The sequence below is a fragment of the Argiope bruennichi genome, chromosome 11 (genome assembly GCF_947563725.1).
Source record: "Argiope bruennichi chromosome 11, qqArgBrue1.1, whole genome shotgun sequence".
NCBI classification, from domain to species: Eukaryota; Metazoa; Arthropoda; class Arachnida; order Araneae; family Araneidae; genus Argiope; species Argiope bruennichi.
The window spans coordinates 5,047,676-5,191,854 of record NC_079161.1 but is presented as its reverse complement, the minus strand read 5'-3'; the positions used below and the strand labels follow the sequence as shown (position 1 = coordinate 5,191,854).

Here is a 144,179-nt window from a genome sequence, read left to right as displayed (position 1 = left end):
GCATTGTGCTTTTTGACCAGATTCACACCGTATTTAAAACTTTTAGTGGATAGCCGTGAGGAGAATCTTAGGCCCTTCCTCACCTCTCAGGCTTGGTGGCAAGATCGGCAGGGTGTGACAGTCATTTTTGCAGGACTTCAGTTCGATTCCCGAAACTTTGCAAATAGTTTTATATACTTTATTTTTTTTATTTTATTTTTGCTATTTTTCTCCATCCTTCCTACAGTTACTATGAATTATTCCAAATCATATGTCTCAAAAATAAAATTTAATCTCAAAATATTTCTATATTTAATCGAAATTTTACGATTCAAGTTCACGCACATGCGCAAATATCATTAATATTCTTAGCATTGTGCTTTTAGACCAGATTCACACCGTATTTAAAACTTTTAGTGGATAGCCGTGAGGTGAATCTTAGGCCCTTCCAGCGCTCTCAGGGTACGAGGCTTGGTGGCAAGATCGGCAGGGTGTGACACTCATTTTTGCAGGACTTCAGTTCGATTCCCGAAACTTTGCAAATAGTTTTATATACTTTATTTTTTTATTTTATTTTAGCTATTTTTCTCCATTCTTCCTACAGTGACTATGAATTATTCCAAATCATATGTCTCAAAAATAAAATTTAATCTCAAAATATTTCTATATTTAATCGAAATTTTACGATTCAAGTTCACGCACATGCGCAGATATCATTAATATTCTTAGCATTGTGCTTTTTGACCAGATTCACACCGTATTTAAAACTTTTAGTGGATAGCCGTGAGGAGAATCTTAGGCCCTTCCTCACCTCTCAGGCTTGGTGGCAAGATCGGCAGGGTGTGACAGTCATTTTTGCAGGACTTCAGTTCGATTCCCGAAACTTTGCAAATAGTTTTATATACTTTATTTTTTTTATTTTATTTTTGCTATTTTTCTCCATCCTTCCTACAGTTACTATGAATTATTCCAAATCATATGTCTCAAAAATAAAATTTAATCTCAAAATATTTCTATATTTAATCGAAATTTTACGATTCAAGTTCACGCACATGCGCAAATATCATTAATATTCTTAGCATTGTGCTTTTAGACCAGATTCACACCGTATTTAAAACTTTTAGTGGATAGCCGTGAGGTGAATCTTAGGCCCTTCCAGCGCTCTCAGGGTACGAGGCTTGGTGGCAAGATCGGCAGGGTGTGACACTCATTTTTGCAGGACTTCAGTTCGATTCCCGAAACTTTGCAAATAGTTTTATATACTTTATTTTTTTATTTTATTTTAGCTATTTTTCTCCATTCTTCCTACAGTTACTATGAATTATTCCAAATCATATGTCTCAAAAATAAAATTTAATCTCAAAATATTTCTATATTTAATCGAAATTTTACGATTCAAGTTCACGCACATGCGCAGATATCATTAATATTCTTAGCATTGTGCTTTTTGACCAGATTCACACCGTATTTAAAACTTTTAGTGGATAGCCGTGAGGAGAATCTTAGGCCCTTCCTCACCTCTCAGGCTTGGTGGCAAGATCGGCAGGGTGTGACAGTCATTTTTGCAGGACTTCAGTTCGATTCCCGAAACTTTGCAAATAGTTTTATATACTTTATTTTTTTTATTTTATTTTTGCTATATTTCTCCATCCTTCCTACAGTTACTATGAATTATTCCAAATCATATGTCTCAAAAATAAAATTTAATCTCAAAAAATTTCTATATTTAATCGAAATTTTACGATTCAAGTTCACGCACATGCGCAAATATCATTAATATTCTTAGCATTGTGCTTTTAGACCAGATTCACACCGTATTTAAAACTTTTAGTGGATAGCCGTGAGGTGAATCTTAGGCCCTTCCAGCGCTCTCAGGGTACGAGGCTTGGTGGCAAGATCGGCAGGGTGTGACACTCATTTTTGCAGGACTTCAGTTCGATTCCCGAAACTTTGTAAATAGTTTTATATACTTTTTTTAAAATTTTTTTTTATTTTAGCTATTTTTCTCCATTCATCCTACAGTTACTATGAATTATTCCAAATCATATGTCTCAAAAATAAAATTTAATCTCAAAATATTTCTATGTTTAATCGAAATTTTACGATTCAAGCTCACGCACATGCGCAGATATCATTAATATTCTTAGCATTGAACTTTTTGACCAGATTGACACCGTATTTAAAACTTTTAGTGGATAGCCGTGAGGAGAATCTTAGGCCCTTCCAGCGCTCTCAGGGTACGAGGCTTGGTGGCAAGATCGGCAGGGTGTGACACTCATTTTTGCAGGACTTCAGTTCGATTCCCGAAACTTTGCAAATAGTTTTATATACTTTATTTTTTTATTTTATTTTAGCTATTTTTCTCCATTCTTCCTACAGTTACTATGAATTATTCCAAATCATATGTCTCAAAAATAAAATTTAATCTCAAAATATTTCTATATTTAATCGAAATTTTACCATTCAAGTTCACGCACATGCGCAGATATCATTAATATTCTTAGCATTGTGCTTTTTGACCAGATTCACACCGTATTTAAAACTTTTAGTGGATAGCCGTGAGGAGAATCTTAGGCCCTTCCGGCGCTCTCAGTGTACGAGGCTTGGTGGCAAGATCGGCAGGGTGTGACAGTCATTTTTGCAGGACTTCAGTTCGATTCCCGAAACTTTGCAAATAGTTTTATATACTTTATTTTTTTTATTTTATTTTTGCTATTTTTCTCCATTCTTCCTACAGTTACTATGAATTATTCAAAATCATATGTCTCAAAAATAAAATTTAATCTCAAAATATTTCTATATTTAATCGAAATTTTACGATTCAAGTTCACGCACATGCGCAAATATCATTAATATTCTTAGCATTGTGCTTTTAGACCAGATTCACACCGTATTTAAAACTTTTAGTGGATAGCCGTGAGGTGAATCTTAGGCCCTTCCAGCGCTCTCAGGGTACGAGGCTTGGTGGCAAGATCGGCAGGGTGTGACACTCATTTTTGCAGGACTTCAGTTCGATTCCCGAAACTTTGAAAATAGTTTTATATACTTTTTTTTAAATTTTTTTTTTATTTTAGCTATTTTTCTCCATTCATCCTACAGTTACTATGAATTATTCCAAATCATATGTCTCAAAAATAAAATTTAATCTCAAAATATTTCTATGTTTAATCGAAATTTTACGATTCAAGCTCACGCACATGCGCAGATATCATTAATATTCTTAGCATTGAGCTTTTTGACCAGATTGACACCGTATTTAAAACTTTTAGTGGATAGCCGTGAGGAGAATCTTAGGCCCTTCCAGCGCTCTCAGGGTAGGAGGCTTGGTGGCAAGATCGGCAGGGTGTGACACTCATTTTTGCAGGACTTCAGTTCGATTCCCGAAACTTTGCAAATAGTTTTATATACTTTATTTTTTTATTTTATTTTAGCTATTTTTCTCCATTCTTCCTACAGTTACTATGAATTATTCCAAATCATATGTCTCAAAAATAAAATTTAATCTCAAAATATTTCTATATTTAATCGAAATTTTACGATTCAAGTTCACGCACATGCGCAGATATCATTAATATTCTTAGCATTGTGCTTTTTGACCAGATTCACACCGTATTTAAAACTTTTAGTGGATAGCCGTGAGGAGAATCTTAGGCCCTTCCGGCGCTCTCAGTGTACGAGGCTTGGTGGCAAGATCGGCAGGGTGTGACAGTCATTTTTGCAGGACTTCAGTTCGATTCCCGAAACTTTGCAAATAGTTTTATATACTTTATTTTTTTTATTTTATTTTTGCTATTTTTCTCCATTCTTCCTACAGTTACTATGAATTATTCAAAATCATATGTCTCAAAAATAAAATTTAATCTCAAAATATTTCTATGTTTAATCGAAATTTTACGATTCAAGTTCACGCACATGCGCAAATATCATTAATATTCTTAGCATTGTGCTTTTAGACCAGATTCACACCGTATTTAAAACTTTTAAATGATAGCCGTGAGGTGAATCTTAGGCTCTTCCGGCGCTCTCTTGGTACGAGGCTTGGTGGCAAGATCGGCAGTTTGTGACACTCATTTTTGCAGGACTTCAGTTCGATTCCCGAAACTTTGCAAATAGTTTTATATACTTTATTTTTTTATTTTATTTTTGCTATTTTTCACTATTCTTCCTACAGTTACTATGAATTATTCCAAATCATGTGTCTCAAAAATAAAATTTAATCTCAAAATATTTCTATATTTAATCGAAATTTTAAGATTCAAGTTCACGCACATGCGCAGATATCATTAATATTCTTAGAATTGTGCTTTTAGATAATATTGACACCGTATTTAAAACTTTTAGTGGATAGCCGTGAGGAGAATCTTAGGCCCTTCCAGCGCTCTCAGGGTACGAGGCTTGGTGGCAAGATCGGCAGGGTGTGACACTCATTTTTGCAGGACTTCAGTTCGATTCCCGAAACTTTGCAAATAGTTTTATATACTTTATTTTTTTATTTTATTTTAGCTATTTTTCTCCATTCTTCCTACAGTGACTATGAATTATTCCAAATCATATGTCTCAAAAATAAAATTTAATCTCAAAATATTTCTATATTTAATCGAAATTTTACGATTCAAGTTCACGCACATGCGCAGATATCATTAATATTCTTAGCATTGTGCTTTTTGAGCAGATTCACACCGTATTTAAAACTTTTAGTGGATAGCCGTGAGGAGAATCTTAGGCCCTTCCTCACCTCTCAGGCTTGGTGGCAAGATCGGCAGGGTGTGACAGTCATTTTTGCAGGACTTCAGTTCGATTCCCGAAACTTTGCAAATAGTTTTATATACTTTATTTTTTTTATTTTATTTTTGCTATTTTTCTCCATCCTTCCTACAGTTACTATGAATTATTCCAAATCATATGTCTCAAAAATAAAATTTAATCTCAAAATATTTCTATATTTAATCGAAATTTTACGATTACTGTTCACGCACATGCGCAGATATCATTAATATTCTTAGCACTGTGCTTTTAGACCAGATTCACACCGTATTTAAAACTTTTAGTGGATAGCCTTGAAGAGAATCTTAGGCCCTTCCGGCGCTCTCAAGGTGCAAGGCTTGGTGGCAAGATCGGCAGGGTGTGACACTCATTTTTGCAGGAATTCAGTTCGATTCCCGAAATTTTGTAAATAGTTTTATATACTTTTTTTTTAATTTTTTTTTATTTTAGCTATTTTTCTCCATTCATCCTACAGTTACTATGAATTATTCCAAATCATATGTCTCAAAAATAAAATTTAATCTCAAAATATTTCTATGTTTAATCGAAATTTTACGATTCAAGTTCACGCACATGCGCAAATATCATTAATATTCTTAGCATTGTGCTTTTAGACCAGATTCACACCGTATTTAAAACTTTTAAATGATAGCCGTGAGGTGAATCTTAGGCTCTTCCGGCGCTCTCTTGGTACGAGGCCTGGTGGCAAGATCGGCAGTTTGTGACACTCATTTTTGCAGGACTTCAGTTCGATTCCCGAAACTTTGCAAATAGTTTTATATACTTTATTTTTTTATTTTATTTTTGCTATTTTTCACTATTCTTCCTACAGTTACTATGAATTATTCCAAATCATGTGTCTCAAAAATAAAATTTAATCTCAAAATATTTCTATATTTAATCGAAATTTTAAGATTCAAGTTCACGCACATGCGCAGATATCATTAATATTCTTAGAATTGTGCTTTTAGATAATATTGACACCGTATTTAAAACTTTTAGTGGATAGCCGTGAGGAGAATCTTAGGCCCTTCCAGCGCTCTCAGGGTACGAGGCTTGGTGGCAAGATCGGCAGGGTGTGACACTCTTTTTTGCAGGACTTCAGTTCGATTCCCGAAACTTTGCAAATAGTTTTATATACTTTATTTTTTTATTTTATTTTAGCTATTTTTCTCCATTCTTCCTACAGTGACTATGAATTATTCCAAATCATATGTCTCAAAAATAAAATTTAATCTCAAAATATTTCTTTATTTAATCGAAATTTTACGATTCAAGTTCACGCACATGCGCAGATATCATTAATATTCTTAGCATTGTGCTTTTTGACCAGATTCACACCGTATTTAAAACTTTTAGTGGATAGCCGTGAGGAGAATCTTAGGCCCTTCCTCACCTCTCAGGCTTGGTGGCAAGATCGGCAGGGTGTGACAGTCATTTTTGCAGGACTTCAGTTCGATTCCCGAAACTTTGCAAATAGTTTTATATACTTTATTTTTTTTATTTTATTTTTGCTATTTTTCTCCATCCTTCCTACAGTTACTATGAATTATTCCAAATCATATGTCTCAAAAATAAAATTTAATCTCAAAATATTTCTATATTTAATCGAAATTTTACGATTCAAGTTCACGCACATGCGCAAATATCATTAATATTCTTAGCATTGTGCTTTTAGACCAGATTCACACCGTATTTAAAACTTTTAGTGGATAGCCGTGAGGTGAATCTTAGGCCCTTCCAGCGCTCTCAGGGTACGAGGCTTGGTGGCAAGATCGGCAGGGTGTGACACTCATTTTTGCAGGACTTCAGTTCGATTCCCGAAACTTTGCAAATAGTTTTATATACTTTATTTTTTTATTTTATTTTAGCTATTTTTCTCCATTCTTCCTACAGTTACTATGAATTATTCCAAATCATATGTCTCAAAAATAAAATTTAATCTCAAAATATTTCTATATTTAATCGAAATTTTACGATTCAAGTTCACGCACATGCGCAGATATCATTAATATTCTTAGCATTGTGCTTTTTGACCAGATTCACACCGTATTTAAAACTTTTAGTGGATAGCCGTGAGGAGAATCTTAGGCCCTTCCTCACCTCTCAGGCTTGGTGGCAAGATCGGCAGGGTGTGACAGTCATTTTTGCAGGACTTCAGTTCGATTCCCGAAACTTTGCAAATAGTTTTATATACTTTATTTTTTTTATTTTATTTTTGCTATATTTCTCCATCCTTCCTACAGTTACTATGAATTATTCCAAATCATATGTCTCAAAAATAAAATTTAATCTCAAAATATTTCTATATTTAATCGAAATTTTACGATTCAAGTTCACGCACATGCGCAAATATCATTAATATTCTTAGCATTGTGCTTTTAGACCAGATTCACACCGTATTTAAAACTTTTAGTGGATAGCCGTGAGGTGAATCTTAGGCCCTTCCAGCGCTCTCAGGGTACGAGGCTTGGTGGCAAGATCGGCAGGGTGTGACACTCATTTTTGCAGGACTTCAGTTCGATTCCCGAAACTTTGTAAATAGTTTTATATACTTTTTTTTAAATTTTTTTTTATTTTAGCTATTTTTCTCCATTCATCCTACAGTTACTATGAATTATTCCAAATCATATGTCTCAAAAATAAAATTTAATCTCAAAATATTTCTATGTTTAATCGAAATTTTACGATTCAAGCTCACGCACATGCGCAGATATCATTAATATTCTTAGCATTGAGCTTTTTGACCAGATTGACACCGTATTTAAAACTTTTAGTGGATAGCCGTGAGGAGAATCTTAGGCCCTTCCAGCGCTCTCAGGGTACGAGGCTTGGTGGCAAGATCGGCAGGGTGTGACACTCATTTTTGCAGGACTTCAGTTCGATTCCCGAAACTTTGCAAATAGTTTTATATACTTTATTTTTTTATTTTATTTTAGCTATTTTTCTCCATTCTTCCTACAGTTACTATGAATTATTCCAAATCATATGTCTCAAAAATAAAATTTAATCTCAAAATAAATCTATATTTAATCGAAATTTTACGATTCAAGTTCACGCACATGCGCAGATATCATTAATATTCTTAGCATTGTGCTTTTTGACCAGATTCACACCGTATTTAAAACTTTTAGTGGATAGCCGTGAGGAGAATCTTAGGCCCTTCCGGCGCTCTCAGTGTACGAGGCTTGGTGGCAAGATCGGCAGGGTGTGACAGTCATTTTTGCAGGACTTCAGTTCGATTCCCGAAACTTTGCAAACAGTTTTATATACTTTATTTTTTTTATTTTATTTTTGCTATTTTTCTCCATTCTTCCTACAGTTACTATGAATTATTCAAAATCATATGTCTCAAAAATAAAATTTAATCTCAAAATATTTCTATATTTAATCGAAATTTTACGATTCAAGTTCACGCACATGCGCAAATATCATTAATATTCTTAGCATTGTGCTTTTAGACCAGATTCACACCGTATTTAAAACTTTTAAATGATAGCCGTGAGGTGAATCTTAGGCTCTTCCGGCGCTCTCACGGTACGAGGCTTGGTGGCAAGATCGGCAGGGTGTGACACTCATTTTTGCAGGTCTTCAGTTCGATTCCCGAAACTTTGCAAATAGTTTTATATACTTTATTTTTTTATTTTATTTTAGCTATTTTTCTCCATTCTTTTTACAGTTACTATGAATTATTCCAAATCATGTGTCTCAAAATAAAATTTAATCTCAAAATATTTCTATATTTAATCGAAATTTTAAGATTCAAGTTCACGCACATGCGCAGATATCATTAATATTCTTAGCATTGTGCTTTTTGACCAGATTCACACCGTATTTAAAACTTTTAGTGGATAGCCGTGAGGAGAATCTTAGGCCCTTCCTCACCTCTCAGGCTTGGTGGCAAGATCGGCAGGGTGTGACAGTCATTTTTGCAGGACTTCAGTTCGATTCCCGAAACTTTGCAAATAGTTTTATATACTTTATTTTTTTTATTTTATTTTTGCTATATTTCTCCATCCTTCCTACAGTTACTATGAATTATTCCAAATCATATGTCTCAAAAATAAAATTTAATCTCAAAATATTTCTATATTTAATCGAAATTTTACGATTCAAGTTCACGCACATGCGCAAATATCATTAATATTCTTAGCATTGTGCTTTTAGACCAGATTCACACCGTATTTAAAACTTTTAGTGGATAGCCGTGAGGTGAATCTTAGGCCCTTCCAGCGCTCTCAGGGTACGAGGCTTGGTGGCAAGATCGGCAGGGTGTGACACTCATTTTTGCAGGACTTCAGTTCGATTCCCGAAACTTTGTAAATAGTTTTATATACTTTTTTTTAAATTTTTTTTTATTTTAGCTATTTTTCTCCATTCATCCTACAGTTACTATGAATTATTCCAAATCATATGTCTCAAAAATAAAATTTAATCTCAAAATATTTCTATGTTTAATCGAAATTTTACGATTCAAGCTCACGCACATGCGCAGATATCATTAATATTCTTAGCATTGAGCTTTTTGACCAGATTGACACCGTATTTAAAACTTTTAGTGGATAGCCGTGAGGAGAATCTTAGGCCCTTCCAGCGCTCTCAGGGTACGAGGCTTGGTGGCAAGATCGGCAGGGTGTGACACTCATTTTTGCAGGACTTCAGTTCGATTCCCGAAACTTTGCAAATAGTTTTATATACTTTATTTTTTTATTTTATTTTAGCTATTTTTCTCCATTCTTCCTACAGTTACTATGAATTATTCCAAATCATATGTCTCAAAAATAAAATTTAATCTCAAAATAAATCTATATTTAATCGAAATTTTACGATTCAAGTTCACGCACATGCGCAGATATCATTAATATTCTTAGCATTGTGCTTTTTGACCAGATTCACACCGTATTTAAAACTTTTAGTGGATAGCCGTGAGGAGAATCTTAGGCCCTTCCGGCGCTCTCAGTGTACGAGGCTTGGTGGCAAGATCGGCAGGGTGTGACAGTCATTTTTGCAGGACTTCAGTTCGATTCCCGAAACTTTGCAAACAGTTTTATATACTTTATTTTTTTTATTTTATTTTTGCTATTTTTCTCCATTCTTCCTACAGTTACTATGAATTATTCAAAATCATATGTCTCAAAAATAAAATTTAATCTCAAAATATTTCTATATTTAATCGAAATTTTACGATTCAAGTTCACGCACATGCGCAAATATCATTAATATTCTTAGCATTGTGCTTTTAGACCAGATTCACACCGTATTTAAAACTTTTAAATGATAGCCGTGAGGTGAATCTTAGGCTCTTCCGGCGCTCTCACGGTACGAGGCTTGGTGGCAAGATCGGCAGGGTGTGACACTCATTTTTGCAGGACTTCAGTTCGATTCCCTAAACTTTGCAAATAGTTTTATATACTTTATTTTTTTATTTTATTTTTGCTATTTTTCACTATTCTTCCTACAGTTACTATGAATTATTCCAAATCATGTGTCTCAAAAATAAAATTTAATCTCAAAATATTTCTATATTTAATCGAAATTTTAAGATTCAAGTTCACGCACATGCGAAGATATCATTAATATTCTTAGAATTGTGCTTTTAGATAATATTGACACCGTATTTAAAACTTTTAGTGGATAGCCGTGAGGAGAATCTTAGGCCCTTCCGGCGCTCTCAGGGTACGAGGCTTGGTGGACAGATCGGCATGGTGTGACACTCATTTTTGCAGGACTTCAGTTCGATTCCCGAAACTTTGCAAATAGTTTTATAAAATTTTTTTTAAATTTTATTTTAGCTATTTTTCTCCATTCTTCCTACAGTTACTATGAATTATTCAAAATCATATGTCTCAAAAATAAAATTTAATCTCAAAATATTTCTATATTTAATCGAAATTTTACGATTACTGTTCACGCACATGCGCAGATATCATTAATATTCTTAGCACTGTGCTTTTAGACCAGATTCACACCGTATTTAAAACTTTTAGTGGATAGCCATGAAGAGAATCTTACGCCCTTCCGGCGCTCTCAGGGTACGAGGCCAGGTGGCAAGATCGGCAGGGTGTTTCACTCTTTTTTGCAGGACTTCAGTTCGATTCCCGAAACTTTGCAAATAGTTTTATATACTTTATTTTTTAAATTTTTTTTTGCTATTTTTCTCCATTCTTCCTACAGTTACTATGAATTATTCCAAATCATATGTCTCAAAAATAAAATTTAATCTCAAAATATTTCTATATTTAATCGAAATTTTACGATTCAAGTTCACGCACATGCGCAAATATCATTAATATTCTTAGCATTGTGCTTTTAGACCAGATTCACACCGTATTTAAAACTTTTAGTGGATAGCCGTGAGGTGAATCTTAGGCTCTTCCGGCGCTCTCACGGTACGAGGCTTGGTGGCAAGATCGGCAGGGTGTGACACTCATTTTTGCAGGACTTCAGTTCGATACCCGAAACTTTTTTTAATTTTTTTTTTATTTTAGCTATTTTTCTCCATTCATCCTACAGTTACTATGAATTATTAAAAATCATATGTCTCAAATATAAAATTTAATCTCAAAATATTTCTATATTTAATCGAAATTTTACGATTCAAGTTCACGCACATGCGCAGATATCATTAATATTCTTAGCATTGTGCTTTTTGACCAGATTCACACCGTATTTAAAACTTTTAGTGGATAGCCGTGAGGAGAATCTTAGGCCCTTCCTCACCTCTCAGGCTTGGTGGCAAGATCGGCAGGGTGTGACAGTCATTTTTGCAGGACTTCAGTTCGATTCCCGAAACTTTGCAAATAGTTTTATATACTTTATTTTTTTTATTTTATTTTTGCTATTTTTCTCCATTCTTCCTACAGTTACTATGAATTATTCCAAATCATAAGTCTCAAAAATAAAATTTAATCTCAAAATATTTCTATATTTAATCGAAATTTTACGATTCAAGTTCACGCACATGCGCAAATATCATTAATATTCTTAGCATTGTGCTTTTAGACCAGATTCACACCGTATTTAAAACTTTTAGTGGATAGCCGTGAGGTGAATCTTAGGCCCTTCCGGCGCTCTCAAGGTACGAGGCTTGGTGGCAAGATCGGCAGGGTGTGACACTCATTTTTGCAGGACTTCAGTTCGATTCCCGAAACTTTGCAAATAGTTTTATATACTTTTTTTTATTTTAGCTATTTTTCTCCATTCATCCTACAGTTACTATGAATTATTCCAAATCATATGTCTCAAAAATAAAATTTAATCTCAAAATATTTCTATATTTAATCGAAATTTTACGATTCAAGTTCACGCACATGGCGCAGATATCATTAATATTCTTAGCATTGTGCTTTTTGACCAGATTCACACCGTGTTTAAAACTTTTAGTGGATAGCCGTGAGGAGAATCTTAGGCCCTTCCGGCGCTCTCAGGGTACGAGGCCTGGTGGCAAGATTGGCAGGATGTTTCACTCATTTTTGCAGGACTTCAGTTCGATTCCCGAAACTTTGCAAATAGTTTTATATACTTTATTTTTAAAATTTATTTTAGCTATTTTTCTCCATTCTTCCTACAGTTACTATGAATTATTCTAAATCATAAGTCTCAAAAATAAAATTTAATCTCAAAATATTTCTATATTTAATCGAAATTTAACGATTCAAGTTCACGCACATGCGCAGATATCATTAATATTCTTAGAATTGTGCTTTTAGATAATATTGACACCGTATTTAAAACTTTTAGTGGATAACCGTGAGGAGAATCTTAGGCCCTTCCGGCGCTCTCAGGGTACGAGGCCTGGTGGCAAGATCGGCAGGATGTTTCACTCATTTTTGCAGGACTTCAGTTCGATTCCCGAAACTTTGCAAATAGTTTTATATACTTTATTTTTAAAATTTATTTTAGCTATTTTTCTCCATTCTTCCTACAGTTACTATGAATTATTCTAAATCATAAGTCTCAAAAATAAAATTTAATCTCAAAATATTTCTATATTTAATCGAAATTTTACGATTCAAGTTCACGCACATGCGCAGATATCATTAATATTCTTAGCATTGTGCTTTTTGACCAGATTCCCACCCTATTTAAAACTTTTATTTGATAGCCGTGAGGAGAATCTTAGTCCCTTCCGGCGCTCTCAGGGTACGAGGCTTTGTGGACAGATCGGCAGGGTGTGACACTCATTTTTGCAGGACTTCAGTTCGATTGCCGAAACTTTGCAAATATTTTTATATAATTTTTTTTTAATTTTATTTTAGCTATTTTTCTCCATTCTTCCTACAGTTACTGTGAATTATTCCAAATCATGTGTCTCAAAAATAAATTTTAATCTCAAAATATTTCTATGTTTAATCGAAATTTTACGATTCTAGTTCACGCACATGCGCAGATATCATTAATATTCTTAGCATTGTGCTTTTTGACCAGATTGACACCGTATTTAAAACTTTTAGTGGATAGCCGTGATTAGAATCTTAGGCCCTTCCAGCGCTCTCAGGGTACGAGGCTTGGTGGCAAGATCGGCAGGGTGTAACACTCATTTTTGCAGGACTTCAGTTCGATTCCCGAAACTTTGCAAATAGTTTTATATACTTTATTTTTTTTATTTTATTTTTGCTATTTTTCTCCATTCTTCCTACAGTTACTATGAATTATTCCAAATCATATGTCTCAAAAATAAAATTTAATCTCAAAATATTTCTATATTTAATCGAAATTTTAAGATTCAAGTTCACGCACATGCGCAGATATCATTAATATTCTTAGCATTGTGCTTTTAGACCAGATTCACACCGTATTTAAAACTTTTAATGGATAGCCGTGAGGAGAATCTTAGGCCCTTCCTCACCTCTCAGGCTTGGTGGCAAGATCGGCAGGGTGTGACAGTCATTTTTGCAGGACTTCAGTTCGATTCCCGAAACTTTGCAAATAGTTTTATATACTTTATTTTTTTATTTTATTTTTGCTATTTTTCTCCATCCTTCCTACAGTTACTATGAATTATTCCAAATCATATGTCTCAAAAATAAAATTTAATCTCAAAATATTTCTATATTTAATCGAAATTTTACGATTCAAGTTCACGCACATGCGCAAATATCATTAATATTCTTAGCATTGTGCTTTTAGACCAGATTCACACCGTATTTAAAACTTTTAGTGGATAGCCGTGAGGTGAATCTTAGGCCCTTCCAGCGCTCTCAGGGTACGAGGCTTGGTGGCAAGATCGGCAGGGTGTGACACTCATTTTTGCAGGACTTCAGTTCGATTCCCGAAACTTTGCAAATAGTTTTATATACTTTATTTTTTTATTTTATTTTAGCTATTTTTCTCCATTCTTCCTACAGTTACTATGAATTATTCCAAATCATATGTCTCAAAAATAAAATTTAATCTCAAAATATTTCTATATTTAATCGAAATTTTACGATTCAAGTTCACGCACATGCGCAGATATCATTAATATTCTTAGCATTGTGCTTTTTGACCAGATTCACACCGTATTTAAAACTTTTAGTGGATAGCCGTGGGGAGAATCTTAGGCCCTTCCGGCGCTCTCAGGGTACGAGGCTTGGTGGCAAGATCGGCAGGGTGTGACAGTCATTTTTGCAGGACTTCAGTTCGATTCCCGAAACTTTGCAAATAGTTTTATATACTTTATTTTTTTTATTTTATTTTTGCTATTTTTCACTATTCTTCCTACAGTTACTATGAATTATTCCAAATCATGTGTCTCAAAAATAAAATTTAATCTCAAAATATTTCTATATTTAATCGAAATTTCAAGATTCAAGTTCACGCACATGCGCAGATATCATTAATATTCTTAGAATTGTGCTTTTAGATAATATTGACACCGTATTTAAAACTTTTAGTGGATAGCCGTGAGGAGAATCTTAGGCCCTTCCGGCGCTCTCAGGGTACGAGGCTTGGTGGCAAGATCGGCAGGGTGTGACAGTCATTTTTGCAGGACTTCAGTTCGATTCAAGAAACTTTGCAAATAGTTTTATATACTTTATTTTTTTTATTTTATTTTTGCTATTTTTCTCCATTCTTCCTACAGTTACTATGAATTATTCCAAATCATATGTCTCAAAAATAAAATTTAATCTCAAAATATTTCTATATTTAATCGAAATTTTAAGATTCAAGTTCACGCACATGCGCAGATATCATTAATATTCTTAGCATTGTGCTTTTAGACCAGATTCACACCGTATTTAAAACTTTTAAATGATAGCCGTGAGGTGAATCTTAGGCTCTTCCGGCGCTCTCACGGTACGAGGCTTGGTGGCAAGATCGGCAGGGTGTGACACTCATTTTTGCAGGACTTCAGTTCGATTCCCGAAACTTTGCAAATAGTTTTATATACTTTATTTTTTTTATTTTATTTTTGCTATTTTTCACTATTCTTCCTACAGTTACTATGAATTATTCCAAATCATGTGTCTCAAAAATAAAATTTAATCTCAAAATATTTCTATATTTAATCGAAATTTCAAGATTCAAGTTCACGCACATGCGCAGATATCATTAATATTCTTAGAATTGTGCTTTTAGATAATATTGACACCGTATTTAAAACTTTTAGTGGATAGCCGTGAGGAGAATCTTAGGCCCTTCCGGCGCTCTCAGGGTACGAGGCCTGGTGGCAAGATCGGCAGGATGTTTCACTCATTTTTGCAGGACTTCAGTTCGATTCCCGAAACTTTGCAAATAGTTTTATATACTTTATTTTTAAAATTTATCTTAGCTATTTTTCTCCATTCTTCCTACAGTTACTATGAATTATTCTAAATCATAAGTCTCAAAAATAAAATTTAATCTCAAAATATTTCTATATTTAATCGAAATTTTACGATTCAAGTTCACGCACATGCGCAGATATCATTAATATTCTTAGCATTGTGCTTTTTGACCAGATTCCCACCGTATTTAAAACTTTTATTTGATAGCCGTGAGGAGAATCTTAGTCCCTTCCGGCGCTCTCAGGGTACGAGGCTTTGTGGACAGATCGGCAGGGTGTGACACTCATTTTTGCAGGACTTCAGTTCGATTCCCGAAACTTTGCAAATATTTTTATATAATTTTTTTTTTATTTTATTTTAGCTATTTTTCTCCATTCTTCCTACAGTTACTGTGAATTATTCCAAATCATGTGTCTCAAAAATAAAATTTAATCTCAAAATATTTCTATGTTTAATCGAAATTTTACGATTCAAGTTCACGCACATGCGCAGATATCATTAATATTCTTAGCATTGTGCTTTTTGACCAGATTGACACCGTATTTAAAACTTTTAGTGGATAGCCGTGAGGAGAATCTTAGGCCCTTCCAGCGCTCTCAGGGTACGAGGCTTGGTGGCAAGATCGGCAGGGTGTAACACTCATTTTTGCAGGACTTCAGTTCGATTCCCGAAACTTTGCAAATAGTTTTATATACTTTTTTTCAATTTTATTTTAGCTATTTTTCTCCATTCTTCCTACAGTTACTATGAATTATTCCAAATCATATGTCTCAAAAATAAAATTTAATCTCAAAATATTTCTATATTTAATCGAAATTTTACGATTCAAGTTCACGCACATGCGCAAATATCATTAATATTCTTAGCATTGTGCTTTTAGACCAGATTCACACCGTATTTAAAACTTTTAGTGGATAGCCGTGAGGTGAATCTTAGGCCCTTCCGGCGCTCTCAAGGTACGAGGCTTGGTGGCAAGATCGGCAGGGATTGACACTCATTTTTGCAGGACTTCAGTTCGATTCCCGAAACTTTGCAAATAGTTTTATATACTTTATTTTTTTATTTTATTTTAGCTATTTTTCACTATTCTTCCTACAGTTACTATAAATTATTCCAAATCATATGTCTCAAAAATAAAATTTAATCTCAAAATATTTCTATATTTAATCGAAATTTTACGATTCAAGTTCACGCACATGCGCAGATATCATTAATATTCTTAGCATTGTGCTTTTAGATCAGATTCACACCGTGTTTAAAACTTTTAGTGGATAGCCATGAAGAGAATCTTAGGCCCTTCCGGCGCTCTCAGGGTACGAGGCTTGGTGGCAAGATCGGCAGGGTGTGACACTCATTTTTGCAGGACTTCAGTTCGATTCCCGAAACTTTGTAAATAGTTTTATATACTTTTTTTTTAATTTTTTTTTATTTTAGCTATTTTTCTCCATTCATCCTACAGTTACTATGAATTATTCCAAATCATATGTCTCAAAAATAAAATTTAATCTCAAAATATTTCTATATTTAATCGAAATTTTACGATTCAAGTTCACGCACATGCGCAGATATCATTAATATTCTTAGCATTGAGCTTTTTGACCAGATTGACACCGTATTTAAAACTTTTAGTGGATAGCCGTGAGGAGAATCATAGTCCCTTCCAGCGCTCTCAGGGTACGAGGCTTGGTGGCAAGATCGGCATGGTGTGACACTCCTTTTTGCAGGACTTCAGTTCGATTCCGGAAACTTTGCAAATAGTTTTATATACTTTATTTTTTTTATTTTATTTTTGCTATTTTTCTCCATTCTTCCTACAGTTACTATGAATTATTCCAAATCATATGTCTCAAAAATAAAATTTAATCTCAAAATATTTCTATATTTAATCGAAATTTTACGATTCAAGTTCACGCACATGCGCAGATATCATTAATATTCTTAGCATTGTGCTTTTTGACCAGATTCCCACCGTATTTAAAACTTTTAGTGGATAGCCGTGAGGAGAATCTTAGGCCCTTCCGGCGCTCTCAGGGTACGAGGCTTGGTGGACAGATCGGCAGGGTGTGACACTCATTTTTGCAGGACTTCAGCTCGATTCCCGAAACTTTGCAAATAGTTTTATATAATTTTTTTTTAATTTTATTTTAGCTATTTTTCTCCATTCTTCCTACAGTTACTGTGAATTATTCCAAATCATGTGTCTCAAAAAAAAAATTTAATCTCAAAATATTTCTATGTTTAATCGAAATTTTACGATTCAAGTTCACGCACATGCGCAGATATCATTAATATTCTTAGCATTGTGCTTTTTGACCAGATTGACACCGTATTTAAAACTTTTAGTGGATAGCCTTGAGGAGAATCTTAGGCCCTTCCAGCGCTCTCGTGGTACGAGGCTTGGTGGCAAGATCGGCAGGGTGTAACACTCATTTTTGCAGGACTTCAGTTCGATTCCCGAAACTTTGCAAATAGTTTTATATACATTTTTTTAATTTTATTTTAGCTATTTTTATCCATTCTTCCTACAGTTACTATGAATTATTCAAAATCATATGTCTCAAAAATAAAATTTAATCTCAAAATATTTCTATATTTAATCGAAATTTTACGATTACTGTTCACGCACATGCGCAGATATCATTAATATTCTTAGCACTGTGCTTTTAGACCAGATTCACATCGTATTTAAAACTTTTAGTGGATAGCCATGAAGAGAATCTTAGGCCCTTCCGGCGCTCTCAAGGTGCGAGGCTTGGTGGCAAGATCGGCAGGGTGTGACACTCATTTTTGCAGGACTTCAGTTCGATTCCCGAAACTTTGTAAATAGTTTTATATACTTTTTTTTAATTTTTTTTTTATTTTAGCTATTTTTCTCCATTCATCCTACAGTTACTATGAATTATTAAAAATCATATGTCTCAAATATAAAATTTAATCTCAAAATATTTCTATATTTAATCGAAATTTTACGATTCAAGTTCACGCACAGGCGCAGATATCATTAATATTCATAGAATTGTGCTTTTAGATAAGATTTACACCGTATTTAAAACTTTTAGTGGATAGAATTGAGGAGAATTTTAGGCCCTTCCGGCGCTCTCAGGGTACGAGGCCTGGTGGCAAGATCGGCAGGGTGTGGCACTCATTTTTGCAGGACTTCAGTTCGATTCCCGAAACTTTTCAAATAGTTTTATATACTTTATTTTTTAAATTTATTTTAGCTATTTTTCTCCATTATTCCTACAGTTACTATGAATTATTAAAAATCATATGTCTCAAATATAAAATTTAATCTCAAAATATTTCTATATTTAATCGAAAATTTACGATTCAAGTTCACGCACATGCGCAGATATCATTAATATTCTTAGCATTGTGCTTTTAGATCAGATTGACACCGTATTTAAAACTTTTAGTGGATAGCCGTGAGGAGAATCTTAGGCCCTTCCGGCGCTCTCACGGTACGAGGCTTGGTGGCAAGATCGGCAGGGTGTGACACTCATTTTTGCAGGTCTTCAGTTCGATTCCCGAAACTTTGCAAATAGTTTTATATACTTTATTTTTTTATTTCATTCTAGCTATTTTTCTCCATTCTTTTTACAGTTACTATGAATTATTCGAAATCATGTGTCTCAAAAATAAAATTTAATCTCAAAATATTTCTATGTTTAATCGAAATTTTACGATTCAAGTTCACGCACATGCGCAGATATCATTAATATTCTTAGCATTGAGCTTTTTGACCAGATTGACACCGTATTTAAAACTTTTAGTGGATAGCCGTGAGGAGAATCATAGGCCCTTCCAGCGCTCTCAGGGTACGAGGCTTGGTGGCAAGATCGGCAGGGTGTGACACTCATTTTTGCAGGACTTCAGTTCGATTCCCGAAACTTTGCAAATAGTTTTATATACTTTATATTTTTATTTTATTTTAGCTATTTTTCTCCATTCTTCCTACAGTTACTATGAATTATTCCAAATCATATGTCTCAAAAATAAAATTTAATCTCAAAATATTTCTATATTTAATCGAAATTTTACGATTCAAGTTCACGCACATGCGCAGATATCAGTAATATTCTTAGCATTGTGCTTTTTGACCAGATTCACACCGTATTTAAATCTTTTAGTGGATAGCCTTTACGAGAATCTTAGGCCCTTCCTCCGCTCTCAGGCTTGGTGGCAAGATCGGCAGGGTGTGACAGTCATTTTTGCAGGACTTCAGTTCGATTCCCGAAACTTTGCAAATAGTTTTATATACTTTATTTTTTTTATTTTATTTTAGCTATTTTTCTCCATTCTTCTTACAGTTACTATGAATTATTCCAAATCATATGTCTCAAAAATAAAATTTAATCTCAAAATATTTCTATATTTAATCGAAATTTTAAGATTCAAGTTCACGCACATGCGCAGATATCATTAATATTCTTAGCATTGTGCTTTTTGACCAGATTGACACCGTATTTAAAACTTTTAGTGGATAGCCGTGAGGAGAATCTTAGGCCCTTCCAGCGCTCTCAGGGTACAAGGCTTGGTGGCAAGATCGGCAGGGTGTAACACTCATTTTTGCAGGACTTCAGTTCGATTCCCGAAACTTTGCAAATAGTTTTATATACTTTTTTTCAATTTTATTTTAGCTATTTTTCTCCATTCTTCCTACAGTTACTATGAATTATTCCAAATCATATGTCTCAAAAATAAAATTTAATCTCAAAATATTTCTATATTTAATCGAAATTTTACGATTCAAGTTCACGCACATGCGCAAATATCATTAATATTCTTAGCATTGTGCTTTTAGACCAGATTCACACCGTATTTAAAACTTTTAGTGGATAGCCGTGAGGTGAATCTTAGGCCCTTCCGGCGCTCTCAAGGTACGAGGCTTGGTGGCAAGATCGGCAGGGATTGACACTCATTTTTGCAGGACTTCAGTTCGATTCCCGAAACTTTGTAAATAGTTTTATATACTTTTTTTTTAATTTTTTTTTTATTTTAGCTATTTTTCTCCATTCATCCTACAGTTACTATGAATTATTCCAAATCATATGTCTCAAAAATAAAATTTAATCTCAAAATATTTCTATATTTAATCGAAATTTTACGATTCAAGTTCACGCACATGCGCAGATATCATTAATATTCTTAGCATTGAGCTTTTTGACCAGATTGACACCGTATTTAAAACTTTTAGTGGATAGCCGTGAGGAGAATCATAGTCCCTTCCAGCGCTCTCAGGGTACGAGGCTTGGTGGCAAGATCGGCATGGTGTGACACTCATTTTTGCAGGACTTCAGTTCGATTCCGGAAACTTTGCAAATAGTTTTATATACTTTATTTTTTTTATTTTATTTTTGCTATTTTTCTCCATTCTTCCTACAGTTACTATGAATTACTCCGAATCATATGTCTCAAAAATAAAATTTAATCTCAAAATATTTCTATATTTAATCGAAATTTTACGATTCAAGTTCACGCACATGCGCAGATATCATTAATATTCTTAGCATTGTGCTTTTTGACCAGATTCCCACCGTATTTAAAACTTTTAGTGGATAGCCGTGAGGAGAATCTTAGGCCCTTCCGGCGCTCTCAGGGTACGAGGCTTGGTGGACAGATCGGCAGGGTGTGACACTCATTTTTGCAGGACTTCAGCTCGATTCCCGAAACTTTGCAAATAGTTTTATATACTTTATTTTTTTATTTCATTCTAGCTATTTTTCTCCATTCTTTTTACAGTTACTATGTATTATTCGAAATCATGTGTCTCAAAAATAAAATTTAATCTCAAAATATTTCTATATTTAATCGAAATTTTACGATTCAAGTTCACGCACATGCGCAGATATCAGTAATATTCTTAGCATTGTGCTTTTTGACCAGATTCACACCGTATTTAAATCTTTTAGTGGATAGCCTTTACGAGAATCTTAGGCCCTTCCTCCGCTCTCAGGCTTGGTGGCAAGATCGGCAGGGTGTGACAGTCATTTTTGCAGGACTTCAGTTCGATTCCCGAAACTTTGCAAATAGTTTTATATACTTTATTTTTTTTATTTTATTTTAGCTATTTTTCTCCATTCTTCTTACAGTTACTATGAATTATTCCAAATCATATGTCTCAAAAATAAAATTTAATCTCAAAATATTTCTATATTTAATCGAAATTTTAAGATTCAAGTTCACGCACATGCGCAGATATCATTAATATTCTTAGCATTGTGCTTTTTGACCAGATTGACACCGTATTTAAAACTTTTAGTGGATAGCCGTGAGGAGAATCTTAGGCCCTTCCAGCGCTCTCAGGGTACGAGGCTTGGTGGCAAGATCGGCAGGGTGTAACACTCATTTTTGCAGGACTTCAGTTCGATTCCCGAAACTTTGCAAATAGTTTTATATACTTTTTTTCAATTTTATTTTAGCTATTTTTCTCCATTCTTCCTACAGTTACTATGAATTATTCCAAATCATATGTCTCAAAAATAAAATTTAATCTCAAAATATTTCTATATTTAATCGAAATTTTACGATTCAAGTTCACGCACATGCGCAAATATCATTAATATTCTTAGCATTGTGCTTTTAGACCAGATTCACACCGTATTTAAAACTTTTAGTGGATAGCCGTGAGGTGAATCTTAGGCCCTTCCGGCGCTCTCAAGATACGAGGCTTGGTGGCAAGATCGGCAGGGATTGACACTCATTTTTGCAGGACTTCAGTTCGATTCCCGAAACTTTGCAAATAGTTTTATATACTTTATTTTTTTATTTTATTTTAGCTATTTTTCACTATTCTTCCTACAGTTACTATAAATTATTCCAAATCATATGTCTCAAAAATAAAATTTAATCTCAAAATATTTCTATATTTAATCGAAATTTTACGATTCAAGTTCACGCACATGCGCAGATATCATTAATATTCTTAGCATTGTGCTTTTAGATCAGATTCACACCGTATTTAAAACTTTTAGTGGATAGCCATGAAGAGAATCTTAGGCCCTTCCGGCGCTCTCAGGGTACGAGGCTTGGTGGCAAGATCGGCAGGGTGTGACACTCATTTTTGCAGGACTTCAGTTCGATTCCCGAAACTTTGTAAATAGTTTTATATACTTTTTTTTTAATTTTTTTTTATTTTAGCTATTTTTCTCCATTCATCCTACAGTTACTATGAATTATTCCAAATCATATGTCTCAAAAATAAAATTTAATCTCAAAATATTTCTATATTTAATCGAAATTTTACGATTCAAGTTCACGCACATGCGCAGATATCATGAATATTCTTAGCATTGAGCTTTTTGACCAGATTGACACCGTATTTAAAACTTTTAGTGGATAGCCGTGAGGAGAATCATAGTCCCTTCCAGCGCTCTCAGGGTACGAGGCTTGGTGGCAAGATCGGCATGGTGTGACACTCATTTTTGCAGGACTTCAGTTCGATTCCGGAAACTTTGCAAATAGTTTTATATACTTTATTTTTTTTATTTTATTTTTGCTATTTTTCTCCATTCTTCCTACAGTTACTATGAATTACTCCAAATCATATGTCTCAAAAATAAAATTTAATCTCAAAATATTTCTATATTTAATCGAAATTTTACGATTCAAGTTCACGCACATGCGCAGATATCATTAATATTCTTAGCATTGTGCTTTTTGACCAGATTCCCACCGTATTTAAAACTTTTAGTGGATAGCCGTGAGGAGAATCTTAGGCCCTTCCGGCGCTCTCAGGGTACGAGGCTTGGTGGACAGATCGGCAGGGTGTGACACTCATTTTTGCAGGACTTCAGCTCGATTCCCGAAACTTTGCAAATAGTTTTATATAATTTTTTTAAATTTTATTTTAGCTATTTTTCTCCATTCTTCCTACAGTTACTGTGAATTATTCCAAATCATGTGTCTCAAAAAAAAAATTTAATCTCAAAATATTTCTATGTTTAATCGAAATTTTACGATTCAAGTTCACGCACATGCGCAGATATCATTAATATTCTTAGCATTGTGCTTTTTGACCAGATTGACACCGTATTTAAAACTTTTAGTGGATAGCCTTGAGGAGAATCTTAGGCCCTTCCAGCGCTATCAGGGTACGAGGCCTGGTGGCAAGATCGGCAGGGTGTGGCACTCATTTTTGCAGGACTTCAGTTCGATTCCCGAAACTTTTCAAATAGTTTTATATACTTTATTTTTTAAATTTATTTTAGCTATTTTTCTCCATTATTCCTACAGTTACTATGAATTATTAAAAATCATATGTCTCAAATATAAAATTTAATCTGAAAATATTTCTATATTTAATCGAAATTTTACGATTCAAGTTCACGCACAGGCGCAGATATCATTAATATTCTTAGAATTGTGCTTTTAGATAAGATTTACACCGTATTTAAAACTTTTAGTGGATAGAATTGAGGAGAATCTTAGGCCCTTCCGGCGCTCTCAGGGTACGAGGCCTGGTGGCAAGATCGGCAGGGTGTGGCACTCATTTTTGCAGGACTTCAGTTCGATTCCCGAAACTTTTCAAATAGTTTTATATACTTTATTTTTTAAATTTATTTTAGCTATTTTTCTCCATTATTCCTACAGTTACTATGAATTATTAAAAATCATATGTCTCAAATATAAAATTTAATCTCAAAATATTTCTATATTTAATCGAAATTTTACGATTCAAGTTCACGCACATGCGCAGATATCATTAATATTCTTAGCATTGTGCTTTTAGATCAGATTGACACCGTATTTAAAACTTTTATTGGATAGCCGTGAGGAGAATCTTAGGCCCTTCCGGCGCTCTCACGGTACGAGGCTTGGTGGCAAGATCGGCAGGGTGTGACACTCATTTTTGCAGGTCTTCAGTTTGATTCCCGAAACTTTGCAAATAGTTTTATATACTTTATTTTTTTATTTCATTCTAGCTATTTTTCTCCATTCTTTTTACAGTTACTATGAATTATTCGAAATCATGTGTCTCAAAAATAAAATTTAATCTCAAAATATTTCTATGTTTAATCGAAATTTTACGATTCAAGCTCACGCACATGCGCAGATATCATTAATATTCTTAGCATTGAGCTTGTTGACCAGATTGACACCGTATTTAAAACTTTTAGTGGATAGCCGTGAGGAGAATCATAGGCCCTTCCAGCGCTCTCAGGGTACGAGGCTTGGTGGCAAGATCGGCAGGGTGTGACACTCATTTTTGCAGGACTTCAGTTCGATTCCCGAAACTTTGCAAATAGTTTTATATACTTTATTTTTTTATTTTATTTTAGCTATTTTTCACTATTCTTCCTACAGTTACTATAAATTATTCCAAATCATATGTCTCAAAAATAAAATTTAATCTCAAAATATTTCTATATTTAATCGAAATTTTACGATTCAAGTTCACGCACATGCGCAGATATCATTAATATTCTTAGCATTGTGCTTTTAGATCAGATTCACACCGTATTTAAAACTTTTAGTGGATAGCCATGAAGAGAATCTTAGGCCCTTCCGGCGCTCTCAGGGTACGAGGCTTGGTGGCAAGATCGGCAGGGTGTGACACTCATTTTTGCAGGACTTCAGTTCGATTCCCGAAACTTTGTAAATAGTTTTATATACTTTTTTTTTAATTTTTTTTATTTTAGCTATTTTTCTCCATTCATCCTACAGTTACTATGAATTATTCCAAATCATATGTCTCAAAAATAAAATTTAATCTCAAAATATTTCTATATTTAATCGAAATTTTACGATTCAAGTTCACGCACATGCGCAGATATCATTAATATTCTTAGCATTGAGCTTTTTGACCAGATTGACACCGTATTTAAAACTTTTAGTGGATAGCCGTGAGGAGAATCATAGTCCCTTCCAGCGCTCTCAGGGTACGAGGCTTGGTGGACAGATCGGCATGGTGTGACACTCATTTTTGCAGGACTTCAGCTCGATTCCCGAAACTTTGCAAATAGTTTTATATAATTTTTTTTAAATTTTATTTTAGCTATTTTTCTCCATTCTTCCTACAGTTACTGTGAATTATTCCAAATCATGTGTCTCAAAAAAAAAATTTAATCTCAAAATATTTCTATGTTTAATCGAAATTTTACGATTCAAGTTCACGCACATGCGCAGATATCATTAATATTCTTAGCATTGTGCTTTTTGACCAGATTGACACCGTATTTAAAACTTTTAGTGGATAGCCTTGAGGAGAATCTTAGGCCCTTCCAGCGCTATCAGGGTACGAGGCCTGGTGGCAAGATCGGCAGGGTGTGGCACTCATTTTTGCAGGACTTCAGTTCGATTCCCGAAACTTTTCAAATAGTTTTATATACTTTATTTTTTAAATTTATTTTAGCTATTTTTCTCCATTATTCCTACAGTTACTATGAATTATTAAAAATCATATGTCTCAAATATAAAATTTAATCTGAAAATATTTCTATATTTAATCGAAATTTTACGATTCAAGTTCACGCACAGGCGCAGATATCATTAATATTCTTAGAATTGTGCTTTTAGATAAGATTTACACCGTATTTAAAACTTTTAGTGGATAGAATTGAGGAGAATCTTAGGCCCTTCCGGCGCTCTCAGGGTACGAGGCCTGGTGGCAAGATCGGCAGGGTGTGGCACTCATTTTTGCAGGACTTCAGTTCGATTCCCGAAACTTTTCAAATAGTTTTATATACTTTATTTTTTAAATTTATTTTAGCTATTTTTCTCCATTATTCCTACAGTTACTATGAATTATTAAAAATCATATGTCTCAAATATAAAATTTAATCTCAAAATATTTCTATATTTAATCGAAATTTTACGATTCAAGTTCACGCACATGCGCAGATATCATTAATATTCTTAGCATTGTGCTTTTAGATCAGATTGACACCGTATTTAAAACTTTTATTGGATAGCCGTGAGGAGAATCTTAGGCCCTTCCGGCGCTCTCACGGTACGAGGCTTGGTGGCAAGATCGGCAGGGTGTGACACTCATTTTTGCAGGTCTTCAGTTTGATTCCCGAAACTTTGCAAATAGTTTTATATACTTTATTTTTTTATTTCATTCTAGCTATTTTTCTCCATTCTTTTTACAGTTACTATGAATTATTCGAAATCATGTGTCTCAAAAATAAAATTTAATCTCAAAATATTTCTATGTTTAATCGAAATTTTACGATTCAAGCTCACGCACATGCGCAGATATCATTAATATTCTTAGCATTGAGCTTGTTGACCAGATTGACACCGTATTTAAAACTTTTAGTGGATAGCCGTGAGGAGAATCATAGGCCCTTCCAGCGCTCTCGGGGTACGAGGCTTGGTGGCAAGATCGGCAGGGTGTGACACTCATTTTTGCAGGACTTCAGTTCGATTCCCGAAACTTTGCAAATAGTTTTATATACTTTATTTTTTTATTTTATTTTAGCTATTTTTCACTATTCTTCCTACAGTTACTATAAATTATTCCAAATCATATGTCTCAAAAATAAAATTTAATCTCAAAATATTTCTATATTTAATCGAAATTTTACGATTCAAGTTCACGCACATGCGCAGATATCATTAATATTCTTAGCATTGTGCTTTTAGATCAGATTCACACCGTATTTAAAACTTTTAGTGGATAGCCATGAAGAGAATCTTAGGCCCTTCCGGCGCTCTCAGGGTACGAGGCTTGGTGGCAAGATCGGCAGGGTGTGACACTCATTTTTGCAGGACTTCAGTTCGATTCCCGAAACTTTGTAAATAGTTTTATATACTTTTTTTTTAATTTTTTTTTATTTTTGCTATTTTTCTCCATTCTTCCTACAGTTACTATGAATTACTCCAAATCATATGTCTCAAAAATAAAATTTAATCTCAAAATATTTCTATATTTAATCGAAATTTTACGATTCAAGTTCACGCACATGCGCAGATATCATTAATATTCTTAGCATTGTGCTTTTTGACCAGATTCCCACCGTATTTAAAACTTTTAGTGGATAGCCGTGAGGAGAATCTTAGGCCCTTCCGGCGCTCTCAGGGTACGAGGCTTGGTGGACAGATCGGCAGGGTGTGACACTCATTTTTGCAGGACTTCAGCTCGATTCCCGAAACTTTGCAAATAGTTTTATATAATATTTTTTTAATTTTATTTTAGCTATTTTTCTCCATTCTTCCTACAGTTACTGTGAATTATTCCAAATCATGTGTCTCAAAAAAAAATTTAATCTCAAAATATTTCTATGTTTAATCGAAATTTTACGATTCAAGTTCACGCACATGCGCAGATATCATTAATATTCTTAGCATTGTGCTTTTTGACCAGATTGACACCGTATTTAAAACTTTTAGTGGATAGCCTTGAGGAGAATCTTAGGCCCTTCCTGCGCTCTCGTGGTACGAGGCTTGGTGGCAAGATCGGCAGGGTGTAACACTCATTTTTGCAGGACTTCAGTTCGATTCCCGAAACTTTGCAAATAGTTTTATATACATTTTTTTAATTTTATTTTAGCTATTTTTATCCATTCTTCCTACAGTTACTATGAATTATTCAAAATCATATGTCTCAAAAATAAAATTTAATCTCAAAATATTTCTATATTTAATCGAAATTTTACGATTACTGTTCACGCACATGCGCAGATATCATTAATATTCTTAGCACTGTGCTTTTAGACCAGATTCACATCGTATTTAAAACTTTTAGTGGATAGCCATGAAGAGAATCTTAGGCCCTTCCGGCGCTCTCAAGGTGCGAGGCTTGGTGGCAAGATCGGCAGGGTGTGACACTCATTTTTGCAGGACTTCAGTTCGATTCCCGAAACTTTGTAAATAGTTTTATATACTTTTTTTTAATTTTTTTTTATTTTAGCTATTTTTCTCCATTCATCCTACAGTTACTATGAATTATTAAAAATCATATGTCTCAAATATAAAATTTAATCTCAAAATATTTCTATATTTAATCGAAATTTTACGATTCAAGTTCACGCACAGGCGCAGATATCATTAATATTCTTAGAATTGTGCTTTTAGATAAGATTTACACCGTATTTAAAACTTTTAGTGGATAGAATTGAGGAGAATCTTAGGCCCTCTCCGGCGCTCTCAGGGTACGAGGCCTGGTGGCAAGATCGGCAGGGTGTGGCACTCATTTTTGCAGGACTTCAGTTCGATTCCCGAAACTTTTCAAATAGTTTTATATACTTTATTTTTTAAATTTATTTTAGCTATTTTTCTCCATTATTCCTACAGTTACTATGAATTATTAAAAATCATATGTCTCAAATATAAAATTTAATCTCAAAATATTTCTATATTTAATCGAAATTTTACGATTCAAGTTCACGCACATGCGCAGATATCATTAATATTCTTAGCATTGTGCTTTTAGATCAGATTGACACCGTATTTAAAACTTTTAGTGGATAGCCGTGAGGAGAATCTTAGGCCCTTCCGGCGCTCTCACGGTACGAGGCTTGGTGGCAAGATCGGCAGGGTGTGACACTCATTTTTGCAGGTCTTCAGTTCGATTCCCGAAACTTTGCAAATAGTTTTATATACTTTATTTTTTTATTTCATTCTAGCTATTTTTCTCCATTCTTTTTACAGTTACTATGAATTATTCGAAATCATGTGTCTCAAAAATAAAATTTAATCTCAAAATATTTCTATGTTTAATCGAAATTTTACGATTCAAGTTCACGCACATGCGCAGATATCATTAATATTCTTAGCATTGTGCTTTTAGATCAGATTGACACCGTATTTAAAACTTTTAGTGGATAGCCGTGAGGAGAATCTTAGGCCCTTCCGGCGCTCTCACGGTACGAGGCTTGGTGGCAAGATCGGCAGGGTGTGACACTCATTTTTGCAGGTCTTCAGTTCGATTCCCGAAACTTTGCAAATAGTTTTATATACTTTATTTTTTTATTTCATTCTAGCTATTTTTCTCCATTCTTTTTACAGTTACTATGAATTATTCGAAATCATGTGTCTCAAAAATAAAATTTAATCTCAAAATATTTCTATGTTTAATCGAAATTTTACGATTCAAGTTCACGCACATGCGCAGATATCATTAATATTCTTAGCATTGAGCTTTTTGACCAGATTGACACCGTATTTAAAACTTTTAGTGGATAGCCGTGAGGAGAATCATAGGCCCTTCCAGCGCTCTCAGGGTACGAGGCTTGGTGGCAAGATCGGCAGGGTGTGACACTCATTTTTGCAGGACTTCAGTTCGATTCCCGAAACTTTGCAAATAGTTTTATATACTTTATATTTTTATTTTATTTTAGCTATTTTTCTCCATTCTTCCTACAGTTACTATGAATTATTCCAAATCATATGTCTCAAAAATAAAATTTAATCTCAAAATATTTCTATATTTAATCGAAATTTTACGATTCAAGTTCACGCACATGCGCAGATATCAGTAATATTCTTAGCATTGTGCTTTTTGACCAGATTCACACCGTATTTAAATCTTTTAGTGGATAGCCTTTACGAGAATCTTAGGCCCTTCCTCTGCTCTCAGGCTTGGTGGCAAGATCGGCAGGGTGTGACAGTCATTTTTGCAGGACTTCAGTTCGATTCCCGAAACTTTGCAAATAGTTTTATATACTTTATTTTTTTTATTTTATTTTAGCTATTTTTCTCCATTCTTCTTACAGTTACTATGAATTATTCCAAATCATATGTCTCAAAAATAAAATTTAATCTCAAAATATTTCTATATTTAATCGAAATTTTAAGATTCAAGTTCACGCACATGCGCAGATATCATTAATATTCTTAGCATTGTGCTTTTAGATCAGATTGACACCGTATTTAAAACTTTTATTGGATAGCCGTGAGGAGAATCTTAGGCCCTTCCGGCGCTCTCACGGTACGAGGCTTGGTGGCAAGATCGGCAGGGTGTGACACTCATTTTTGCAGGTCTTCAGTTCGATTCCCGAAACTTTGCAAATAGTTTTATATACTTTATTTTTTTATTTTATTTTAGCTATTTTTCTCCATTCTTTTTACAGTTACTATGAATTATTCCAAATCATGTGTCTCAAAATAAAATTTAATCTCAAAATATTTCTATATTTAATCGAAATTTTAAGATTCAAGTTCACGCACATGCGCAGATATCATTAATATTCTGAGAATTGTGCTTTTAGATAAGATTGACACCGTATTTAAAACTTTTAGTGGATAGCCGTGAGGAGTATCTTAGGCCCTTCCGGCGCTCTCAGGGTACGAGGCCTGGTGGCAAGATCGGCAGGGTGTGGCACTCATTTTTGCAGGACTTCAGTTCGATTCCCGAAACTTTGCAAATAGTTTTATATACTTTTTTTTTTAATTTTTTTTTATTTTAGCTATTTTTCTCCATTCATCCTACAGTTACTATGAATTATTCCAAATCATATGTCTCAAAAATAAAATTTAATCTCAAAATATTTCTATATTTAATCGAAATTTTACGATTCAAGTTCACGCACATGCGCAGATATCATTAATATTCTTAGCATTGAGCTTTTTGACCAGATTGACACCGTATTTAAAACTTTTAGTGGATAGCCGTGAGGAGAATCATAGTCCCTTCCAGCGCTCTCAGGGTACGAGGCTTGGTGGCAAGATCGGCATGGTGTGACACTCATTTTTGCAGGACTTCAGTTCGATTCCGGAAACTTTGCAAATAGTTTTATATACTTTATTTTTTTTATTTTATTTTTGCTATTTTTCTCCATTCTTCCTACAGTTACTATGAATTACTCCAAATCATATGTCTCAAAAATAAAATTTAATCTCAAAATATTTCTATATTTAATCGAAATTTTACGATTCAAGTTCACGCACATGCGCAGATATCATTAATATTCTTAGCATTGTGCTTTTTGACCAGATTCCCACCGTATTTAAAACTTTTAGTGGATAGCCGTGAGGAGAATCTTAGGCCCTTCCGGCGCTCTCAGGGTACGAGGCTTGGTGGACAGATCGGCAGGGTGTGACACTCATTTTTGCAGGACTTCAGCTCGATTCCCGAAACTTTGCAAATAGTTTTATATAATTTTTTTTAAATTTTATTTTAGCTATTTTTCTCCATTCTTCCTACAGTTACTGTGAATTATTCCAAATCATGTGTCTCAAAAAAAAAATTTAATCTCAAAATATTTCTATGTTTAATCGAAATTTTACGATTCAAGTTCACGCACATGCGCAGATATCATTAATATTCTTAGCATTGTGCTTTTTGACCAGATTGACACCGTATTTAAAACTTTTAGTGGATAGCCTTGAGGAGAATCTTAGGCCCTTCCAGCGCTCTCGTGGTACGAGGCTTGGTGGCAAGATCGGCAGGGTGTAACACTCATTTTTGCAGGACTTCAGTTCGATTCCCGAAACTTTGCAAATAGTTTTATATACATTTTTTTAATTTTATTTTAGCTATTTTTATCCATTCTTCCTACAGTTACTATGAATTATTCAAAATCATATGTCTCAAAAATAAAATTTAATCTCAAAATATTTCTATATTTAATCGAAATTTTACGATTACTGTTCACGCACATGCGCAGATATCATTAATATTCTTAGCACTGTGCTTTTAGACCAGATTCACATCGTATTTAAAACTTTTAGTGGATAGCCATGAAGAGAATCTTAGGCCCTTCCGGCGCTCTCAAGGTGCGAGGCTTAGTGGCAAGATCGGCAGGGTGTGACACTCATTTTTGCAGGACTTCAGTTCGATTCCCGAAACTTTGTAAATAGTTTTATATACTTTTTTTTAATTTTTTTTTTTATTTTAGCTATTTTTCTCCATTCATCCTACAGTTACTATGAATTATTAAAAATCATATGTCTCAAATATAAAATTTAATCTCAAAATATTTCTATATTTAATCGAAATTTTACGATTCAAGTTCACGCACAGGCGCAGATATCATTAATATTCTTAGAATTGTGCTTTTAGATAAGATTTACACCGTATTTAAAACTTTTAGTGGATAGAATTGAGGAGAATCTTAGGCCCTTCCGGCGCTCTCAGGGTACGAGGCCTGGTGGCAAGATCGGCAGGGTGTGGCACTCATTTTTGCAGGACTTCAGTTCGATTCCCGAAACTTTTCAAATAGTTTTATATACTTTATTTTTTAAATTTATTTTAGCTATTTTTCTCCATTATTCCTACAGTTACTATGAATTATTAAAAATCATATGTCTAAAATATAAAATTTAATCTCAAAATATTTCTATATTTAATCGAAATTTTACGATTCAAGTTCACGCACATGCGCAGATATCATTAATATTCTTAGCATTGTGCTTTTAGATCAGATTGACACCGTATTTAAAACTTTTAGTGGATAGCCGTGAGGAGAATCTTAGGCCCTTCCGGCGCTCTCACGGTACGAGGCTTGGTGGCAAGATCGGCAGGGTGTGACACTCACTTTTGCAGGTCTTCAGTTCGATTCCCGAAACTTTGCAAATAGTTTTATATACTTTATTTTTTTATTTCATTCTAGCTATTTTTCTCCATTCTTTTTACAGTTACTATGAATTATTCGAAATCATGTGTCTCAAAAATAAAATTTAATCTCAAAATATTTCTATGTTTAATCGAAATTTTACGATTCAAGTTCACGCACATGCGCAGATATCATTAATATTCTTAGCATTGAGCTTTTTGACCAGATTGACACCGTATTTAAAACTTTTAGTGGATAGCCGTGAGGAGAATCATAGGCCCTTCCAGCGCTCTCAGGGTACGAGGCTTGGTGGCAAGATCGGCAGGGTGTGACACTCATTTTTGCAGGACTTCAGTTCGATTCCCGAAACTTTGCAAATAGTTTTATATACTTTATATTTTTATTTTATTTTAGCTATTTTTCTCCATTCTTCCTACAGTTACTATGAATTATTCCAAATCATATGTCTCAAAAATAAAATTTAATCTCAAAATATTTCTATATTTAATCGAAATTTTACGATTCAAGTTCACGCACATGCGCAGATATCAGTAATATTCTTAGCATTGTGCTTTTTGACCAGATTCACACCGTATTTAAATCTTTTAGTGGATAGCCTTTACGAGAATCTTAGGCCCTTCCTCCGCTCTCAGGCTTGGTGGCAAGATCGGCAGGGTGTGACAGTCATTTTTGCAGGACTTCAGTTCGATTCCCGAAACTTTGCAAATAGTTTTATATACTTTATTTTTTTTATTTTATTTTAGCTATTTTTCTCCATTCTTCTTACAGTTACTATGAATTATTCCAAATCATATGTCTCAAAAATAAAATTTAATCTCAAAATATTTCTATATTTAATCGAAATTTTAAGATTCAAGTTCACGCACATGCGCAGATATCATTAATATTCTTAGCATTGTGCTTTTAGATCAGATTGACACCGTATTTAAAACTTTTATTGGATAGCCGTGAGGAGAATCTTAGGCCCTTCCGGCGCTCTCACGGTACGAGGCTTGGTGGCAAGATCGGCAGTGTGTGACACTCATTTTTGCAGGTCTTCATTTCGATTCCCGAAACTTTGCAAATAGTTTTATATACTTTATTTTTTTATTTCATTCTAGCTATTTTTCTCCATTCTTTTTACAGTTACTATGAATTATTCGAAATCATGTGTCTCAAAAATAAAATTTAATCTCAAAATATTTCTATGTTTAATCGAAATTTTACGATTCAAGTTCACGCACATGCGCAGATATCATTAATATTCTTAGCATTGAGCTTTTTGACCAGATTGACACCGTATTTAAAACTTTTAGTGGATAGCCGTGAGGAGAATCATAGGCCCTTCCAGCGCTCTCAGGGTACGAGGCTTGGTGGCAAGATCGGCAGGGTGTGGCACTCATTTTTGCAGGACTTCAGTTCGATTCCCGAAACTTTGCAAATAGTTTTATATACGTTATTTTTTTATTTCATTCTAGCTATTTTTCTCCATTCTTCTTACAGTTATTATGAGTTATTCGAAATCATGTGTCTCAAAAATAAAATTTAATCTCAAAATATTTCTATATTTAATCGAAATTTTAAGATTCAAGTTCACGTATACGCAGATATCATTAATATTCTTAGAATTGTGCTTTTAGATCAGATTGACACCGTATTTAAAACTTTTAGTGGATAGCCGTGAGGAGAATCTTAGACCCTTCCGGCGCTCTCACGGTACCAGGCTTGGTGGCAAGATCGGCAGGGTGTGACACTCATTTTTGCAGGACTTCAGTTCGATTCCCGAAACTTTGCAAATAGTTTTATATACTTTATTTTTTTATTTCATTCTAGCTATTTTTCTCCATTCTTCTTACAGTTACTATGAATTATTCGAAATCATGTGTCTCAAAAATAAAATTTAATCTCAAAATATTTCTATATTTAATCGAAATTTTAAGATTCAAGTTCACGCACACGCGCAGATATCATTAATATTCTTAGCATTGTGCTTTTAGACCAGATTGACACCGTATTTAAAACTTTTAGTGGATAGCCGTGAGGAGAATCTTAGGCCCTTCCGGCGGTCTCAGGGTGCGATTCTTGGTGGCAAGATGGGCAGGGTGTGATACTCATTTTTGCAGGTCTTCAGTTCGATTCCCGAAACTTTGCAAATAGTTTTATATACTTTATTTTTTTATTTCATTCTAGCTATTTTTCTCCATTCTTTTTACAGTTACTATGAATTATTCCAAATCATATGTCTCAAAATAAAATTTAATCTTAAAATATTTCTATATTTAATCGAAATTTTAAGATTCAAGTTCACGCACATGCGCAGATATCATTAATATTCTTAGCATTGTGCTTTTAGATAAGATTGACACCGTATTTAAAACTTTTAGTGGATAGCCGCGAGGAGTATCTTAGGCCCTTCCGGCGCTCTCAGGGTACGAGGCTTGGTGGCAAGATCGGCAGGGTGTGACACTCATTTTTGCAGGACTTCAGATCGATTCCCGAAACTTTGCAAATAGTTTTATATACTTTATTTTTTTATTTTATTTTAGCTATTTTTCTCCATTCTTCTTACAGTTACTATGAATTATTCGAAATCATGTGTCTCAAAATAAAATTTAATCTCAAAATATTTCTATATTTAATCGAAATTTTAAGATTCAAGTTCAGGCACATGCGCAGATATCATTAATATTCTTAGCATTGTGCTTTTTGACCAGATTGACACCGTATTTAAAACTTTTATTGGATAGCCGTGAGGAGAATCTTAGGCCCTTCCGGCGCTCTCACGGTACGAGGCTTGGTGGCAAGATCGGCAGTGTGTGACACTCATTTTTGCAGGTCTTCATTTCGATTCCCGAAACTTTGCAAATAGTTTTATATACTTTATTTTTTTATTTCATTCTAGCTATTTTTCTCCATTCTTTTTACAGTTACTATGAATTATTCGAAATCATGTGTCTCAAAAATAAAATTTAATCTCAAAATATTTCTATGTTTAATCGAAATTTTACGATTCAAGTTCACGCACATGCGCAGATATCATTAATATTCTTAGCATTGAGCTTTTTGACCAGATTGACACCGTATTTAAAACTTTTAGTGGATAGCCGTGAGGAGAATCATAGGCCCTTCCAGCGCTCTCAGGGTACGAGGCTTGGTGGCAAGATCGGCAGGGTGTGGCACTCATTTTTGCAGGACTTCAGTTCGATTCCCGAAACTTTGCAAATAGTTTTATATACGTTATTTTTTTATTTCATTCTAGCTATTTTTCTCCATTCTTCTTACAGTTATTATGAGTTATTCGAAATCATGTGTCTCAAAAATAAAATTTAATCTCAAAATATTTCTATATTTAATCGAAATTTTAAGATTCAAGTTCACGTATACGCAGATATCATTAATATTCTTAGAATTGTGCTTTTAGATCAGATTGACACCGTATTTAAAACTTTTAGTGGATAGCCGTGAGGAGAATCTTAGACCCTTCCGGCGCTCTCACGGTACCAGGCTTGGTGGCAAGATCGGCAGGGTGTGACACTCATTTTTGCAGGACTTCAGTTCGATTCCCGAAACTTTGCAAATAGTTTTATATACTTTATTTTTTTATTTCATTCTAGCTATTTTTCTCCATTCTTCTTACAGTTACTATGAATTATTCGAAATCATGTGTCTCAAAAATAAAATTTAATCTCAAAATATTTCTATATTTAATCGAAATTTTAAGATTCAAGTTCACGCACACGCGCAGATATCATTAATATTCTTAGCATTGTGCTTTTAGACCAGATTGACACCGTATTTAAAACTTTTAGTGGATAGCCGTGAGGAGAATCTTAGGCCCTTCCGGCGGTCTCAGGGTGCGATTCTTGGTGGCAAGATGGGCAGGGTGTGATACTCATTTTTGCAGGTCTTCAGTTCGATTCCCGAAACTTTGCAAATAGTTTTATATACTTTATTTTTTTATTTCATTCTAGCTATTTTTCTCCATTCTTTTTACAGTTACTATGAATTATTCCAAATCATATGTCTCAAAATAAAATTTAATCTTAAAATATTTCTATACTTAATCGAAATTTTAAGATTCAAGTTCACGCACATGCGCAGATATCATTAATATTCTTAGCATTGTGCTTTTAGATAAGATTGACACCGTATTTAAAACTTTTAGTGGATAGCCGCGAGGAGTATCTTAGGCCCTTCCGGCGCTCTCAGGGTACGAGGCTTGGTGGCAAGATCGGCAGGGTGTGACACTCATTTTTGCAGGACTTCAGATCGATTCCCGAAACTTTGCAAATAGTTTTATATACTTTATTTTTTTATTTTATTTTAGCTATTTTTCTCCATTCTTCTTACAGTTACTATGAATTATTCGAAATCATGTGTCTCAAAATAAAATTTAATCTCAAAATATTTCTATATTTAATCGAAATTTTAAGATTCAAGTTCAGGCACATGCGCAGATATCATTAATATTCTTAGCATTGTGCTTTTTGACCAGATTGACACCGTATTTAAAACTTTTAGTGGATAGCCGTGAGGAGAATCTTAGGCCCTTCCAGCGCTCTCAGGGTACGAGGCTTGGTGGCAAGATCGGCAGGGTGTAACACTCATTTTTGCAGGACTTCAGTTCGATTCCCGAAACTTTGCAAATAGTTTTATATACTTTTTTTCAATTTTATTTTAGCTATTTTTCTCCATTCTTCCTACAGTTACTATGAATTATTCCAAATCATATGTCTCAAAAATAAAATTTAATCTCAAAATATTTCTATATTTAATCGAAATTTTACGATTCAAGTTCACGCACATGCGCAAATATCATTAATATTCTTAGCATTGTGCTTTTAGACCAGATTCACACCGTATTTAAAACTTTTAGTGGATAGCCGTGAGGTGAATCTTAGGCCCTTCCGGCGCTCTCAAGGTACGAGGCTTGGTGGCAAGATCGGCAGGGATTGACACTCATTTTTGCAGGACTTCAGTTCGATTCCCGAAACTTTGCAAATAGTTTTATATACTTTATTTTTTTATTTTATTTTAGCTATTTTTCACTATTCTTCCTACAGTTACTATAAATTATTCCAAATCATATGTCTCAAAAATAAAATTTAATCTCAAAATATTTCTATATTTAATCGAAATTTTACGATTCAAGTTCACGCACATGCGCAGATATCATCAATATTCTTAGCATTGTGCTTTTAGATCAGATTCACACCGTATTTAAAACTTTTAGTGGATAGCCATGAAGAGAATCTTAGGCCCTTCCGGCGCTCTCAGGGTACGAGGCTTGGTGGCAAGATCGGCAGGGTGTGACACTCATTTTTGCAGGACTTCAGTTCGATTCCCGAAACTTTGTAAATAGTTTTATATACTTTTTTTTAAATTTTTTTTTATTTTAGCTATTTTTCTCCATTCATCCTACAGTTACTATGAATTATTCCAAATCATATGTCTCAAAAATAAAATTTAATCTCAAAATATTTCTATATTTAATCGAAATTTTACGATTCAAGTTCACGCACATGCGCAGATATCATTAATATTCTTAGCATTGAGCTTTTTGACCAGATTGACACCGTATTTAAAACTTTTAGTGGATAGCCGTGAGGAGAATCATAGTCCGTTCCAGCGCTCTCAGGGTACGAGGCTTGGTGGCAAGATCGGCATGGTGTGACACTCATTTTTGCAGGACTTCAGTTCGATTCCGGAAACTTTGCAAATAGTTTTATATACTTTATTTTTTTTATTTTATTTTTGCTATTTTTCTCCATTCTTCCTACAGTTACTATGAATTATTCCAAATCATATGTCTCAAAAATAAAATTTAATCTCAAAATATTTCTATATTTAATCGAAATTTTACGATTCAAGTTCTGGCACATGCGCAGATATCATTAATATTCTTAGCATTGTGCTTTTTGACCAGATTCCCACCGTATTTAAAACTTTTAGTGGATAGCCGTGAGGAGAATCTTAGGCCCTTCCGGCGCTCTCAGGGTACGAGGCTTGGTGGCAAGATCGGCAGGGATTGACACTCATTTTTGCAGGACTTCAGTTCGATTCCCGAAACTTTGCAAATAGTTTTATATACTTTATTTTTTTATTTTATTTTAGCTATTTTTCACTATTCTTCCTACAGTTACTATAAATTATTCCAAATCATATGTCTCAAAAATAAAATTTAATCTCAAAATATTTCTATATTTAATCGAAATTTTACGATTCAAGTTCACGCACATGCGCAGATATCATTAATATTCTTAGCATTGTGCTTTTAGATCAGATTCACACCGTATTTAAAACTTTTAGTGGATAGCCATGAAGAGAATCTTAGGCCCTTCCGGCGCTCTCAGGGTACGAGGCTTGGTGGCAAGATCGGCAGGGTGTGACACTCATTTTTGCAGGACTTCAGTTCGATTCCCGAAACTTTGTAAATAGTTTTATATACTTTTTTTTTAATTTTTTTTTATTTTAGCTATTTTTCTCCATTCATCCTACAGTTACTATGAATTATTCCAAATCATATGTCTCAAAAATAAAATTTAATCTCAAAATATTTCTATATTTAATCGAAATTTTACGATTCAAGTTCACGCACATGCGCAGATATCATTAATATTCTTAGCATTGAGCTTTTTGACCAGATTGACACCGTATTTAAAACTTTTAGTGGATAGCCGTGAGGAGAATCATAGTCCCTTCCAGCGCTCTCAGGGTACGAGGCTTGGTGGCAAGATCGGCATGGTGTGACACTCATTTTTGCAGGACTTCAGTTCGATTCCGGAAACTTTGCAAATAGTTTTATATACTTTATTTTTTTTATTTTATTTTTGCTATTTTTCTCCATTCTTCCTACAGTTACTATGAATTATTCCAAATCATATGTCTCAAAAATAAAATTTAATCTCAAAATATTTCTATATTTAATCGAAATTTTACGATTCAAGTTCTGGCACATGCGCAGATATCATTAATATTCTTAGCATTGTGCTTTTTGACCAGATTCCCACCGTATTTAAAACTTTTAGTGGATAGCCGTGAGGAGAATCTTAGGCCCTTCCGGCGCTCTCAGGGTACGAGGCTTGGTGGACAGATCGGCAGGGTGTGACACCCATTTTTGCAGGACTTCAGCTCGATTCCCGAAACTTTGCAAATAGTTTTATATAATTTTTTTTAAATTTTATTTTAGCTATTTTTCTCCATTCTTCCTACAGTTACTGTGAATTATTCCAAATCATGTGTCTCAAAAATAAAATTTAATCTCAAAATATTTCTATGTTTAATCGAAATTTTACGATTCAAGTTCACGCACATGCGCAGATATCATTAATATTCTTAGCATTGTGCTTTTTGACCAGATTGACACCGTATTTAAAACTTTTAGTGGATAGCCTTGAGGAGAATCTTAGGCCCTTCCAGCGCTCTCATGGTACGAGGCTTGGTGGCAAGATCGGCAGGGTGTAACACTCATTTTTGCAGGACTTCAGTTCGATTCCCGAAACTTTGCAAATAGTTTTATATACATTTTTTTAATTTTATTTTAGCTATTTTTATCCATTCTTGCTACAGTTACTATGAATTATTCAAAATCATATGTCTCAAAAATAAAATTTAATCTCAAAATATTTCTATATTTAATCGAAATTTTACGATTACTGTTCACGCACATGCGCAGATATCATTAATATTCTTAGCACTGTGCTTTTAGACCAGATTCTTATCGTATTTAAAACTTTTAGTGGATAGCCATGAAGAGAATCTTAGGCCCTTCCGGCGCTCTCAAGGTGCGAGGCTTGGTGGCAAGATCGGCAGGGTGTGACACTCATTTTTGCAGGACTTCAGTTCGATTCCCGAAACTTTGTAAATAGTTTTATATACTTTTTTTTAATTTTTTTTTTATTTTAGCTATTTTTCTCCATTCATCCTACAGTTACTATGAATTATTAAAAATCATTTGTCTCAAATATAAAATTTAATCTCAAAATATTTCTATATTTAATCGAAATTTTACGATTACTGTTCACGCACATGCGCAGATATCATTAATATTCTTAGAATTGTGCTTTTAGATAAGATTTACACCGTATTTAAAACTTTTAGTGGATAGAATTGAGGAGAATCTTAGGCCCTTCCGGCGCTCTCAGGGTACGAGGCCTGGTGGCAAGATCGGCAGGGTGTGGCACTCATTTTTGCAGGACTTCAGTTCGATTCCCGAAACTTTTCAAATAGTTTTATATACTTTATTTTTTAAATTTATTTTAGCTATTTTTCTCCATTATTCCTGAAGTTACAATGAATTATTAAAAATCATATGTCTCAAATATAAAATTTAATCTCAATATATTTCTATATTTAATCGAAATTTTACGATTCAAGTTCACGCACATGCGCAGATATCATTAATATTCTTAGCATTGTGCTTTTAGATCAGTTTGACACCGTATTTAAAACATTTAGTGGATAGCCGTGAGGAGAATCTTAGGCCCTTCCGGCGCTCTCACGGTACGAGTCTTGGTGGCAAGATCGGCAGGGTGTGACACTCATTTTTGCAGGTCTTCAGTTCGATTCCCGAAACTTTGCAAATAGTTTTATATACTTTATTTTTTTATTTCATTCTAGCTATTTTTCTCCATTCTTTTTACAGTTACTATGAATTATTCGAAATCATGTGTCTCAAAAATAAAATTTAATCTCAAAATATTTCTATGTTTAATCGAAATTTTACGATTCAAGTTCACGCACATGCGCAGATATCATTAATATTCTTAGCATTGAGCTTTTTGACCAGATTGACACCGTATTTAAAACTTTTAGTGGATAGCCGTGAGGAGAATCATAGGCACTTCCAGCGCTCTCAGGGTACGAGGCTTGGTGGCAAGATCGGCAGGGTGTGACACTCATTTTTGCAGGTCTTCAGTTCGATTCCCGAAACTTTGCAAATAGTTTTATATACTTTATTTTTTTATTTTATTTTAGCTATTTTTCTCCATTCTTTTTACAGTTACTATGAATTATTCCAAATCATGTGTCTCAAAATAAAATTTAATCTCAAAATATTTCTATATTTAATCGAAATTTTAAGATTCAAGTTCACGCACATGCGCAGATATCATTAATATTCTGAGAATTGTGCTTTTAGATAAGATTGACACCGTATTTAAAACTTTTAGTGGATAGCCGTGAGGAGTATCTTAGGCCCTTCCGGCGCTCTCAGGGTACGAGGCCTGGTGGCAAGATCGGCAGGGTGTGGCACTCATTTTTGCAGGACTTCAGTTCGATTCCCGAAACTTTGCAAATAGTTTTATATACTTTATTTTTTTATTTCATTCTAGCTATTTTTCTCCATTCTTCTTACAGTTATTATGAGTTATTCGAAATCATGTGTCTCAAAAATAAAATTTAATCTCAAAATATTTCTATATTTAATCGAAATTTTAAGATTCAAGTTCACGTATACGCAGATATCATTAATATTCTTAGAATTGTGCTTTTAGATCAGATTGACACCGTATTTAAAACTTTTAGTGGATAGCCGTGAGGAGAATCTTAGACCCTTCCGGCGCTCTCACGGTACGAGGCTTGGTGGCAAGATCGGCAGGGTGTGACACTCATTTTTGCAGGACTTCAGTTCGATTCCCGAAACTTTGCAAATAGTTTTATATACTTTATTTTTTTATTTCATTCTAGCTATTTTTCTCCATTCTTCTTACAGTTACTATGAATTATTCGAAATCATGTGTCTCAAAAATAAAATTTAATCTCAAAATATTTCTATATTTAATCGAAATTTTAAGATTCAAGTTCACGCACATGCGCAGATATCATTAATATTCTTAGCATTGTGCTTTTAGACCAGATTGACACCGTATTTAAAACTTTTAGTGGATAGCCGTGAGGAGAATCTTAGGCCCTTCCGGCGGTCTCAGAGTGCGATTCTTGGTGGCAAGATGGGCAGGGTGTGATACTCATTTTTGCAGGTCTTCAGTTCGATTCCCGAAACTTTGCAAATAGTTTTATATACTTTATTTTTTTATTTTATTTTAGCTATTTTTCTCCATTCTTCTTACAGTTACTATGAATTATTCCAAATCATATGTCTCAAAAATAAAATTTAATCTCAAAATATTTCTATATTTAATCGAAATTTTAAGATTCATGTTCACGCACATGCGCAGATATCATTAATATTCTGAGAATTGTGCTTTTAGATAAGATTGACACCGTATTTAAAACTTTTAGTGGATAGCCGTGAGGAGTATCTTAGGCCCTTCCGGCGCTCTCACGGTACGAGGCTTGGTGGCAAGATCGGCAGGGTGTGACACTCATTTTTGCAGGACTTCAGTTCGATTTCCGAAACTTTGCAAATAGTTTTATATACTTTATTTTTTTATTTCATTCTAGCTATTTTTCTCCATTCTTCTTACAGTTACTATGAATTATTCGAAATCATGTGTCTCAAAAATAAAATTTAATCTCAAAATATTTCTATATTTAATCGAAATTTTAAGATTCAAGTTCACGCACATGCGCAGATATCATTAATATTCTTAGCATTGTGCTTTTAGACCAGATTGACACCGTATTTAAAACTTTTAGTGGATAGCCGTGAGGAGAATCTTAGGCCCTTCCGGCGGTCTCAGGGTGCGATTCTTGGTGGCAAGATCGGCAGGGTGTGATACTCATTTTTGCAGGACTTCAGTTCGATTCCCGAAACTTTGCAAATAGTTTTATATACTTTATTTTTTTATTTCATTCTAGCTATTTTTCTCCATTCTTCTTACAGTTACTATGAATTATTCGAAATCATGTATCTCAAAAATAAAATTTAATCTCAAAATATTTCTATATTTAATCGAAATTTTAAGATTCAAGTTCACGCACAGGCGCAGATATCATTAATATTCTTAGCATTGTGCTTTTAGACCAGATTGACACCGTATTTAAAACTTTTAGTGGATAGCCGTGAGGAGAATCTTAGGCCCTTCCTGCGGTCTCAGGGTGCGATTCTTGGTGGCAAGATCGGCAGGGTGTGACACTCATTTTTGCAGGACTTCAGTTCGATTCCCGAAACTTTGCAAATAGTTTTATATACTTTATTTTTTTATTTTATTTTAGCTATTTTTCTCCATTCTTCTTACAGTTACTATGAATTATTCCAAATCATATGTCTCAAAAATAAAATTTAATCTCAAAATATTTCTATATTTAATCGAAATTTTAAGATTCAAGTTCACGCACATGCGCAGATATCATTAATATTCTTAGCATTGTGCTTTTAGATCAGATTGACACCGTATTTAAAACTTTTAGTGGATAGCCGTGAGGAGAATCTTAGGCCCTTCCGGCGCTCTCAGGGTACGATGCTTGGTGGAAAGATCGGCAGGGTGTGACACTCATTTTTGCAGGACTTCAGTTCGATTCCTGAAACTTTGTAAATAGTTTTATATACTTTTTTTAAATTTTTTTTTTATTTTAGCTATTTTTCTCCATTCATCCTACAGTTACTATGAATTATTCCAAATCATATGTCTCAAAAATAAAATTTAATCTCAAAATATTTCTATGTTTAATCGAAATTTTAAGATTCAAGTTCACGCACATGCGCAGATATCATTAATATTCTTAGCATTGAGCTTTTTGACCAGATTGACACCGTATTTAAAACTTTTAGTGGATAGCCGTGAGGAGAATCTTAGGCCCTTCCTCCGCTCTCAGGCTTGGTGGCAAGATCGGCAGGGTGTGACAGTCATTTTTGCAGGACTTCAGTTCGATTCCCGAAACTTTGCAAATAGTTTTATATACTTTATTTTTTTTATTTTATTTTTGCTATTTTTCTCCATTCTTCCTACAGTTACTATGAATTATTCCAAATCATATGTCTCAGAAATAAAATTTAATCTCAAAATATTTCTATATTTAATCGAAATTTTACGATTCAAGTTCACGCACATGCGCAAATATCATTAATATTCTTAGCATTGTGCTTTTAGACCAGATTCACACCGTATTTAAAACTTTTAGTGGATAGCCGTGAGGAGAATCTTAGGTCCTTCCGGCGCTCTCAGGGTACGAGGCTTGGTGGCAAGATCGGCAGGGTGTAACACTCATTTTTGCAGGACTTCAGTTCGATTCCCGAAACTTTGCAAATAGTTTTATATACTTTATTTTTTAAATTTATTTTAGCTATTTTTCTCCTTTCTTCCTACAGTTACTATGAATTATTCCAAATCATATGTCTCAAAAATAAAATTTAATCTCAAAATATTTCTATATTTAATCGAAATTTTAAGATTCAAGTTCACGCACATGCGCAGATATCATTAATATTCTTAGCATTGTGCTTTTAGATCAGATTGACACCGTATTTAAAACTTTTAGTGGATAGCCGTGAGGAGAATCTTAGGCCCTTCCGGCGCTCTCACGGTACGAGGCTTGGTGGCAAGATCGGCAGGGTGTGACACTCATTTTTGCAGGACTTCAGTTCGATTCCCGAAACTTTGCAAATAGTTTTATATACTTTATTTTTTTATTTTATTTTAGCTATTTTTCTCCATTCTTCTTACAGTTACTATGAATTATTCCAAATCATATGTCTCAAAAATAAAATTTAATCTCAAAATATTTCTATATTTAATCGAAATTTTAAGATTCAAGTTCACGCACATGCGCAGATATAATTAATATTTTTAGCATTGTGCTTTTAGATCAGATTGACACCGTATTTAAAACTTTTAGTGGATAGCCGTGAGGAGAATCTTAGGCCCTTCCGGCGCTCTCACGGTACGAGGCTTGGTGGCAAGATCGGCAGGGTGTGACACGCATTTTTGCAGGTCTTCAGTTCGATTCCCGAAACTTTGCAAATAGTTTTATATACTTTATTTTTTTATTTTATTTTAGCTATTTTTCTCCATTCTTCTTACAGTTACTATGAATTATTCCAAATCATATGTCTCAAAAATAAAATTTAATCTCAAAATATTTCTATATTTAATCGAAATTTTAAGATTCAAGTTTACGCACATGCGCAGATATCATTAATATTCTGAGAATTGTGCTTTTAGATAAGATTGACACCGTATTTAAAACTTTTAGTGGATAGCCGTGAGGAGTATCTTAGGCCCTTCCGGCGCTCTCAGGGTACGAGGCCTGGTGGCAAGATCGGCAGGGTGTGGCACTCATTTTTGCAGGACTTCAGTTCGATTCCCGAAACTTTGCAAATAGTTTTATATACTTTATTTTTTTATTTCATTCTAGCTATTTTTCTCCATTCTTCTTACAGTTATTATGAATTATTCGAAATCATGTGTCTCAAAAATAAAATTTAATCTCAAAATATTTCTATATTTAATCGAAATTTTAAGATTCAAGTTCACGCACATGCACAGATATCATTAATATTCTTACAATTGTGCTTTTAGATCAGATTGACACCGTATTTAAAACTTTTAGTGGATAGCCGTGAGGAGAATCTTAGGCCCTTCCGGCGCTCTCACGGTACGAGGCTTGGTGGCATGATCGGCAGGGTGTGACACTCATTTTTGCAGGACTTCAGTTCGATTTCCGAAACTTTGCAAATAGTTTTATATACTTTATTTTTTTATTTCATTCTAGCTATTTTTCTCCATTCTTCTTACAGTTACTATGAATTATTCGAAATTATGTGTCTCAAAAATAAAATTTAATCTCAAAATATTTCTATATTTAATCGAAATTTTAAGATTCAAGTTCACGCACATGCGCAGATATCATTAATATTCTTAGCATTGTGCTTTTAGACCAGACTGACACCGTATTTAAAACTTTTAGTGGATAGCCGTGAGGAGTATCTTAGGCCCTTCCGGCGCTCTCACGGTACGAGGCTTGGTGTCAAGATCGGCAGGGTGTGACACTCATTTTTGCAGGACTTCAGTTCGATTTCCGAAACTTTGCAAATAGTTTTATATACTTTATTTTTTTATTTCATTCTAGCTATTTTTCTCCATTCTTCTTACAGTTACTATGAATTATTCGAAATCATGTGTCTCAAAAATAAAATTTAATCTCAAAATATTTCTATATTTAATCGAAATTTTAAGATTCAAGTTCACGCACATGCGCAGATATCATTAATATTCTTAGCATTGTGCTTTTAGACCAGATAGACACCGTATTTAAAACTTTTAGTGGATAGCCGTGAGGAGAATCTTAGGCCCTTCCGGCGGTCTCAGGGTGCGATTCTTGGTGGCAAGATCGGCAGGGTGTGATACTCATTTTTGCAGGACTTCAGTTCGATTTCCGAAACTTTGCAAATAGTTTTATATACTTTATTTTTTTATTTCATTCTAGCTATTTTTCTCCATTCTTCTTACAGTTACTATGAATTATTCGAAATTATGTGTCTCAAAAATAAAATTTAATCTCAAAATATTTCTATATTTAATCGAAATTTTAAGATTCAAGTTCACGCACATGCGCAGATATCATTAATATTCTTAGCATTGTGCTTTTAGACCAGACTGACACCGTATTTAAAACTTTTAGTGGATAGCCGTGAGGAGAATCTTAGGCCCTTCCGGCGGTCTCAGGGTGCGATTCTTGGTGGCAAGATCGGCAGGGTGTGATACTCATTTTTGCAGGACTTCAGTTCGATTCCCGAAACTTTGCAAATAGTTTTATATACTTTATTTTTTTATTTCATTCTAGCTATTTTTCTCCATTCTTCTTACAGTTACTATGAATTATTCGAAATCATGTGTCTCAAAAATAAAATTTAATCTCAAATTATTTCTATATTTAATCGAAATTTTAAGATTCAAGTTCACGCACATGCGCAGATATCATTAATATTCTTAGCATTGTGCTTTTAGACCAGATAGACACCGTATTTAAAACTTTTAGTGGATAGCCGTGAGGAGAATCTTAGGCCCTTCCGGCGGTCTCAGGGTGCGATTCTTGGTGGCAAGATCGGCAGGGTGTGATACTCATTTTTGCAGGACTTCAGTTCGAATCCCGAAACTTTGCAAATAGTTTTATATACTTTATTTTTTTATTTTATTTTAGCTATTTTTCTCCATTCTTCTTACAGTTACTATGAATTATTCCAAATCATATGTCTCAAAAATAAAATTTAATCTCAAAATATTTCTATATTTAATCGAAATTTTAAGATTCATGTTCACGCACATGCGCAGATATCATTAATATTCTGAGAATTGTGCTTTTAGATAAGATTGACACCGTATTTAAAACTTTTAGTGGATAGCCGTGAGGAGTATCTTAGGCCCTTCCGGCGCTCTCACGGTACGAGGCTTGGTGTCAAGATCGGCAGGGTGTGACACTCATTTTTGCAGGACTTCAGTTCGATTTCCGAAACTTTGCAAATAGTTTTATATACTTTATTTTTTTATTTCATTCTAGCTATTTTTCTCCATTCTTCTTACAGTTACTATGAATTATTCGAAATCATGTGTCTCAAAAATAAAATTTAATCTCAAAATATTTCTATATTTAATCGAAATTTTAAGATTCAAGTTCACGCACATGCGCAGATATCATTAATATTCTTAGCATTGTGCTTTTAGACTAGATTGACACCGTATTTAAAACTTTTAGTGGATAGCCGTGAGGAGAATCTTAGGCCCTTCCGGCGGTCTCAGGGTGCGATTCTTGGTGGCAAGATCGGCAGGGTGTGATACTCATTTTTGCAGGACTTCAGTTCGATTCCCGAAACTTTGCAAATAGTTTTATATACTTTATTTTTTTATTTCATTCTAGCTATTTTTCTCCATTCTTCTTACAGTTACTATGAATTATTCGAAATCATGTATCTCAAAAATAAAATTTAATCTCAAAATATTTCTATATTTAATCGAAATTTTAAGATTCAAGTTCACGCACAGGCGCAGATATCATTAATATTCTTAGCATTGTGCTTTTAGACCAGATAGACACCGTATTTAAAACTTTTAGTGGATAGCCGTGAGGAGAATCTTAGGCCCTTCCGGCGGTCTCAGGGTGCGATTCTTGGTGGCAAGATCGGCAGGGTGTGATACTCATTTTTGCAGGACTTCAGTTCGAATCCCGAAACTTTGCAAATAGTTTTATATACTTTATTTTTTTATTTTATTTTAGCTATTTTTCTCCATTCTTCTTACAGTTACTATGAATTATTCCAAATCATATGTCTCAAAAATAAAATTTAATCTCAAAATATTTCTATATTTAATCGAAATTTTAAGATTCATGTTCACGCACATGCGCAGATATCATTAATATTCTGAGAATTGTGCTTTTAGATAAGATTGACACCGTATTTAAAACTTTTAGTGGATAGCCGTGAGGAGAATCTTAGGCCCTTCCGGCGCTCACACGGTACGAGGCTTGGTGGCAAGATCGGCAGGGTGTGATACGCATTTTTGCAGGTCTTCAGTTCGATTCCCGAAACTTTGCAAATAATTTTATATACTTTATTTTTTTTTTTTATTTTAGCTATTTTTCTCCATTCTTCTTACAGTTACTATGAATTATTCCAAATCATATGTCTCAAAAATAAAATTTAATCTCAAAATATTTCTATATTTAATCGAAATTTTAAGATTCAAGTTTACGCACATGCGCAGATATCATTAATATTCTGAGAATTGTGCTTTTAGATAAGATTGACACCGTATTTAAAACTTTTAGTGGATAGCCGTGAGGAGTATCTTAGGCCCTTCCGGCGCTCTCAGGGTACGAGGCCTGGTGGCAAGATCGGCAGGGTGTGGCACTCATTTTTGCAGGACTTCAGTTCGATTCCCGAAACTTTGCAAATAGTTTTATATACTTTATTTTTTTATTTCATTCTAGCTATTTTTCTCCATTCTTCTTACAGTTATTATGAATTATTCGAAATTATGTGTCTCAAAAATAAAATTTAATCTCAAAATATTTCTATATTTAATCGAAATTTTAAGATTCAAGTTCACGCACATGCGCAGATATCATTAATATTCTTACAATTGTGCTTTTAGATCAGATTGACACCGTATTTAAAACTTTTAGTGGATAGCCGTGAGGAGAATCTTAGGCCCTTCCGGCGCTCTCACGGTACGAGGCTTGGTGGCATGATCGGCAGGGTGTGACACTCATTTTTGCAGGACTTCAGTTCGATTTCCGAAACTTTGCAAATAGTTTTATATACTTTATTTTTTTATTTCATTCTAGCTATTTTTCTCCATTCTTCTTACAGTTACTATGAATTATTCGAAATCATGTGTCTCAAAAATAAAATTTAATCTCAAAATATTTCTATATTTAATCGAAATTTTAAGATTCAAGTTCACGCACATGCGCAGATATCATTAATATTCTTAGCATTGTGCTTTTAGACCAGATAGACACCGTATTTAAAACTTTTAGTGGATAGCCGTGAGGAGAATCTTAGGCCCTTCCGGCGGTCTCAGGGTGCGATTCTTGGTGGCAAGATCGGCAAGGTGTGATACTCATTTTTGCAGGACTTCAGTTCGAATCCCGAAACTTTGCAAATAGTTTTATATACTTTATTTTTTTATTTTATTTTAGCTATTTTTCTCCATTCTTCTTACAGTTACTATGAATTATTCCAAATCATATGTCTCAAAAATAAAATTTAATCTCAAAATATTTCTATATTTAATCGAAATTTTAAGATTCAAGTTCACGCACATGCGCAGATATCATTAATATTCTTACAATTGTGCTTTTAGATCAGATTGACACCGTATTTAAAACTTTTAGTGGATAGCCGTGAGGAGAATCTTAGGCCCTTCCGGCGCTCTCACGGTACGAGGCTTGGTGGCATGATCGGCAGGGTGTGACACTCATTTTTGCAGGACTTCAGTTCGAATCCCGAAACTTTGCAAATAGTTTTATATACTTTATTTTTTTATTTCATTCTAGCTATTTTTCTCCATTCTTCTTACAGTTACTATGAATTATTCGAAATCATGTGTCTCAAAAATAAAATTTAATCTCAAAATATTTCTATATTTAATCGAAATTTTAAGATTCAAGTTCACGCACATGCGCAGATATCATTAATATTCTTAGCATTGTGCTTTTAGACTAGATTGACACCGTATTTAAAACTTTTAGTGGATAGCCGTGAGGAGAATCTTAGGCCCTTCCGGCGGTCTCAGGGTGCGATTCTTGGTGGCAAGATCGGCAGGGTGTGATACTCATTTTTGCAGGACTTCAGTTCGATTCCCGAAACTTTGCAAATAGTTTTATATACTTTATTTTTTTATTTCATTCTAGCTATTTTTCTCCATTCTTCTTACAGTTACTATGAATTATTCGAAATCATGTATCTCAAAAATAAAATTTAATCTCAAAATATTTCTATATTTAATCGAAATTTTAAGATTCAAGTTCACGCACAGGCGCAGATATCATTAATATTCTTAGCATTGTGCTTTTAGACCAGATAGACACCGTATTTAAAACTTTTAGTGGATAGCCGTGAGGAGAATCTTAGGCCCTTCCGGCGGTCTCAGGGTGCGATTCTTGGTGGCAAGATCGGCAGGGTGTGATACGCATTTTTGCAGGTCTTCAGTTCGATTCCCGAAACTTTGCAAATAATTTTATATACTTTATTTTTTTTTTTTATTTTAGCTATTTTTCTCCATTCTTCTTACAGTTACTATGAATTATTCCAAATCATATGTCTCAAAAATAAAATTTAATCTCAAAATATTTCTATATTTAATCGAAATTTTAAGATTCAAGTTTACGCACATGCGCAGATATCATTAATATTCTGAGAATTGTGCTTTTAGATAAGATTGACACCGTATTTAAAACTTTTAGTGGATAGCCGTGAGGAGTATCTTAGGCCCTTCCGGCGCTCTCAGGGTACGAGGCCTGGTGGCAAGATCGGCAGGGTGTGGCACTCATTTTTGCAGGACTTCAGTTCGATTCCCGAAACTTTGCAAATAGTTTTATATACTTTATTTTTTTATTTCATTCTAGCTATTTTTCTCCATTCTTCTTACAGTTATTATGAATTATTCGAAATTATGTGTCTCAAAAATAAAATTTAATCTCAAAATATTTCTATATTTAATCGAAATTTTAAGATTCAAGTTCACGCACATGCGCAGATATCATTAATATTCTTACAATTGTGCTTTTAGATCAGATTGACACCGTATTTAAAACTTTTAGTGGATAGCCGTGAGGAGAATCTTAGGCCCTTCCGGCGCTCTCACGGTACGAGGCTTGGTGGCATGATCGGCAGGGTGTGACACTCATTTTTGCAGGACTTCAGTTCGATTTCCGAAACTTTGCAAATAGTTTTATATACTTTATTTTTTTATTTCATTCTAGCTATTTTTCTCCATTCTTCTTACAGTTACTATGAATTATTCGAAATCATGTGTCTCAAAAATAAAATTTAATCTCAAAATATTTCTATATTTAATCGAAATTTTAAGATTCAAGTTCACGCACATGCGCAGATATCATTAATATTCTTAGCATTGTGCTTTTAGACCAGATAGACACCGTATTTAAAACTTTTAGTGGATAGCCGTGAGGAGAATCTTAGGCCCTTCCGGCGGTCTCAGGGTGCGATTCTTGGTGGCAAGATCGGCAAGGTGTGATACTCATTTTTGCAGGACTTCAGTTCGAATCCCGAAACTTTGCAAATAGTTTTATATACTTTATTTTTTTATTTTATTTTAGCTATTTTTCTCCATTCTTCTTACAGTTACTATGAATTATTCCAAATCATATGTCTCAAAAATAAAATTTAATCTCAAAATATTTCTATATTTAATCGAAATTTTAAGATTCAAGTTCACGCACATGCGCAGATATCATTAATATTCTTACAATTGTGCTTTTAGATCAGATTGACACCGTATTTAAAACTTTTAGTGGATAGCCGTGAGGAGAATCTTAGGCCCTTCCGGCGCTCTCACGGTACGAGGCTTGGTGGCATGATCGGCAGGGTGTGACACTCATTTTTGCAGGACTTCAGTTCGAATCCCGAAACTTTGCAAATAGTTTTATATACTTTATTTTTTTATTTCATTCTAGCTATTTTTCTCCATTCTTCTTACAGTTACTATGAATTATTCGAAATCATGTGTCTCAAAAATAAAATTTAATCTCAAAATATTTCTATATTTAATCGAAATTTTAAGATTCAAGTTCACGCACATGCGCAGATATCATTAATATTCTTAGCATTGTGCTTTTAGACTAGATTGACACCGTATTTAAAACTTTTAGTGGATAGCCGTGAGGAGAATCTTAGGCCCTTCCGGCGGTCTCAGGGTGCGATTCTTGGTGGCAAGATCGGCAGGGTGTGATACTCATTTTTGCAGGACTTCAGTTCGATTCCCGAAACTTTGCAAATAGTTTTATATACTTTATTTTTTTATTTCATTCTAGCTATTTTTCTCCATTCTTCTTACAGTTACTATGAATTATTCGAAATCATGTATCTCAAAAATAAAATTTAATCTCAAAATATTTCTATATTTAATCGAAATTTTAAGATTCAAGTTCACGCACAGGCGCAGATATCATTAATATTCTTAGCATTGTGCTTTTAGACCAGATAGACACCGTATTTAAAACTTTTAGTGGATAGCCGTGAGGAGAATCTTAGGCCCTTCCGGCGGTCTCAGGGTGCGATTCTTGGTGGCAAGATCGGCAGGGTGTGATACTCATTTTTGCAGGACTTCAGTTCGAATCCCGAAACTTTGCAAATAGTTTTATATACTTTATTTTTTTATTTTATTTTAGCTATTTTTCTCCATTCTTCTTACAGTTACTATGAATTATTCCAAATCATATGTCTCAAAAATAAAATTTAATCTCAAAATATTTCTATATTTAATCGAAATTTTAAGATTCATGTTCACGCACATGCGCAGATATAATTAATATTTTTAGCATTGTGCTTTTAGATCAGATTGACACCGTATTTAAAACTTTTAGTGGATAGCCGTGAGGAGAATCTTAGGCCCTTCCGGCGCTCTCACGGTACGAGGCTTGGTGGCAAGATCGGCAGGGTGTGACACGCATTTTTGCAGGTCTTCAGTTCGATTCCCGAAACTTTGCAAATAGTTTTATATACTTTATTTTTTTATTTTATTTTAGCTATTTTTCTCCATTCTTCTTACAGTTACTATGAATTATTCCAAATCATATGTCTCAAAAATAAAATTTAATCTCAAAATATTTCTATATTTAATCGAAATTTTAAGATTCAAGTTTACGCACATGCGCAGATATCATTAATATTCTGAGAATTGTGCTTTTAGATAAGATTGACACCGTATTTAAAACTTTTAGTGGATAGCCGTGAGGAGTATCTTAGGCCCTTCCGGCGCTCTCAGGGTACGAGGCCTGGTGGCAAGATCGGCAGGGTGTGGCACTCATTTTTGCAGGACTTCAGTTCGATTCCCGAAACTTTGCAAATAGTTTTATATACTTTATTTTTTTATTTCATTCTAGCTATTTTTCTCCATTCTTCTTACAGTTATTATGAATTATTCGAAATCATGTGTCTCAAAAATAAAATTTAATCTCAAAATATTTCTATATTTAATCGAAATTTTAAGATTCAAGTTCACGCACATGCACAGATATCATTAATATTCTTACAATTGTGCTTTTAGATCAGATTGACACCGTATTTAAAACTTTTAGTGGATAGCCGTGAGGAGAATCTTAGGCCCTTCCGGCGCTCTCACGGTACGAGGCTTGGTGGCATGATCGGCAGGGTGTGACACTCATTTTTGCAGGACTTCAGTTCGATTTCCGAAACTTTGCAAATAGTTTTATATACTTTATTTTTTTATTTCATTCTAGCTATTTTTCTCCATTCTTCTTACAGTTACTATGAATTATTCGAAATTATGTGTCTCAAAAATAAAATTTAATCTCAAAATATTTCTATATTTAATCGAAATTTTAAGATTCAAGTTCACGCACATGCGCAGATATCATTAATATTCTTAGCATTGTGCTTTTAGACCAGACTGACACCGTATTTAAAACTTTTAGTGGATAGCCGTGAGGAGAATCTTAGGCCCTTCCGGCGGTCTCCGGGTGCGATTCTTGGTGGCAAGATCGGCAGGGTGTGATACTCATTTTTGCAGGACTTCAGTTCGATTCCCGAAACTTTGCAAATAGTTTTATATACTTTATTTTTTTATTTCATTCTAGCTATTTTTCTCCATTCTTCTTACAGTTACTATGAATTATTCGAAATCATGTGTCTCAAAAATAAAATTTAATCTCAAATTATTTCTATATTTAATCGAAATTTTAAGATTCAAGTTCACGCACATGCGCAGATATCATTAATATTCTTAGCATTGTGCTTTTAGACCAGATAGACACCGTATTTAAAACTTTTAGTGGATAGCCGTGAGGAGAATCTTAGGCCCTTCCGGCGGTCTCAGGGTGCGATTCTTGGTGGCAAGATCGGCAGGGTGTGATACTCATTTTTGCAGGACTTCAGTTCGAATCCCGAAACTTTGCAAATAGTTTTATATACTTTATTTTTTTATTTTATTTTAGCTATTTTTCTCCATTCTTCTTACAGTTACTATGAATTATTCCAAATCATATGTCTCAAAAATAAAATTTAATCTCAAAATATTTCTATATTTAATCGAAATTTTAAGATTCATGTTCACGCACATGCGCAGATATCATTAATATTCTGAGAATTGTGCTTTTAGATAAGATTGACACCGTATTTAAAACTTTTAGTGGATAGCCGTGAGGAGTATCTTAGGCCCTTCCGGCGCTCTCACGGTACGAGGCTTGGTGTCAAGATCGGCAGGGTGTGACACTCATTTTTGCAGGACTTCAGTTCGATTTCCGAAACTTTGCAAATAGTTTTATATACTTTATTTTTTTATTTCATTCTAGCTATTTTTCTCCATTCTTCTTACAGTTACTATGAATTATTCGAAATCATGTGTCTCAAAAATAAAATTTAATCTCAAAATATTTCTATATTTAATCGAAATTTTAAGATTCAAGTTCACGCACATGCGCAGATATCATTAATATTCTTAGCATTGTGCTTTTAGACTAGATTGACACCGTATTTAAAACTTTTAGTGGATAGCCGTGAGGAGAATCTTAGGCCCTTCCGGCGCTCTCACGGTACGAGGCTTGGTGGCATGATCGGCAGGGTGTGACACTCATTTTTGCAGGACTTCAGTTCGATTTCCGAAACTTTGCAAATAGTTTTATATACTTTATTTTTTTATTTCATTCTAGCTATTTTTCTCCATTCTTCTTACAGTTACTATGAATTATTCGAAATTATGTGTCTCAAAAATAAAATTTAATCTCAAAATATTTCTATATTTAATCGAAATTTTAAGATTCAAGTTCACGCACATGCGCAGATATCATTAATATTCTTAGCATTGTGCTTTTAGACCAGACTGACACCGTATTTAAAACTTTTAGTGGATAGCCGTGAGGAGAATCTTAGGCCCTTCCGGCGGTCTCCGGGTGCGATTCTTGGTGGCAAGATCGGCAGGGTGTGATACTCATTTTTGCAGGACTTCAGTTCGATTCCCGAAACTTTGCAAATAGTTTTATATACTTTATTTTTTTATTTCATTCTAGCTATTTTTCTCCATTCTTCTTACAGTTACTATGAATTATTCGAAATCATGTGTCTCAAAAATAAAATTTAATCTCAAATTATTTCTATATTTAATCGAAATTTTAAGATTCAAGTTCACGCACATGCGCAGATATCATTAATATTCTTAGCATTGTGCTTTTAGACCAGATAGACACCGTATTTAAAACTTTTAGTGGATAGCCGTGAGGAGAATCTTAGGCCCTTCCGGCGGTCTCAGGGTGCGATTCTTGGTGGCAAGATCGGCAGGGTGTGATACTCATTTTTGCAGGACTTCAGTTCGAATCCCGAAACTTTGCAAATAGTTTTATATACTTTATTTTTTTATTTTATTTTAGCTATTTTTCTCCATTCTTCTTACAGTTACTATGAATTATTCCAAATCATATGTCTCAAAAATAAAATTTAATCTCAAAATATTTCTATATTTAATCGAAATTTTAAGATTCATGTTCACGCACATGCGCAGATATCATTAATATTCTGAGAATTGTGCTTTTAGATAAGATTGACACCGTATTTAAAACTTTTAGTGGATAGCCGTGAGGAGTATCTTAGGCCCTTCCGGCGCTCTCACGGTACGAGGCTTGGTGTCAAGATCGGCAGGGTGTGACACTCATTTTTGCAGGACTTCAGTTCGATTTCCGAAACTTTGCAAATAGTTTTATATACTTTATTTTTTTATTTCATTCTAGCTATTTTTCTCCATTCTTCTTACAGTTACTATGAATTATTCGAAATCATGTGTCTCAAAAATAAAATTTAATCTCAAAATATTTCTATATTTAATCGAAATTTTAAGATTCAAGTTCACGCACATGCGCAGATATCATTAATATTCTTAGCATTGTGCTTTTAGACTAGATTGACACCGTATTTAAAACTTTTAGTGGATAGCCGTGAGGAGAATCTTAGGCCCTTCCGGCGGTCTCAGGGTGCGATTCTTGGTGGCAAGATCGGCAGGGTGTGATACTCATTTTTGCAGGACTTCAGTTCGAATCCCGAAACTTTGCAAATAGTTTTATATACTTTATTTTTTTATTTTATTTTAGCTATTTTTCTCCATTCTTCTTACAGTTACTATGAATTATTCCAAATCATATGTCTCAAAAATAAAATTTAATCTCAAAATATTTCTATATTTAATCGAAATTTTAAGATTCATGTTCACGCACATGCGCAGATATCATTAATATTCTGAGAATTGTGCTTTTAGATAAGATTGACACCGTATTTAAAACTTTTAGTGGATAGCCGTGAGGAGTATCTTAGGCCCTTCCGGCGCTCTCACGGTACGAGGCTTGGTGTCAAGATCGGCAGGGTGTGACACTCATTTTTGCAGGACTTCAGTTCGATTTCCGAAACTTTGCAAATAGTTTTATATACTTTATTTTTTTATTTCATTCTAGCTATTTTTCTCCATTCTTCTTACAGTTACTATGAATTATTCGAAATCATGTGTCTCAAAAATAAAATTTAATCTCAAAATATTTCTATATTTAATCGAAATTTTAAGATTCAAGTTCACGCACATGCGCAGATATCATTAATATTCTTAGCATTGTGCTTTTAGACTAGATTGACACCGTATTTAAAACTTTTAGTGGATAGCCGTGAGGAGAATCTTAGGCCCTTCCGGCGGTCTCAGGGTGCGATTCTTGGTGGCAAGACCGGCAGGGTGTGATACTCATTTTTGCAGGACTTCAGTTCGATTCCCGAAACTTTGCAAATAGTTTTATATACTTTATTTTTTTATTTCATTCTAGCTATTTTTCTCCATTCTTCTTACAGTTACTATGAATTATTCGAAATCATGTATCTCAAAAATAAAATTTAATCTCAAAATATTTCTATATTTATTCGAAATTTTAAGATTCAAGTTCACGCACAATCGCAGATATCATTAATATTCTTAGCATTGTGCTTTTAGACCAGATAGACACCGTATTTAAAACTTTTAGTGGATAGCCGTGAGGAGAATCTTAGGCCCTTCCGGCGGTCTCAGGGTGCGATTCTTGGTGGCAAGATCGGCAGGGTGTGATACTCATTTTTGCAGGACTTCAGTTCGAATCCCGAAACTTTGCAAATAGTTTTATATACTTTATTTTTTTATTTTATTTTAGCTATTTTTCTCCATTCTTCTTACAGTTACTATGAATTATTCCAAATCATATGTCTCAAAAATAAAATTTAATCTCAAAATATTTCTATATTTAATCGAAATTTTAAGATTCATGTTCACGCACATGCGCAGATATCATTAATATTCTGAGAATTGTGCTTTTAGATAAGATTGACACCGTATTTAAAACTTTTAGTGGATAGCCGTGAGGAGAATCTTAGGCCCTTCCGGCGCTCACACGGTACGAGGCTTGGTGGCAAGATCGGCAGGGTGTGATACGCATTTTTGCAGGTCTTCAGTTCGATTCCCGAAACTTTGCAAATAATTTTATATACTTTATTTTTTTTTTTTATTTTAGCTATTTTTCTCCATTCTTCTTACAGTTACTATGAATTATTCCAAATCATATGTCTCAAAAATAAAATTTAATCTCAAAATATTTCTATATTTAATCGAAATTTTAAGATTCAAGTTTACGCACATGCGCAGATATCATTAATATTCTGAGAATTGTGCTTTTAGATAAGATTGACACCGTATTTAAAACTTTTAGTGGATAGCCGTGAGGAGTATCTTAGGCCCTTCCGGCGCTCTCAGGGTACGAGGCCTGGTGGCAAGATCGGCAGGGTGTGGCACTCATTTTTGCAGGACTTCAGTTCGATTCCCGAAACTTTGCAAATAGTTTTATATACTTTATTTTTTTATTTCATTCTAGCTATTTTTCTCCATTCTTCTTACAGTTATTATGAATTATTCGAAATTATGTGTCTCAAAAATAAAATTTAATCTCAAAATATTTCTATATTTAATCGAAATTTTAAGATTCAAGTTCACGCACATGCGCAGATATCATTAATATTCTTACAATTGTGCTTTTAGATCAGATTGACACCGTATTTAAAACTTTTAGTGGATAGCCGTGAGGAGAATCTTAGGCCCTTCCGGCGCTCTCACGGTACGAGGCTTGGTGGCATGATCGGCAGGGTGTGACACTCATTTTTGCAGGACTTCAGTTCGATTTCCGAAACTTTGCAAATAGTTTTATATACTTTATTTTTTTATTTCATTCTAGCTATTTTTCTCCATTCTTCTTACAGTTACTATGAATTATTCGAAATCATGTGTCTCAAAAATAAAATTTAATCTCAAAATATTTCTATATTTAATCGAAATTTTAAGATTCAAGTTCACGCACATGCGCAGATATCATTAATATTCTTAGCATTGTGCTTTTAGACCAGATAGACACCGTATTTAAAACTTTTAGTGGATAGCCGTGAGGAGAATCTTAGGCCCTTCCGGCGGTCTCAGGGTGCGATTCTTGGTGGCAAGATCGGCAAGGTGTGATACTCATTTTTGCAGGACTTCAGTTCGAATCCCGAAACTTTGCAAATAGTTTTATATACTTTATTTTTTTATTTTATTTTAGCTATTTTTCTCCATTCTTCTTACAGTTACTATGAATTATTCCAAATCATATGTCTCAAAAATAAAATTTAATCTCAAAATATTTCTATATTTAATCGAAATTTTAAGATTCAAGTTCACGCACATGCGCAGATATCATTAATATTCTTACAATTGTGCTTTTAGATCAGATTGACACCGTATTTAAAACTTTTAGTGGATAGCCGTGAGGAGAATCTTAGGCCCTTCCGGCGCTCTCACGGTACGAGGCTTGGTGGCATGATCGGCAGGGTGTGACACTCATTTTTGCAGGACTTCAGTTCGATTTCCGAAACTTTGCAAATAGTTTTATATACTTTATTTTTTTATTTCATTCTAGCTATTTTTCTCCATTCTTCTTACAGTTACTATGAATTATTCGAAATCATGTGTCTCAAAAATAAAATTTAATCTCAAAATATTTCTATATTTAATCGAAATTTTAAGATTCAAGTTCACGCACATGCGCAGATATCATTAATATTCTTAGCATTGTGCTTTTAGACCAGATAGACACCGTATTTAAAACTTTTAGTGGATAGCCGTGAGGAGAATCTTAGGCCCTTCCGGCGGTCTCAGGGTGCGATTCTTGGTGGCAAGATCGGCAGGGTGTGATACTCATTTTTGCAGGACTTCAGTTCGAATCCCGAAACTTTGCAAATAGTTTTATATACTTTATTTTTTTATTTTATTTTAGCTATTTTTCTCCATTCTTCTTACAGTTACTATGAATTATTCCAAATCATATGTCTCAAAAATAAAATTTAATCTCAAAATATTTCTATATTTAATCGAAATTTTAAGATTCATGTTCACGCACATGCGCAGATATCATTAATATTCTGAGAATTGTGCTTTTAGATAAGATTGACACCGTATTTAAAACTTTTAGTGGATAGCCGTGAGGAGTATCTTAGGCCCTTCCGGCGCTCTCACGGTACGAGGCTTGGTGTCAAGATCGGCAGGGTGTGACACTCATTTTTGCAGGACTTCAGTTCGATTTCCGAAACTTTGCAAATAGTTTTATATACTTTATTTTTTTATTTCATTCTAGCTATTTTTCTCCATTCTTCTTACAGTTACTATGAATTATTCGAAATCATGTGTCTCAAAAATAAAATTTAATCTCAAAATATTTCTATATTTAATCGAAATTTTAAGATTCAAGTTCACGCACATGCGCAGATATCATTAATATTCTTAGCATTGTGCTTTTAGACCAGATTGACACCGTATTTAAAACTTTTAGTGGATAGCCGTGAGGAGAATCTTAGGCCCTTCCGGCGCTCTCACGGTACGAGGCTTGGTGGCATGATCGGCAGGGTGTGACACTCATTTTTGCAGGACTTCAGTTCGATTTCCGAAACTTTGCAAATAGTTTTATATACTTTATTTTTTTATTTCATTCTAGCTATTTTTCTCCATTCTTCTTACAGTTACTATGAATTATTCGAAATCATGTGTCTCAAAAATAAAATTTAATCTCAAAATATTTCTATATTTAATCGAAATTTTAAGATTCAAGTTCACGCACATGCGCAGATATCATTAATATTCTTAGCATTGTGCTTTTAGACCAGATAGACACCGTATTTAAAACTTTTAGTGGATAGCCGTGAGGAGAATCTTAGGCCCTTCCGGCGGTCTCAGGGTGCGATTCTTGGTGGCAAGATCGGCAGGGTGTGATACTCATTTTTGCAGGACTTCAGTTCGAATCCCGAAACTTTGCAAATAGTTTTATATACTTTATTTTTTTATTTTATTTTAGCTATTTTTCTCCATTCTTCTTACAGTTACTATGAATTATTCCAAATCATATGTCTCAAAAATAAAATTTAATCTCAAAATATTTCTATATTTAATCGAAATTTTAAGATTCATGTTCACGCACATGCGCAGATATCATTAATATTCTGAGAATTGTGCTTTTAGATAAGATTGACACCGTATTTAAAACTTTTAGTGGATAGCCGTGAGGAGTATCTTAGGCCCTTCCGGCGCTCTCACGGTACGAGGCTTGGTGTCAAGATCGGCAGGGTGTGACACTCATTTTTGCAGGACTTCAGTTCGATTTCCGAAACTTTGCAAATAGTTTTATATACTTTATTTTTTTATTTCATTCTAGCTATTTTTCTCCATTCTTCTTACAGTTACTATGAATTATTCGAAATCATGTGTCTCAAAAATAAAATTTAATCTCAAAATATTTCTATATTTAATCGAAATTTTAAGATTCAAGTTCACGCACATGCGCAGATATCATTAATATTCTTAGCATTGTGCTTTTAGACCAGATTGACACCGTATTTAAAACTTTTAGTGGATAGCCGTGAGGAGAATCTTAGGCCCTTCCGGCGGTCTCAGGGTGCGATTCTTGGTGGCAAGATCGGCAGGGTGTGATACTCATTTTTGCAGGACTTCAGTTCGATTCCCGAAACTTTGCAAATAGTTTTATATACTTTATTTTTTTATTTCATTCTAGCTATTTTTCTCCATTCTTCTTACAGTTACTATGAATTATTCGAAATCATGTATCTCAAAAATAAAATTTAATCTCAAAATATTTCTATATTTAATCGAAATTTTAAGATTCAAGTTCACGCACAGGCGCAGATATCATTAATATTCTTAGCATTGTGCTTTTAGACCAGATAGACACCGTATTTAAAACTTTTAGTGGATAGCCGTGAGGAGAATCTTAGGCCCTTCCGGCGGTCTCAGGGTGCGATTCTTGGTGGCAAGATCGGCAGGGTGTGATACTCATTTTTGCAGGACTTCAGTTCGAATCCCGAAACTTTGCAAATAGTTTTATATACTTTATTTTTTTATTTTATTTTAGCTATTTTTCTCCATTCTTCTTACAGTTACTATGAATTATTCCAAATCATATGTCTCAAAAATAAAATTTAATCTCAAAATATTTCTATATTTAATCGAAATTTTAAGATTCATGTTCACGCACATGCGCAGATATCATTAATATTCTGAGAATTGTGCTTTTAGATAAGATTGACACCGTATTTAAAACTTTTAGTGGATAGCCGTGAGGAGAATCTTAGGCCCTTCCGGCGCTCTCACGGTACGAGGCTTGGTGGCAAGATCGGCAGTGTGTGACACGCATTTTTGCAGGTCTTCAGTTCGATTCCCGAAACTTTGCAAATAATTTTATATACTTTATTTTTTTTTTTATTTTAGCTATTTTTCTCCATTCTTCTTACAGTTACTATGAATTATTCCAAATCATATGTCTCAAAAATAAAATTTAATCTCAAAATATTTCTATATTTAATCGAAATTTTAAGATTCAAGTTTACGCACATGCGCAGATATCATTAATATTCTGAGAATTGTGCTTTTAGATAAGATTGACACCGTATTTAAAACTTTTAGTGGATAGCCGTGAGGAGTATCTTAGGCCCTTCCGGCGCTCTCAGGGTACGAGGCCTGGTGGCAAGATCGGCAGGGTGTGGCACTCATTTTTGCAGGACTTCAGTTCGATTCCCGAAACTTTGCAAATAGTTTTATATACTTTATTTTTTTATTTCATTCTAGCTATTTTTCTCCATTCTTCTTACAGTTATTATGAATTATTCGAAATTATGTGTCTCAAAAATAAAATTTAATCTCAAAATATTTCTATATTTAATCGAAATTTTAAGATTCAAGTTCACGCACATGCGCAGATATCATTAATATTCTTACAATTGTGCTTTTAGATCAGATTGACACCGTATTTAAAACTTTTAGTGGATAGACGTGAGGAGAATCTTAGGCCCTTCCGGCGCTCTCACGGTACGAGGCTTGGTGGCATGATCGGCAGGGTGTGACACTCATTTTTGCAGGACTTCAGTTCGATTTCCGAAACTTTGCACATAGTTTTATATACTTTATTTTTTTATTTCATTCTAGCTATTTTTCTCCATTCTTCTTACAGTTACTATGAATTATTCGAAATCATGTGTCTCAAAAATAAAATTTAATCTCAAAATATTTCTATATTTAATCGAAATTTTAAGATTCAAGTTCACGCACATGCGCAGATATCATTAATATTCTTAGCATTGTGCTTTTAGACCAGACTGACACCGTATTTAAAACTTTTAGTGGATAGCCGTGAGGAGAATCTTAGGCCCTTCCGGCGCTCTCACGGTACGAGGCTTGGTGGCATGATCGGCAGGGTGTGACACTCATTTTTGCAGGACTTCAGTTCGATTTCCGAAACTTTGCACATAGTTTTATATACTTTATTTTTTTATTTCATTCTAGCTATTTTTCTCCATTCTTCTTACAGTTACTATGAATTATTCGAAATCATGTGTCTCAAAAATAAAATTTAATCTCAAAATATTTCTATATTTAATCGAAATTTTAAGATTCAAGTTCACGCACATGCGCAGATATCATTAATATTCTTAGCATTGTGCTTTTAGACCAGACTGACACCGTATTTAAAACTTTTAGTGGATAGCCGTGAGGAGAATCTTAGGCCCTTCCGGCGGTCTCAGGGTGCGATTCTTGGTGGCAAGATCGGCAGGGTGTGATACTCATTTTTGCAGGACTTCAGTTCGATTCCCGAAACTTTGCAAATAGTTTTATATACTTTATTTTTTTTATTTCATTCTAGCTATTTTTCTCCATTCTTCTTACAGTTACTATGAATTATTCGAAATCATGTGTCTCAAAAATAAAATTTAATCTCAAAATATTTCTATATTTAATCGAAATTTTAAGATTCAAGTTCACGCACATGCGCAGATATCATTAATATTCTTAGCATTGTGCTTTTAGACCAGATAGACACCGTATTTAAAACTTTTAGTGGATAGCCGTGAGGAGAATCTTAGGCCCTTCCGGCGGTCTCAGGGTGCGATTCTTGCTGGCAAGATCGGCAGGGTGTGATACTCATTTTTGCAGGACTTCAGTTCGAATCCCGAAACTTTGCAAATAGTTTTATATACTTTATTTTTTTATTTTATTTTAGCTATTTTTCTCCATTCTTCTTACAGTTACTATGAATTATTCCAAATCATATGTCTCAAAAATAAAATTTAATCTCAAAATATTTCTATATTTAATCGAAATTTTAAGATTCAAGTTCACGCACATGCGCAGATATCATTAATATTCTGAGAATTGTGCTTTTAGATAAGATTGACACCGTATTTAAAACTTTTAGTGGATAGCCGTGAGGAGTATCTTAGGCCCTTCCGGCGCTCTCACGGTACGAGGCTTGGTGGCAAGATCGGCAGGGTGTGACACTCATTTTTGCAGGACTTCAGTTCGATTTCCGAAACTTTGCAAATAGTTTTATATACTTTATTTTTTTATTTCATTCTAGCTATTTTTCTCCATTCTTCTTACAGTTACTATGAATTATTCGAAATCATGTGTCTCAAAAATAAAATTTAATCTCAAAATATTTCTATATTTAATCGAAATTTTAAGATTCAAGTTCACGCACATGCGCAGATATCATTAATATTCTTAGCATTGTGCTTTTAGACCAGATTGACACCGTATTTAAAACTTTTAGTGGATAGCCGTGAGGAGAATCTTAGGCCCTTCCGGCGGTCTCAGGGTGCGATTCTCTGTGGCAAGATCGGCAGGGTGTGATACTCATTTTTGCAGGACTTCAGTTCGATTCCCGAAACTTTGCAAATAGTTTTATATACTTTATTTTTTTATTTCATTCTAGCTATTTTTCTCCATTCTTCTTACAGTTACTATGAATTATTCGAAATCATGTGTCTCAAAAATAAAATTTAATCTCAAAATATTTCTATATTTAATCGAAATTTTAAGATTCAAGTTCACGCACATGCGCAGATATCATTAATATTCTTAGCATTGTGCTTTCAGACCAGATTGACACCGTATTTAAAACTTTTAGTGGATAGCCGTGAGGAGAATCTTAGGCCCTTCCGGCGGTCTCAGGGTGCGATTCTTGGTGGCAAGATCGGCAGGGTGTGATACTCATTTTTGCAGGACTTCAGTTCGATTCCCGAAACTTTGCAAATAGTTTTATATACTTTATTTTTTTATTTCATTCTAGCTATTTTTCTCCATTCTTCTTACAGTTACTATGAATTATTCGAAATCATGTGTCTCAAAAATAAAATTTAATCTCAAAATATTTCTATATTTAATCGAAATTTTAAGATTCAAGTTCACGCACATGCGCAGATATCATTAATATTCTTAGCATTGTGCTTTTAGACCAGACTGACACCGTATTTAAAACTTTTAGTGGATAGCCGTGAGGAGAATCTTAGGCCCTTCCGGCGGTCTCAGGGTGCGATTCTTGGTGGCAAGATCGGCAGGGTGTGGCACTCATTTTTGCAGGACTTCAGTTCGATTCCCGAAACTTTGCAAATAGTTTTATATACTTTATTTTTTTATTTCATTCTAGCTATTTTTCTCCATTCTTCTTACAGTTACTATGAATTATTCGAAATCATGTGTCTCAAAAATAAAATTTAATCTCAAAATATTTCTATATTTAATCGAAATTTTAAGATTCAAGTTCACGCACATGCGCAGATATCATTAATATTCTTAGCATTGTGCTTTTAGACCAGATAGACACCGTATTTAAAACTTTTAGTGGATAGCCGTGAGGAGAATCTTAGGCCCTTCCGGCGGTCTCAGGGTGCGATTCTTGGTGGCAAGATCGGCAGGGTGTGATACTCATTTTTGCAGGACTTCAGTTCGAATCCCGAAACTTTGCAAATAGTTTTATATACTTTATTTTTTTATTTTATTTTAGCTATTTTTCTCCATTCTTCTTACAGTTACTATGAATTATTCCAAATCATATGTCTCAAAAATAAAATTTAATCTCAAAATATTTCTATATTTAATCGAAATTTTAAGATTCAAGTTCACGCACATGCGCAGATATCATTAATATTCTGAGAATTGTGCTTTTAGATAAGATTGACACCGTATTTAAAACTTTTAGTGGATAGCCGTGAGGAGTATCTTAGGCCCTTCCGGCGCTCTCACGGTACGAGGCTTGGTGGCAAGATCGGCAGGGTGTGACACTCATTTTTGCAGGACTTCAGTTCGATTTCCGAAACTTTGCAAATAGTTTTATATACTTTATTTTTTTATTTCATTCTAGCTATTTTTCTCCATTCTTCTTACAGTTACTATGAATTATTCGAAATCATGTGTCTCAAAAATAAAATTTAATCTCAAAATATTTCTATATTTAATCGAAATTTTAAGATTCAAGTTCACGCACATGCGCAGATATCATTAATATTCTTAGCATTGTGCTTTTAGACCAGATTGACACCGTATTTAAAACTTTTAGTGGATAGCCGTGAGGAGAATCTTAGGCCCTTCCGGCGGTCTCAGGGTGCGATTCTTGGTGGCAAGATCGGCAGGGTGTGATACTCATTTTTGCAGGACTTCAGTTCGAATCCCGAAACTTTGCAAATAGTTTTATATACTTTATTTTTTTATTTTATTTTAGCTATTTTTCTCCATTCTTCTTACAGTTACTATGAATTATTCCAAATCATATGTCTCAAAAATAAAATTTAATCTCAAAATATTTCTATATTTAATCGAAATTTTAAGATTCATGTTCACGCACATGCGCAGATATCATTAATATTCTGAGAATTGTGCTTTTAGATAAGATTGACACCGTATTTAAAACTTTTAGTGGATAGCCGTGAGGAGAATCTTAGGCCCTTCCGGCGCTCTCACGGTACGAGGCTTGGTGGCATGATCGGCAGGGTGTGACACTCATTTTTGCAGGACTTCAGTTCGATTTCCGAAACTTTGCAAATAGTTTTATATACTTTATTTTTTTATTTCATTCTAGCTATTTTTCTCCATTCTTCTTACAGTTACTATGAATTATTCGAAATCATGTGTCTCAAAAATAAAATTTAATCTCAAAATATTTCTATATTTAATCGAAATTTTAAGATTCAAGTTCACGCACATGCGCAGATATCATTAATATTCTTAGCATTGTGCTTTTAGACCAGACTGACACCGTATTTAAAACTTTTAGTGGATAGCCGTGAGGAGAATCTTAGGCCCTTCCGGCGGTCTCAGGGTGCGATTCTTGGTGGCAAGATCGGCAGGGTTTGATACTCATTTTTGCAGGACTTCAGTTCGATTCCCGAAACTTTGCAAATAGTTTTATATACTTTATTTTTTTATTTCATTCTAGCTATTTTTCTCCATTCTTCTTACAGTTACTATGAATTATTCGAAATCATGTGTCTCAAAAATAAAATTTAATCTCAAAATATTTCTATATTTAATCGAAATTTTAAGATTCAAGTTCACGCACATGCGCAGATATCATTAATATTCTTAGCATTGTGCTTTTAGACCAGATAGACACCGTATTTAAAACTTTTAGTGGATAGCCGTGAGGAGAATCTTAGGCCCTTCCGGCGGTCTCAGGGTGCGATTCTTGGTGGCAAGATCGGCAGGGTGTGATACTCATTTTTGCAGGACTTCAGTTCGAATCCCGAAACTTTGCAAATAGTTTTATATACTTTATTTTTTTATTTTATTTTAGCTATTTTTCTCCATTCTTCTTACAGTTACTATGAATTATTCCAAATCATATGTCTCAAAAATAAAATTTAATCTCAAAATATTTCTATATTTAATCGAAATTTTAAGATTCAAGTTCACGCACATGCGCAGATATCATTAATATTCTTAGCATTGTGCTTTTAGACCAGATTGACACCGTATTTAAAACTTTTAGTGGATAGCCGTGAGGAGAATCTTAGGCCCTTCCGGCGGTCTCAGGGTGCGATTCTTGGTGGCAAGATCGGCAGGGTGTGATACTCAATTTTGCAGGACTTCAGTTCGATTCCCGAAACTTTGCAAATAGTTTTATATACTTTATTTTTTTATTTCATTCTAGCTATTTTTCTCCATTCTTCTTACAGTTACTATGAATTATTCGAAATCATGTGTCTCAAAAATAAAATTTAATCTCAAAATATTTCTATATTTAATCGAAATTTTAAGATTCAAGTTCACGCACATGCGCAGATATCATTAATATTCTTAGCATTGTGCTTTCAGACCAGATTGACACCGTATTTAAAACTTTTAGTGGATAGCCGTGAGGAGAATCTTAGGCCCTTCCGGCGGTCTCAGGGTGCGATTCTTGGTGGCAAGATCGGCAGGGTGTGATACTCATTTTTGCAGGACTTCAGTTCGAATCCCGAAACTTTGCAAATAGTTTTATATACTTTATTTTTTTATTTTATTTTAGCTATTTTTCTCCATTCTTCTTACAGTTACTATGAATTATTCCAAATCATATGTCTCAAAAATAAAATTTAATCTCAAAATATTTCTATATTTAATCGAAATTTTAAGATTCATGTTCACGCACATGCGCAGATATCATTAATATTCTGAGAATTGTGCTTTTAGATAAGATTGACACCGTATTTAAAACTTTTAGTGGATAGCCGTGAGGAGAATCTTAGGCCCTTCCGGCGCTCTCACGGTACGAGGCTTGGTGGCAAGATCGCCAGTGTGTGACACGCATTTTTGCAGGTCTTCAGTTCGATTCCCGAAACTTTGCAAATAGTTTTATATACTTTATTTTTTTATTTCATTCTAGCTATTTTTCTCCATTCTTCTTACAGTTATTATGAATTATTCGAAATTATGTGTCTCAAAAATAAAATTTAATCTCAAAATATTTCTATATTTAATCGAAATTTTAAGATTCAAGTTCACGCACATGCGCAGATATCATTAATATTCTTACAATTGTGCTTTTAGATCAGATTGACACCGTATTTAAAACTTTTAGTGGATAGCCGTGAGGAGAATCTTAGGCCCTTCCGGCGCTCTCACGGTACGAGGCTTGGTGGCATGATCGGCAGGGTGTGACACTCATTTTTGCAGGACTTCAGTTCGATTTCCGAAACTTTGCAAATAGTTTTATATACTTTATTTTTTTATTTCATTCTAGCTATTTTTCTCCATTCTTCTTACAGTTACTATGAATTATTCGAAATCATGTGTCTCAAAAATAAAATTTAATCTCAAAATATTTCTATATTTAATCGAAATTTTAAGATTCAAGTTCACGCACATGCGCAGATATCATTAATATTCTTAGCATTGTGCTTTTAGACCAGACTGACACCGTATTTAAAACTTTTAGTGGATAGCCGTGAGGAGAATCTTAGGCCCTTCCGGCGGTCTCAGGGTGCGATTCTTGGTGGCAAGATCGGCAGGGTGTGATACTCATTTTTGCAGGACTTCAGTTCGATTCCCGAAACTTTGCAAATAGTTTTATATACTTTATTTTTTTATTTCATTCTAGCTATGTTTCTCCATTCTTCTTACAGTTACTATGAATTATTCGAAATCATGTGTCTCAAAAATAAAATTTAATCTCAAAATATTTCTATATTTAATCGAAATTTTAAGATTCAAGTTCACGCACATGCGCAGATATCATTAATATTCTTAGCATTGTGCTTTTAGACCAGATAGACACCGTATTTAAAACTTTTAGTGGATAGCCGTGAGGAGAATCTTAGGCCCTTCCGGCGGTCTCAGGGTGCGATTCTTGGTGGCAAGATCGGCAGGGTGTGATACTCATTTTTGCAGGACTTCAGTTCGAATCCCGAAACTTTGCAAATAGTTTTATATACTTTATTTTTTTATTTTATTTTAGCTATTTTTCTCCATTCTTCTTACAGTTACTATGAATTATTCCAAATCATATGTCTCAAAAATAAAATTTAATCTCAAAATATTTCTATATTTAATCGAAATTTTAAGATTCAAGTTCACGCACATGCGCAGATATCATTAATATTCTTAGCATTGTGCTTTTAGACCAGATTGACACCGTATTTAAAACTTTTAGTGGATAGCCGTGAGGAGAATCTTAGGCCCTTCCGGCGGTCTCAGGGTGCGATTCTTGGTGGCAAGATCGGCAGGGTGTGATACTCATTTTTGCAGGACTTCAGTTCGATTCCCGAAACTTTGCAAATAGTTTTATATACTTTATTTTTTTATTTCATTCTAGCTATTTTTCTCCATTCTTCTTACAGTTACTATGAATTATTCGAAATCATGTGTCTCAAAAATAAAATTTAATCTCAAAATATTTCTATATTTAATCGAAATTTTAAGATTCAAGTTCACGCACATGCGCAGATATCATTAATATTCTTAGCATTGTGCTTTCAGACCAGATTGACACCGTATTTAAAACTTTTAGTGGATAGCCGTGAGGAGAATCTTAGGCCCTTCCGGCGGTCTCAGGGTGCGATTCTTGGTGGCAAGATCGGCAGGGTGTGATACTCATTTTTGCAGGACTTCAGTTCGATTCCCGAAACTTTGCAAATAGTTTTATATACTTTATTTTTTTATTTTATTCTAGCTATTTTTCTCCATTCTTCTTACAGTTACTATGAATTATTCGAAATCATGTGTCTCAAAAATAAAAATTAATCTCAAAATATTTCTATATTTAATCGAAATTTTAAGATTCAAGTTCACGCACATGCGCAGATATCATTAATATTCTTACAATTGTGCTTTTAGATCAGATTGACACCGTATTTAAAACTTTTAGTGGATAGCCGTGAGGAGAATCTTAGGCCCTTCCGGCGCTCTCACGGTACGAGGCTTGGTGGCATGATCGGCAGGGTGTGACACTCATTTTTGCAGGACTTCAGTTCGATTTCCGAAACTTTGCAAATAGTTTTATATACTTTATTTTTTTATTTCATTCTAGCTATTTTTCTCCATTCTTCTTACAGTTACTATGAATTATTCGAAATCATGTGTCTCAAAAATAAAATTTAATCTCAAAATATTTCTATATTTAATCGAAATTTTAAGATTCAAGTTCACGCACATGCGCAGATATCATTAATATTCTTAGCATTGTGCTTTTAGACCAGACTGACACCGTATTTAAAACTTTTAGTGGATAGCCGTGAGGAGAATCTTAGGCCCTTCCGGCGGTCTCAGGTTGCGATTCTTGGTGGCAAGATCGGCAGGGTGTGGCACTCATTTTTGCAGGACTTCAGTTCGATTCCCGAAACTTTGCAAATAGTTTTATATACTTTATTTTTTTATTTCATTCTAGCTATTTTTCTCCATTCTTCTTACAGTTACTATGAATTATTCGAAATCATGTGTCTCAAAAATAAAAATTAATCTCAAAATATTTCTATATTTAATCGAAATTTTAAGATTCAAGTTCACGCACATGCGCAGATATCATTAATATTCTTACAATTGTGCTTTTAGATCAGATTGACACCGTATTTAAAACTTTTAGTGGATAGCCGTGAGGAGAATCTTAGGCCCTTCCGGCGCTCTCACGGTACGAGGCTTGGTGGCATGATCGGCAGGGTGTGACACTCATTTTTGCAGGACTTCAGTTCGATTTCCGAAACTTTGCAAATAGTTTTATATACTTTATTTTTTTATTTCATTCTAGCTATTTTTCTCCATTCTTCTTACAGTTACTATGAATTATTCGAAATCATGTGTCTCAAAAATAAAATTTAATCTCAAAATATTTCTATATTTAATCGAAATTTTAAGATTCAAGTTCACGCACATGCGCAGATATCATTAATATTCTTAGCATTGTGCTTTTAGACCAGACTGACACCGTATTTAAAACTTTTAGTGGATAGCCGTGAGGAGAATCTTAGGCCCTTCCGGCGGTCTCAGGTTGCGATTCTTGGTGGCAAGATCGGCAGGGTGTGGCACTCATTTTTGCAGGACTTCAGTTCGATTCCCGAAACTTTGCAAATAGTTTTATATACTTTATTTTTTTATTTCATTCTAGCTATTTTTCTCCATTCTTCTTACAGTTACTATGAATTATTCGAAATCATGTGTCTCAAAAATAAAATTTAATCTCAAAATATTTCTATATTTAATCGAAATTTTAAGATTCAAGTTCACGCACATGCGCAGATATCATTAATATTCTTAGCATTGTGCTTTTAGACCAGATAGACACCGTATTTAAAACTTTTAGTGGATAGCCGTGAGGAGAATCTTAGGCCCTTCCGGCGGTCTCAGGGTGCGATTCTTGGTGGCAAGATCGGCAGGGTGTGATACTCATTTTTGCAGGACTTCAGTTCGAATCCCGAAACTTTGCAAATAGTTTTATATACTTTATTTTTTTATTTTATTTTAGCTATTTTTCTCCATTCTTCTTACAGTTACTATGAATTATTCCAAATCATATGTCTCAAAAATAAAATTTAATCTCAAAATATTTCTATATTTAATCGAAATTTTAAGATTCAAGTTCACGCACATGCGCAGATATCATTAATATTCTGAGAATTGTGCTTTTAGATAAGATTGACACCGTATTTAAAACTTTTAGTGGATAGCCGTGAGGAGTATCTTAGGCCCTTCCGGCGCTCTCACGGTACGAGGCTTGGTGGCAAGATCGGCAGGGTGTGACACTCATTTTTGCAGGACTTCAGTTCGATTTCCGAAACTTTGCAAATAGTTTTATATACTTTATTTTTTTATTTCATTCTAGCTATTTTTCTCCATTCTTCTTACAGTTACTATGAATTATTCGAAATCATGTGTCTCAAAAATAAAATTTAATCTCAAAATATTTCTATATTTAATCGAAATTTTAAGATTCAAGTTCACGCACATGCGCAGATATCATTAATATTCTTAGCATTGTGCTTTTAGACCAGATTGACACCGTATTTAAAACTTTTAGTGGATAGCCGTGAGGAGAATCTTAGGCCCTTCCGGCGGTCTCAGGGTGCGATTCTTGGTGGCAAGATCGGCAGGGTGTGATACTCATTTTTGCAGGACTTCAGTTCGATTCCCGAAACTTTGCAAATAGTTTTATATACTTTATTTTTTTATTTCATTCTAGCTATTTTTCTCCATTCTTCTTACAGTTACTATGAATTATTCGAAATCATGTGTCTCAAAAATAAAATTTAATCTCAAAATATTTCTATATTTAATCGAAATTTTAAGATTCAAGTTCACGCACATGCGCAGATATCATTAATATTCTTAGAATTGTGCTTTTAGATCAGATTGACACCGTATTTAAAACTTTTAGTGGATAGCCGTGAGGAGAATCTTGGGCCCTTCCGGCGCTCTCACGGTACGAGGCTTGGTGGCAAGATCGGCAGGGTGTGACACTCATTTTTGCAGGACTTCAGTTCGATTCCCGAAACTTTGCAAATAGTTTTATATACTTTATTTTTTTATTTCATTCTAGCTATTTTTCTCCATTCTTCTTACAGTTACTATGAATTATTCGAAATCATGTGTCTCAAAAATAAAATTTAATCTCAAAATATTTCTATATTTAATCGAAATTTTAAGATTCAAGTTCACGCACATGCGCAGATATCATTATTATTCTTAGAATTGTGCTTTTAGATGGGATTGACACCGTATTTAAAACTTTTAGTGGATAGCCGTGAGGAGAATCTTAGGCCCTTCCGGCGCTCTCACGTTACGATGCTTGGTGGCAAGATCGGCAGGGTGTGACATTCATTTTTGCAGGACTTCAGTTCGATTCCCGAAACTTTGCAAATAGTTTTATATACTTTATTTTTTTATTTCATTCTAGCTATTTTTCTCCATTCTTCTTACAGTTACTATGAATTATTCGAAATCATGTGTCTCAAAAATAAAATTTAATCTCAAAATATTTCTATATTTAATCGAAATTTTAAGATTCAAGTTCACGCACATGCGCAGATATCATTAATATTCTTAGCATTGTGCTTTTAGACCAGACTGACACCGTATTTAAAACTTTTAGTGGATAGCCGTGAGGAGAATCTTAGGCCCTTCCGGCGGTCTCAGGTTGCGATTCTTGGTGGCAAGATCGGCAGGGTGTGGCACTCATTTTTGCAGGACTTCAGTTCGATTCCCGAAACTTTGCAAATAGTTTTATATACTTTATTTTTTTATTTCATTCTAGCTATTTTTCTCCATTCTTCTTACAGTTACTATGAATTATTCGAAATCATGTGTCTCAAAAATAAAATTTAATCTCAAAATATTTCTATATTTAATCGAAATTTTAAGATTCAAGTTCACGCACATGCGCAGATATCATTAATATTCTTAGCATTGTGCTTTTAGACCAGATAGACACCGTATTTAAAACTTTTAGTGGATAGCCGTGAGGAGAATCTTAGGCCCTTCCGGCGGTCTCAGGGTGCGATTCTTGGTGGCAAGATCGGCAGGGTGTGATACTCATTTTTGCAGGACTTCAGTTCGAATCCCGAAACTTTGCAAATAGTTTTATATACTTAATTTTTTTATTTTATTTTAGCTATTTTTCTCCATTCTTCTTACAGTTACTATGAATTATTCCAAATCATATGTCTCAAAAATAAAATTTAATCTCAAAATATTTCTATATTTAATCGAAATTTTAAGATTCAAGTTCACGCACATGCGCAGATATCATTAATATTCTTAGAATTGTGCTTTTAGATAAGATTGACACCGTATTTAAAACTTTTAGTGGATAGCCGTGAGGAGAATCTTAGGCCCTTCCGGCGCTCTCAGGGTACGAGGCCTGGTGGCAAGATCGGCAGGGTGTGGCACTCATTTTTGCAGGACTTCAGTTCGATTCCCGAAACTTTGCAAATAGTTTTATATACTTTATTTTTTTATTTTATTTTAGCTATTTTTCTCCATTCTTTTTACAGTTACTATGAATTATTCCAAATCATGTGTCTCAAAATAAAATTTAATCTCAAAATATTTCTATATTTAATCGAAATTTTAAGATTCAAGTTCACGCACATGCGCAGATATCATTAATATTCTTAGCATTGTGCTTTTAGACCAGATTGACACCGTATTTAAAACTTTTAGTGGATAGCCGTGAGGAGAATCTTAGGCCCTTCCGGCGCTCTCACGGTACGAGGCTTGGTGGCAAGATCGGCAGGGTGTGACACTCATTTTTGCAGGACTTCAGTTCGATTTCCGAAACTTTGCAAATAGTTTTATATACTTTATTTTTTTATTTCATTCTAGCTATTTTTCTCCATTCTTCTTACAGTTACTATGAATTATTCGAAATCATGTGTCTCAAAAATAAAAATTAATCTCAAAATATTTCTATATTTAATCGAAATTTTAAGATTCAAGTTCACGCACATGCGCAGATATCATTAATATTCTTAGCATTGTGCTTTTAGACCAGATTGACACCGTATTTAAAACTTTTAGTGGATAGCCGTGAGGAGAATCTTAGGCCCTTCCGGCGGTCTCAGGGTGCGATTCTTGGTGGCAAGATCGGCAGGGTGTGATACTCATTTTTGCAGGACTTCAGTTCGATTCCCGAAACTTTGCAAATAGTTTTATATACTTTATTTTTTTATTTCATTCTAGCTATTTTTCTCCATTCTTCTTACAGTTACTATGAATTATTCGAAATCATGTATCTCAAAAATAAAATTTAATCTCAAAATATTTCTATATTTAATCGAAATTTTAAGATTCAAGTTCACGCACAGGCGCAGATATCATTAATATTCTTAGCATTTTCTTTTAGACCAGATTGACACCGTATTTAAAACTTTTAGTGGATAGCCGTGAGGAGAATCTTAGGCCCTTCCTGCGGTCTCAGGGTGCGATTCTTGGTGGCAAGATCGGCAGGGTGTGATACTCATTTTTGCAGGACTTCAGTTCGATTCCCGAAACTTTGCAAATAGTTTTATATACTTTATTTTTTTATTTTATTTTAGCTATTTTTCTCCATTCTTCTTACAGTTACTATGAATTATTCCAAATCATATGTCTCAAAAATAAAATTTAATCTCAAAATATTTCTATATTTAATCGAAATTTTAAGATTCAAGTTCACGCACATGCGCAGATATCATTAATATTGTTAGCATTGTGCTTTTAGATCAGATTGACACCGTATTTAAAACTTTTAGTGGATAGCCGTGAGGAGAATCTTAGGCCCTTCCGGCGCTCTCACGGTACGAGGCTTGGTGGCAAGATCGGCAGGGTGTGACACTCATTTTTGCAGGACTTCAGTTCGATTCCCGAAACTTTGCAAATAGTTTTATATACTTTATTTTTTTATTTCATTCTAGCTATTTTTCTCCATTCTTCTTACAGTTACTATGAATTATTCGAAATCATGTGTCTCAAAAATAAAATTTAATCTCAAAATATTTCTATATTTAATCGAAATTTTAAGATTCAAGTTCACGCACATGCGCAGATATCATTAATATTCTTAGAATTGTGCTTTTAGATCAGATTGACACCGTATTTAAAACTTTTAGTGGATAGCCGTGAGGAGAATCTTAGGCCCTTCCGGCGCTCTCACGGTACGAGGCTTGGTGGCAAGATCGGCAGGGTGTGACACTCATTTTTGCAGGACTTCAGTTCGATTCCCGAAACTTTGCAAATAGTTTTATATACTTTATTTTTTTATTTCATTCTAGCTATTTTTCTCCATTCTTCTTACAGTTACTATGAATTATTCGAAATCATGTGTCTCAAAAATAAAATTTAATCTCAAAATATTTCTATATTTAATCGAAATTTTAAGATTCAAGTTCACGCACATGCGCAGATATCATTAATATTCTTAGCATTGTGCATCTAGACCAGATTGACACCGTATTTAAAACTTTTAGTGGATAGCCGTGAGGAGAATCTTAGGCCCTTCCGGCGCTCTCACGGTACGAGGCTTGGTGGCAAGATCGGCAGGGTGTGACACTCATTTTTGCAAGACTTCAGTTCGATTCCCGAAACTTTGCAAATAGTTTTATATACTTTATTTTTTTATTTAATTCTAGCTATTTTTCTCCATTCTTCTTACAGTTACTATGAATTATTCGAAATCATGTGTCTCAAAAATAAAATTTAATCTCAAAATATTTCTATATTTAATCGAAATTTTAAGATTCAAGTTCACGCACATGCGCAGATATCATTAATATTCTTAGAATTCTGCTTTTAGATCAGATTGACACCGTATTTAAAACTTTTAGTGGATAGCCGTGAGGAGAATCTTAGGCCCTTCCGGCGCTCTCACGGTGCGAGGCTTGGTGGCAAGATCGGAAGGGTGTGACACTCATTTTTGCAGGACTTCAGTTCCATTCCCGAAACTTTGCAAATAGTTTTATATACTTTATTTTTTTATTTCATTTTAGCTATTTTTCTCAATTCTTCCTACAGTTACTATGAATTATTAAAAATCATATGTCTCAAATATAAAATTTAATCTCAAAATATTTCTATATTTAATCGAAATTTTACGATTCAAGTTCACGCACAGGCGCAGATATCATTAATATTTTTAGCATTGTGCTTTTAGTCCAGATTGACACCGTATTTAAAACTTTTAGTGGATAGCCGTGAGGAGAATCTTAGGCCCTTCCGGCGCTCTCACGGTACGAGGCTTGGTGGCAAGATCGGCAGGGTGTGACACTCATTTTTGCAGGACTTCAGTACGATTCCCGAAACTTTGCAAATAATTTTATATACTTTATTTTTTAAATTTATTTTAGCTATTTTTCTGCATTATTCCTACAGTTACTATGAATTATTCCAAATCATATGTCTCAAATATAAAATTTAATCTCAAAATATTTCTATATTTAATCGAAATTTTACGATTCAAGTTCACGCACATGCGCAGATATCATTAATATTCTTAGAATTGTGCTTTCAGATCAGATTGACACCGTATTTAAAACTTTTAGTGGATAGCCGTGAGGAGAATCTTAGGCCCTTCCGGCGCTCTCAGGGTACGAGGCCTAGTGGCAAGATCCGCAGGGTGTGGCACTCATTTTTGCAGGACTTCAGTTCTATTCCCGAAACTTTGTAAATAGATTTATATACTATTTTTTATTTTAGCTATTTTTCTCCATTCATCCTACAGTTACTGTGAATTATTCCAAATCATATGTCTCAAAAATAAAATTTAATCTCAAAATATTTCTATATTTAATCGAAATTTTACGATTCAAGTTCACGCACAGGCGCAGATATCATTAATATTCTTAGCATTGTGCTTTTAGACCAGATTCACACCGTATTTAAAAATTTTAGTGGATAGCCGTGAGGAGAATCTTAGGCCCTTCCGGCGCTCTCAGGGTACGAGGCTTGGTGGCAAGATCGGCAGGGTGTGACACTCCTTTTTGCAGGACTTCAAATCCCGAAACCTTCCAAATATTTTTATACACATTATTTTTTGAATTTATTTTAGCTATTTTTCTCCTTTATTCCTAGAGTTACTATGAATTATTCTAAATCATATGTCTCAAAAACAAAATTTCATCTCAAAATATTTCAATATTTAATCGAAATTTTACGATTCAAGTTCACGCACATGCACAGATATCATTAATATTCTTAGCATTGTGCTTTTAGACCAGATTGACTCCGTATTTAAAACTTTTATGAGATAGCCGTGATGAGAATCTTAGGCGCTTCCGGCGCTCTCAGGGTACGAGGCTGGGTTGCAAGATCGGCAGGGTGTGACACTCCTTTTTGCAGACCTTCAGTTTGATTCCCGAAACTTTGCAAATAGTTTTATATACTTCATTTTTTAAATTTATTTTAGCTATTTTTCTCCATTATTCCTGCAGTTACTATGAATTATTCCAAATCATATGCCACAAAAATAAAATTTCATCTCAAAATATTTCTATATTTAATCGACAAGTTCAGGCACATGCGCAGATATCATTGATATTCTTAGCATTGTGCTTTTTGAGCAGATTGACACCGTATTTAAAACTTTTATTAGATAGTCGTGATGAGAATCTTAGGTGCTTCCGGCGCTCTCAGGGTATGGGGCTGGGTGGCAAGATCGGCATTGTGTGACACTCCTTTTTGCAGGACATCAGTTCGATTAACGAAACTTTGCAAATAGTTTTATATACTTTTTTTTAAATTTATTTTAGCTATTTTTCTCTTTTATTCCTACAGTTACTATGAATTATTCCAAATCATATGTCACAAAAATAAAATTTCATCTCAAAATATTTCTATATTTAATCGAAAATTTAAGAGTGAAGTTCAGGCACATGCGCAGATATCATTGATATTCTTAGCATTGTGCTTTTTGACCAGATTGACACCGTATTTAAAACTTTTAGTGGATAGCCGTGATGAGAATCTTAGGACGTTCCGGAGCTCTAAGCGTAGGAGGCTTGGTGGCAAGAGAGTGTGACATTCCTTTTTTTACAGGACTTCAGTTCGATTCCCAAAACTTTGCAAATAGTTTTATATAATTTATTTTTTAAATTTATTTTAGCTATTTTTCTCCATTATTATTACAGTTACTATGAATTATTCCAAATCATATGTCTCAAAAATAAAATTTAATCCCAAAATATTTCTATATTTAATCGAAATTTTACGAGTCAAGTTCACGGACATGCGCAGATATCATTAATATACTTAGCACTTTGCTTTTTGACCAGATTGACACCGTATTTAAAACTTTTAGTGGATAGCCGGGATGAGAATCTTAGGCCGTTCCGGCGCTGTCAGGGTACGAGGCGTGGTGGCAAGTTCGGCAGGGTGTGACACTGCTTTTTGCAGGACTTCAGTTCGATTCCCGAAACCTTTCAAATAGTTTTATATACTTCATTTTTTTAATTTATTTTAGCTATTTTTCTCCAATATTTCTACAGTTAGTATGAATTATTCCAAATCATATGTCTCAAAAATCAAATTTAATCCCAAAATATTTCTATATTTAATCGAAATTTTACGAGTCAAGTTCACGGACATGCGTAGATATCATTAATATACTTAGCACTTTGCTTTTTGACCAGATTGACACCGTATTTAAAACTTTTAGTGGATAGCCGTGATGAGAATCTTAGGCCGTTCCGGCGCTCTCATTGTACGAGGCTTGGTGGCAATTTCGGCAGGGTGTGACACTGCTTTTTGCAGGACTTCAGTTCGATTCCCGAAACCTTTCAAATAGTTTTATATACTTTATTTTTTTAATTTATTTTAGCTATTTTTCTCCAATATTTCTACAGTTAGTATGAATTATTCCAAATCATATGTCTAAAAAATAAAATTTAATCCCAAAATATTTCTATATTTAATCGAATTTTTACGAGTCAAGATCACGCACATGCGCAGATATCATTAATATTCTTTGTATTGTGCTTTTTGACCAGATTGACACCGTATTTAAAACTTTTAGTGGATAGCCGTGTTGAGAATCTTAGGCCGTTCCGGCGCTCTCAGGGTACGAGGCTTGGTGGCAAGTTCTTCAGGGTGTGACCCTCCTTTTTGCAGGACTTCAGTTCGATTCCCGAAACCTTTCAAATAGTTTTATATACTTTATTTTTTTAATTTATTTTAGCTATTTTTCTCCAACATTTCTACAGTTAGTATGAATTATTCCAAATCATATGTCTCAAAAATAAAATTTAATCTCAAAATATTTCTATATTTAATCGAATTTCTACGAGTCAAGATCACGCACATGCGCAGATATCATTAATATTCTTTGTATTGTGCTTTTTGACCAGATTGACACCTTATTTAAAACTTTTAGTGGATAGCCGTGATGAGAATCTTAGCCGGTTCCGGCGCTCTCGGGGTACGATGCTTGGTGGCAAGATCGGCATTATGTGACACTTCCTTTTGCAGGACTTTAGTTCGATTCCCGAAACTTTGCAAATATTTTTATATACTTTATTTTTTAAATTTATTTTTGCTATTTTTCTCCAATATTCTTACAGTTACAATGAATTATTCCAAATGATATGTCTCAAAAATAAAATTTAATCTCAAAATATTTCTATATTTAATCAAAATTTTACGAGACAAGTTCGCGCACATGCGCAGATATCATTAATATTCTTAGCATTGTGCTTTTTTACCAGATTGACACCGTATTTAAAACTTTTAGTGGATAGCCGTGATGAGAATCTTAGGCCGTTCCAGCGCTCTAAGGGTATGAGGCTTGGTGCCAAGAGAGTGTGACATTCCTTTTTTTGCAGGACTTCAGTTCGATTCCCGAAACTTTGCAAATAATTTTATATACTTTATTTTTTAAATTTATTTTAGCTATTTTTCTCTTTTATTCCTACAGTTACTATGAATTATTCCAAATCATATGTCACAAAAATAAAATTTAATGTCAAAATATTTCTATATTTAATCGAAATTTTACGAGTCAAGTTCAGGCACATGCGCAGATATCATTGATATTCTTAGCATTGTACTTTTTGACCAGATTGACACCGTATTTAAAACTTTTAGTGGATAGCCGTCATGAGAATCTTAGGCCGTTCCGGCGCTCTCATTGCGCGAGGATTGGTGGCAAGATCGGCAGGGTGTGACACTCCTTTTTGCAGGACTTCATTTCGATGCCCAAAACTTTGCAAATAGTTTTATATACTTTATTTTTTAAATTTATTTTTGCTATTTTTCTCCAATATTCCTACAGTTACAATGAATTATTCCAAATGATATGTCTCAAAAATAAAATTTAATCTCAAAATATTTCTATATTTAATCGAAATTTTACGCGTCAAGTTCACGCACATGCGCAGATATCATTAATAATCTTAGCATTGTGCATTTTGACCAGATTGAGACCGTATTTATAACGTTTAGTGGATAGCCGTGATGAGAATCTTAGGACGTTCCGGAGCTCTAAGCTAATGAGGCTTGGTGGCAAGAGAGTGTGACATTCCTTTTTTTGCAGGACTTCGGTTCGATTCCCGAAACTTTGCAAATAATTTTATATACTTTATTTTTTAAATTTATTTTAGCTATTTTTCTCCAATATTCCTACAGTTACTATGAATTATTCCAAATCATATGAGAATTTTAGGCCGTTCCGGCGCTTTCAGTGTACGAGGTTTGGTGGCAAGATAGGCATGGTGTGACACTCTTTTTTGCAGGACTTCAAATCCCGAAACCTTCCAAATATTTTTATACACTTTATTTTTTGAATTTTTTTTAGCTATTTTTCTCCTTTATTCCTAGAGTTACTATGAATTATTCTAAATCATATGTCTCAAAAATAAAATTTAAATTCAAAATATTTCTATATTTAATCGAAATTTTACGAGTCGAGTTCACGCACATGCGCAGATATCATTGATATTCTTAGCATTGTGCTTTTTGACCAGATTGACACCGTATTTAAAACTTTTAGTGGATAGCCGTGAGGAGAATGTTACGCCCTTCCGGCGCTCTGAGGGTACGAGGCTTGGTGGCAAGATCGGCAGGGTGTGATACTTCTTTTTGCATGACTTCAGTTCGATTCACGAACCTTCGCAATTATATTTATATACTTTATTTTTTAAATTTATTTTAGCAATTTTTCTCCATTATTCCTACAGTTACTATGAATTATTCCAAATCATATGTCTCAAAAATATAATTTAAACTCAAAATATTTCTCTATTTAATCGAAATTTTACGAGTCAAGTTCACGCACATGCGCAGATATCATTAATATTCTTAGCATTGTTCTTTTTTACCAGATTGACACCGTATTTAAAACTTTTAGTGGATAGCCGTGATGAGAATCTTATGCCCTTCAGTCGCTCTGAAGGTACGAGGCTTGGTGGCAAGATCTTCAGGGTGTGACGCTCCATTTTGCAGGACTTCAGTTCGATTTCCGAAACTTTGCAAATAGTTTTATATATTTTATTTTTTTATAGTTATAAAGTCAACAGGGTGGTAGCTTGACACTCGGACCACGATGCAACGTAAGATTCGTTGGGGGTAAAATTAAAAGAAACATGGTTATTCATCTGAGCATATTCTTTAATGGAGCTAATCCGTACATGAAAGCCATTTGTTTATCAAAAGGAATAATGTGCTTATGACACAGATTAGACACTTTTGTCTTTGAATTCTTTATTTTGTAATTATTTTGAAATAAAGGATTGCAATCTTTCTAAATTCTTGTTAAAATATTACAAATGGAAAAGAAAAAAAATAATTTTTAATATACGTAAAATTAAAAAAGAATGAAATAAAATGAAGAAAAGTGTAAGTAAAACTAATGCCGAGAACGCGGATCGAACCTACGGCAACAGGTTTGCAGCTTGACACTCGGAACACGAGGCAACATTCGATTCATTTGGCGATGGAATTTAAAACCACCTGGTTATTCTTTTGAGCATATTCTATAATTGTGCTAATCTATGTATGAAAGCCATGTGTATGTCAAAAGGAAAAATTGCGCATGTCCTGAATCTCTGACTCAATTTAGACATTTATTTCTATGATTTCTTTATTTTGGAAGGATTTTTAAATAAAAGATTGAAATCTTTGTAAATTCTTGTTAAAATATTACAACTTGAAAAGAAAAATAATAATTTGTAACATACTCAAATTTAAAAAAGAATTAAATAAAATGAAGAAAACTGTAAGTAAAACTAATGCCGAGTGAGCGGATCGAACCTACGGCATCAGGTTGGCAGCTTGATACTCGGACCACGAGTCAACATGTGACTCGTTGTGCGGTGAAATTGAAAGACACATGCAACTTAGAAGAAAAAGCTTTTGACATATGCAAAACAAACTTGATAACAAAACATGATGATGATATTGAAATACATTATTTCAAATATGAAGTACATCATTTTATTAAATCTGCAAAAAACGAAGAAATTTTACCCCCCAATTGATATGTATAAATTGATTGTGGATGGCATACAAACAGCATTTTTTAAAATGGAAACAATTTTAAGAATTTTACTCACCATGCCAATTTCAGTGCAAGCGGAGAGAGATCATTTTCGGTTTTAAAACGCATCAAGAACTATTTAAGAAATACAATGAGTCAACCGCATTTAAATGAGCTTTCACTTTTATTCATTGAAAATGAGATAGTTCAGGAATTAGATTATAAAAACTTATCGATAATATTTTCCAAATTAAAAACAATAAAACCGATATTTTTAATTTTTATGGCTTTCAATACTTGTTTCTTTTTTATAGAAATTTTATTTCCATTATTTTTGGCTTCTGTTTCTTTTATCACCATTTATCATTTTAAAACTACTTAATATATATTTTTGCCCTTCCTATAAAAATATAATTTCTTGTAATTATTTAGCATTATAATATTTATCATCACTGTCCAAAAACATAAACCTAAATTTACTTTCTATATCAAAAAATATGTGAATAAACTGAATTTAGGCTATCAGTGCATTTTGTAATATATTTTTGATTCCTTCTATTATTTAAAAACACAATTTTTTTTTTGATATTTTATATCATAATTTTTTAAGAACAGGACTCTTTAGAAGAAAAGGTGAAATGTTTGTAGAATTTAAACTAGATAATATTTTTAAGAACTATTTAAAACATTTTTCTAAGTATTATTTTGAAAAAATTCTTAAAAGTGAAAATTTAATATATTTTCTCTATTTTATTATCTGCTTTTTTAATAGAAAATACCACACAATCCTTCGGTCAAAGGATGTTGACAGTGTTTATATCAATTCAAAGTTTTGAAGGAATGTCAATAACATTATTTTCTTCTAATAGTTATTAAATAGAACTTTATCCTTTTATGTTTACAATTTTATTATATAAAAAAGGTGCAACTTTTTTCATCTATTTGATGTATATATAGGATGTAGGAATTGCCAAAAAGTAAGAGGGAAAAGTTAAAATTAAAAGCTAAAATAAGTTAAATTCATATTACTTTCTTATTATAACTAGGATTTACCTAGAAGGGGGACTCAAAGTAATTTAGCGCCTGCTGCCGCATGTGGTGGAATGATCGTGCTAGCTTCTTTTAATACATATTGCAGTCAATTGGGTTCGAATCTGAGTCCCAACACCCAGAGGTTTCTAGTCTTTTTGTAAAGTATTTTTTTATATTTAAGTATATAAAATTAATGTATCGGAATACTTCATTTATTTCATTTCAAATATCAGAAATATACTAAAAAGAATTGTATACAAAATTAATAATTTATGGACGTCGGCATCTCACAAATGCTCAAAACTTCTTTCTATCTAATTTATTGTGGTTTTAGAATAGATATGCCTTGAAATATTAAACTGAGATCTGTCGTCCAAAGACAATTCCTATCTCCACCAAACGATATGAGGAAGCGTGGTGTGGTGGTGGTATAATGCCACTAGTTTTTTTTTTTTTTTTTCACACATTTTGCTAGTTTTCGGTTCGAGTTCTGATTCCCAACATACAGAGATTACTCGTCTCTTTTTAAAATTATTTTTTATATTAATGTGTATACAATTTTAAAAATTTCGGATAAAATAAAAATTTATCGGAGCGGTGACTTTACTGGAAAGTGTGAAGTCGCCGCTCCACTTCATGAGAGTAACCTTGACTTTCCGATATTCGCATTTGATGATGCACTATTCCATACGAATCCTTTTTTATTGCTTGTGCCTTGACTTTGCATATATTCCGTTTACTGCTGGCGCCATCTATTCGTAGAATATAGAACTAAAGTAAACAATTTAAAGAAATGACATATATAATTAATTCAAATTTTTCAGAAAATGGTTTATTCCAATAAAGAAATTTAATAAATAATTTTGATAAAAAATCAAATTTAAGAAGTAAGCTGAAATAGATAAATTAATTCAATCACACGTTACTTAAATTAGTAAATTAAGTATTAATTACAATTAATAAATTTTATATTTAATATTAAGTAATAATTTTTAATTAATAATATACTGAAATAACAGATATTTGGAACAAATATTTAAAAATAACAATAGCAAAATTATTTGTTATTCAAAAAATCGTGGATTATGCATCTCTATTTTCTTGGACACCACCTATCACAGCAGGTTGTACTAGTATATACTTTTATGAGTCCTTACTTCCGTTTAGTAGGTTGGAATATATGTACAGTATTTAAATTCTTTTTTCTTATGATTCAATTAAGGTAATCTTGATATTTTTTAAAGAAATTGCAAATATTTGAGATAAGATCAATATCGCTATATATATTCATGCAAGATGTTTTGAATGGATAGAAAAAAACATGAATTCGAATGCTGGTGATACTTTTTTTGACGATGATGAAGTTGTATTTGAGGTGAGTTTTTATCATTTGATTATTGAGTGAAAAAATCCTAAATATTCTTCGTAGAGAATTCACTAATTATCATTTAATTTTTCTTCATTAACTTTGATAATGAATTTTTATTTGCAGTTTGATTTCTGCATTGTGTGTTTGTAGCTGTGGGATGTAAGTAGAATATCATTATTTAATGTCTGACTTTAATGCTTCATATTCGATGATTCCGAAAGATTCATATTCGAGAAATGCATAATTTTTCCAGGCATGTTATAAAAAGCAATTAATACAGTGTACTGGTGTATGATCGTTCATTTTATTTTATTTTCACTATGTTTTTACATTGTTTGGCGACTTATTATTTTCATTCTTTCGGGTAATTTTCATTATTTCTTTGTAACTCAGAGGAAATTTGATATTATAGTGTAACTGATTTAAAATTGCTATTAGATTTTCAGTTCTATTCAAAGTAGATCTAAGATTAGACTTAGTTGTTAGAGGTTTTTTTTTTTTTTTCTTTTTTTGCAATTTTTATACAGATTTTTTCATTTTAATTTATAGTTTACAGTTTATTTTAAAATTATAGTAATTTTTAATTCACATATTTGAAAGAAAACAATTGTTATAGTCTCTAATATCATGCTTTAATGAATCAATTGTTATGAAAACTGATCTCTATGTAAAATACAAAAAGAAATCACTCTGCATTAATTAAATCTTTTAGAATAAGATATTGTTTATTATTGTGAAGATATTAGCAATATTGTTGAAGAGCCTACTCTAGTGTAGAAGAATTACTCCAGTGACATATTTTTTTAGTTTGAACTTGGTTTTTGAAAAACCATGAAATTGAATAAGTTACACAATATCAACTTTTGAACCATAAAAATTGCTAACTTAATTGAATGAAATAATTAAATTTGTGGTTAGATTAAATGTACGGTATTGCTTCAAAATTTGAGTTTTTCAGACAAGTACAATCAAAATTCAATTCTAGATTCAATATTATAAAAACTCTAATGATTGACAAAAGTTTTACTAACTTAGTTACTATATTCTTAAGCCTGTTCTTACGTGTTTTCTAGGTACTAAATAAACAAGTGTCCTGATTTTATTATTTTCTAACCTATAGATTGTGTATATTTTTTACTTTACTCTGTTAGTCATCATTAAGAATAATAACTACATAATTATTCCAAAGTAATATTTCTTTAGTATAAATTTAATTATTTATTTCATTTTGCTTACAATATCTAAATCCATCAATAATTTAATCTTTTGATGTGTCTGTTTTCTAAGAAGATTGAAATTAACCATAGAAATCTAGGTTACCTGAGAAAATTTTACCCTGTTTACTCTTATTTCAAAAGATTTTTCCTTTCTTGAAGTAATGTTATTTTTGTTTGTCCAGTTTTGCCCATTTCGGTATGAACATTTGTTAAGTATTCTTCTCCCAGTAGATCTTTAAAAGAAAAAATACCATCTATTGCTCCCAGCTATAATTGAAACTTTGTTTAAAAAAAAGAAAAATTCTAGTGCAGAAATTTTTTGAAGAATGTAATTTGAAAATCATAATAATAAATGAATAAAGAGATAAATTATAAAGTTACATGAACAATGAAAAAAAAATTATATGCGTAAGAATTATTATTTAAAAAATTAAATGTTGATAAATTGGAAGGACTCTTTTTGTAATCAAAACAATTCTTTAGATAGTTATTTATAAACGTTGAAAAGTCTGAAAAATGACTTTCAAAGCTCCTGTAGCCCTAATTATGTACAATTTCATTTAAGATCATAAAGAAGAATGTCTGCATTGAGATGAAAATGTGGCCTGGGGGTAATTTTAATAAACACAACTTCTCTAAAAAATTTTAAATGCAGAAATTCTAATAACTCGTGTGTGTTATTTATTCAATTTTGATTGAATATATCTTCTTAAAGAGCATATTTGTGTTAAAAAGCATCACAATAAATGTATAGATGCCAATAAATGTATAATGCCATATTTTTTTTTTTTTTTTTTTTTTTTTTTTTTTTTTACTTTTGAATTATACAAAGAGGCAGTTTTGCAATGGCATAATGCTCGATTTCAAGATTTTAACGAATCTTGAGAGCTTCCTTCTCTTCCCCATGAAAAAAGTTGGTGAATTAAGTCTATCTGTTTGTATGTACATTTGAACATAAAAGTTAAAAAAATTGAGTCCGAATAAAGAATGAAATTTGATATAAGATCTTAACATCTAAATTATGGATCTGTATTAAATTTTGAATGGTATCCATCAAATGGAATTTTTTCTAACATTAAGGAAAAATATTTGATTTTTTTTCACTTGAAATAAATTTAGAAAAGCAGATATGATTTTAAGTACTTTTTGTTATGAATAACATTACCTGTAGCCCTATATAAAATTTATTTCAATCTACAACTTTCAATGAATTTGTTTAATGTTTAACATAGCAATTTTAATCTATATAAAGCATCATAGAAAAATAATTGAGAGAATTTACTTTAAAATCAATCAAAATTAATTAAAAATTGGTAATTTTTTAGTTACAATTTATTAAAAATAGTCATTATCATGCCCAAAATCTTATGATATTTTTTATTATGTAACTATTCAAAATTAATTAAAATCATTATAATTCAATTGCCCAGAATTCTTCACTTAATTATGTAGTACTTAAAGTTGTGGCATCTCCACAGTGGTTTAACATGAAATGACACACACATACAAACAGTTTGTTTCTCTATATAATCAAACCTGACGTAATGAGCACCTCGCATAATGAATAATTCTCATAATGAACAAACAAAAATATAAAAAAGTGACTCAAATAAGAAATGATGTTTCACGTAATGAGTGATGAGGAGACATCCTGATGTCAAATGCATGTCAATGATCATGTCTATTTCTCTTGTTCTATGTTTAGAACTTTTTATTAAAATGTATTTTTTTTTTCAAAGTAGAACTGGAACTGTAAAGTATATAGTTAATTGAATCATGAAAAAATAATAATAATAATACAAGACATTTTAGTAAGTGTCATGATTGTGATGTGGGGAAAATGTTCAGGCAAATCTGGCTTAAAGAGCACCTTCCATAACAGGTGATTCTTATAGCTAACAAAACAAAACCTAAAAATTGATTTGCTTAGCGAGCAATGTTTCACAGGATGAGTGGTGAGGAAAAAATATGACTGTGCATATACTGGATTCACCTGTATCAATATTGCTTGAAGAAAATCATTATATCTACATGAAAAAAGCTTTGGTCAGATAGCATTGCTGACTTTGAGGGGTTTATACAAGTGACTATGTTCCATAGTCACTCTCTGTTCCAGAATTGCATTCTGTGTCACCACAAGAAACTGTAGAGGAGGAAATATTAGATTCAACAGAGCAATAAACTTCCAATGAAATGAGGCAGATGTTGAAATCGTGGGAAATTATGGCATCATATTGAGAAGTATCCTCCTAATGAGGCAGTAGTTATGTCACAACAAATTCATTTAATTGTAATGCTGTGTCTCTGTCATTTCATTATTTTGAAATAAAGCCAAAAATAAATATTTTTAGACAATTTGTAAGAAAAAAACCACATTGATTATAATTTAAATAATTTTAAATAAAAATAAATAAATTTGTTTGAGTATTATTATTATTATTTTCAGAATTGGACAAATTGTTTTATTTTATATGCATTCCTATGTAAAAAGTTGTTTCACATTACGAGTATGATTCAAGAACAAATTTTATTTGTTAAGCCAGGCTCCACTATACATTTATTTTATTACCTTGAATACAGATATATATATATATACGTACACACTTGATTCTTTAAATATGGTTATTCTCTCAAATCTTGCTCTGACACATGTGTGCTTTGTATTATATATTGCTTAATATAAGTTATTTCAAGACAATGTTTTATGGATATAAAAAAATGTTCCCATGTTCTGTGTGCTTGAAACTACATTCAGTCTATTAATTCTGAGATGGAATTTAAAAATTTTCTATTTCTGAAATTGAATTTAAATATTTCCTACTTTTGAAATGTAATTCAAATATTTTCTAATTCACATATTAAAGATGAATGTTAAGGCTAAGTAGTAATAGTTTTTTTTAATTATAGATAATGATATAAAAAGTAATTAATGACTTTTTTACAAACGATATTATTAAATTCATTTTGTTGTAACAGATCAGTTTAACAGAGCCATTATTTTAATATTTGAAACAAAGTAAACTTTTTTCAGTCTTTAAGATTTTTAGAAATTATTTAATATTTTTAATTATATTTACTGATTTTTATTTCTAGAATTATTATCAACAAAAGTTAATATGGAATTAAAGATCTGACTTTTTGTAAAATTTTAATTTTTTCATCTAAACATGAAATGAAAAGAATGTGAACATTTTTGAGCTATCAACTTTGACATTTTCTAAGAAAATAATTTGAATTCTCAGACCTTTAATTCTCACAGTGCAATATATATGTATAATATGTGATATTTTTCTCAACACATGAATGAATAAGAAACAACAAACCATAAAAATATAAAGCTTCTAAGTAAAAGAAAATGTATAAAAACAGATTTTGGTCTTTTTATAATTGACTAACTGTAAGAATGGAAGATTGATTCAAAATAAAAATGGAATTAACCACATCCCCTTGATATGAGACTGACAGCAATTAGAAAATTTCAGATATCTTTAAAAACTATATAGATTTGAAATTTGGAATCAGGCCTCTCAGCTATATTAACCACCAAAATTAAAAAAAAAAAAAAAAAAAAAAATGGATATTGTAATCATTTTTAGGGTACTATATAACCTAAATATTAAAAAAAATGTCAATGCATATAATAAATGTAATGTGTCTCTGTCCTTAGAATTAATAGATTTCTATCTACTTGAATTCAAACTTTGTATTAACTTCTGAATCGTATAGGATATAGCTTTCCTACATTTCTCAGGTCTAATTTCTTTAATGTTAACTCTTCAATATGAGCTTCAAACTGCAGTGTCTTACAAAAATTATGTTGTTAAAATAAATACTGGCTCAATTAGATTTCAGAAAAATATTAGGATAAGATGAATTTTATCATGTTGAGCATCATCATACAGAAACTCTTGCAAGATGAAAATTAATATATTCAGCATCATCATTTTCAAGTTTATATTTGTATTCATTTGGCCACATGAAATGCTTAATGTATTCATGAATTATCTATTTTTCTTTAAAAGATATTGCATTATATAATATTGTTTCATTATTATATATCATTAAACAACTTCAGTTACTCCTTTATCATTGTTATATTTAAAACTTTATGTTTTTGGTTTTCAAATATTTGTTTTACTGCTAAAGATATTAGACGAATCTTTGGAATGCTTATTAGGTCATGAAAGTCAGTAATTTTATCTTCTTGAAAATGTTTGATGAAAAGTAATAGAACATAATAGTACAACCAGTAATGTTTAAAATGCCAAAGACATCTCTTGAAGCTAAATGAAGGTTTAATAATCATTATTGGTTTTAATAAATTAAATAATGTAATGATTTAAAGTTATTAGGGGAAAGCATATTATTTTGCCCATTTGTATTGAGCAGTTGGTACCTTTTCCCCTAATTTTTTAATGTTTATAAAATGAGTTACTGGAGGTTTTTCACATTAGTTTTTTTTTTTTCAATGTTATTTATTTATCTTGTTTCCAATTGTTAAGATTAGAAATTTCTTGTTATTTTTATATTTAGTTTGTAATTAGGATTGAATACAACTTTAAAGTACAGGTTAAAGAAAAACTGGTACTTTTTATTAATCACATACTATTGGCAATTAGATAAGACATGGATCTTTGCTTAAAAGAATGCCACTGTTGAACTTTATTCTTAATCACATATCATTGGCAATTAGATAAGACATCTAACTTAACATGTCTTATCTCTACATGGACGTAAACATAATTCAAAATTCTAATGAGTTAGGTGGATGAAATTTAGTACATCATTTTATCATTAGAACTGTAGAAATATATAAAATGTTTCACCAAATTTGTCTAAACATTGATCATTTGTTTGTGTGCATATTCTAATACTTGAATTCAATAACTCAAAAACATAATTACATACATTAAGAAAATTTGATATCTTGTTTTGTCTTTAAAATTGTAGACCCTTTTAGCAGACTAAGACAAAATTTCAAAATAGAAGACTTCAAAGTGCTTCAGTGCTTACACTGTGAAGCATCAAGTATTTCATATTGTTGTCAGTGTACAAAAAAGTCGAGAGCACACAACCCCACTGCTGTATAAAAATTACATTAAAATCGACTATTATTTATTTCAGAATTCATTTTAAAAATAATAGTAATTTTTACATTAATTTGTTATAAAATTGACGTTTTTTAATTGTTCAAGGTTATAACCAATCAAATTATGTTCATTTTCTGGAACACCTTTATAATTTTTAGACCAAAAAGATATTTATCATGAGCCACATGTTTTTTATAATATACATGATTGATTTCTGTAGAATTATCTTAAGTTTGTCCAAACATGTGGCCTTGTATTTCCAAACAGCTTTCTGAATTTTTTATATTTATATTGAATAGAAAATCATGTAGTATTAAAGAAATCTAATGTAGTTTTATATAATCATGGTTTGACTTACTCTTTGTCTTGAAATTGTAATTGTAAATTATTAATGTATGCATTACAACTTATCCTCAGTCGCTGTTACCTAAGGATGGACCTTTCCCCTAAGTAATTATGATATGGCAGTTCAGATCGATTTATGAATTAAAATGATAAAATAAATAATCTCTTTGATATAAATTGCTGTAATATGCAATTTGCGGATATTTACATGGAAAACTGGCTTGTTTTGAAATTGCAATCATAATTGTTCTTCTATTGTTTACTAATTTCTTCATGAAAAGTGAATGATTTATAACTAAGATTTTACTGTAAATACTTTAATAGTGAATTTTTTTTTTTTAATTATTGATAAATGACTTGCACTTTTCATTTCAGTCTGTTGTACAGCTCACTAAATCTTTGAGTGAAAATTTATATTTGTTCAATTATCCAATAAGACACAATGGTAATATTTCTGAAGATTCTACGTGTCTTTCTGCCCGAATAAAGCCCAAACAGCAAAGGGTAAGTTTTCTTGTTAAAGACATTACTAAGTTTACATTCTGTAGTATTATCTATTTTATATCTTAATTTTGATGATAATAATTTTTTTTTAAAAAAGAGAACTTTATTTTTCTTTGTCTGTTTTTTCAGTGGTTGATTTCTGGTTATGCGGACTAGGCAGTTGTTTAGGGCTGCAGAGATGAAGGGGGGGGGCAAGCGTCAATTAAAAATATTAGCTTAATTGTCAAATAAATTTGTAAAACAAACAAAAAACTATGAATTAAAAATATAAAATTGAATCTACACTTTTTCAAGTATAATTGGACAGATTCTTATCTGTTTCATTTAATTATTAAAATATTTATAAATATAAAATATTATGTGGATAAATGTAGATAGGATATATTCATCAACCAGCTTATCTGCTCTAAATAAAGGTATATGGAATGAAGCATAGAATAACATCTAACCAAAACATTTGTTGGTTAGTGTCATGATCAGACAAGTGACATTTCTGACGAATTGTTAGAAATTACGTTGAGTAAATTGAACTGACAGGATTTCAAAGTTTGTTTTGTGTCGGTTTTTTGCTGTGAACTCTCAAAGGTTTAATTTTTCCAATTAATCTTGTTTCTCTCGTTTTTTTAATTTTTTGGACATTAGGTAAGCTTATCTGCACTGATTTCTTGTATATTTATATATTCTATTCAAATGCTGCAAAGTCCGCACTGTATTAAACTGAGTCACTCGAACTTTACTGTTTCGGACTCTTCCTTGGAAAATGTAACTACAACAGTGCAGGCTTCGACTAGCATTAAAATGCATCCTACTTCTAATGTAAACTCCTTTGAAAGTGGAAAATCCACTATGAACTTATTATTCGAATTTGCCAAACACAATAACAAGAAATAAACAAAATCGTGCACAATAGAGATGTATCATCCAAGATCCTTCGTATAAACTCATTTTTTTATCCCAGCCTACATTAAACAATACATCAACTGGCACAGTAATATTTGGAATATGAAATACATAAGACAAGGAGAGATTATTTTCGCCACATGGGACCTCTTGTCCCAACTCTTAAATTTGGATAAAATCCTTGATGCCTCCATTTCGACCAGTGTCATTTAGAGAAATTTGTCTAACAAATTCCTGGTATTTGATATTTCCGCTCAATCTCCACTTGAAGAATTGGCTGTGGAATGAACACGGAATAACGATATTGAAATGAGAAAGTTTGTTAAATCTAATTGGACTCGAGATTCTTCCCATGTTCTCATTACAATATTCGGCACCATTTAACCAGCATCCATTAAGACTTGATTTACAAACCAGATAATCCAGAAGTTTATAGATAAACCAAGACAATGTATGAAACGTCATAATTTCCAACTAGAATTTGCAACAAACAAATCTGCCACATATGTGATAAAACACATAATGGTCAATGTCGAGGTGCATTATATGCCAGGATCCTCACTCAGCGACATAGAAATCATTCCCATTACATCAGAGAATGACAAATGCTAGAATTTAAATGTCGAAACAATCCTCAAAATCAAGTTATTTTCTAACGCAGTTAAAGCAAATATGTCTGTAGGTAAAATAGAGGAAACGGTAAACCATGAAACTGAAGTTGTAAAAAATATTACACAGAAATTAGAATGGCAAACAAATATACGTGTTAAAATTTAAAAATAAATAAATAAATAAATCCTGTTGAAAAGTTATTGCAAAATGTTGCCATCGTGTTTAATCAAAATGAATTAAACAAATCCCTAGAGGGAAGAAAAAAAAGCAACAAAAGTTGTGGATCAAACTACTGGTATTCGGATGCAATGGGATGCAGGTGGTCCTTCAAGTTTAGCTTTAAAAAAGTAGTAGCATTCTTTTTGGATAGATTTTTTTCTTCTTTTCGTTCATGTTTTTGCTTTTCGTTTTCCTAAATGATAGAATTGTTTACCATTCTTTTCAACCATTGTGGTAACCAATGGTAAACCATTGTTTACCATTCTTTTACGAGCCTCCTGGTTTTTGAATTCCTTTTGCATTTTGTCTTTTTCAAAGTCTCAAGCTGGGCTCCGTTTCTAATAACTTTTTTATGACTTTTCTGCTATGGAATTTCTGGAGAATTAAAGGGTAAAGGCTCTAGTTGACGATTCCTCCCTGTTCTACATCTCCCATTTGGGTTTTTCAACAGACATTTGTTTATGAAACAGAAATTTTGTTCCTTTCCGAACAGAATTTTCCGTACACACAGACAGAATAGACTGGGTGGCCGGCATCCTGGCCAAGGGGCAGCGCGTCTTCCCCGTGATCTGGGCTTACCAGGTTCGAGTCCTGGTTTAGGCATAGTTGTTCTTTACTCTATGTTCTATCTGTGAGGTGTGTGAAAGAGCCCCCCCCCCCCGTAAAAATGGGGGTTGTGCAAGCGAGTGTGTGAGTGTCATGAGATAAAATCAAACTTCTGCCCTCGGGTGCTCAGGGGTCTCTTCCTTCAGAAATTACTGCACTCCTCTCTCCCCGATCTGTTGTCTTAATTTGAATTGATGTTCAATCCAAAGGGGGATAAGCAAGAAATAACAACATAGATTGGGTGTCTTTTTATAAGCATTCATTCTAATATGCTTGGCAGAATAATTCCCAAAAATATTAGAGAGGACGTGAATTCGGAAATTTTAGCAATCGAAGTACAGTTCCAGAACCAAATCCAACGTTGTTAATTCATATGCTCCACAAGCTTTTGATATTGATCAAACAAAACACTTCTTTGATTCTTTGTCCCTGCCTATTTTCGTCTTCGGCGATTTTAATTTGCACCACACTCTTTGGGGAATATCCCGTCCATCAGCTCTGAGTAACAATTTCGCTGATTGGCTAATTTATTCACATTACATAATTCTTAATACAACTATACAACACGGTTCCTTAAGAACTCAAATCTATCTTAGACCATTTTCAGCTGATATTCATAATGAAAACTCTTGTTATGTAATGGAATCAACTTTCGGTATTGACCACAATCCGATAATTGTTTCCTGGTCAGTTATAGAAAGTGCCAGTCGCAATTTAAAAACAATTAAATCGTCGAGGATCATACAACAAACACAAGAAATTTCTAATAATACGAAACAGTGGAATTACGGTGAACGCAACTAAAATAATAACCCAAAATACTTCATTTAAACTATTGTCGTATAAGACTTATCCTCCTTGGTGAATTCTTTCTTGCCATAATTATGAAAAGCTGAATAAGTTTTTTCGGAGAAAAGCAATCATAAACAGTTTTGTGACAAATTGGAAGAAAAACAAAAAAATTTGCTAGTCGGTTTCGTTTTCACTTTAAAAAGGCAAAAAGAGAGTATTGGGAAAATATTTGCATAATATCTCGTAATCCAAAACCGTTTCTTAAACTTTTAACCAAATTTCGAATCACACAAATCCGAACTCTAAACACAATAAACATTATTTTACAAAACGCTATATTTGCGATCCAGCACATCAAAGTGAACTATTTGCAAAGAACTTTTCTAATCAAAATACAAATATTGAACCTATTTCCTTAGATTTCTCAGGGATAAATTCCTTCCCAAACAGCAAATTCGAAATTTCGGAACTTAAAACATCAATCCATAAACTAAAAACTCTACTTCTGGAGCTGACAACATCCCGGTCATCTGGTTAAAAAAGCTCAACAACTATCAAATTCAAATTATTTTAACACCAATTTGATTCGCCTGACATCCGCAAACAATGGAAACACACTCTAATTATTCCGAAACCAAAGACAAAACCAAAATTTTCTCCTAGCAGCCCATCGCCTTTTTGTAAAGTCTTTGAACGTATCCTCATATAACTTGTAACAAAAAGCTAAACAATAGCTTACATGGTTTCACACCCTTCAGAGATAACCAAACTGCAATTTACAATATTCAGGCAAAAAGAAGTTCACAAATATATATATATATTGTTGTTGTGAATCTTGATATCAAAAATGCATATGATTCTGCTCATATAGACAGCCTTATTTTTAAATGCTTACAGTTTGATATGACAGGCAACTTGGCAAAGTGGTTCTGCAACTTCCTTCAATCCAGAACTTTCCAGATTTGCTGGCGGCTCTCCCTCTCTGATAACAAAACATTGAAGAAAGGGTGACCTCAGGGTAGTGTTATTTCACTAATTCTGTTCATCTTTATGTATGACTTCCATGAAACCGTAGAGGAAGGAATTGCATGTATTCTCTTTGCAGATGATATCTTTGTTTACCGTAGCCATCATTCCTGGGAAATCATTATCAAAAAAATCTCAAAACACTTTGGAAAACATATACAAGTGGTGCAATCACTTCAGACAAAAGCGCAATAGCTGAATTGTCCTAGAAAAAAACTTCAATGTTTCATAACACGACACTCTTTAAGATGGAATGAAACGATCAAATTTCTTGGTATACATTTTTCTTAGAAGAATCAAAAGTTCCTCAAAAATATCAAAAAGCATGCTGTCAAAAACATAAATGGTCTCAAGATATTTGCATAAAAAAAAACCATGGGTCCATAACTAAAGATACTATCAATATAACAAATAAAGCATTTTCAGCATATTTTACTATGGTTGCAGCATAATTAACAAGTTTTCTTCAAGTTTAAAACATGGAACTCTATTCAATCAATAGGTCTGAGAATTGCTCTATGTCTCCCAAAATGAAGTTGCTAAAAATAACTAGTAACTAATAAAACTGAAATTTTTTTTTTATTTATTTTCATTTAAAAGTGATTGTGTTACATGCCTGATGCTAAGATTATAAAAATAAATCTTATAAAATTAATATGTACGCACTTCTTTACTGACTGAAAAAGAAACCAATTCCGGATGCAAAATTTTTGTACTCCTCAAGGAAGTGTTAGACTGGTTCTTAGAAATTTAATTGTGAATAAAAGCCAAGAAAAATGACCCCTCCTCCCCCCCAAAAAATACTAATCACACTTACTTACAGCACTATATAACCTGAATATTTTTTTAAAAAAATGTTAATGTATATAATAAATTTAATGTGTTTATGTCCTTAGATTTAATATATTTCTACCTACTTGAATTCAAACTTAGTATTCTGAATTGTACAGGATGCTAGCTTTCCTACACTTCTGAGGGTTTAATTTCTCTAATGTTAACTCCTCAATATGAGCTTCAAGCTGTAGTATCATGCGAAAATTACGTTGTTAAAATAAATACTTGCTCAATTACATTTCAGAAAAATATTAGGATAAGATGAATTTTTAAAAAGATATTGCATTATATAATATTGTTTCATTATGATATAACTTTAAACAACTTCATATTGAATACCTAGAAATAAAAATCAAAAGTTGCTACTTTATTATTATTGTATTTCATCTGTTAGTTTTCAGATTTAAAGCTTACTTGTCATACTTACTCACAGCACTTACTAAACATGATACTTACTTACGACATGAAATACCACACACACACAAAAAAAATGCATATGCTTTTATGTTTAGTCTTTTATTTCATAGCATATTTTAAAATGCAAACTTTTAATCAATAAGATTCTGTTAAACTTAAGAAAACTGTAGTGCTGTCCAATTTGAATTTTTCAATTGATAATTTGTTAAATTTGGTGTTAACCAAATTTGGCAGCAAAGTCAAGTCGTAATAGTTGACAAGAGTGTTCTGGATTTTTGAAAGAATTGCACTATATTCTTAAGTCTAACCAAAGAATTTAGCATTCGGGTGTATTACTATAATCAATATAATAAAAAAAGTGAGATATTTGCTTGCTAGATCTTTTAAACCTGATTAAAAATATATACAGGTGGAATTAGAATTTGGCATTGACATCAACGCAGGCAATTATGACACCAGCAGAGGTGAGCAGATAGCTTACAATGTCGATGGCCAGAACTCGAATGGGGAATGCTATTTTAACAGGTAAATGTTTTTATTTTTTGTGTTGACATTATTATCAATTATCAAATCAAAATAATTTGTTCCTTAAGATTTTCTGCTTAATTTCAAAGTGTTTATTGCTGTGGTTATTTTTTGATGTATACCTCTTTGTTATTGAGGGCAATTTTAGAAAGGCCTATAAAACATAAAAAGTGAGACACTTGTTTAATGAGATGGGCTTTCAAATGTTTTATTTCCAGTTGTTTAAATATTGTGTTACCTGTATTTAAAAAAAGGAAATAAATTGTAGATTTGAAAATTTATTTTTTCTTTTATATAAATTGTAAAAGAAAAGGTAGTGTAATTAATTTGTTTTCAGGCTTTTCATAAATGTTGATATTTAAAACATTGGGTTTAAACAAAAAAGTTCTTGGTATGATTATGTCTATGTATTAGTCTGATCATGTGAATACCATAAATAATAATAATAACAACAGAAAGCTAGGTTAGTGAATTTAACATATAATCTCTATACAAAAATATGAAACAAATTTTGTGCAAATTCTCTCAATAAGAGGAGGCATTTTTTTAGAATACATCTTAAGATCTTCTTCTTTATGTCATCAAGCTAACGGAAAGAAGCGCCATATTTAGCACACAGATCCAAGAAAATCGTTATGTAATCTTTATTTATATATTTTCATTTCTATTTACATATAAAATCATTATGCATAGTTTGAATTATTTATTTTCTTCTCATTACCATAGAAGTCCGAGGAAAATATTGTATACATTACATGCTACATTTATATTTTTAGCTTTGTTTTTGTTTATGTTCACATTGCTAGTCAAACAAGTAAAAATAATATTTGACATATTTTTTGGGAGAAATTTATATAGTTAACTGTAAATTTCAAAAAAAATTATATTAATCATAGAAAAATATTCTCATTAATAAATGCAGTCAGAATATCACTGTATAAATCATTTTCTGATATTGTTGCTATAAAACATCGCAATGATGATGTAAAATCTATTTATGAAACAGAACATTTTTAATACTTCTCAAACATTTTTAGAACATATGGTAAAATTGATATGCTTCTGTTGGAGCATTTTAGAAAGTTGGGAGGTAAGCATTCTCCTTTTCTAACATATAAATTTAATATATAACCAGCTAGACTGTGATAGCTTTTTTCTTTCTTATCCATAATTTGGTTTAAAAATAATTTTTCTTTGTTTTGTCATGGATTCTTTGAGACTGAAAATAAAGTAATTTTGCAAATTTTTACAGTATCCATGTTCCAAAACTTCCAATTCAAAGAATGCATTAGTGTTGGGAAATGTTTATTCTTCCAACCTGATCTACCAGCTTATTGTTGTCTAAATTAGTGTTGCCATGTTCCTTTGCTTCTACTGATAATTCTTTTTTCCTTTTTTGGGGCGCGGTGGCCTGGTGGTAAGGTTGATGCTCACGAACCGTAGGGTTTCAAAGTCGAGACCCGATTCCACTGAAGAACCGTCGTGTAAGAGGGTCTGTTGCTCATTAAATCTGTCAGGGCCTAATGTCCTCCTGTGTGTAGTGAGGAAAGGGGGGTACCAGTTCAGGTGTTGTCCTCATCATCTGACCACAATTCAAAATTACTAGGTCCGTCCCAAAATAGCTCTAGTGTTGCTTTACAATGGGACGTTAATATAACTGAACTAAACTGAACAAAACCTTTTTTTTTCTTCTTTTTCATTTTGTATATGTATCTTATATCCTCAATAAATGTTGCTGTTAAAAACTTAAAACAGAGTCAAATGATATCATTTTTCAATAAACTTAAAACAGAGTCAAATTACATTTTTCAATATATTTTATCTTTAGATAAGTTTCAATTTTCATTTTTAATGTTCAGATTTGTTTATATTATGTATTATAGCAATTATCTTACAATTATAAAGAAAGCCCTTCAAAGCGGCCACTCCCTCTGAACGGGAAAAATTTTCTTGAAATGGAGGAGTGGCTGTTCAGAGAGGTTTCACTGTATATATAAATTTATTTCATGGATCTCAGAAACTGCTCTAACAATTTAGATCAAATTTTATATTTAGATAAGGTCTTTCTTTTCGAGTTTATCTATAGAGATTTTTCTGAAAAAACACATTTTTACACATAAAGCAACATTTTTTATAATTATCTATCAAAACCTTTTCCTGTCTATTCTTACGTTGACAATATTATATAGAGCCATCTCATAATTTTTTGTGGTACTTGTATTGTTGTCATAGGGTGTAAATCTACTGGTACTTCAACATTTTGCGAGATGGCACTATATGACATTATCTGAATATGAATATTGGGTCACATTTAATCTCAACAATGCAAATATGGTGTTAATCAATTCGAATAACATGTTAAACCAAGCGCATTAATGTTTTTTTTTTTTTTTATTTAAATGACAGTTCTTATATATGTAAGATTGAAAAATATACATATATGATATCTGAATATTTTCTCTGAAAAAACACAGTTTTGAACACACACAAACTGGCGATCAAAGCTCAGTCTCTCTGGTGTTTTAAAAATAATGCTTAAATCATTGCATATATACATTTATTATTATTATTATTATTTTAGAATTTTGTTGTACTTTTAAAAGTCAATGCTATTTAAATTTTGTTTAAACAACATTTAATAAAAGCTAGTTACTCATATTATTAAATTTATGCAAAGAAGATCAGTAGTTAATTCTTCTGAATTTCTTATATTTATTTCAAAATCATTGCCGCAAAAAAGTATATTAAAAAAGTGTTCTTAAATGTTCATTGACATATATACCTAGTGGTATCCATAATTTCTTATTTGTATCAAAACATTCTAGCATTTCAAATTACCACTATACTGGAGATAAGAATACTGTTTGAATAACAGTAATCAAGATACTTAAATTTATTTGCAGTTAGTTATATGTAATTTGATTTTCCTTTTTGATTAATAATTGCATAACACATAATAATTGATTACTTTTAATAATTACATAGCATTTTATGAAACTTAAATTTTTCATCAGAATTTCATCAGGCTGTGTTTTGTCTTATTGAATTTTAACTTTATTGTTTCAGTGGCATCATGGATAAAAAATTGTTGGTCGGAACAAAGGTTCTTGATTCTGATTATAATTATGCTCTTGGTTTTATGAGAAAAGGTATTTTTATCTGTTGTTTATTTATAAAAATGTTACTCTATCATTTTTTTTGTTTTATTTAATTTTTGATTTGTTTCTTAAAACTTTTTTATAGTTCTTAAAAAATTCATTTATCTGATTTTTTTTTTTGTTGAAATTAACACTGAGTGGTTAATTAGTTTACATTATTTGTTTCATGATGATGTTTAATGGTTCCAAATGCTCTAAAATTGAATATATTATGACTTTTTCTGATGACTCATTCTGGAAACATTAAGAACACACACACACACAGTGCACATAATAAATGTAACCTGCCTTGCTTCATGGTTTCTGTTGATAACAGAATATTTGACTGTGCACTCTTTTGAAATTCCATATTATCATTTCTCTTTTTATTAAGAAATGTACTTACAATAATTTTGAGAATTGAAGTGAAAACTTGATCTTCATGATCTTCGCAGCAAAATATCTTTTGTTATTATACTTATTATACATATGCATTTTCAATGGAGTCAAGTACTTTTGCATCCTCTGACAATAAAAAAAAAATGTAGCTGTACAAATCACATATCTTTTAATTGCATGCTGTATTTTGCTATATTGTAATTGTGTCATAATGAATCTATTAAAGAAAGGATTCAAGAATTAATCAAGTAGCTATTATCATGCCACCTTGGAGGCAGGGATTAAGGTTGAGTCCTGATGGCTGTCCATGATTGACCATGGTATAGCCCTTTGTTTAGGAAGTATGTCCTGTCATGAAAATGAAGATAACTTTATCCAACTGCCTTAATATATCCTCCACAGATGCAAGAATGAACTAACTTACTGGAAGCTTCTCATACCCCTATTTGATGTCTCTCATTGAAAGATTTGCATTATTGTAATTTGACTTCTTTATTTTTCATATAAACTTTCAAACCTTATTGAACCTTTCATTCTTACTTCCTTTAATAATGTAGTAATAATGAAAATAATACAATTAAATTATGTAGAATAATGAAAAGGGCTTAAATTTCATTGTAGTTGGGAATTATGCAAAATAAATAAAAATAATAATTACTTAGAAAAATGTGCTATATATATAATATAATATAATATAATATTTAGATGGTATATGATAATATGATGTAATATCACATTTTGCTTCACTTACAATTGATTACATTTTTAAAAATATATGCCCATTCTCTGAAGCACATCTGTGTCAAATTAAATACTTTATGTGTAATGAAGTGCCCCTTTAAACACCAGTAGGTATATGTACATTTTTAATTAGTAGATATTTCCATCCCCATCTACTTTTATTGTAATCTTGTTACTGCTCATAACTACTGCTTGGTTGCCTATTTCTTGTTTTTTTCTGTGGTAGAGATACTACACTTTTTCAAATCTTATAAATGTAGAGACATGCAACTCTAAATGGCTTGAGAAACAGGTCTCTACTAAATGGATTACTCTCACTGGCCCTAGGGGAAATTCTGGTTGAGATTAATACTAAACAGATGGATCATCCTTCAAGAATTACATTCTATATCATAACAATTGAATTTTATGAAGTACCTGACGAACGGCTGGGCCCTTTTACATTGACGAACATTTTTTGCATGACTGAGGTTTACCCGGTTCTGCCGGCAGGAATCAGATGGCTTCTTATTTCCTGAGTTTAGTGATGGCGGGAGAACCACCAGGATGGTGCTCCGGACATCGCATCAATGATATTGAATTTTCTCATATATATCATTCCGATATAGTTTGTAGTCCAAATTTGAATATTTTTCTCATTGTTAGTTAATTTATTTGCACTTCAAATGCTCTAATTATTTGATTGATACTTTCTGTACTTTTTTTTTTTTTTTTTTTGCAATTGAATGTATTTCTTTAATATGGAATTTTGTTGGGATGTGATGTATTTTGGCTTTTTTTTTAAGATTCACTTCATTTTATTATGTTGTTTGCTGAGTGATTTGAGTATGTTGTAAATATCTTGCTATTTTTTTTGCAAAGTAGTCATTTACTTAATTTAAATCCATATGTATATAATTTGGTTCTTCACTGTATTTCAAAGACATCATGATGAGTAGAACACTGGTTTCTGGAAATAATTTCATATATTTATTGGAATTTGTGTAACATGCATTTTTGAATTGTTATTCAAAATTATTTATAATATTGATCTGATAAAATTGCCTGTAATTCTTACTATCCAGCTGCTTGCTTGAGAGTTGTTTTGGAATTGCATAAATTTGTGTGAAATGAGATGAGCAGACATATAATTTTGAGCCACATCTAAGTTTTTGTAAAGAAAAGAAAGATTTATGTTTTTTACATAAGAATTTTTAAGAAAATTTTCCTATGGAAGAAAAATTAATTATAATAAAAAAATAAAGATAATTAATGGTGAAAATTCTTCATCTCATTTCATAATTGCATATATTTTAATAAGTTGTTTTTACCTAAATGGTATCATCAGAGTAATGTGCTTTTAATAAGGATCAGCTGCTATTATTTTCTTATTTCTAAAATGTAATATAGTAATGAATAATTTTAATTTATTAATATGGATCAAATAAATAATTTTAGATGTGTATTATTTGTATTTTTGTTTTAGTATTATTTTTTTTATAGAACAAATAATTTTGGTCAGAGAGAATTAATAAAACTTAGAGAGAATTAGAAAATTGATAAGTATATTAATTGCTGTTTTTCTTAGCTATGAAATATGTATGATAAAGATAAATGAAATTTGTGTGCTTTTGTGAATCCAAAGATTTTGCCATATTACAAAAAATAAAAAAAAATTAAGCTCTATAAGTTATAAAATGTCTTTATTAACTGTGGATCATAAATCTGTGTGTGTGGGGGGGGGGATCACTTAAAAAAGATTTAAGATCATTAAATTTCTTCTAGAACCTTTTTCTTTCAGACTTTTCTAAGTAATTATTTCTAAGTATTTTTGAAATTTTCTAAGTAATTATTAGTTGATGCTCATTATTTTATTAATTACTTTTATTTAAGATTGCAAAAATTTCCTCCTGTAAATGGAATAGAGAAATTTTTTTCACCAGTTCAAAAAACAACATAAATGAAAAAATTTTTAATAAGCCCTGTGCTTATGAATGTTACACATGAAATATCTTGCTTGAAAGTCTATCTTCTACCACTTATTTTGTGCCATTTTGAGAGTCTCAGTTCTGGGCAACTAGATTGATTCTTTCTCAACCAATTTTGAAGCAAGAGTCTAAATGTAATTTTTGCCATATTCCTAGCAAAAGCATTCTACTAGAGTAATATTTGATGACTTCATTGGACAAAAGATTCTATCATCTGGACCAATCTGTCAATTTTAAAAAAATGGGTGAAAGTTCTACAAATATGAAGAGAAAGTGCAGTGTCCTGTTGAAACAAAGTTTAGGATTACATTTGCTGTTACTGTGTTGCTTTATAAATTTTAAACATATCAGCATTTATATTAGTGTTTGTGTTTTCATCTTGGAAAAAGAATTGGAAGCACAATTATTCATTCTATGCATAATGATTTTTCTTGTAGAGAAGCTATACTTCTCAGATAAAAAGTTACTTCAGTCTTAATAAGGGCCCTGTTTGTTAATTTCATACCTCAAGAAAATCTTTGCTAACTGTTCCTAATCTGAAAGAGAAAATCACAAATAAAATTACTAAAAAATAAAAAATGCCTGAAACAATATGTAATTTTTATCTGGAGTGTAATGATATTGGGTCTTGCTGTATAGTTTATTTTTTAAGTGATTTATATTTAATAAAATACATCCTTGTTCATTTGTATATTTTTATTAATTATACTGAATTGCAGTTGTTATTTTTGCCTATTAGTTTATAATTATTTTTAGTCATTTTTTTTTCTCTCTCATTCAGGTGAACTGCACTTAACATCATTACATTCCATCATAGAAGTGAATCCTGGTTATATCCACATGGATAAGTTTGATACTTCAACTAAAAAGACTTTAAATCCTGGTAACTATGGCTCTTTTGCCCCTCCCAACAAATATTGTTTTAAAGAATGGATATAAGGAAGCTGCTGGGTATATTTTTATCACGTTGAATCAATTTTTTTTTTACTGTAAGAATTGATAAGATTGAAACAATTATCAACTTCATCTGTAAAAATTGAATTGAATAATAATTTTATAAAATGATGATTTGAAGATACTTAAACTTTGTATAATCGTTCTGCCATCATATATAAATCATTTGTACATTCAAAGATTATGCATTCATCAATCTTAGAACTGATAATAAGTTTTAGAACCTAATTGAATAAATAAAAATAAAAACGTTTATTGCATTGTGAGCTAAGTAAAAACAACAAAAATATTTTTTTCTGGTTCTTGTTCTGTATTAATAAAAAGAATTATTAATTTATTATTTGTTTTAATAGAGTAAGAAAAATATAAAGATATTGTCTAATGTGGAATAGTAATATATTAAAGAAAACAAATAAAAATAATGTTATATATTGTATTAACACTTTAAAACAATCATGGAACAAGATTAATATATTATTAGTTTATGTATCTAATATTGTGCAGAATTAAATTGTATTCATGTTTTGTACTAATGTATTATTAAGTTTTAAGCATCGGAACCCAAACTCAGAAAAGTTACTTTGAATGCTTTCATACAATGAGAAAAGCTAGAAGATGCTTTTCCCTTTTTGTAAAAGCTATTGTTGAAAATAGCCTCATCGATTTCGACCACCCGTAGTGTTAATGGGTCATCTGTCCTCCCTGCAGTAACCAGGTTGCTTTTTAGTAGTTTCGCTGAGTATGAACCCTAGAAAAAGCTTTTCATCACAGTTTTGTTTTATTTTTTTCCTGAAACATTAGTTTACCAATTCTGTAGGAGAAAGTATTGAATTAAATTTTATGACATTAAATAAATTGCAAATAGGATAACTACTGTATAGTTATTAGCACATTAAACAAAAAGTGGTCAATTTTTCAATCATATTTGTAATTAAATGAATTTCTCAAACATTATGGAAGATGTAAATTTAATTCTTATAAAACTTGAACACATCATTGTGAATTTTATTTTGTTATTCTTCTAGCTCATCAATTTTGATAAAATGTAACGATTTATAAATCATGCATAAAGATCCTAATTGTTTGTTTTCTTTTTACAAATATTCCCATTTCATTGTGCATAACACAAATAACAATCCTCCGCTATTTTGTAGATTAAAATATCTTTGAATATTTTAATAATATATTTCACTCACAGAAATCGAATATAATTTTTATTCCTAACATAGTTTGAATTGTTTTCAATACAAATTACAAGTAACATTTTCCTATTCTGTTATCAATTCTTAGAATTCATAGTAATTTTTTTTTTAATTGAGAATTTCAATTATTTATTGCAGTATAATATATTAGAAGGGAAAAAAATGCTCAATTTTGTACACAATCAATAACTGAATTATTACAAAAAATTATTTTTCGGCAGAAAAATTTACTAGTATGTAAGTAATCGCCAGATTTAAGACAATTAAGTTAACCAAAAGATTAGATATAGTTAACTTAGAATTTGATACATTTGATTTCACTGCGATAATATTACAATAAAAAGTAGTTAGCAAAAAAATTTAAAAAAATAAAACTGGCATTCTAAATCATCAGCATTTGTTATTAAATACAGGTATTTTTACTAACAGATGATTTAGATTAACTTTCAGAAATGCTTAAAATTAAATCTAGAATTTCATGCAGCTATTTTATTTTATTTCGATACAAATATTTCCGGAATAATTTAAGTGTCTAGTAACTTTTCAGCAGATTGAAATGAAGGTATAAAGATTTTAATATTTCTCCTCAGATATTTGAACACATAGAAAAACTACTAATTATTATTTTTGATAGATTTTATGAACATCCTTCAATATTTTAAAATTAGAATATGACTTTTAATGAATGATTAATTATAAATTATTAAATCAATCATTTTCTTAAATCATGAAAAATAAGGATGAAAGCGACAACTTACTTAAAAATGAAAACCAAAATGTATTTTTAGCAGGAATATATCCAGTTCAAGTATCAAAATTTAAAGCTAAAAAAATTGTAAGTCATCGATTCTTTAATACTGTGTTAGACTAGTAAATTAGTGGCTGGGAAGTATATATGCTCGAGGCTGTAGTAATGGATGGGGGGAGGTAAGCATGAAGAAAAAACAGAGTGTTTTATCACTTTTCAATGTAAAATATAATGACAGAGTGAAGAAATCAATCTGAAGTGCCATTTAATTTGTCTCATCATTTGTGACGAATGGGAGCGAAGAAGTAACAGTTTGCCTTGGGCGCCAACTACCTTCAGTACACCATTCCCTCAGAAATGAAACTTTAAGTAATTTTTGTTTCAAATATTTATCAATCAAATAGATGGGCCCAATTATAAACACATATTATTAGAAATTTACAAAATCTTATTAAGTTAAAAAATTAAGGAACGGGGGAAAGTTTTCAATCGAGTACTATTGACAAATAAAACTATGCAAACTCATTCCATACCTCTTAAGAATAAAAAAAAAGGTGCCAAAGCAGGGTTCACAAAACTCACTAGCGACAATAGTGATTATAACAACTGCTGGACAAAATCTTCTGACCTTAAAAGGATTTTATGAGGCAATTAGGGTTCAGCTAGAAAATTTAAGTGGGGGAATGAAATCCAACCTTGTTGCGGGTACAGCAGTTGTACCAACTAATAAGGAAAGGTTAAAAAAAGTCTAGTACAACAGTTGTACCACCCGCAAGCTAAAGGTTAATTCTTTAATGGACACAAAACCTTGCTTATACTTCGATATTTCTGAGAAAAATTTCAAATAATTTTAATATAACTGTAATCTGTGTTATAAATTGATCCATTGTTAACAAATGTTTTCTAATTATATATAATATTTTTACTGTAGTAAATTTGCTGACATAAAATGCTAGTTGCCTCGGACAACCAGCTGGTTTGCCAGGAATATTGATTATGTTTGATTTCAAATAAATCATTTAGATATTATTGCGTATCCATGATTTTAAAAATAGTCTGATATTAAAGCCATACTATTTTGACTGTTTTACTTAAGTTCCATTTATTGTGTACATGATTCTGTCTTATAGAAACAATGACATAGCATTATAGTACTATTAAAACCATAAATTTCTTATCTATTTTCTTCTCTAACTTTCAATAGAAGGGAATTATGTGATGAAACAATGAAAACAGTTTGATTTTCAGGGTAACAATATAATTATTGTTGGGAATTAGGTAAAATATTTTTTAAAAATTTGCTAAGAACAAATTCATAGAAATATTAAATTGGTATCATTAAAGAGGCAATTTTGAAATGGTGTGAAAGCCATTTTTGTGTAAAAATATTTTTGGAAGTTATTGCAGAAAAACACCAAAATTTCACCTAGTTTATAATTAATTAGTTAAAATTTCAAAAAAAAAAAAAAAAAAACTCTCTTAGGTGTATATTTCTGCCTTCCAAAGTATATATGTGCCAAGTTTGGTAGCTCAAGGTCAAACAATGGTGTGGCATGTAGAGCACTAATACACATACAATATACACAACTTTTTTAATAGTAAAGATGGTTATTTAAAATGTGTGCAAAAACCTCTTACACCTGCATTTGTATTTTTATTATAAAAGCCTTTTTTTAAATAAGACAATGCATAAACAGTTCTCTTATCATATGCTATTTGTCACAATATATTTATCATAAATTTATATAGTGAAAATAATTGCACAATGCATATCAGGTCCTTTGTTGGAAATAATATGTTGCCATGTCGGGTTATTTCATGTTACCAATTGAGTCATGGCTATCAATAATGTTTTTGATGAAACCTTTCACTAGAAATATATTTAATTGGGAAATTTCTACAATTTGTCTGCATTTGACAAGATTACATTAGTTTCTTGATATTGGTTTAGTTCTAGGCGCATAGTATGCTCGTTGAGAGTTTTATTGCTTCTATAGTGATAATTATTTTGAATGTATCTATACTCAATTGTTTGATTTTGTTTATGTTTGCAGCATCGTCAATTGGTAAAAAAGTGAATTCTGAATTAATTTTGTCAGGTGGGGTATCTTCTTAAATCTGCAAAAAAATAAAATGACGGGCAACATTACCAGTTCAGCAATACAAATTAAAGAGAAAAATTATCAATACTTAAAAGAAAACACACTGTCAAAGACTAAGGATTGAAGATACAGGTAATTGTAAGGAAACAACTGTTACTATTGGCGTTTCAAACCAAAATCCTAACTTCAAAAAACACTTGAAAATCCCATTCAAACATTAAGTTGGTTTATCGTTAAAAACATGGTTGTTGTTTGGTTGGTTTCTCTATTATTTCCTATTTGTTTTAACTTTTTTTTATTTTGTAGCTTTTAATTAAAAATAAATTAAAAATATCTCAAAATAAATATTTCTAAAACAATATACATGCATGCATATTTATTGAGGGATTCATTATTTATAAAAATAAGCAAATTTATAAGTATTTGCAAAGATTCAGAATAGTTACTGATTCTTGCATCAGCTGATTGTCTTTATTGCTGTGCTTAACATATTCATTCATTTCATAATATTTTTACTGTTTGCAAATCGGAGATAAATAAAAAAAAAGTGGTTAAAATATTTTCACTTGCCTGTTTCATGGATATTTATTTTTTATTAAAATATTTAAACTAAAAATATTTATTAGAATTTTTTCTTCTTCTCTGCTTTTCATATTGGTTTATATTGGTCATATTTCATATTGGTTTTCAATCTTTTCTTCTTTTTGGATACCTGAAGAGAGTTTATTCATTACATATGTACTACAGTTCAATTTTTATTGTTTATTCCTGTCCTGCCTAATTGTTTATAATAATTTTTTCAATTCCTTTGTTTTGTCTTTTCTCTTATTTTGTCTTTTCTCATCTTTCTTTTCATTAGACCAGTAATTTCTACCGTACTATTGGCGCAGCATGGCCAAATATGGCCCTTGCGCCAAAAAATCACAAACTAACTAACTAACTCTTATATAATAAATTATTTACATAAGATTAATTATGAAGCATTATATTAATGTCATTAATTGTTCATTATCAAGAATATCTGTATTTTCAGGCTATTATAGCTGGCAAGTTTTTATGGTTGTAAACTATTATTTAGTGCTTGTATAATTCATATAGAATTAGGAAATGCAAAAAGTAGTTTTTCAGTATAAAAAAATTTTGTTGAATTTATGGAATTTTTTAAAATCTTTATTATTTAAGTGGAATGCTTGTTTCATTGACAGATGAAAATGAAGGTGAAGAGGAGGAAGCAGTTGCTGTGACGATGCGTTTTGAGGGGCCCAATGCGGAGAGAGATCGGCAGATCAGACAGAAATCTTACCAGTACTTCCAACAGAAGAATGCCGGTGAACCGTGGGTTAATCTCAACTATCACAAGCATGGGGTAAGGATTCTTTATGCACACTCATGCACACATAATTAATATGAAATATTTTCTTGTAAAAAAAGCTGGTAATAATTTCACTAAAACAATTTTTTCATTGTCCATTCATAATTATTGAGGAAGGAGTTCAGCTTTCATCAGAGATTAAATTTTCTTTGTTAAAATATAATCAGGTTCTGTTGCACTCCAAACAGGAAAAGAGGATGGGAACTGAAAGTAGGAAAAGGAGTTTGTGGAAATATATTTGGAGCTTCTTTATAGCTTCTGAATGGAACTTTCCCAAAATTTTAGCTGGGACAACCATTTTGGTTTTTGTAGAGCAGTATTTATTTTCTATAGACTGAATGTAAGAAATAGAAATGCAGGTAACTGAATTTTTTTTTCACAGCTTGTTTCTTGATTTTTTTTTCAATGTTGGTAGATAAATTCTTCACAGTTTAGACATATTATTGATTGAAAGGCTTGTGCAAATTTAAATATAAATTAGTAAAAATATAATTAATATTAAGAACACAAATTATTACATGCATGCATGCACACACACATAGGTAGGTATCAGATAGAATACTTCTATTAGAAATGAAATTACTATAATTTTTTTAAAATATATATTAACCATCAACTTCATATCATTCATTTAACTGTTGACCATTGCATAAATAATGGCGCAACAAAGCATGAAATGCCATATGGCGTTTGAATACATGTGTTGACCTTTGACAAGGGCAACAGAGGGATCATTTTTACTTGATTGAATTGATTGAGAACTGATTGCGCAGTAATATTTACACAGCTTCATACGTGGAATGAGATCAGGAAACAAGAGAACATTTTTGAATGACCCCGACATGGGTTGAATTAGGCAAAAAATTCAGAAAATTAATTTGGATTAAATTAGATATTAAAATATCATTACACACACACACACACACATATATATATAAATCATTAATAAAATACTTTTTATTCATCCACTCAAGTTCAAATACATTTTTTAAAACTTGTAGTGGATGACACTTGTCAAAATTTGGCAAAAAATGAGTCACAGTGTTTCCATTAAAAAGCATAATTACTGCTTTACTGTTGAAAGCATAATTACTGCTTTATTAGTGTAATGCTTCTCAATGTACAATGCTGTAATTTGTTATACTTTAGCATCTCCCTTATTTCAAAGAAAGCTCTAGCTCTGTTGAGTCACCCTGACCAAATCCCTCTGCATTTTTTGCTGTGATACAGAATGCAGCTCCATAAGCTCTTTGTGAATTCTGGATATGTTATTGCTATCCATATCCAGCCCATAATCTTGACTATAGACATAACCTTGTTGATTAAGGCTCAATTGAATTTGCTCAAATCTCTCCGAATCAAATCCAACTACTCTATTTTGCCAAAACTTCTTCCATGTAGAAATAAAGGTTTTGACTGGATTTAAAAAATTCTCTTGGGTTCAAGTGCAGATGTATTTCTATTTATTCTGAAAGTTTATTTAACCTTAATATGAAAAAACTTAAATGAAATCCAAAAAGCAATTTAGATTTAATCAAACAGTTGCATGAGGTAGAATTAAGATGCTTGACACAAGCTGATACTAGCCACTCCAGCATGTGACATCATGGTTCTTCTCATTATTTATTCTGAGAAATACTACTCATCAATTTTTATGCTTTTTTTTTTTTGTTGTTGTTACGCAAATCACTCATTATGAAAGGCTCTATTTAAAGAGACTTTATTAAAGTTTGACTGTACTGATAACTATTTTTAATTTTTCTAAAAGTATTAATTTAATGTTAAACTATTTTTTCTATGATGATGGCTTATTTTAAATCATAAGAATTTTCTGATTTTTTTAGGGGAAAAAATACCCTTATTGTTTTAAAAAAAAGGTACTTTTCCTAACTAAATTCATGAAGCTTTTTGTTTTACTGTAAACCGATACAGTATCTCTCATGACTGATATTGTAATTTTATTCTCCCTTTTTGTTGTATTTATGGTTCAAGTTTTAATAACTATCTTATTGATAAAAAAAAACTATTCAGACTTTAAATGCATTCTTCGTCCCCTCCCCTTCTCACTTTTTCAACTATTTTCATGTGGATAAAATCAGGGTTCACTTCACTCATGAAGTGTGCTGATGAGAAGTGAAAAATAAAAATTATAATTTAAGCTCAATATTTTCTAAATTATAATTAAAGCTCAATATTTTCTGACCCTAAAAATTTACAAATGCATTAAGAAGCATTTCACTTAACTATACTGTAAATGTTTCAGCTTATTTCATTCAAGCATAAGCTTAACATTAACTACTTTTCCAAAAAATTCTCAGTGTGACTCCAGTCAAAATTGTTTTTAAATATTTTTGTTTAATTTAACTTATTTCAAATATGTGCAGATTAAATTTTCTTATTAATTTCACACTCTACCACTTGATGTGCTAGAATAAAAATTAAAAAAAATGTTTTGTTCATTTAAAAAATAATACACTATTTTGATATAAAGATTAAGACTTTTAACTTTATTTTAAGATTCTATAACATTTATAATAATTGATTATAAATTAAAATTAGAAAATAAGTAAAAATTTTTAAAAATCTACTCTTTTACTTATTGTTTTTAAAATACTGTTTTTATTACTTTTATTTTACCCTTTTAATCTCTCACTTGAAATAATCATCAAAGAGTCTTAAAGCCCACTTTGTGCTAATATTGTTTTATTTTCTATTAGCTATTCTAAAAAGTGTTTGCAATTTTCATTCATCTGCAATGATAGAAATGAAAACAATTAATTTTGAACTAGTTATCTTTTAGTTTATTAAAAAAAATATTTAAGCCATAAACATTAGTTTAGCTGCTTACTATTTTTTTTATGTTAAAATAAGCTCTGAAAAATGTATACTGTTAGGTAATTTTCATAAGAACATTTTTAATCATGCATACAAAATAAAAATATCAAGAGAATATAAAGAATTGTAAATGAAATCTCCATATTTTCAGGAAGAAAAGTATGCATGAATAAACAAAGAATTTTCAAGGAACTCTGAACTACAATAAAGAAACCAAACATGCAGAATAATCTTAGTACTAAAGATATTATCTGTTGACATATATATCTTATTCCTATTAAAATATATCCAGTGCAAGGGCTGATCTGTTTCATTATTTTTCATTAACAGCAAAAAATTAAATATGCATATATATATTTATTGGCTGAAAAGAAGAAACTCTTGAAATTTTAACTATGATTTGTTTCCCCACGTAAGTCATAATTTGTACAAGAGCGAACAGATGATCAAATTGACATCTTTTCACATCACAATATAACAGCGAATAGAAAATATTCCCTTCAGTTATTTTACTATGAGATTCTGATAGAGATTTATTTACCATGTGTCAATTTAGGCAAGGGAATTTTGGGTACCTTTTAAAGAATGTCATAGGCATTATGAATTTATATCCCTTTGCTCGAAGCATGAGAAAATAAAGTCATTAGTTTTCTGGAGTGTATGTTAAAAATAATTAAATAAAAAAAAGTGGATCAGGAAATAAGAGAACATTTTCGGATGAAGTTAACATGAACTAATTTAAGATAAAAATTAGAATATTAATTAGGAATTAATTTAGATTTAAAAATATTATATATATGTTCAAAACATCATCATTGAAAATATGTTGAAAATAAGAACATTTTCCTGAATCATCATAATTTTATCCACTTATGAAATTCTTTAATATTTTAATCAGCTTTCCACTGTTTTACAATGCACTTCATAATTCTAGCATTTATATATAATTTGTAATGATTTTTTCTTCTTTTTTGCTTACTTTAATTTTGCTATAGAAAGATTTTATTTGTTTATCTGCAGTCTATTCGTTCTGCAGCAGAATGTGAAAAACTTATCTGTGCTCAAGTTCATCAAGATAATGCAAGCACTGTTGTTGATAAAGAGGATTACCTGAAAGAACTTGTGCCTGAATGTCTTCGTCTGTAAGATGTCATTTTGATTCTTTATATATTCTTTCATTTTTTTATTCACTTTGCGAGTACTAATTAGAAATTTTTTGTTTGAAGTGATTTTAAACTGGTAAAATCAGTATTTTTTTAAAAATATTAAATTGAAAAGCAGTAGTGTTCATCCTATACTTAGCAAAAAAAGAATCATTAAACAGGACAGTTCCAAGGATAATTCTGAAACTTCATATTTTTGTAATTTCTGTAGAAATAAAATAATAAAATTTCAAAATAAAAAATAAAAACAATTTTATAAGCTTGATAAATATTCATGCTTATTTTTAAAAGTATTACTTTAGAAGATGGGAGCTGAAAGAAGCTTACTATTATTGCTTTAAAATTTGAATATATATATATATATAAGCTTTTTTTATCAATGTCAAATTGTTCTCTTTACATTTAATCTTTGCAAAATATATTTTTAATAAGGAGGAGGGAAAGGAATTGCACACTCTTATTTAGAAGTATTGATAGATTTTTAAAAAATATATTATATTGTTTTGTATTTATGTATTTACTTTTGTAATGTGTTTTGTAAATTTCTTACCTTTATTTCTCAATTCAGTTCAAAAACAAATAATTTATTTTTACTAATATACTTCTAAAACCTTTAGGTAGAACAATCTTAAAATAAGTCGGTCATATTTACTTACTTTAAGAATTTTTCTCTAAAGTGAAACACACTATATTGAAATAACTGGCTGCTTGGAGAGTTAATTTTTTGAAAGACTGTATCAGAGAAGTTTAAGGTCTTTCACTGTATCTCTCTTTAAGCAACACTTAAATCAAATATTAAGTTATTATTTATTTACAAGGAAATATTTATTATAAACAAATTCTTTTATATACTTGAAAGTTAAATTGTGTTGCAAAGTTGTAATAAACTAGAAATTTAATAATGTAATTTGAGAAGTATTATTTTAGATGCTTTTTTCTAGTGAATTTTGTATTGTATTGCATTTACACATTAGCAAATTACAGAATTCTTATTGTTTTTCTTTCATGAATAGTTCTGGATGTCAAACATCAAAAGACGAGGATGCAGCTGTCTTGATAGACAAACCTCTCTCAGATCAAATAAGACATCTGATGATAAATGGTAACATTCCTATTTTTGAGTATTATGTCATTGAATTTCTATTTCCTTTATGTGTTAATTTTAAATGCATGTATTTGTTTTGTACAGCTCATTTATTGACATTCTCAATGTTGGCTGAGAAACTTCCTCACAATGTAGACACATTATCAATTGAAAGGCTTCTGCAACAAGTTGGTGTGTTGGTTCAAGGGTGTTGGGCCGTGAAAAGGTAATATATATAAATGTTTTTTAAAATGTGGAGAGTTAAAAAATCTTATTTTTTTCCCCCTGCTGCAATTTTCCCATATTTGTTTCATACAAGTTAATATCCATATAATTTATTATATAATAAAATTCAAATATGTTTTTATATGCCTTTACTTACATAATAAAGAGTATGGAAAAAATATATTACAAAACTTCCCCAAGTGATGAAATATTCATTTTTTTCTTTAACCTATTAGAGGAAAGGATTTGTCAAAAGTGTTAAGAATGTATTAAAATGTTTAAAATATAATGGCATTTTTTTAGGGATAATATTGCATTACATGCTTATTTTATAGATATATCTTAATACTTATTGGCAATAATGAATAAAGCTGAAAGCAAAATTTTCTGGTCAGATCTATTATTTAAATATATTAACAAAATAAACAATCTAATCCATGTTTTTAATATTTTTTATTCTTTTTTAAAATTTAAAAAAAATTAATGTAATCAGAACAAACAGAGCCTAAAATTATATTATTTGATATTCATAGCACTTAAAATATGAATACTAAAGAGAAGGGGAAAAAATGAAATAATATTGTCAAACCATGAGAATTTGCAAAAATAAAAATAAAATAGTACTCTTTGGAAGATGGATTATATGGATTTAGAAGATGCTACAGGTAGGATTCATGTAATTATTTTTCATTAATGTATCTACTGAACTTTAATTGCTGTAATTATTTTAAAATTATGAAGATTAAATATTGTCACCCTCCCCTTCTTTCCAGATCTAGTTCGAAAATTTTATTAAAGAAATTTGAATAAAAATGATTTAATTGATCTGCTTATTTCAAATTTTTATTCTCTTAAATTTGGAATTTTGAAATTTGTGAAATGCATTACTATTTCTTTCATTTTTTTTTAAAGCAGATATATAGGTGATATTCTGAGGGAATATACAGCATCCAAATACTGATAATTTAGAAACTTTGCAGATTATGAAAAATTATTCAGTTTTTTTCCCAAAGAGGAATTGTGAAAATTTATAAATATCTGTTATTTTATAGTATAGTATTTATTAAAAAGGTGCACAATTAAAAAAAATCCTTGCATGACATTTTCTGTTTCTAATTCAGCACTGCATATACTTACTTGTTTGTATGCACAACTCATGTTTACCTGTAATACTTGAAAGACAGAGTTTAAAGCTATTGTATTCATATAGATTTGTTGCTTAACATAATGTATATTCACTTGTTAACTGAAGAATAGAATGTTAGTACTACTATTTTGAAAAGTAAAACACCTTTTCCTTGGAAAGGGTGCGTGGGTGGGGGGTATTGAAAAATCCAAGATATTTACAACCATTTGTATAATACATTGAAACATAAATTAATTTGTGACATTTGCTTAAAAAATTTGTTTTATGCTTTACTAATTTTATTTGAAAAAAACATGTCTAGGTGCATGTATGCATATCATGTTTATACCTTTAATTATTTGATGTTCAAGATTTTTGACGGTAAATCTGTTTGCTAGAAATTTTGGTTATATTTCATTTCACTTTTTTCTTGTATGCACAACTTGATGTTTATGAATCCTTCAACAAAATATTTTTAAGCATCAAATAGTGTTAGACATTAAAGCTCTGTAAAATTAATAGCCTTATCAGTTCTGTTTATTGTATACATGATTGTATAAACTTACACACTTCTTAAATGAAATTAATGATTCTTTTCAGTGAATTACTTTATGCTGAAAATACTGTCAGTCCATATACTGGAATGAGTGCAAAACAGTTAATTAATGCCAGAGACTATATAGTGAGTTTTTAATTTTCCTTCTAAAATACTTAAGAAAATTTTCCTTTTTTTCATTTCTCATATTTGATCAATTCCCCATTTTAACCATGCATTATCATTTTCATCTTCCTTTGTGTTTTGTGATTAATATCAAAAATGTATTTTTTAAGATTTTCCCATTTTATAAAGTCCTTAACAATAAGAAAAGCTTTTGAAATATGAATAAATTTTTTATCCTGTTAAAAAGAATTTTCTTTGAATTTTAGCCTAAGAAAATATTTTTGATTTTTGAATTAAATTACCATTTTTGAAAAGTTCTGACATATAAAAAAAAAAGACATAAAACGTTTAAAAAAATTTTCTATTATTAATCAGAAAAAAATCAATTAATTAAATACTTTGTTAGTTGCATTTATTTCATTTGACTGCCTCTAATTCGACACTTTTCCAAGTCTGTTGCAACTGTCTGATGCTTGTTGAGAAAATATTCTTTCTATTTAAAGCTTAAACTTCCCCCTTTCAACATATGATTTGTCTGCTTAACATGTTTCTACTCAATACTTACCACTCAAACATTTATATATCCTATTAAAATATGTTTATATTGTTAAATCTAATCTAATTTAGTGTTTTCATTTCTTCAAATCATCATTTGGTTTGATAGCTGCTGGATTACTGAGAGACTATTCCATTAGGAATTTAGGGTGTCTTACTCTTTAACAGAAAAAATAAGAAAGAAAAAGTTTATTATGACAAAGTTATTATAATAACTGCTAACAGCTTCTTCTGCAAACAGCTTTTTATCTTCGGTTATCCTTTGGGTCCAAAGTTTATGAATATTAAGAAAGAAAATTGTGTAGCCATCACAAACACACAATAATACTTCAGTTTTTTTTTCACTTTAATAACATCGAACAATTGAATAGACTGGCATATTCATTCTTTCATTTGTAAAAGTATTCTCCTTTCCTGCTCTGAAATCAAACCATTAAATTCTCAGATATCAGTTTTATTTTGCTGAGTTTTCAAGGAATGATTTAAGTTTTTATGAATACATATTATTCTACAGGTAACAGAAAATAAATTATTTGAGTATAATTTTGTATTTGAGTACATATTACAGATATGTAAGTCTATGTTATCTAAGCTTTTAATTCATAGAAAGATAATGTTTTAAGGTTTTAATGATTGGCAGTTTTGATACATAGAAATACTTTTGCAAATTTGTTAAAACAGTGATGAATTTTAAAATTCTTAACAAATAACTTTATTAGAAAAGTTTGAATAAAATTAATTTTTAGTTCAAAGTAATTATAAAAATAAAGTAGAAAAGTTTTCAAGAAACTTTTCTTATTTTATAATTGTATAGTTGTCTCTCTCAATATTGTGGCAAACAATATTTAATTTTAGAAAACCAAATTCCAATAAATTTCAATTCATCATTTTTTAAATTAGTGAGTGCTTTTAGATTTTTACAATTAACCACAGTATACATGGCTTATTTTCATCAGTAGATGTTATCTTTTTATAGGTAACCAGTCATTAATTGAAGGAACAAAAATCAAATTTAATAAATAAATATTGTTTATGTATTATATATATTATATGGTTCAAATGTAGATATTGTGTGTCTGTGCACGCACACTTTTTGGCTTTAATAATATTTTTTTGTTTATATGGTGTTTAAATTTCAATCTATTAAACATCATCAATTCACTGTACATTTATCTTCTAGCTGTGGTTATTTACAAAAACTAGATTTGTTACTCGTCAAGACATTTTGTCTGCCATTCGAGTAAGTAAATTTCAGTACTTATCCTTTCTATTTTATATTTCCCCATTTGCTTGTGTTTCATTTTCTTCAATATAATTTTGAAATATAGTAGAATTATGAAATTCCATCAATATGATATGTTAATTGAGCAAAGTACAGAGAAAATGTTATTAAACACAAAAATATCAGATTTAAAATGCATCTAATATAATGTATTTTGTAAAATATAATTGATTTCAGCTTACCTTTTTATGTTTGGAGGAAGTAGATTTATATTTCAGTTTATTAATTTAAAAAATTCAAATGGCTGCCTTTCTTATTTAAATGTGAAAATATAGATGCAACACAAGCATCCAATACCAATTAACTTTCTTTGTCGTAAGTAAAATCCTTGTGTATTGTAATAAGGTGACTGTGTGCTTCTGCATGCCTTTAATGTAATCCCTTATTTCTGTACAAAAAGCAGTTTATGTAGGCCTCTTCTGTTAGTTATTAGTAAATGCAAATTTGCTTTGATCATGGTTGCCACAACACAGAGAAAATTGGGAGAACTCATGAAATTTAAAAATAATTTATAATTCAGGAAATTTTGAAATTTTCCTTAAAAATTGGATATTTACAATGAATTAATTTTTTTTTTCATCTAAAAACCATCAATCTTTTTAAATATTGTAAGAATAGAAGAGTATTATCATTATTTTATGAACTAAACAATAGCATATGTAATTGTTAAGTTTATTTCTGCATGTATCAATCTAATTTCCAAGAATGAGAAAAAATACTGATATTGGAATAATGATTACAGCAGCTTGTGTAATAGTGGACTATTGAAACTGATAAAAAAAAATGCACTTTTTAGTAGAGTATTTATATTTGTGAAATATATTACAAAAAAAAAAAACATTTGAATGCATTCGAAATTTTTTTTAAAAAAACTGTGTCTTGTTTAAATCATGTTCATTGAAAAACAATGCAGTATTATGTGAAAAAGGAGTTGTTGATTTGCTTCAGTTTTTTTACTTCAAAGGACAAATTGCCACTGTATGTTAAGAATCCACAAAGGTCCTATTTAAAATTATCCTTAAAAAAAAAAGTGAATCATCTTGATTTATTTAATGAAGAAATTTATATAGATGATTTCTATTCTCATATTTTGAGACCAAAGAATTTTCTGGTGTTTGGGATATCATAAAAATAATTCTGTCTCATAACGATGTAGCTGTGGAAAGTGGATTTAGTATTAATAAGGACATGCATGGTGAAACTTTGAAAGAAGATTATTTAATTGGTCTAAGAACTACATATTATATGATAAACTTTCATGGAGGTGTTAAATGCTCCAAGCTCAAGATATTTGCTACAAAAACTTAAATGATCTAAACCAAGAGTTGTGCTGCAAATTACCTTACAAATTGAAGTATTTTGTTGTGTGATGTGAAGTATTATGACATTATGGGGAAAGAGGGTCCGACAGATGAAAAACAACTTTGCAAATTAAATTGTTGCAAAAGAAAAAGAAATGGAACTGTTCACTGAATAATTGATTGGGGGGGGGGGCTTTTTGATGTTTTTTGTTTGAAAAAACCCTGTAAAGTTTTATAGATAGGTATGTAAAAAAATGACTCGCTTACTTTCAGATTCCTTTAGCAATGATAGACATCTAAAATAGCAATAATTAGTGATTCAGTTGTTAATAAATCTTTGAGGACAGACTGCAGCTTTTAGATTTTTAATATATTGAATGAACACAATGAAAAATGCACATATTACATCTAAAATGGTAAAACATAAGTAGACAAGAAGATGATTGGATGTTTTTACTTTACAGTATGTTTTTACTTTACTTGAAAAAAATCCATCTGCTGGACATAATAAACAGTTAGTCAGTTTCTTTTTTAAAAAAAACATACAAGTCCAATAATTTTGTGTTTTGTTTCAATCAAATCCTTAATTTTGCATGACTTGAAATTAGAAAGCACAAGAAGGTGATTTAATATGGTTTTATCTTTTTAACTTGGGAATTTTTCTGAACTAAATTAGAGGCAGTAATAAAAAGAAATTACTTTTTTATGTAAATATAAATTTTCATTTAATATGCTTTTATTTCAGGTAATTTTGAATTATTTATTCTCTTGATTTTTCCATTGATAAAAACAAAGGGATGTTGTTCTATTATAACTAAGCACAAGTATAAAGGAAGTGTATTTTCTATACTGTGCATGTATAGGGAAAGAGGAAAGGATTCTAGGTGATAAAGAGCTTACCTCATCAAGGATTTTCTGGTTAAAGTTTTTTTTTTTCTTTTTTTTTTTCCCCATAATGGACGAGTGATATCGTGACTTGAATCCCAAAGAGTGCTAGTACATTATCTTGTTTCATTTATATAAAGATGGAATAATTTTATTAATTTTTCTCTCATTTCCTGCCATTAATATGTGATCAGCAATCCTATACTATTCTAATAATTTCCAAACTTTAACTATTGATATATCAATTAAAATAATTAAAATCTGATTCCATATTTAGAAAAGTGAATTGTGAATCAAAATTTAAAATAATTGAATAAACACATTTTACATCTTATCAATAATAGTGTGTGTTTTATAAATTGTTTTTGTTTAAACTGAATTTGTATGAGAGCGAAATGTGGAATTTTAAAGCTCTCCTTATTAGATTATTTTAAAAATATAATTTTCTAGTTGGCTTTATATGTATGAAAAATTTTATTTTGTCTGTCAGACCATGTATGTGCAAATTTTTACTATTTAGATTTTTATACATGTAAATTTAAATAATAGCTGAAATTACCTTTGGCAATTATTTAAAGTTTCATGCTTTAAATGGAGTGTTTTTGAATTAATTGTCAGAATTTTAAAATATTAGTATCTTTTTGTGTTTTAATGAGTGGGATATTATTCTGTAAATATTCAATCATGTTTTTCAGATGAGTTATTTAATTTATATTTTTTTCTGTATGATTTAGATCTTAGATGATGACTTTAAAGCTATTATGCTCCCTTTAGCAAATAAGACTAACCGTGGTTGGGAATTTAAGTTTCCTACAGATAAGGAATTTCTTGAAAAGTAAGTTTTCAGATTTTTCTTCACTGTTTCAATTTTTATCTTGTAAGGGGTAAAATTAGAATATTGGTATTAAATATTTTGAATTTACAAGAGTTCAATTAAATTTTTTTATAAAATGTTTGAAATTCATTTTTCTTTCCCTCTCAGTTGCAAAATTTAATTAAAGTAGAGTTTGCAGCAAAGATGTTATATGAAAATCTTTAGCTTTTTATTACTTGATAATAAAAGTCTTATATCAAAACTGTATCTTATGTAAACTCAGTTAACAAATCTTGGTTTATAGAGTTTAAACATGCATTTATCGGTTACATGCATTTATATTTGTTTAAAATTATATTACTTTGGACACCTTTGAAGAATTTGGATAATTTAACATTTTAGTGAGTTATAGTGGACTGGAATAACTATGCAAGATTCATTGCACTTACATCTGAAGGCAGTGGAAAATATTACTTCACATGACACTATAGTTTCTGATATATATATTATATATTTGTTTCAGTTACACTTCCTTAAAGTTGATCGATTTTCCTTCCTTCTGGATTTCTTGTCAAATTTATTGATCTGTAATTACCTTTATAATCTTCTTTCATACTCTTTACTCTCAGCTTTACTCTTTTCCATTTTGTTAAATAAGATAAATAATAATAAAAATATGCAAAATTGTTTATGCCTGAATTGCAGAACTAAGTTTTAAAATTTCCATGATACATAGTTATGCAATATTTACATATGAATATCAAATTAAAATTCATATGATTCTGTACATTTGAAATGGAATTAATATTACAATATAATAAAAATTTATTTGAATAGCAAAAGTACTTATGAATGTTATATTATGGCAACATATCTGCACTGATATATCCATATGTGAATTTTGTTTGTGCTATTTATACTACTAACTGAAATTTTATTTTGCCTAAAAAAAACATCAAAATAAAGCAAGATAAATGAATGTTGTATCAGGCTGCTTAGATGTCAAGTTGGCTTTCTGAAGAAGGGATCAAAAAATTTTCAGTGAGAAAGAGCAAATATGTAGTAAATGAATATATAAAGATTAAAGAAAATTCTCATATGAAAAATACACTTTTGTAACTGTGTTTATCTCTCTGCAAACATGCTAATTTAAAATGCTAGAAGTTAGACTACCCTTAGAAGAATTTTTTTCACTTACCTAAGTTCATTTGTATCTATCAGTTTTTATGCATGTGACATAATTAGAACAAAAAGCAATGAGCTGTATAAATGAAATGTATCATATATTTTTATCAAGAGGATTATAAATGTGTTCTAAATTTTGAACCAAGGCCATAAATAATTATCAGTCTATCTGTTTGTATGTATGTGATTGACTGCATTATTGAAAGAACTCAGCGATTTTGCTGAATGAAATTTAGCATATCTTGTGACCATATGTGCAAACACTTAACAAGCCTTAAATTTGATGCAGAAAATGTGCCATATTGCTCCTGTTGTGCCATCTTTACTTGTACTGGGTTTGGTGTATTTTTTCTATGATTTTTTTTTTTTTTTTGTCAAGAATGCAGACTTGTAAGAAAAACTGATTTTATTGTTTTTATATGCAAGAACATCCAGGAGAAGACACTGCTCCTGGTCAGTGTTTAAATATTATAATTAATGCAAAAATCAAGTTCTTATTTTGAAATTTTCATATATCCCTGTAATATAATTGTTTAAATATGCATTAAAACATTAGATATTATATTTTTGTAACTTAGTTTTTACTGCGTGTATTCAATATATTTCATTTTCTTTTTAGTCATCCATCAATTCAACAAAGTCAAGACATAAAATGGAATCTTAGGTATAATAAACTTGTAAAGGATTTGAAGATGTTTGAACATGAAGGTAACAGATAACTTTATACAAAATTTCATAATGTATTGTACTTTATTTATTTAAAATATTTTGTTATGTTAAATTCTATTATATATTTTAGAGAGAGGTAGAGAAAACTTAATTTTTTAAATTAAAAAAATAGTTACCTTTCTAGCGAAATTTTCTTTTTTTCCTCCTGAACCAATCTAACCTTACATTTTTTCCATCCAGAAAAGTAATAACATGCATACACATTTGAATATAAAGATTCATTCTAAGAAGAATTAAGAAGTTAAAAGAAACAATTAATGATATCTGTTGTTTTTTTTATAGTAATTGCTACTTCCCTAGAATTTGAAAACAATATATTATTGGAAATGGTAGTCAGACTCAATGTGCATGTGTAAAGGCTATAAATGGTCTCAGGATGTAAGGTTTTAACAAAGTAGCTTGGATTATTTTCTTAGGTACCTATTGGAAAAGTTTTTAGACATACTCCTTATAGAGATGTTACTTATTACAGTGGTTCTCATGAAAAATTTCAGAAAATTTCTGCTCATCTTCACCAATTCTGATCTCTAGAATCCAAAACCAACCATTAAAAGTTCATATATCGTTTACATATATTACTTTGCGAATGTTATCTTGTAAAAATAATAACTTGATTAAATCTCGGATGAGTTTGTTGATGAATCATTCAGCTCATAGTATGCAGAAATGGCAATGAATGGAAATTTTGATTTTCTCTTAACTTCCTTACACTTTGAAATAGAAAAATAAATCACCAAGGAAAATTAGCATTCCATTGTACAGGGGTGATATCTTTATAAGATGCAGTTGATTATAACTGCAACAGTGCATTTTGGGATTATAATATTTCAACAGCATAGTTTTTTGGCATATTTTATTAAAGAATCGATTGATAAAAATTGCATGCATTCTGTCAAAGTCATCTTGTGCATCTACATTTTAAATTGTTGAAAAATATATAGACTCTACCATGACTCAGAATATGTTTCAAATATATTGCTATTATGTAATATACTTATTTTAATTTAAAAGTCCCTTTTTCCCCCCATTTGTAATGTGAAATGCACCATTGGATGTCATGGAAAGATGTATAAATGCATTAACTATCCATATTTAACTAAACGATTTTTGATATGTTCCAGTAATCTCACATAGTATACTTATAAAAGTGCTACTGCATTTGGTGATCTACTAGTTTCTCCAAAATATTGTTTGTCTTTAATTTCAATTAAATCCATTATGCATAATTTGATGTTCATGAGTCCCTCAACAAAGTAATTTTAATTATTTAGATAACACGGTTTTTATGTCTAGAAAAAAAAAGAAGAAGAAATCATAAAGAACTTTCTAATATTTAGTTCACCAATCAAACATGTGTTTTTCTTTTTTTCTTTTAGCCAAAACATATAATAGACTCGCAGAATTATGCGAACGCCAAACTGTAATTGTTTTTTAAAGGATAACTCGCCAAATGTAATTTAGGAAAAAAAAAAAAAAAATCAGCAATTCTATGAAATGCAAATAGATTGTTCCTGAAATTAACCTTGTCCACAAAGCATTCTAGTGATTGGCGCCCGTCATCTTTGGTCTAACTGTTGTTTGTGTCTTAAGGAAGGGTTGAGAACTGTCTTTGTTAATTTATTTGCAAACAAACTGCACCTTAAGAACCTTTCTTCGCAACAGAAGATCCGCTCCGCCCGAGGCAGAAGAGGCACTCTCACAGCTCGGTGAGCGAAGGAGACGAGAGTGGCACGGACAGCGGCGCCCCAAAGGACAAAGGCAGGAGAGCTCACGGCTCCAAGAAGCGCACCGCCCTCAGCCCCACCAAGTCGTCTGCGTCCAAACCGAGGCTAGCCACGCTCGACATCTCGCCCACATACCTAGAGAGTTCGCCTCCCGAGGGCCTCAGGCAGGAGCTACGTGAGCTGGTTGGTGGGGCCCTTCGACAACATTTCTGCATGACCTTGAGCGAGATTAAGGAGTTTTTGCTTGAGAGTCCCCTCAGCTCTGTCGTTGGACGGACGGATTTCGAGAGCCTGCTAGATGAAGCGCTGGTCGAGTACGGGGCTCAAAAACTGAAAAATAAGGTGATTTTTTTTCTCTCATTAGTTTAGGGGTGATTTGTGAAGGCGCGAATCGAAAATTGGAATTAGAATTAAGAAAAAAACCTTCAGGAAAGCTACAAATTTTTCCTATATGTATGGAATATAGCACATTTTGGCTTCACGGTATATAGAATATGCATTTTGGTTTGGTATAGTTTAATTATATTATCTTCTCATTTAAAACAACAGTAGGGCTATTCTGAAACACAGTTTGTCATTTTGAACCATGATAGGTGACGAAAACGATACTTGTACTGGCACCCCCTCTCAAGATTTCTGCACCATATTAAGGAAAGACATTAGGGCTCGACACATTTAGCGTACACCAGATCTGCCTACACGTTGGATCGGATTTCGAACCTGGAACCGCCGGATCTCGAAGTCGAGACCTTATCACCAGGTCACCATGGTCCATGCATTTCGGACGTCTTCCAACTGGCCACCATTTGAAACGGATCTGCCATTTCGGCAACAAGAGCAGTACTAAATTGAATTTATTTAACTCTTTATGTTTTTGACTTGTAGTATTAACATAACGTTAAGAATGGATAGCTCCGATAGACACTCAATCCTTCGGTTGATTTTATCGAAATGATGATGCAAATTTAATCTTTTTGACTCTTTACAATTTGTTCATGTGTCCGAAAGCACATGTACTGACCAACTTCTCAGAGACGAGATTATTTACAGAAATGTACAGTTTTTGCAATACCCTATTTTAGCTATCTCGTTGGCAGCATTTTTATGTTATCTTGCTGATTGGCAGTCATAATTCCAAACGCAGTGTTTGTCTTATTCGTGGAAGTGTGAAACATGGAATGGTCTTCCATTTGAATAATTGATTATCATGATGAATATTTGTTTCCATATAAGTTAACGCTCACTAATTCCCATGCTGTGACGCTTAAATATTATTTAAAAAAATGGATTTAAGTGTAAAAAATTTTTAAAAAATCTTACAAATTACGTTATGATAACTATTTTTATCTTAGTAGTTTGACTAAACTACCCAAAGCCTTTAACATTATTAATAAAATCTTCTTTAAAAGGAAGTGTGAGAGTTTGATGTGACATACAAAAATGAAAGACTATTCAAGGGCGGGAATGCGAAAATTTCATTCAGAATTGCTGAACTAAGTAGACAAAATATGGTATGATGTCTTTATACCAAGATTGATTTCTAGCAGATTCTAATGTCAATATGAAATCAATGCTTCGCTTATCCATTAGTTGAACGAACATGATAATTCAGAGCTGCAAACAGTTAGACCGATAACATTCAGGTCGTAGAATATTATGATCAGAAATAACCATCTGTTAATGCATATATCCTTGTGTATGCGAGCACAGTAGCTCAGGAAAATGCGACGATTTAGTATTTGATGACCAACAAAGGGACATCTAAATGTATTATATAAAGAATCTCAAAGACTTTTCTCTGTTTTATCAATAGATGCGAAATTCATTGAAGAACTGGACATTGAAACTTGTATTCATATCGGCTACCTGCTCCACTATCCCAGCACTTGCGCTTCCTCCATGACGCGTCCTGGGAATGCAGATTCATATAAAGGGATATGAGCTAAGCGCATCATATTATGCTAACATATATGGCGCGTCATATTATGCTAGTCGGGGGAGGAGAGATCGCTCTCTTTTGATTACAACTGGAGAAAACACGATGCTTCTGTAAAATGTAAAATAAAATAATAATAGATAAAGTTTTTACAAATAATTCTTTCTTCTCTTTCTTTCACCTGCGAATGTAAGGCATTTGTTTTGAAATGTTTTTATGTATCTTTTCAGTGGCCACAAAATACCCTACCAGAAAGTCTGTATGCTTTTGCAAAATTTGGCAATAAATTAGATCGTGTAAGTATTTCTTTCCATCGTCTCTTCTCAGGAAATCTTTTATCTTACACTTACTTAAAATTATTGTTGTTTTATACAGGATGTTCACAAATGATAGTCTCAGTTTCGACATTTTTCTAAGAAAAGAAGTAAATCTGAAAATTATGACATCATGCTAGCTTTCAAGTTATGACATATTTCTTGAAACATGTCAGGATGGTGCCGATTTCTTATTAGGTTCACTGTAACATAGCATCCATATGAGCGGTGGAACAATTTTAAAGGGATATTTTTAAATGTTTTTCGTAACAAATCTTTACATCCTATTGTGTCCTTTTCTTCAAAAAGGGGTCATTTGGGAGTTCTTTTTCCTGCAGCCTTGGTCTGAAAAGGAAACCTGAATTACACAAACGCTGTGGGGTCAGTATTTCAGGTGATGACTGAGTTAATATAAAAAATTTCATTAATATATTTTTACTTTTTTTACTTTCTTGTATACGAAGTACACAAAAAGTATTATAATCGCCAAAAAATCCGAACTTGAAATTTAGATGAATCTCTACATTTTACACCTCCCTGAATCTGAAAAACATGGGGAGGACGAATGAAATGTGATATACTGTCTTTAAACCGAATTTACAAATTTTTATAAAATAGCGTGCATAATCCAATCAGAGGAAGTCTATCTGCTCAGCTGTTCGAATATAATGTAACGCGATAACTACAAAACGAGGGGAGCTGAATGGATAAAATTCGGTACGGAGATTTAACACCTTTAAGTGTTGATACATGTCGAAGTTCGAGCCAAATCCAATGAGGGGTTGACTGACCGTCTATCGGTCTATACTTTCAGACAGATGTAAACACGATAACTCAAAAACTCAATGACTTAAATATATCAACTTTGGTGTCAGATTTTTGTTTCAGTCTTTAAGAAGAATGCATCTGAATCACAAATCTGATTCTGGGATACAATGAACCACATATCAGGGATCCATTTCCAAAAACCAAGCCCTGGATCACATAGATTCAGTAGAAATGGTAAATTCACGTCAAAGCTTAATATTTTGTAAATATAACCGGGACACTCAGAACACTGGAAAGACGTGCTACCTCTATGCGAGGACGCCGGCTCAAATTTTAAAATAAAACTACAATTGTTATTCCAGATCACATACTAAACTTAATAAAGTCAGTGTGTTTTTCAGTTATTGCGTATGCATACATACGTACGAAAATTCAGATGACAGGGGATCAGCTCTCTGATGGATTTGGTTTTAAACTTAATACAAATCTACATTTTAGTTTCTTAATTTCTACCCAGATTTTCGTGTTAACTAGTATTCGGACAGACAGACTTCTTTCTAAATGGATTTCGTTCAAAATTTGATAAGGAAGTTAAAAGTTTGGAGTTAAGTCCATGTACTCAACTTCATCCAACTTCCTCGTAACGTTTTTAAGTTATTGTTTTCACAGACGGACATAAGATAATAAGACGGACCATACTTTTTCCTGGTATACGAGAAAATTAATAAGCTTTGTCTTAGATGACTGAAATTTTACATGTGGCCTGGTGACTGAAAGTTTTGACCACTTCACATTACAAATTCGTCAAAAAACTACCTTTTTGCTTTCCTGCATATATTAAGAATCATAAAATGTGCTTTGTTATGCCAATACACACGGGGAAAAAAGCTGCTTTATTGTGAAAGTATACTAGAAAAGGAAGGTGAAGTCACTTTTTGCTGATTTGAAAATTATAATGAGACTTTGTGAACATCTTGTAAAATGATCATGAAAACTAATTTATCTCTTCTACCCTTCTAGTATCGAGCTGCTCTCTTGGATTTGTTTTCCACCACTGCTAGAACGAGAGCTAACCTTTTTGTGAAAAAAGTTGAAGATGAACTTAGAGAAAGAATTTCTGAAGCTGATTGCCGGCAAATATTTGAAGTATGTACCTTGCTCTCCCCCCCCCCTCCACTTGAAATCTAACTAAAACACTTACAAAAGTATGCTGCTGTTCATTGATATATTATGTTACCCATTCTTATCATGTTCAGTAGCTAATATGTAAGCCATTAGAAACAGATATATAGTTGCAGTTGGAAAAATGTTTTCAGTGACAGGAAGAATTATATTTCAAAGGTTATATTTCATTTAAGTTAAATCATTTAAATATACTTTCATTGCCATGGTACCTCTAAATTGGGAGGCATTAAATCTGTGTTATTTTAACTGTCTTGCATATGTTTCCTTCATTTAGTACATGAACTTTTCTAATGGTGACCAGTTCCATGATATCAGAATGCTATTAAAAACATAAATCTCCAGTTCATCTGTCTTCTAAATTTCTTTGTAGTGTTGTTACTTCACTTTTATATTTGCCATGTAAATTACAGAGATATTAAACATAATTCTTCTTTTATAGCTTTACATGATTTTCACCCACTATTTAGTTAAATATCTGATGAAACAATGTAAACGTTTTGAATCTCTGAATATCAATGCAATTTAATGTAGGATATTGGGAAAAATTTTTAATCGCCAGTATTCTGTAAAAATTTCTATGAATATTTCATTGGTATTACTAGAATTTTTTTTTTTTTTTTTAATTTGAAACGATGTAAAAATCATTCCCTTGGAGTAATATTTTCAGAAAATACCAAAACTTATTTTTGATTAAAATTTCAAAAAATAGCTCTAAAGTATACGTTTTCAACTTCCAAAGTATATGTGTGCCAAATTTGGTAGCCGTAGGACAAATGGTCTGACCAGCTCTATCTTTATTATTAGTGACACATTTATCTTTATTATTAGTAAAGACAGAGATAGTTTGAGTTAGTATGTATATTTCTGGAAAGGAATAAATGGTTTGCTCTGATATCCTATTATTAAATTATTATATATGCATGTTAAATTAGTGAAATATTTTTGCTTATCAAATCGTATAGCAGGAAATGACAGTCTGTGCTTACTCTGAAGTTTTAGGTCTACTCTATAGAGCATCCGCACACCACATTTACTTTTATTATTATCACATGAAATACTGGTTTTTGTTGCATTTCTCTGTACAGAAGTAGCTTTTATTATTCACTGTCAAATGTAACCTATTTTATTGAATACAGTGTCATTGAATTAATCACTTTTCACGATTAATTAATCGAACTGCAAAATATTAGCATTCTAAAGAAGGTCGCTGTCTTATTATCAAAAAAATCCTTTTAGTCAGAGGAAAGAAGATATTAAAAAAAATCAAGAAATAAGCTTAACTATCGGCAAGCTGATATTTACTATGACTTACCTATTGAAATTGTTTTGGAAGATCTGAACATCAATTATTATCTCAATACAAAAACATCCTTTTGATAATATTGGTTTTATTTCCTTCTCAATTTCCCCTTCATTTTAATCCAGTTTATTATAAGTCAAATGATGCAAATGTGCAATATGTTTGTTGTGATGGAATTCACACTCATCCATCAAAATATTTTATTACAAATTTTTTTGCCAGTCATTAGTATGACTTTCACTTCCTGTTCAAGTTGATATTTATATACTTTTTAATTTGCTGTCATCTGATTCAATTAAATTAAAAGTTTTCAGTCGTATCAAATAACAAGGTGAAAATTTAAAAAATTGCATTTCATATTTATCATTTAAAAGTTTGTAAAGCCAAAGGCAAACAAGCTTGTCACCAAAGGTGGCTAGTTTCATTTAAATCTCTGCATAATTTTTTTGAGCAAGGTATTTTCTAACTTGAAATTTGAATCGTCTCCTCCCTCCAAGCAGCTACTCTGTGGACGTTGTCCGTTCGACTGAGTAGTAAAATGAGGGATATGCCCTGCATGCCTCCGTTTTATAAATAATTTTCAAGTTTGAGAACAGATAACTTAATAACATTAGTGGAATTAATTTCCGATTTTGCATTTTTCTTTCTTGTTTGTTATATTACTTTTTAAAATTATTTAAATTCTTTCTCGTAAACAAGCATCCATTGAAAGAGAAAATTAAAATATTCAAGTTAGAAATGTAATTGAAAAATATGTTTCACAACATGTAGTCTATGACCACATAAAGCAATCTGATAGAATCCATTAACTAAACATTATTAAATAATTCAGAAGATTAGCAATATCAACCCACTCATTTGCCTGCTTTCAGGGAAAGAAATAGTTTTCAATGACATACAGAAATTTAGATTCTGATTTCTTGATCTCTTTATGGAAAAAGAAACTTCTCCTGGAAAGGAAAATTGCTGAAATTGGATGCAAAGCTAATTCACTTTTTTGTTTGACAAGCCAGAAAAATTTCATTACTACAAAATTAATTAGTTGGGAAAAGTTATTAATAGAAAAGTATTTGGAAAGAATCTCTGAAGTAAACAGTCTTTTATTTACATATTTTATAAAACTAACATGATTTTTATATTCTGGATCTATTTACTTACGTTCTTAACTTTTTTCAAAGAATTGGAATGTTAATGAAATAGCGATATTTTTTTTTCCTCTTTATACTACTAATTGCAGCATAATTAAATAATTTAAGATATGCAATGAAAGTCTTTTAATAAGAGTTTTCAAATGAAACTTGCATTAAAAAAACATTTTTAAATAATTTGGTTTCAAAGTTAATAGAAAATATTCCATGATTTCTAGTAATATTTTATGTGTATATTTATGTGTAAATTGGACACTTATTTAGTTAATACCCAACTTAATTTATTTCATTGAACTTATAGTTCTATAATAACAAATATTATGTTAAGCTTGTTTTTTATTTTTCCTCTAAAGTTGCTTAAAAAGCACTTATAAAATGCTTATTTTTTAAGATAAAATGAGTCCATACATCCTGTTTACATTTGCACAATTTTTGGTGTCTTATTCTATCTCCAAGTTATTATGCCTAACTGATTATTCTTAATTTTCATTGCAGGAATACTGTGTCTACAAATCTGGATTTTACTATCTCAAAGGCACAGTAACTCTGGAATCCTAAAGTCAGAGTATTGTACTGTCATATATTTTGTAAATAAAAGTTCCAACTTAAAAAGTTTTTTTTTTTTTCTTCTTTTGTCTTGATGCTTATCTAATTCATCCAAATTGAAGTAAAATTTGGATTCATTTCCTCCTACATATTTAATATGATGAATAATTAGTTGGCAAAAAGGAATTTATATATCTAGGAATAAATGAATCATGCTACTAAAGAATAGGACTTGGCGAGGACGAAGTTTCCCTATAATTATCTTCGCAATTTTGCTGTTCCAAATGAAAGGAAGCTGCAAGTGGTTATGAAAATAATGGGAACTCCTGTGAATGAAAATGACATTTAAGAATACACTTCCTAAGCATTGAAATATAATCCTAACTACCGTTTATTTTTTTTAATAAAAAGTATATATGATGATACTATAGGTAGCTTTAGTAAAGTTGTGTGTACACCTTGGGTTTTTGTGTAAAGCATAAAATATCAGACTTCAAAAAGACCGGCCTGTAGGAGCCGACTGATTGGAACATCTGAACTTGTGGGCATTTCTGGAGATACGACATCTAAAGTCATGAAAGCATTTACTCAGCGCGGCAGTGGACGGACAGTCTCGCTGGGTGAAACAAACTGATGAATGTGAAAACGGATTTCAATGTCTGAAGAGAAAACAGGCTTTCATTTAGTAAATTACTGTGCTGTAAACTCTTAAAATTATACAGTTCATTTCTTCATAGAAAATCGGTTAAAGTCTGTTAACGGTTATGTTTAAGTTATTTAGTTTTGAAAATATCAAAATTAGCAGCTGGTACACCATTTACACCACTAAGAGCCTAATGAAGTAAAAACAGAATTATTCGCTGTACCGTATTGTAGAACAATGCTTTATGATATAATAAAGCAGTATAAAATAATATCAAACATACTAAATGAGAGTACAGAGAAATAATACAGTAAAACAAATAATACGGTAATACAATAAATACAAATGAAATAATACAGAGATGAGAAAAGGCATGCAATAGTAAAATATTGTTATTAAATAACAACAAAGACACATATAATTAATGAATCATGATTACAAAAAAAAAAAATCGTATCTCGACCAGCTGGTTTGCCAGAAATATTGGTTATATTTGATTTCAAATAAATCGTTAGGATATAAAACTTCATGCGCATGATTTCACCAAGTTGTCAGACATTAATGCCATGTTATTTTAATTGCTTTAGTTAAGGGGGTCTGGGACACATTTAAAAAAATTTTTATTTATTTAGAATTTTGAAATTTTTTGTACTGGTTAATCATCTTGTTAATAATCAAAATAGGCTACATGAAAGTTTTAAAGGAAATATTTTTTAATTTTAGGTTGAATTTTTTAAAAGAAAAAGTTGTTATTTTAAATTGCCAAAACTCGAAATATTCTTGGCCAGTTTTCAAAAAAAAACATATGAACTTTAATTCAACAATTTTAAAAATATTAATTCAATAAAAAAAAAGAAAGATTTAAATAAAAATTTCTAAGATACTCTTTAAAAAAGTCAGTTTTTAAAGTAAATATTTTTTCAAAATTGGCGAATTAGAATTAAAGTGAAATGTTTAAAAAGATGTGTTCCAAATTTCACCCTTTAATGTTAATCGGTTCTTGACTTATTACAATCGAAATACAAGAAATTTTGAAAAAGTGCGATGGAGAAAAAAATGCAATGCATCATGGTGAAAAATGCATTTAAAGTTTGAACACCTTTCCCGCAGGCATAGCCTTTGAAAAATAGGCATTATTTTGGTGACAATATCTTCTCGCAGAGGAGTTTTAATGCCTGTCTAATGAGTAGTGGGTTTTTGTGTCAGCGCGAGGGCTCGATTGAAGAAGCACCAAGATTCAAGCTTCTATGCTTGGTTTAGAATCTATGCAGCTGCAGTGTCGCAGAATCGCATAAATATCTCTTACTATCCCTTTGACATTGCTTTTGTTTCGAACTATGAAGTTAAGGTAATATCTGGTAATTTTTTTATAGCTGTATCACTCAGGCTTCCACGCTTCTTTCACCAAGTGATATGCCATTTTGCTCTTCATCGTCTACTAGTGTACGTACAGCATGACAACAAATGTCTGAGTGCTAGATTTTCAAAATAGATGATAGTCATTCATTTTAAGGGCCATAGTCTCCATTTTTTGACTAATTTGTTCTTCATTTTTTTTTTCTTTCATATATTTAATTTAACAGCTGTGACGTAGCTAGATTTCTTTGGTTGATTATAAATTCGTCTCGTCTCTGCAATTATTATATGCTCCCTACATTTTAGCTCTAAAATGTCCTTTTCCTTGATATAAAAAGAGCATCCTCTAGATGTTGCCGAATGCTCGCCTTGACAATTTATGCATTTTTGTGGGAATTGACAAATACCTGCCTGAATGCTGCCACACAGATGACAAACCTTTGGCTTTTCACATACCCTTGAAGGGTGCATGAAACTAAAACAATTCGCGCACTGCTGTGGATTGTCGATAAAAGGTTGTATTTGATTTGTGAGCCAAATCTTTATATCCACCGACAAGCTTGTTTCAGGTTTCGTGATAAGGACGGGTGATGTCTCCCGAGAATCTTTCTGTTTTAAGAAATGCCTCACCACAACAATTCCAATTTCATTGTTTTTTGTCAATTCTTCAACAATCTCTAGCAGCGAGACTGAAATGTCATAAAGGAGAAATCGGGAGGTTATATTCTCCCGTATAATATCCGTCGCAACTGGAATGTTCACTATGGTGTCTAGATTAAGTAATGGAGCTGCGCAAATAGGATCCTGTGTTATAAACAAGATTCTTCCCTTGCAAGTAAATTTCATGCTTTGTATGTTTACATGACGGTTGATTTTAACTTGCTTATAGAGTAAAAAGGGTTCATTTGGGGAATTCTTAAATTTGAATCCGCATTTGACATTACAATATTAATTTCTTCGTGTTCATTTTACCTTAGACGTAAAACCAGTTCATTTGCGGATTTTCCTCTCTTAAAGAATTTTTCCGAAATTGAAAATTGCATGTTGTTTATAAAATAGCAAATTCATATTTTTCCTTTACAGTGATCTTTGTATGGCTCGGCTTTAACTAAGTTTCGGAGCAGGAGAAAAATGGACAGGTCTCTCACCTGACTTCAATGCTTTAGTTAAAAAGAGAACTTTTAACAAAACAAAAAACAAAAAAAAGGAGCAAACTCTTTTGCTTCAAAAATAACAGTACAAAACCACTCAAAATTCAAAAGCACCAGCTCCCTCGACCGACCCACCTCAACCAACTGATAAAAGCGATCTCCTCCAAGCTTGAACTTGAGAGTGGTAGGGCTCTATGCCAACAATGGCTGGTATCCCCTGTTTCCAGATGTTGAGAGCAAAAAATTCCATCGACAAACACAAGAGCGCGCGCAGACACAAAAACAAATTGAAATTTCAGTCAGTTAGCAGTTCCGCTGATGCGATTTAGTCCATATTCAGGTTTCTAAACTTCAAATGAAGAGGTACAATAAAACGGAAAGTTCCCGCAGCACGGATAGCAATAGTTGCAAATAGTTCATTTTGATGTGCTGGGTCACAAATAGGACGAATGGTTGCATAATAATGTTGTTGTGTTCACATACGACAATAATTTAAATGAAGTATTTTGGGTTATTATCTTAGTTGCACTCACTGTAATTCCTTCTATGGAGCATTGGTTGGCATTATTAAAAAATTTCATATGTTGTGCGATCCTCGACCCATTACTTGTTTTGAACTTGCGACTTATGTTTTCTATTACCGATCAGGAAACAACATTCGGGTTGTGATCGCTATCGAAAGCTGAATCCATTACTTAACAAGAGGTTAGAATATGAATATCAGATGAACAAAGAGTAAGATCTAGGATAGATTGAGTTCTTAAGAAACTGTGCATAAGAATAGTGGTGTGAACCCTTTGACTACACATTTATTTGAAGCGACTTTTGTATTTGAAGCGCATTTAATTTTTTGAACATGTGAAAGCAGTAGCTTTTACGTAAGAATTCATTTATTTCTTATTACTCAGAATATACTACACAATATTGAGATAACAATTAGAATTACAAAAAAAATGGAAACATAAATTCAAATAAATACGGAACGTTCTGATACGTCAAATGTTAGGGTTAATAATTATGTAATGTGAATAAATTAGCCAATCAGCGAAATTGTTACTCAGAGCTGATGGACGGGTTGCTCTCCAAAGAGTGTGGTGCAAATTAAAATCGTCCAAGATGAAAGTTGGCAGGGACAAAGAATCAAAGAAGTGTTTTGTTTTATCAATATCAAAAGCTTGTGGAGCATATGAATTAATAATGTTGAATTTGGTGTCTTGGAATTGTATTTCGATTTCCAAAAGTTCCAAATTCTAGTGTTCTCTAATATTGTTGGGAATTATTCTGCGGGACATATTACCAGGGATACCTATTAGAAGACCAACACTCGATTTATTTTGTCTGTGTGTACGGGAAATAAATTCTGTTCGAAAAGGAAGAAATTTCTGTTTCGGAAAGAAATGTCTCTTGAGAAAAACAAAAAGGAGAAGCAGAAAATGGAGGAATTGTAAGCCAGAGCTTTTTCCCCTTAATTCCCTTGCAATTCCATTGGAGAAACGTCATAAAAAAAGATAGTTAAAAAGATTACTGGAAACTGAGCAAAGAATGAGACTTTGAAAAGGACAAAAAGCAAAAGGGATTGAAAAACCAGGAGGCTCGTAAATTCGAACCCGAAATTTGTAAAGAGGGTAAACAATTCCATCGTTTAGGAAAATGAAAAGAAAAAACACGAACAAAAAGAAAAACAAGCAAAACCTATCCAAAAAGAATATTACTACTTTTTTAAAGCTAAACTTGAAGGACCACCTGCATCCTGCGTAGTTTGAGCCACAATTTCCGTTGCTTTTTTTCTTCACCCAGGAGATTTGTTTAATACACTTTGATTAAACATGATGGTAACATTTTGTGGTAATTTTTCAACAATTTTTTAAGAAATTTAAAAGCATATTTGTTTGTTGTTCTAATTTTTCGGTTATATTTTTGACTATAGCTGTAATTTCATGGTTTACGGTTTCCTCGACTTCACTCACAGACATATTTGCTTTGACTGCAATGGAATAACTTGATTTTGAGGATTGTTGGTAGAGGCGTCTGGTCTCTCCAGTCGTTAGGTGGTTTCGACATTTAATTTCTATCATTTATCGTTCTCTAATATAATGGGAACAAGATTTCTATGTCGCTGAGTGAGGACCTTGGCAATAATGAATTTTTCGGGACTTTGACATTGACCATCAAGTGTTTCATAACATATGTGACAGATTTGTTTGTTGCAAATTCTAGTTGGATATTATGACGTTTCAAGCGTTGCCTTGGTTTATTTATGAACTTCTGGATATTTTGGTTTTTCTTTCTTTCAAGTCTTAATGGATTCTGGTAAAGGGGTGCCGAGTATAGTAACGAGAACAGGGGAAGAATGTCGAGTCGAGTTAGATTTAACAAATCCTCTCATTTCAATATCGTTATTGCGTGCTAATTCTTCAGCCTATTCTTTAAGAGGAGATTGAGTGGTAATATCGAATATCAGGAATCTGTCAGACACATTTTCCCAAATGACAATGGTCGAAATGGAGGCATCAAGGATTTTATCCAAGTTTAAGATTTGGACAGCGCACGCGGGAACCGATGTCGTGAAAATAATCATTCCTTGTCTTTTAAATTTCATATCCAAAATATTACTGTGCCTATTTATGTGCTGTTTAATGTAGGCTTAGATAAGAAATGTGTTTAAACGAGATATTTTGGATAAAACATCTCTGTTGTACACAATTAGGTTGATTTCTTCATATTGTCTTTGGCCAATTCGAATAATAAGTTCATTCGTGGATTTTCCTTTCTTAAAGAAGTTTTCGTTCGAAGTAGGATGCATTTTAATGCTAGTCGAAGCCTACATTATTGAGGTGACATTTTCAAAACTAGAGTCGGAATCAATATATATCGAGTAACTCAGTTTAACGGTGTGCAGACTTTGCAGCTCTTAAATAGAATAAATATATACACGAAATTAGAGCATATAAGCTTACCTATTGTCCAGATGATAAAAACAAAAGGTTGAGGGAAACAAAATTAATTGGAAAAACCACACTGAAAGCACACAGTACGAAAGCCGTCCTATACGTGTCAATCGCTTTTTCTTCCTGCTCGAAACTATCTAAGATATATGTTTTTGTTTGTATCTGTATAGTGTTGCCAAACGGCTACTAATGAACTTCGTCCTCTATATAATTAACTATGAAATCAAATGCACTATAACATAAAAAAAATACAAACAATAGGTCTTTCGGTTGAAAAAAAATTTAGGATGAAGAAATTATTATTTCGATTAATTTTATTATTTTAGTAGGATATTCTGTATTTCTAACACGAATTTCCGCAATTACAAATACATTACTCAAAATAGAACTGCTGTTATTATTTGACGAATTTACGGGCTAATGACAGGAATCTAGTTTTATATATATAATTTGCCGCATAATGTTGTTTTTATGGAAACTTTTATTGGAACTGGTGTAGGAGAAAGAAAATGTGAAGCCAAATGGCTACACTATGCTGTGAAGAATTCAATAGAATCCTCCTTTAACTTTCAATAACGGGAAAAAATCATGTGATCAGATAGTTGACGAAACAATGAAAGCGGTTTGAATTTCTAGGCAACAATGAACTCTATTGTTGGAAATCAGGCGAGAAACGATTTTTATTTATTGCTAAAATTCAGTAAAAATGGGCCCGACTATTAAATTTGTCTGACTAAAAGACAATTTCTTAACTTTGCAACAATGTAAAACTCATTTTCGTGCAGCAATATTTTTCAAAGTTATCGCGTTAAAACACGAAAATTCAACTTAAATCTTAATTCATTAAAATTCTAGCTAAAGTTGCAAAAAATATCATCGAGTTGCATCTTTCTACATCCATGGCATAAATTTGGTAGCTGTAGATTAGATGGCCTGGCCTGTAGAGTGCCAACACACATACATTCAACTTCATTATTAGTAGAAACAGAGATATTTGAATATCGCATAGTACTTTATTACATCTAGATTTCACTTTTATGACAATTGTCCGGGAATTTACGACTAGACAGATCCTAGAAATAATAGTAGCAAATCGTTTTTCGCTATAAAATCTTCATTACATTCCTGAAACTGTCAGTAAGAGAAGATAATTTTTTAAATGGCGCATCATTCAAAGCAGGAGCTTAAACGTCATTCATACATTCAAGGGAACTGGAAATATATGTACCTTCAAAAAATTCTGATTTTTCAATTTTAATCCCATTAAATTTTGTGCCTTTCATTGATTTCAGAAATATATATATGTCGTAAGTTGTGAAAAGTCGAAAGTTTGCAAATTATCTTTTAACAATATATCTATTAGGTTTCTATGATAGAAAAATAGTTTCTCACCTTTTCCTTGAAACATGTTTTCTTCAAATTTCGGATTTTTAAGTTACATGATATTCATTTTCTTTTATTTTGAATATTTAAATAGGAATAAGTTCAATGTAGCTATCAAAACTAAATTATGCTTATTTTGGAATGATTTACTCTGAATTATTTTTTCTGAGCGTACAGATTTGTGTTTTATCGCTTCACAGCACCTGATATTTGCCGTTAAAAAATACCCTAATAAATAAATATTCATCTACTGTTTCAAAATTAAACTAAAACATTCTTTCTATACGTCCTAAATTTTCTATAGAACATAAAATTTATTCTACAGGCAGATTTAGTTAGCTTTGCACATTGACCATAATATTAACCGCTTTAATAAGTCGTTGCACGTCTCGCTGCACTTATCTGTTTGATCTCTAAATTCTATGAAGTATTTTGGGTCGTAAAATAGGCAACTTGAGTTAAATTATGCTAAAACGGAGTTTGAAGTATCGTATTTTAAAGAAAGTGCCACGTGGTTGTATTTAGTTATCGTCGATTAAATATTTTAGCAAAATACTGATTCAGGGTGATATTCATATTAAATGGGACAAAAATAAAGTATTCCCATGAACGCTGTAATTGTTTTGATAAATCAAATTTAGATGGAACTAAAATTATACAAGTTTCTACAGCTGTTCTATATGTGATGCGGCAAATATGTATGCGGGCTTAGAATTCTTTCCACAATCGCGATTGAATATCCCTTGTTATTGAGGCCAGCGCATCAGTTAACACACGCCACAACCACTTTTTTTACAGCTTCCCTAAAGGATTGGAGATTATAGGCAGATCGCCCAGGCTCTCCGTATAAATATTCGTATTACTGACCGTTATTTGAGGCACATTCATTTTTGCACTCGCACGATGCGTTGATTTTTTTGGGACTTTGTAAAAATGTTTCACCCATTTTTTTCAACCGCTTTTGACAGGGGGTCCTTCTGGATTGAATTCTGTACATAAGCACTCTGTGTCTTGAAACTGCTTATTCTTATG

At 31.8% G+C, this 144,179-nt stretch overlaps 1 protein-coding gene across 3 annotated transcripts; it reads left to right on the top strand.

Moving 5' to 3' along the window:
- The first annotated feature begins 86,944 nt into the window (after nucleotides 1-86,944).
- On the top strand, nucleotides 86,945-135,735 carry LOC129957169 (DNA-directed RNA polymerase III subunit RPC5-like). Of its 3 annotated transcripts, XM_056069357.1 has the most exons (18): nucleotides 86,947-87,197; nucleotides 87,315-87,350; nucleotides 94,219-94,347; nucleotides 100,163-100,278; nucleotides 103,345-103,427; nucleotides 107,304-107,405; nucleotides 112,734-112,894; nucleotides 116,756-116,877; nucleotides 117,912-118,000; nucleotides 118,088-118,208; nucleotides 119,934-120,015; nucleotides 121,730-121,789; nucleotides 124,752-124,852; nucleotides 126,636-126,724; nucleotides 128,408-128,811; nucleotides 130,636-130,701; nucleotides 132,508-132,633; nucleotides 135,616-135,735. In XM_056069357.1, exons 5-18 carry the CDS (start codon nucleotides 103,352-103,354, stop codon nucleotides 135,676-135,678), a joined length of 1,662 nt encoding a protein of 553 aa, XP_055925332.1. In that variant the 5' UTR covers nucleotides 86,947-87,197; nucleotides 87,315-87,350; nucleotides 94,219-94,347; nucleotides 100,163-100,278; nucleotides 103,345-103,351; the 3' UTR covers nucleotides 135,679-135,735. The 3 variants fall into 3 exon arrangements, with proteins under 3 accessions (XP_055925331.1, XP_055925332.1, XP_055925330.1); XM_056069356.1 differs by lacking the exon at nucleotides 87,315-87,350 and having other exon boundaries at nucleotides 86,945-87,197; nucleotides 128,411-128,811; XM_056069355.1 differs by lacking the exon at nucleotides 87,315-87,350.
- The last annotated feature ends 8,444 nt before the right edge of the window (nucleotides 135,736-144,179 follow it).

Coding starts and splice junctions, on each gene's coding strand:
- LOC129957169 (XM_056069355.1), top strand. CDS start 87,144: ATGAATTCGAATGCTGGTGATACTTTTTTTGACGATGATGAAGTTGTA. Junction 94,348..100,162: donor TAAAGCCCAAACAGCAAAGG/GTAAGTTTTCTT, acceptor AAATATATACAG/GTGGAATTAGAATTTGGCAT. Junction 130,702..132,507: donor TTGGCAATAAATTAGATCGT/GTAAGTATTTCT, acceptor CTACCCTTCTAG/TATCGAGCTGCTCTCTTGGA.